This window comes from Pimephales promelas, chromosome 3, assembly GCF_988280905.1.
Source record: "Pimephales promelas chromosome 3, fPimPro1.hap1.1, whole genome shotgun sequence".
Lineage (NCBI taxonomy): Eukaryota > Metazoa > Chordata > Actinopteri > Cypriniformes > Leuciscidae > Pimephales > Pimephales promelas.
The window spans coordinates 19,038,807-19,182,985 of record NC_142771.1 but is presented as its reverse complement, the minus strand read 5'-3'; the positions used below and the strand labels follow the sequence as shown (position 1 = coordinate 19,182,985).

General features: G+C 38.3%; 6 protein-coding genes and 1 long non-coding RNA gene across 10 annotated transcripts; 2 read left to right on the top strand and 5 right to left on the bottom strand.

Annotated features, from left to right (window-relative positions):
• Nucleotides 1-24,546: 24,546 nt before the first annotated feature.
• On the bottom strand, nucleotides 24,547-39,819 carry atxn7l3a (ataxin 7 like 3a). Of its 2 annotated transcripts, XM_039687408.2 has the most exons (13): nucleotides 39,569-39,818; nucleotides 38,900-39,010; nucleotides 38,498-38,630; nucleotides 38,221-38,392; nucleotides 37,666-37,763; nucleotides 37,496-37,518; nucleotides 37,296-37,341; nucleotides 37,146-37,183; nucleotides 36,964-37,032; nucleotides 36,193-36,236; nucleotides 34,989-35,060; nucleotides 26,547-26,683; nucleotides 24,547-26,479 (listed from the first exon to the last, which is right to left on the bottom strand). In XM_039687408.2, exons 2-13 carry the CDS (start codon nucleotides 38,948-38,950, stop codon nucleotides 26,226-26,228), a joined length of 1,137 nt encoding a protein of 378 aa, XP_039543342.1. In that variant the 5' UTR covers nucleotides 38,951-39,010; nucleotides 39,569-39,818; the 3' UTR covers nucleotides 24,547-26,225. The 2 variants fall into 2 exon arrangements, with proteins under 2 accessions (XP_039543342.1, XP_039543343.1); XM_039687409.2 differs by lacking the exon at nucleotides 34,989-35,060 and having other exon boundaries at nucleotides 39,569-39,819.
• Nucleotides 39,820-41,539: 1,720 nt separating this feature from the next.
• ubtf (upstream binding transcription factor) lies at nucleotides 41,540-53,167 on the bottom strand. Of its 2 annotated transcripts, none has more exons than XM_039687155.2 (22): nucleotides 53,026-53,167; nucleotides 52,132-52,242; nucleotides 50,459-50,512; nucleotides 50,028-50,200; nucleotides 49,760-49,843; nucleotides 49,489-49,644; nucleotides 48,916-48,980; nucleotides 48,706-48,829; nucleotides 48,506-48,616; nucleotides 48,286-48,419; nucleotides 47,922-48,063; nucleotides 47,751-47,792; nucleotides 45,814-45,927; nucleotides 45,532-45,684; nucleotides 45,287-45,433; nucleotides 44,794-44,904; nucleotides 44,594-44,682; nucleotides 44,301-44,490; nucleotides 44,149-44,196; nucleotides 42,956-43,021; nucleotides 42,750-42,869; nucleotides 41,540-42,214 (listed from the first exon to the last, which is right to left on the bottom strand). In XM_039687155.2, the coding sequence occupies exons 3-22, from the start codon at nucleotides 50,493-50,495 to the stop codon at nucleotides 42,113-42,115; spliced, it is 2,208 nt and encodes a 735-aa protein (XP_039543089.1). In that variant the 5' UTR covers nucleotides 50,496-50,512; nucleotides 52,132-52,242; nucleotides 53,026-53,167; the 3' UTR covers nucleotides 41,540-42,112. The 2 variants fall into 2 exon arrangements, with proteins under 2 accessions (XP_039543089.1, XP_039543090.1); XM_039687156.2 differs by lacking the exon at nucleotides 53,026-53,167 and adding an exon at nucleotides 52,519-52,660.
• Nucleotides 53,168-56,388: 3,221 nt separating this feature from the next.
• On the bottom strand, nucleotides 56,389-69,996 carry slc4a1a (solute carrier family 4 member 1a (Diego blood group)). 2 transcript variants are annotated; one of them, XM_089128421.1, is made up of 22 exons: nucleotides 69,888-69,996; nucleotides 69,178-69,254; nucleotides 66,886-66,952; nucleotides 66,711-66,766; nucleotides 65,762-65,859; nucleotides 65,627-65,673; nucleotides 65,377-65,542; nucleotides 64,331-64,466; nucleotides 64,100-64,169; nucleotides 63,495-63,537; nucleotides 63,214-63,398; nucleotides 62,921-63,122; nucleotides 62,211-62,414; nucleotides 61,376-61,524; nucleotides 61,094-61,288; nucleotides 60,748-60,996; nucleotides 60,321-60,410; nucleotides 59,069-59,235; nucleotides 58,645-58,886; nucleotides 58,315-58,484; nucleotides 57,422-57,595; nucleotides 56,389-57,128 (listed from the first exon to the last, which is right to left on the bottom strand). In XM_089128421.1, the coding sequence occupies exons 3-22, from the start codon at nucleotides 66,910-66,912 to the stop codon at nucleotides 57,081-57,083; spliced, it is 2,718 nt and encodes a 905-aa protein (XP_088984547.1). In that variant the 5' UTR covers nucleotides 66,913-66,952; nucleotides 69,178-69,254; nucleotides 69,888-69,996; the 3' UTR covers nucleotides 56,389-57,080. The 2 variants fall into 2 exon arrangements, with proteins under 2 accessions (XP_088984547.1, XP_039543087.2); XM_039687153.2 differs by lacking the exon at nucleotides 69,888-69,996 and having other exon boundaries at nucleotides 69,178-69,266.
• A 3,241-nt stretch (nucleotides 69,997-73,237) lies between these two features.
• On the bottom strand, nucleotides 73,238-77,809 carry selenow2b (selenoprotein W, 2b). The gene is made up of 6 exons (XM_039685599.2): nucleotides 77,662-77,809; nucleotides 76,943-76,992; nucleotides 76,805-76,856; nucleotides 76,001-76,098; nucleotides 75,497-75,573; nucleotides 73,238-75,062 (listed from the first exon to the last, which is right to left on the bottom strand). Exons 3-6 carry the CDS (start codon nucleotides 76,831-76,833, stop codon nucleotides 74,982-74,984), a joined length of 285 nt encoding a protein of 94 aa, XP_039541533.1. The 5' UTR covers nucleotides 76,834-76,856; nucleotides 76,943-76,992; nucleotides 77,662-77,809; the 3' UTR covers nucleotides 73,238-74,981.
• Nucleotides 77,810-77,931: 122 nt separating this feature from the next.
• On the bottom strand, nucleotides 77,932-86,446 carry LOC120490065 (migration and invasion enhancer 1-like). Its single transcript, XM_039687430.2, has 4 exons — nucleotides 86,299-86,446; nucleotides 79,079-79,176; nucleotides 78,908-78,984; nucleotides 77,932-78,815 (listed from the first exon to the last, which is right to left on the bottom strand). Exons 1-4 carry the CDS (start codon nucleotides 86,325-86,327, stop codon nucleotides 78,732-78,734), a joined length of 288 nt encoding a protein of 95 aa, XP_039543364.1. The 5' UTR covers nucleotides 86,328-86,446; the 3' UTR covers nucleotides 77,932-78,731.
• On the top strand, nucleotides 82,764-84,418 carry LOC148982003 (uncharacterized). The gene is made up of 4 exons (XR_016155098.1): nucleotides 82,764-83,158; nucleotides 83,733-83,807; nucleotides 83,943-84,016; nucleotides 84,098-84,418. It is a non-coding gene; the product is annotated as an uncharacterized LOC148982003 (long non-coding RNA).
• A 19,615-nt stretch (nucleotides 86,447-106,061) lies between the features above and the next one.
• ngfra (nerve growth factor receptor a (TNFR superfamily, member 16)) lies at nucleotides 106,062-143,909 on the top strand. Its single transcript, XM_039687068.2, has 6 exons — nucleotides 106,062-106,395; nucleotides 110,908-111,070; nucleotides 122,749-123,111; nucleotides 130,872-131,094; nucleotides 131,939-132,105; nucleotides 139,870-143,909. Exons 1-6 carry the CDS (start codon nucleotides 106,360-106,362, stop codon nucleotides 139,899-139,901), a joined length of 984 nt encoding a protein of 327 aa, XP_039543002.1. The 5' UTR covers nucleotides 106,062-106,359; the 3' UTR covers nucleotides 139,902-143,909.
• The last annotated feature ends 270 nt before the right edge of the window (nucleotides 143,910-144,179 follow it).

The following is a 144,179-nucleotide window of genomic DNA, read 5'->3' as shown; positions in this document are numbered from 1 at the left end:
TTTTGGAAAGATTGGAGAAACTTAATTTTTCGCCCGAAAAAAAAAACGTAAGGGGTACCACTGTCGTTTTTTTTTTCGGGCCGAATTTTTGAGTTTCGATATCTAAGCTCTGGAAGGGGCTAGAGCCTCCATTTTTGCACTCATGTGTAAGTCTCATGGCCCTCTATCAGAATCCAGAGTTTTGGGAAGATTGGAGAAACTTAATTTTTCGCCCGAAAAAAAAAAACGTAAGGGGTACCACTGTCGTTTTTTTTTGGGGCCGAATTTTTGAATTTCGATATCTCAGCTCTGGAAGGGGCTAGAGCCTCCATTTTTGCACTCAGGTGTAAGTCTCATGGCCCTCTATCAGAATCCAGAGTTTTGGAAAGATTGGAGAAACTTAATTTTTCGCCCGAAAAAAAAAACGTAAGGGGTACCACTGTCGTTTTTTTTTCGGGCCGAATCTTTGAGTTTCGATATCTAAGCTCTGGAAGGGGCTAGAGCCTCCATTTTTGCACTCAGGTGTAAGTCTCATGGCCCTCTATCAGAATCCAGAGTTTTGGAAAGATTGGAGAAACTTAATTTTTCGCCCGAAAAAAAAAACGTAAGGGGTACCACTGTCGTTTTTTTTTTCGGGCCGAATTTTTGAGTTTCGATATCTCAACTCTGGAAGGGGCTAGAGCCTCCATTGATGCACTCAGGTCTAAGTCTCATGGCCCTCTATCAGAATCCAGAGTTTTGGGAAGATTGGAGAAACGTAATTTTTCGCCCGAAAAAAAACAAAACGTAAGGGGTACCACTGTCGTTTTTTTTTCGGGCCGAATTTTTGAGTTTCGATATCTCAGCTCTGGAAGGGGCTAGAGCCTCCATTGATGCACTCAGGTCTAAGTCTCATGGCCCTCTATCAGAATCCAGAGTTTTGGGAAGATTGGAGAAACTTAATTTTTCGCCCGAAAAAAAAAAAACGTAAGGGGTACCACTGTCGTTTTTTTTTCGGGCCGAATTTTTGAGTTTCGATATCTCAGCTCTGGAAGGGGCTAGAGCCTCCATTTTTGCACTCAGGTCTAAGTCTCATGGCCCTCTATCAGAATCCAGACTTTTGGAAAGATTGGAGAAACTTAATTTTTCGCCCGAAAAAAAAAACGTAAGGGGTACCACTGTCGTTTTTTTTTTCGGGCCGAATTTTTGAGTTTCGATATCTAAGCTCTGGAAGGGGCTAGAGCCTCCATTTTTGCACTCATGTGTAAGTCGCATGGCCCTCTATCAGAATCCAGAGTTTTGGGAAGATTGGAGAAACTTAATTTTTCGCCCGAAAAAAAAAAACGTAAGGGGTACCACTGTCGTTTTTTTTTGGGGCCGAATTTTTGAGTTTCGATATCTCAGCTCTGGAAGGGACTAGAGCCTCCATTTTTGCACTCAGGTGTAAGTCTCATGGCCCTCTATCAGAATCCAGAGTTTTGGAAAGATTGGAGAAACTTAATTTTTCGCCCGAAAAAAAAAACGTAAGGGGTAGCACTGTCGTTTTTTTTTTCGGGCCGAATTTTTGAGTTTCGATATCTAAGCTCTGGAAGGGGCTAGAGCCTCCATTTTTGCACTCAGGTCTAAGTCTCATGGCCCTCTATCAGAATCCAGACTTTTGGAAAGATTGGAGAAACTTAATTTTTCGCCCGAAAAAAAAAACGTAAGGGGTACCACTGTCGTTTTTTTTTTCGGGCCGAATTTTTGAGTTTCGATATCTAAGCTCTGGAAGGGGCTAGAGCCTCCATTTTTGCACTCATGTGTAAGTCTCATGGCCCTCTATCAGAATCCAGAGTTTTGGAAAGATTGGAGAAATTTAATTTTTCGCCCGAAAAAAAAAACGTAAGGGGTACCACTGTCGTTTTTTTTTTCGGGCCGAATTTTTGAGTTTCGATATCTCAACTCTGGAAGGGGCTAGAGCCTCCATTGATGCACTCAGGTCTAAGTCTCATGGCCCTCTATCAGAATCCAGAGTTTTGGGAAGATTGGAGAAACTTAATTTTTCGCCCGAAAAAAAAAAACGTAAGGGGTACCACTGTCGTTTTTTTTTTGGGCCGAATTTTTGAGTTTCGATATCTCAGCTCTGGAAGGGGCTAGAGCCTCCATTTTTGCACTCAGGTCTAAGTCTCATGGCCCTCTATCAGAATCCAGAGTTTTGGGAAGATTGGAGAAACTTAATTTTTCGCCCGAAAAAAAAAACGTAAGGGGTACCACTGTCGTTTTTTTTTCGGGCCGAATTTTTGAGTTTCGATATCTCAGCTCTGGAAGGGGCTAGAGCCTCCATTTTTGCACTCAGGTCTAAGTCTCATGGCCCTCTATCAGAATCCAGAGTTTTGGAAAGATTGGAGAAACTTAATTTTTCGCCCGAAAAAAAAAACGTAAGGGGTACCACTGTCGTTTTTTTTTTCGGGCCGAATTTTTGAGTTTCGATATCTAAGCTCTGGAAGGGGCTAGAGCCTCCATTTTTGCACTCATGTGTAAGTCTCATGGCCCTCTATCAGAATCCAGAGTTTTGGGAAGATTGGAGAAACTTAATTTTTCGCCCGAAAAAAAAAAAACGTAAGGGGTACCACTGTCGTTTTTTTTTTGGGGCCGAATTTTTGAATTTCGATATCTCAGCTCTGGAAGGGGCTAGAGCCTCCATTTTTGCACTCAGGTGTAAGTCTCATGGCCCTCTATCAGAATCCAGAGTTTTGGAAAGATTGGAGAAACTTAATTTTTCGCCCGAAAAAAAAAACGTAAGGGGTACCACTGTCGTTTTTTTTTTCGGGCCGAATCTTTGAGTTTCGATATCTAAGCTCTGGAAGGGGCTAGAGCCTCCATTTTTGCACTCAGGTGTAAGTCTCATGGCCCTCTATCAGAATCCAGAGTTTTGGAAAGATTGGAGAAACTTAATTTTTCGCCCGAAAAAAAAAACGTAAGGGGTACCACTGTCGTTTTTTTTTTCGGGCCGAATTTTTGAGTTTCGATATCTCAACTCTGGAAGGGGCTAGAGCCTCCATTGATGCACTCAGGTCTAAGTCTCATGGCCCTCTATCAGAATCCAGAGTTTTGGAAAGATTGGAGAAACTTAATTTTTCGCCCGAAAAAAAAAACGTAAGGGGTACCACTGTCGTTTTTTTTTTCGGGCCGAATTTTTGAGTTTCGATATCTAAGCTCTGGAAGGGGCTAGAGCCTCCATTTTTGCACTCATGTGTAAGTCTCATGGCCCTCTATCAGAATCCAGAGTTTTGGGAAGATTGGAGAAACTTAATTTTTCGCCCGAAAAAAAAAAACGTAAGGGGTACCACTGTCGTTTTTTTTTGGGGCCGAATTTTTGAATTTCGATATCTCAGCTCTGGAAGGGGCTAGAGCCTCCATTTTTGCACTCAGGTGTAAGTCTCATGGCCCTCTATCAGAATCCAGAGTTTTGGAAAGATTGGAGAAACTTAATTTTTCGCCCGAAAAAAAAAACGTAAGGGGTACCACTGTCGTTTTTTTTTTCGGGCCGAATCTTTGAGTTTCGATATCTAAGCTCTGGAAGGGGCTAGAGCCTCCATTTTTGCACTCAGGTGTAAGTCTCATGGCCCTCTATCAGAATCCAGAGTTTTGGAAAGATTGGAGAAACTTAATTTTTCGCCCGAAAAAAAAAACGTAAGGGGTACCACTGTCGGTTTTTTTTTCGGGCCGAATTTTTGAGTTTCGATATCTCAACTCTGGAAGGGGCTAGAGCCTCCATTGATGCACTCAGGTCTAAGTCTCATGGCCCTCTATCAGAATCCAGAGTTTTGGGAAGATTGGAGAAACGTAATTTTTCGCCCGAAAAAAAACAAAACGTAAGGGGTACCACTGTCGTTTTTTTTTCGGGCCGAATTTTTGAGTTTCGATATCTCAGCTCTGGAAGGGGCTAGAGCCTCCATTGATGCACTCAGGTCTAAGTCTCATGGCCCTCTATCAGAATCCAGAGTTTTGGGAAGATTGGAGAAACTTAATTTTTCGCCCGAAAAAAAAAAAACGTAAGGGGTACCACTGTCGTTTTTTTTTCGGGCCGAATTTTTGAGTTTCGATATCTCAGCTCTGGAAGGGGCTAGAGCCTCCATTTTTGCACTCAGGTCTAAGTCTCATGGCCCTCTATCAGAATCCAGACTTTTGGAAAGATTGGAGAAACTTAATTTTTCGCCCGAAAAAAAAAACGTAAGGGGTACCACTGTGGTTTTTTTTTTTCGGGCCGAATTTTTGAGTTTCGATATCTAAGCTCTGGAAGGGGCTAGAGCCTCCATTTTTGCACTCATGTGTAAGTCTCATGGCCCTCTATCAGAATCCAGAGTTTTGGGAAGATTGGAGAAACTTAATTTTTCGCCCGAAAAAAAAAAACGTAAGGGGTACCACTGTCGTTTTTTTTTGGGGCCGAATTTTTGAGTTTCGATATCTCAGCTCTGGAAGGGACTAGAGCCTCCATTTTTGCACTCAGGTGTAAGTCTCATGGCCCTCTATCAGAATCCAGAGTTTTGGAAAGATTGGAGAAACTTAATTTTTCGCCCGAAAAAAAAAACGTAAGGGGTAGCACTGTCGTTTTTTTTTTCGGGCCGAATTTTTGAGTTTCGATATCTAAGCTCTGGAAGGGGCTAGAGCCTCCATTTTTGCACTCAGGTGTAAGTCTCATGGCCCTCTATCAGAATCCAGAGTTTTGGAAAGATTGGAGAAACTTAATTTTTCGCCCGAAAAAAAAAACGTAAGGGGTACCACTGTCGTTTTTTTTTTCGGGCCGAATTTTTGAGTTTCGATATCTCAACTCTGGAAGGGGCTAGAGCCTCCATTGATGCACTCAGGTCTAAGTCTCATGGCCCTCTATCAGAATCCAGAGTTTTGGGAAGATTGGAGAAACTTAATTTTTCGCCCGAAAAAAAAAAAACGTAAGGGGTACCACTGTCGTTTTTTTTTTGGGCCGAATTTTTGAGTTTCGATATCTCAGCTCTGGAAGGGGCTAGAGCCTCCATTTTTGCACTCAGGTCTAAGTCTCATGGCCCTCTATCAGAATCCAGAGTTTTGGGAAGATTGGAGAAACTTAATTTTTCGCCGAAAAAAAAAAACGTAAGGGGTACCACTGTCGTTTTTTTTTCGGGCCGAATTTTTGAGTTTCGATATCTCAGCTCTGGAAGGGGCTAGAGCCTCCATTGATGCACTCAGGTCTAAGTCTCATGGCCCTCTATCAGAATCCAGAGTTTTGGAAAGATTGGAGAAACTTAATTTTTCGCCCGAAAAAAAAAACGTAAGGGGTACCACTGTCGTTTTTTTTTTGGGGCCGAATTTTTGAATTTCGATATCTCAGCTCTGGAAGGGGCTAGAGCCTCCATTTTTGCACTCAGGTGTAAGTCTCATGGCCCTCTATCAGAATCCAGAGTTTTGGAAAGATTGGAGAAACTTAATTTTTCGCCCGAAAAAAAAAACGTAAGGGGTACCACTGTCGTTTTTTTTTTCGGGCCGAATCTTTGAGTTTCGATATCTAAGCTCTGGAAGGGGCTAGAGCCTCCATTTTTGCACTCAGGTGTAAGTCTCATGGCCCTCTATCAGAATCCAGAGTTTTGGAAAGATTGGAGAAACTTAATTTTTCGCCCGAAAAAAAAAACGTAAGGGGTACCACTGTCGTTTTTTTTTTCGGGCCGAATTTTTGAGTTTCGATATCTCAACTCTGGAAGGGGCTAGAGCCTCCATTGATGCACTCAGGTCTAAGTCTCATGGCCCTCTATCAGAATCCAGAGTTTTGGAAAGATTGGAGAAACTTAATTTTTCGCCCGAAAAAAAAAACGTAAGGGGTACCACTGTCGTTTTTTTTTTCGGGCCGAATTTTTGAGTTTCGATATCTAAGCTCTGGAAGGGGCTAGAGCCTCCATTTTTGCACTCATGTGTAAGTCTCATGGCCCTCTATCAGAATCCAGAGTTTTGGGAAGATTGGAGAAACTTAATTTTTCGCCCGAAAAAAAAAACGTAAGGGGTACCACTGTCGTTTTTTTTTTGGGGCCGAATTTTTGAATTTCGATATCTCAGCTCTGGAAGGGGCTAGAGCCTCCATTTTTGCACTCAGGTGTAAGTCTCATGGCCCTCTATCAGAATCCAGAGTTTTGGAAAGATTGGAGAAACTTAATTTTTCGCCCGAAAAAAAAAACGTAAGGGGTACCACTGTCGTTTTTTTTTTCGGGCCGAATCTTTGAGTTTCGATATCTAAGCTCTGGAAGGGGCTAGAGCCTCCATTTTTGCACTCAGGTGTAAGTCTCATAGCCCTCTATCAGAATCCAGAGTTTTGGAAAGATTGGAGAAACTTAATTTTTCGCCCGAAAAAAAAAACGTAAGGGGTACCACTGTCGTTTTTTTTTTCGGGCCGAATTTTTGAGTTTCGATATCTCAACTCTGGAAGGGGCTAGAGCCTCCATTGATGCACTCAGGTCTAAGTCTCATGGCCCTCTATCAGAATCCAGAGTTTTGGGAAGATTGGAGAAACGTAATTTTTCGCCCGAAAAAAAACAAAACGTAAGGGGTACCACTGTCGTTTTTTTTTCGGGCCGAATTTTTGAGTTTCGATATCTCAGCTCTGGAAGGGGCTAGAGCCTCCATTGATGCACTCAGGTCTAAGTCTCATGGCCCTCTATCAGAATCCAGAGTTTTGGGAAGATTGGAGAAACTTAATTTTTCGCCCGAAAAAAAAAACGTAAGGGGTACCACTGTCGTTTTTTTTTCGGGCCGAATTTTTGAGTTTCGATATCTCAGCTCTGGAAGGGGCTAGAGCCTCCATTTTTGCACTCAGGTCTAAGTCTCATGGCCCTCTATCAGAATCCAGACTTTTGGAAAGATTGGAGAAACTTAATTTTTCGCCCGAAAAAAAAAACGTAAGGGGTACCACTGTCGTTTTTTTTTTCGGGCCGAATTTTTGAGTTTCGATATCTAAGCTCTGGAAGGGGCTAGAGCCTCCATTTTTGCACTCATGTGTAAGTCTCATGGCCCTCTATCAGAATCCAGAGTTTTGGGAAGATTGGAGAAACTTAATTTTTCGCCCGAAAAAAAAAAACTTAAGGGGTACCACTGTCGTTTTTTTTTGGGGCCGAATTTTTGAGTTTCGATATCTCAGCTCTGGAAGGGGCTAGAGCCTCCATTTTTGCACTCAGGTGTAAGTCTCATGGCCCTCTATCAGAATCCAGAGTTTTGGAAAGATTGGAGAAACTTAATTTTTCGCCCGAAAAAAAAAAACGTAAGGGGTACCACTGTCGTTTTTTTTTTCGGGCCGAATTTTTGAGTTTCGATATCTAAGCTCTGGAAGGGGCTAGAGCCTCCATTTTTGCACTCAGGTGTAAGTCTCATGGCCCTCTATCAGAATCCAGAGTTTTGGAAAGATTGGAGAAACTTAATTTTTCGCCCGAAAAAAAAAACGTAAGGGGTACCACTGTCGTTTTTTTTTTCGGGCCGAATTTTTGAGTTTCGATATCTCAACTCTGGAAGGGGCTAGAGCCTCCATTGATGCACTCAGGTCTAAGTCTCATGGCCCTCTATCAGAATCCAGAGTTTTGGGAAGATTGGAGAAACTTAATTTTTCGCCCGAAAAAAAAAAAACGTAAGGGGTACCACTGTCGTTTTTTTTTTGGGCCGAATTTTTGAGTTTCGATATCTCAGCTCTGGAAGGGGCTAGAGCCTCCATTTTTGCACTCAGGTCTAAGTCTCATGGCCCTCTATCAGAATCCAGAGTTTTGGGAAGATTGGAGAAACTTAATTTTTCGCCCGAAAAAAAAAACGTAAGGGGTACCACTGTCGTTTTTTTTTTCGGGCCGAATTTTTGAGTTTCGATATCTCAACTCTGGAAGGGGCTAGAGCCTCCATTGATGCACTCAGGTCTAAGTCTCATGGCCCTCTATCAGAATCCAGAGTTTTGGGAAGATTGGAGAAACGTAATTTTTCGCCCGAAAAAAAAAAACGTAAGGGGTACCACTGTCGTTTTTTTTTCGGGCCGAATTTTTGAGTTTCGATATCTCAGCTCTGGAAGGGGCTAGAGCCTCCATTGATGCACTCAGGTCTAAGTCTCATGGCCCTCTATCAGAATCCAGAGTTTTGGGAAGATTGGAGAAACTTAATTTTTCGCCCGAAAAAAAAAAAACGTAAGGGGTACCACTGTCGTTTTTTTTTCGGGCCGAATTTTTGAGTTTCGATATCTCAGCTCTGGAAGGGGCTAGAGCCTCCATTTTTGCACTCAGGTCTAAGTCTCATGGCCCTCTATCAGAATCCAGACTTTTGGAAAGATTGGAGAAACTTAATTTTTCGCCCGAAAAAAAAAACGTAAGGGGTACCACTGTCGTTTTTTTTTTCGGGCCGAATTTTTGAGTTTCGATATCTAAGCTCTGGAAGGGGCTAGAGCCTCCATTTTTGCACTCATGTGTAAGTCTCATGGCCCTCTATCAGAATCCAGAGTTTTGGGAAGATTGGAGAAACTTAATTTTTCGCCCGAAAAAAAAAAACGTAAGGGGTACCACTGTCGTTTTTTTTTGGGGCCGAATTTTTGAGTTTCGATATCTCAGCTCTGGAAGGGACTAGAGCCTCCATTTTTGCACTCAGGTGTAAGTCTCATGGCCCTCTATCAGAATCCAGAGTTTTGGAAAGATTGGAGAAACTTAATTTTTCGCCCGAAAAAAAAAACGTAAGGGGTAGCACTGTCGTTTTTTTTTTCGGGCCGAATTTTTGAGTTTCGATATCTAAGCTCTGGAAGGGGCTAGAGCCTCCATTTTTGCACTCAGGTGTAAGTCTCATGGCCCTCTATCAGAATCCAGAGTTTTGGAAAGATTGGAGAAACTTAATTTTTCGCCCGAAAAAAAAAACGTAAGGGGTACCACTGTCGTTTTTTTTTTCGGGCCGAATTTTTGAGTTTCGATATCTCAACTCTGGAAGGGGCTAGAGCCTCCATTGATGCACTCAGGTCTAAGTCTCATGGCCCTCTATCAGAATCCAGAGTTTTGGGAAGATTGGAGAAACTTAATTTTTCGCCCGAAAAAAAAAAAACGTAAGGGGTACCACTGTCGTTTTTTTTTTGGGCCGAATTTTTGAGTTTCGATATCTCAGCTCTGGAAGGGGCTAGAGCCTCCATTTTTGCACTCAGGTCTAAGTCTCATGGCCCTCTATCAGAATCCAGAGTTTTGGGAAGATTGGAGAAACTTAATTTTTCGCCGAAAAAAAAAAACGTAAGGGGTACCACTGTCGTTTTTTTTTCGGGCCGAATTTTTGAGTTTCGATATCTCAGCTCTGGAAGGGGCTAGAGCCTCCATTGATGCACTCAGGTCTAAGTCTCATGGCCCTCTATCAGAATCCAGAGTTTTGGAAAGATTGGAGAAACTTAATTTTTCGCCCGAAAAAAAAAACGTAAGGGGTACCACTGTCGTTTTTTTTTTGGGGCCGAATTTTTGAATTTCGATATCTCAGCTCTGGAAGGGGCTAGAGCCTCCATTTTTGCACTCAGGTGTAAGTCTCATGGCCCTCTATCAGAATCCAGAGTTTTGGAAAGATTGGAGAAACTTAATTTTTCGCCCGAAAAAAAAAACGTAAGGGGTACCACTGTCGTTTTTTTTTTTTCGGGCCGAATCTTTGAGTTTCGATATCTAAGCTCTGGAAGGGGCTAGAGCCTCCATTTTTGCACTCAGGTGTAAGTCTCATGGCCCTCTATCAGAATCCAGAGTTTTGGAAAGATTGGAGAAACTTAATTTTTCGCCCGAAAAAAAAAACGTAAGGGGTACCACTGTCGTTTTTTTTTTCGGGCCGAATTTTTGAGTTTCGATATCTAAGCTCTGGAAGGGGCTAGAGCCTCCATTTTTGCACTCATGTGTAAGTCTCATGGCCCTCTATCAGAATCCAGAGTTTTGGGAAGATTGGAGAAACTTAATTTTTCGCGCGAAAAAAAAAAACGTAAGGGGTACCACTGTCGTTTTTTTTTTGGGGCCGAATTTTTGAATTTCGATATCTCAGCTCTGGAAGGGGCTAGAGCCTCCATTTTTGCACTCAGGTGTAAGTCTCATGGCCCTCTATCAGAATCCAGAGTTTTGGAAAGATTGGAGAAACTTAATTTTTCGCCCGAAAAAAAAAACGTAAGGGGTACCACTGTCGTTTTTTTTTTCGGGCCGAATCTTTGAGTTTCGATATCTAAGCTCTGGAAGGGGCTAGAGCCTCCATTTTTGCACTCAGGTGTAAGTCTCATAGCCCTCTATCAGAATCCAGAGTTTTGGAAAGATTGGAGAAACTTAATTTTTCGCCCGAAAAAAAAAACGTAAGGGGTACCACTGTCGTTTTTTTTTTCGGGCCGAATTTTTGAGTTTCGATATCTCAACTCTGGAAGGGGCTAGAGCCTCCATTTTTGCACTCAGGTGTAAGTCTCATGGCCCTCTATCAGAATCCAGAGTTTTGGAAAGATTGGAGAAACTTAATTTTTCGCCCGAAAAAAAAAACGTAAGGGGTACCACTGTCGTTTTTTTTTTCGGGCCGAATTTTTGAGTTTCGATATCTCAACTCTGGAAGGGGCTAGAGCCTCCATTGATGCACTCAGGTCTAAGTCTCATGGCCCTCTATCAGAATCCAGAGTTTTGGGAAGATTGGAGAAACGTAATTTTTCGCCCGAAAAAAAACAAAACGTAAGGGGTACCACTGTCGTTTTTTTTTCGGGCCGAATTTTTGAGTTTCGATATCTCAGCTCTGGAAGGGGCTAGAGCCTCCATTGATGCACTCAGGTCTAAGTCTCATGGCCCTCTATCAGAATCCAGAGTTTTGGGAAGATTGGAGAAACTTAATTTTTCGCCCGAAAAAAAAAAAACGTAAGGGGTACCACTGTCGTTTTTTTTTCGGGCCGAATTTTTGAGTTTCGATATCTCAGCTCTGGAAGGGGCTAGAGCCTCCATTTTTGCACTCAGGTCTAAGTCTCATGGCCCTCTATCAGAATCCAGACTTTTGGAAAGATTGGAGAAACTTAATTTTTCGCCCGAAAAAAAAAACGTAAGGGGTACCACTGTCGTTTTTTTTTTCGGGCCGAATTTTTGAGTTTCGATATCTAAGCTCTGGAAGGGGCTAGAGCCTCCATTTTTGCACTCATGTGTAAGTCTCATGGCCCTCTATCAGAATCCAGAGTTTTGGGAAGATTGGAGAAACTTAATTTTTCGCCCGAAAAAAAAAAACGTAAGGGGTACCACTGTCGTTTTTTTTTGGGGCCGAATTTTTGAGTTTCGATATCTCAGCTCTGGAAGGGACTAGAGCCTCCATTTTTGCACTCAGGTGTAAGTCTCATGGCCCTCTATCAGAATCCAGAGTTTTGGAAAGATTGGAGAAACTTAATTTTTCGCCCGAAAAAAAAAACGTAAGGGGTAGCACTGTCGTTTTTTTTTTCGGGCCGAATTTTTGAGTTTCGATATCTAAGCTCTGGAAGGGGCTAGAGCCTCCATTTTTGCACTCAGGTGTAAGTCTCATGGCCCTCTATCAGAATCCAGAGTTTTGGAAAGATTGGAGAAACTTAATTTTTCGCCCGAAAAAAAAACCGTAAGGGGTACCACTGTCGTTTTTTTTTTCGGGCCGAATTTTTGAGTTTCGATATCTCAACTCTGGAAGGGGCTAGAGCCTCCATTGATGCACTCAGGTCTAAGTCTCATGGCCCTCTATCAGAATCCAGAGTTTTGGGAAGATTGGAGAAACTTAATTTTTCGCCCGAAAAAAAAAAAAAACGTAAGGGGTACCACTGTCGTTTTTTTTTTGGGCCGAATTTTTGAGTTTCGATATCTCAGCTCTGGAAGGGGCTAGAGCCTCCATTTTTGCACTCAGGTCTAAGTCTCATGGCCCTCTATCAGAATCCAGAGTTTTGGGAAGATTGGAGAAACTTAATTTTTCGCCGAAAAAAAAAAACGTAAGGGGTACCACTGTCGTTTTTTTTTCGGGCCGAATTTTTGAGTTTCGATATCTCAGCTCTGGAAGGGGCTAGAGCCTCCATTGATGCACTCAGGTCTAAGTCTCATGGCCCTCTATCAGAATCCAGAGTTTTGGAAAGATTGGAGAAACTTAATTTTTCGCCCGAAAAAAAAAACGTAAGGGGTACCACTGTCGTTTTTTTTTTGGGGCCGAATTTTTGAATTTCGATATCTCAGCTCTGGAAGGGGCTAGAGCCTCCATTTTTGCACTCAGGTGTAAGTCTCATGGCCCTCTATCAGAATCCAGAGTTTTGGAAAGATTGGAGAAACTTAATTTTTCGCCCGAAAAAAAAAACGTAAGGGGTACCACTGTCGTTTTTTTTTTCGGGCCGAATCTTTGAGTTTCGATATCTAAGCTCTGGAAGGGGCTAGAGCCTCCATTTTTGCACTCAGGTGTAAGTCTCATGGCCCTCTATCAGAATCCAGAGTTTTGGAAAGATTGGAGAAACTTAATTTTTCGCCCGAAAAAAAAAACGTAAGGGGTACCACTGTCGTTTTTTTTTTCGGGCCGAATTTTTGAGTTTCGATATCTAAGCTCTGGAAGGGGCTAGAGCCTCCATTTTTGCACTCATGTGTAAGTCTCATGGCCCTCTATCAGAATCCAGAGTTTTGGGAAGATTGGAGAAACTTAATTTTTCGCCCGAAAAAAAAAAACGTAAGGGGTACCACTGTCGTTTTTTTTTTGGGGCCGAATTTTTGAATTTCGATATCTCAGCTCTGGAAGGGGCTAGAGCCTCCATTTTTGCACTCAGGTGTAAGTCTCATGGCCCTCTATCAGAATCCAGAGTTTTGGAAAGATTGGAGAAACTTAATTTTTCGCCCGAAAAAAAAAACGTAAGGGGTACCACTGTCGTTTTTTTTTTCGGGCCGAATTTTTGAGTTTCGATATCTCAACTCTGGAAGGGGCTAGAGCCTCCATTGATGCACTCAGGTCTAAGTCTCATGGCCCTCTATCAGAATCCAGAGTTTTGGGAAGATTGGAGAAACGTAATTTTTCGCCCGAAAAAAAACAAAACGTAAGGGGTACCACTGTCGTTTTTTTTTCGGGCCGAATTTTTGAGTTTCGATATCTCAGCTCTGGAAGGGGCTAGAGCCTCCATTGATGCACTCAGGTCTAAGTCTCATGGCCCTCTATCAGAATCCAGAGTTTTGGGAAGATTGGAGAAACTTAATTTTTCGCCCGAAAAAAAAAACGTAAGGGGTACCACTGTCGTTTTTTTTTCGGGCCGAATTTTTGAGTTTCGATATCTCAGCTCTGGAAGGGGCTAGAGCCTCCATTTTTGCACTCAGGTCTAAGTCTCATGGCCCTCTATCAGAATCCAGACTTTTGGAAAGATTGGAGAAACTTAATTTTTCGCCCGAAAAAAAAAACGTAAGGGGTACCACTGTCGTTTTTTTTTTCGGGCCGAATTTTTGAGTTTCGATATCTAAGCTCTGGAAGGGGCTAGAGCCTCCATTTTTGCACTCATGTGTAAGTCTCATGGCCCTCTATCAGAATCCAGAGTTTTGGGAAGATTGGAGAAACTTAATTTTTCGCCCGAAAAAAAAAAACGTAAGGGGTACCACTGTCGTTTTTTTTTGGGGCCGAATTTTTGAGTTTCGATATCTCAGCTCTGGAAGGGGCTAGAGCCTCCATTTTTGCACTCAGGTGTAAGTCTCATGGCCCTCTATCAGAATCCAGAGTTTTGGAAAGATTGGAGAAACTTAATTTTTCGCCCGAAAAAAAAAAACGTAAGGGGTACCACTGTCGTTTTTTTTTTCGGGCCGAATTTTTGAGTTTCGATATCTAAGCTCTGGAAGGGGCTAGAGCCTCCATTTTTGCACTCAGGTGTAAGTCTCATGGCCCTCTATCAGAATCCAGAGTTTTGGAAAGATTGGAGAAACTTAATTTTTCGCCCGAAAAAAAAAACGTAAGGGGTACCACTGTCGTTTTTTTTTTCGGGCCGAATTTTTGAGTTTCGATATCTCAACTCTGGAAGGGGCTAGAGCCTCCATTGATGCACTCAGGTCTAAGTCTCATGGCCCTCTATCAGAATCCAGAGTTTTGGGAAGATTGGAGAAACTTAATTTTTCGCCCGAAAAAAAAAAAACGTAAGGGGTACCACTGTCGTTTTTTTTTTGGGCCGAATTTTTGAGTTTCGATATCTCAGCTCTGGAAGGGGCTAGAGCCTCCATTTTTGCACTCAGGTCTAAGTCTCATGGCCCTCTATCAGAATCCAGAGTTTTGGGAAGATTGGAGAAACTTAATTTTTCGCCCGAAAAAAAAAAACGTAAGGGGTACCACTGTCGTTTTTTTTTCGGGCCGAATTTTTGAGTTTCGATATCTCAGCTCTGGAAGGGGCTAGAGCCTCCATTGATGCACTCAGGTCTAAGTCTCACGGCCCTCTATCAGAATCCAGAGTTTTGGGAAGATTGGAGAAACTTAATTTTTCGCCCGAAAAAAAAAACGTAAGAGGTACGGGCCGAATTTTTGAGTTTCGATATCTAAGCTCTGGAAGGGGTTAGAGCTTCCATTTTTGCACTCAGGTCTAAGTCTCATGGCCCTCTATCAGAATCCAGAGTTTTGGGAAGATTGGAGAAACTTAATTTTTCGCCCGAAAAAAAAAAACGTAAGGGGTACCACTGTCGTTTTTTTCTTGGGCCGAATTTTTGAGTTTCGAAATCTCAGCTCTGGAAGGGGCTAGAGCCTCCATTTTTGCACTCAGGTCTAAGTGTCATGGCCCTCTATCAGAATCCAGAGTTTTGGGAAGATTGGAGAAACTTATTTTTTCGCCCGAAAAAAAAAAAAAAAACGTAAGGGGTACCACTGTCGTTTTTTTTTTCGGGCCGAATTTTTGAGTTTCGATATGTCAGCTCTGGAAGGGGCTAGAGCCTCCATTTTTGCACTCAGGTCTAAGTCTCATGGCCCTCTATCAGAATCCAGAGTTTTGGGAAGATTGGAGAAACTTACTTTTTCGCCTGAAAAAAAAAACACGTAAGGGGTACCACTGTCGTTTTTTTTTCGGGCCGAATTTTTGAGTTTCGATATCTCAGCTCTGGAAGGGGCTAGAGCCTCAATTTTTGCACTCAGGTCTAAGTCTCATGGCCCTCTATCAGAATCCAGAGTTTTGGGAAGATTGGAGAAACTTAATTTTTCGCCCGAAAAAAAAAAAACGTAAGGGGTACCACTGTCGTTTTTTTTTCGGGCCGAATTTTTGAGTTTCGATATCTCAGCTCTGGAAGGGGCTAGAGCCTCCATTGATGCACTCAGGTCTAAGTCTCATGGCCCTCTATCAGAATCCAGAGTTTTCGGAAGATTGGAGAAACTTAATTTTTCGCCCGAAAAAAAAAACGTAAGGGGTACCACTGTCGTTTTTTTTTCGGGCCGAATTTTTGAATTTCGATATCTCAGCTCTGGAAGGGGCTAGAGCCTCCATTTTTGCACTCAGGTGTAAGTCTCATGGCCCTCTATCAGAATCCAGAGTTTTGGAAAGATTGGAGAAACTTAATATTTCGCCCGAAAAAAAAAAACGTAAGGGGTACCACTGTCGTTTTTTTTTTCGGGCCGAATTTTTGAGTTTCGATATCTAAGCTCTGGAAGGGGCTAGAGCCTCCATTTTTGCACTCAGGTGTAAGTCTCATGGCCCTCTATCAGAATCCAGAGTTTTGGGAAGATTGGAGAAACTTAATTTTTCGCCCGAAAAAAAAAACGTAAGGGGTACCACTGTCGTTTTTTTTTCGGGCCGAATTTTTGAATTTCGATATCTCAGCTCTGGAAGGGGCTAGAGCCTCCATTGATGCACTCAGGTCTAAGTCTCATGGCCCTCTATCAGAATCCAGAGTTTTGGGAAGATTGGAGAAACTTAATTTTTCGCCCGAAAAAAAAAACGTAAGGGGTACCACTGTCGTTTTTTTTTCGGGCCGAATTTTTGAGTTTCGATATCTCAGCTCTGGAAGGGGCTAGAGCCTCCATTTTTGCACTCAGGTCTAAGTCTCATGGCCCTCTATCAGAATCCAGAGTTTTGGAAAGATTGGAGAAACTTAATTTTTCGCCCGAAAAAAAAAACGTAAGGGGTACCACTGTCGTTTTATTTTTCGGGCCGAATTTTTGAGTTTCGATATCTAAGCTCTGGAAGGGGCTAGAGCCTCCATTTTTGCACTCATGTGTAAGTCTCATGGCCCTCTATCAGAATCCAGAGTTTTGGGAAGATTGGAGAAACTTAATTTTTCGCCCGAAAAAAAAAAACGTAAGGGGTACCACTGTCGTTTTTTTTTTTGGGGCCGAATTTTTGAATTTCGATATCTAAGCTCTGGAAGGGGCTAGAGCCTCCATTTTTGCACTCAGGTGTAAGTCTCATGGCCCTCTATCAGAATCCAGACTTTTGGAAAGATTGGAGAAACTTAATTTTTCGCCCGAAAAAAAAAACGTAAGGGGTACCACTGTCGTTTTTTTTTTCGGGCCGAATTTTTGAGTTTCGATATCTAAGCTCTGGAAGGGGCTAGAGCCTCCATTTTTGCACTCAGGTGTAAGTCTCATGGCCCTCTATCAGAATCCAGAGCTTTGGAAAGATTGGAGAAACTTAATTTTTCGCCCGAAAAAAAAAAACGTAAGGGGTACCACTGTCGTTTTTTTTCGGGCCGAATTTTTGAGTTTCGATATCTCAGCTCTGGAAGGGGCTAGAGCCTCCATTGATGCACTCAGGTCTAAGTCTCATGGCCCTCTATCAGAATCCAGAGTTTTGGGAAGATTGGAGAAACTTAATTTTTCGCCCGAAAAAAAAAAACGTAAGGGGTACCACTGTCGTTTTTTTTTCGGGCCGAATTTTTGAGTTTCGATATCTCAGCTCTAGAAGGGGCTAGAGCCTCCATTTTTGCACTCAGGTCTAAGTCTCATGGCCCTCTATCAGAATCCAGACTTTTGGAAAGATTGGAGAAACTTAATTTTTCGCCCGAAAAAAAAAACGTAAGGGGTACCACTGTCGTTTTTTTTTTCGGGCCGAATTTTTGAGTTTCGATATCTAAGCTCTGGAAGGGGCTAGAGCCTCCATTTTTGCACTCATGTGTAAGTCTCATGACCCTCTATCAGAATCCAGAGTTTTGGGAAGATTGGAGAAACTTAATTTTTCGCCCGAAAAAAAAAAACGTAAGGGGTACCACTGTCGTTTTTTTTTTGGGGCCGAATTTTTGAGTTTCGATATCTCAGCTCTGGAAGGGGCTAGAGCCTCCATTTTTGCACTCAGGTGTAAGTCTCATGGCCCTCTATCAGAATCCAGAGTTTTGGAAAGATTGGAGAAACTTAATTTTTCGCCCGAAAAAAAAAAACGTAAGGGGTACCACTGTCGTTTTTTTTTTCGGGCCGAATTTTTGAGTTTCGATATCTAAGCTCTGGAAGGGGCTAGAGCCTCCATTTTTGCACTCAGGTGTAAGTCTCATGGCCCTCTATCAGAATCCAGAGTTTTGGAAAGATTGGAGAAACTTAATTTTTCGCCCGAAAAAAAAAAAACGTAAGGGGTACCACTGTCGTTTTTTTTCGGGCCGAATTTTTGAGTTTCGATATCTCAGCTCTGGAAGGGGCTAGAGCCTCCATTGATGCACTCAGGTCTAAGTCTCATGGCCCTCTATCAGAATCCAGAGTTTTGGGAAGATTGGAGAAACTTAATTTTTCGCCCGAAAAAAAAAAACGTAAGGGGTAACACTGTCGTTTTTTTTTTCGGGCCGAATTTTTGAGTTTCGATATCTAAGCTCTGGAAGGGGCTAGAGCCTCCATTTTTGCACTCATGTGTAAGTCTCATGGCCCTCTATCAGAATCCAGAGTTTTGGGAAGATTGGAGAAACTTAATTTTTCGCCCGAAAAAAAAAAACGTAAGGGGTACCACTGTCGTTTTTTTTTTGGGGCCGAATTTTTGAGTTTCGATATCTCAGCTCTGGAAGGGGCTAGAGCCTCCATTTTTGCACTCAGGTGTAAGTCTCATGGCCCTCTATCAGAATCCAGAGTTTTGGAAAGATTGGAGAAACTTAATTTTTCGCCCGAAAAAAAAAACGTAAGGGGTACCACTGTCGTTTTTTTTTTCGGGCCGAATTTTTGAGTTTCGATATCTAAGCTCTGGAAGGGGCTAGAGCCTCCATTTTTGCACTCAGGTGTAAGTGTCATGGCCCTCTATCAGAATCCAGAGTTTTGGAAAGATTGGAGAAACTTAATTTTTCGCCCGAAAAAAAAAACGTAAGGGGTACCACTGTCGTTTTTTTTTTCGGGCCGAATTTTTGAGTTTCGATATCTCAACTCTGGAAGGGGCTAGAGCCTCCATTGATGCACTCAGGTCTAAGTCTCATGGCCCTCTATCAGAATCCAGAGTTTTGGGAAGATTGGAGAAACTTAATTTTTCGGCCGAAAAAAAAAAAACGTAAGGGGTACCACTGTCGTTTTTTTTTCGGGCCGAATTTTTGAGTTTCGATATCTCAGCTCTGGAAGGGGCTAGAGCCTCCATTGATGCACTCAGGTCTAAGTCTCACGGCCCTCTATCAGAATCCAGAGTTTTGGGAAGATTGGAGAAACTTAATTTTTCGCCCGAAAAAAAAAACGTAAGGGGTACCACTGTCGTTTTTTTTTTGGGCCGAATTTTTGAGTTTCGATATCTCAGCTCTGGAAGGGGCTAGAGCCTCCATTTTTGCACTCAGGTCTAAGTCTCATGGCCCTCTATCAGAATCCAGAGTTTTGGGAAGATTGGAGAAACTTAATTTTTCGCCCGAAAAAAAAAAACGTAAGGGGTACCACTGTCGTTTTTTTTTCGGGCCGAATTTTTGAGTTTCGATATCTCAGCTCTGGAAGGGGCTAGAGCCTCCATTGATGCACTCAGGTCTAAGTCTCACGGCCCTCTATCAGAATCCAGAGTTTTGGGAAGATTGGAGAAACTTAATTTTTCGCCCGAAAAAAAAAACGTAAGAGGTACGGGCCGAATTTTTGAGTTTCGATATCTAAGCTCTGGAAGGGGTTAGAGCTTCCATTTTTGCACTCAGGTCTAAGTCTCATGGCCCTCTATCAGAATCCAGAGTTTTGGGAAGATTGGAGAAACTTAATTTTTCGCCCGAAAAAAAAAAACGTAAGGGGTACCACTGTCGTTTTTTTCTTGGGCCGAATTTTTGAGTTTCGAAATCTCAGCTCTGGAAGGGGCTAGAGCCTCCATTTTTGCACTCAGGTCTAAGTGTCATGGCCCTCTATCAGAATCCAGAGTTTTGGGAAGATTGGAGAAACTTATTTTTTCGCCCGAAAAAAAAAAAAAAAACGTAAGGGGTACCACTGTCGTTTTTTTTTTCGGGCCGAATTTTTGAGTTTCGATATGTCAGCTCTGGAAGGGGCTAGAGCCTCCATTTTTGCACTCAGGTCTAAGTCTCATGGCCCTCTATCAGAATCCAGAGTTTTGGGAAGATTGGAGAAACTTAATTTTTCGCCTGAAAAAAAAAACACGTAAGGGGTACCACTGTCGTTTTTTTTTTCGGGCCGAATTTTTGAGTTTCGATATCTCAGCTCTGGAAGGGGCTAGAGCCTCAATTTTTGCACTCAGGTCTAAGTCTCATGGCCCTCTATCAGAATCCAGAGTTTTGGGAAGATTGGAGAAACTTAATTTTTCGCCCGAAAAAAAAAAAAACGTAAGGGGTACCACTGTCGTTTTTTTTTCGGGCCGAATTTTTGAGTTTCGATATCTCAGCTCTGGAAGGGGCTAGAGCCTCCATTGATGCACTCAGGTCTAAGTCTCATGGCCCTCTATCAGAATCCAGAGTTTTCGGAAGATTGGAGAAACTTAATTTTTCGCCCGAAAAAAAAAACGTAAGGGGTACCACTGTCGTTTTTTTTTCGGGCCGAATTTTTGAATTTCGATATCTCAGCTCTGGAAGGGGCTAGAGCCTCCATTTTTGCACTCAGGTGTAAGTCTCATGGCCCTCTATCAGAATCCAGAGTTTTGGAAAGATTGGAGAAACTTAATATTTCGCCCGAAAAAAAAAAACGTAAGGGGTACCACTGTCGTTTTTTTTTTCGGGCCGAATTTTTGAGTTTCGATATCTAAGCTCTGGAAGGGGCTAGAGCCTCCATTTTTGCACTCAGGTGTAAGTCTCATGGCCCTCTATCAGAATCCAGAGTTTTGGGAAGATTGGAGAAACTTAATTTTTCGCCCGAAAAAAAAAAACGTAAGGGGTACCACTGTCGTTTTTTTTTCGGGCCGAATTTTTGAATTTCGATATCTCAGCTCTGGAAGGGGCTAGAGCCTCCATTGATGCACTCAGGTCTAAGTCTCATGGCCCTCTATCAGAATCCAGAGTTTTGGGAAGATTGGAGAAACTTAATTTTTCGCCCGAAAAAAAAAACGTAAGGGGTACCACTGTCGTTTTTTTTTCGGGCCGAATTTTTGAGTTTCGATATCTCAGCTCTGGAAGGGGCTAGAGCCTCCATTTTTGCACTCAGGTCTAAGTCTCATGGCCCTCTATCAGAATCCAGAGTTTTGGAAAGATTGGAGAAACTTAATTTTTCGCCCGAAAAAAAAAACGTAAGGGGTACCACTGTCGTTTTATTTTTCGGGCCGAATTTTTGAGTTTCGATATCTAAGCTCTGGAAGGGGCTAGAGCCTCCATTTTTGCACTCATGTGTAAGTCTCATGGCCCTCTATCAGAATCCAGAGTTTTGGGAAGATTGGAGAAACTTAATTTTTCGCCCGAAAAAAAAAAACGTAAGGGGTACCACTGTCGTTTTTTTTTTTGGGGCCGAATTTTTGAATTTCGATATCTAAGCTCTGGAAGGGGCTAGAGCCTCCATTTTTGCACTCAGGTGTAAGTCTCATGGCCCTCTATCAGAATCCAGACTTTTGGAAAGATTGGAGAAACTTAATTTTTCGCCCGAAAAAAAAAACGTAAGGGGTACCACTGTCGTTTTTTTTTTCGGGCCGAATTTTTGAGTTTCGATATCTAAGCTCTGGAAGGGGCTAGAGCCTCCATTTTTGCACTCAGGTGTAAGTCTCATGGCCCTCTATCAGAATCCAGAGTTTTGGAAAGATTGGAGAAACTTAATTTTTCGCCCGAAAAAAAAAACGTAAGGGGTACCACTGTCGTTTTTTTTCGGGCCGAATTTTTGAGTTTCGATATCTCAGCTCTGGAAGGGGCTAGAGCCTCCATTGATGCACTCAGGTCTAAGTCTCATGGCCCTCTATCAGAATCCAGAGTTTTGGGAAGATTGGAGAAACTTAATTTTTCGCCCGAAAAAAAAAAACGTAAGGGGTACCACTGTCGTTTTTTTTTCGGGCCGAATTTTTGAGTTTCGATATCTCAGCTCTAGAAGGGGCTAGAGCCTCCATTTTTGCACTCAGGTCTAAGTCTCATGGCCCTCTATCAGAATCCAGACTTTTGGAAAGATTGGAGAAACTTAATTTTTCGCCCGAAAAAAAAAACGTAAGGGGTACCACTGTCGTTTTTTTTTTCGGGCCGAATTTTTGAGTTTCGATATCTAAGCTCTGGAAGGGGCTAGAGCCTCCATTTTTGCACTCATGTGTAAGTCTCATGACCCTCTATCAGAATCCAGAGTTTTGGGAAGATTGGAGAAACTTAATTTTTCGCCCGAAAAAAAAAAACGTAAGGGGTACCACTGTCGTTTTTTTTTTGGGGCCGAATTTTTGAGTTTCGATATCTCAGCTCTGGAAGGGGCTAGAGCCTCCATTTTTGCACTCAGGTGTAAGTCTCATGGCCCTCTATCAGAATCCAGAGTTTTGGAAAGATTGGAGAAACTTAATTTTTCGCCCGAAAAAAAAAAACGTAAGGGGTACCACTGTCGTTTTTTTTTTCGGGCCGAATTTTTGAGTTTCGATATCTAAGCTCTGGAAGGGGCTAGAGCCTCCATTTTTGCACTCAGGTGTAAGTCTCATGGCCCTCTATCAGAATCCAGAGTTTTGGAAAGATTGGAGAAACTTAATTTTTCGCCCGAAAAAAAAAAAACGTAAGGGGTACCACTGTCGTTTTTTTTCGGGCCGAATTTTTGAGTTTCGATATCTCAGCTCTGGAAGGGGCTAGAGCCTCCATTGATGCACTCAGGTCTAAGTCTCATGGCCCTCTATCAGAATCCAGAGTTTTGGGAAGATTGGAGAAACTTAATTTTTCGCCCGAAAAAAAAAAACGTAAGGGGTACCACTGTCGTTTTTTTTTCGGGCCGAATTTTTGAGTTTCGATATCTCAGCTCTGGAAGGGGCTAGAGCCTCCATTTTTGCACTCAGGTCTAAGTCTCATGGCCCTCTATCAGAATCCAGACTTTTGGAAAGATTGGAGAAACTTAATTTTTCGCCCGAAAAAAAAAAACGTAAGGGGTAACACTGTCGTTTTTTTTTTCGGGCCGAATTTTTGAGTTTCGATATCTAAGCTCTGGAAGGGGCTAGAGCCTCCATTTTTGCACTCATGTGTAAGTCTCATGGCCCTCTATCAGAATCCAGAGTTTTGGGAAGATTGGAGAAACTTAATTTTTCGCCCGAAAAAAAAAAACGTAAGGGGTACCACTGTCGTTTTTTTTTTGGGGCCGAATTTTTGAGTTTCGATATCTCAGCTCTGGAAGGGGCTAGAGCCTCCATTTTTGCACTCAGGTGTAAGTCTCATGGCCCTCTATCAGAATCCAGAGTTTTGGAAAGATTGGAGAAACTTAATTTTTCGCCCGAAAAAAAAAACGTAAGGGGTACCACTGTCGTTTTTTTTTCGGGCCGAATTTTTGAGTTTCGATATCTAAGCTCTGGAAGGGGCTAGAGCCTCCATTTTTGCACTCAGGTGTAAGTCTCATGGCCCTCTATCAGAATCCAGAGTTTTGGAAAGATTGGAGAAACTTAATTTTTCGCCCGAAAAAAAAAACGTAAGGGGTACCACTGTCGTTTTTTTTTTCGGGCCGAATTTTTGAGTTTCGATATCTCAGCTCTGGAAGGGGCTAGAGCCTCAATTTTTGCACTCAGGTCTAAGTCTCATGGCCCTCTATCAGAATCCAGAGTTTTGGGAAGATTGGAGAAACTTAATTTTTCGCCCGAAAAAAAAAAAACGTAAGGGGTACCACTGTCGTTTTTTTTTCGGGCCGAATTTTTGAGTTTCGATATCTCAGCTCTGGAAGGGGCTAGAGCCTCCATTGATGCACTCAGGTCTAAGTCTCATGGCCCTCTATCAGAATCCAGAGTTTTCGGAAGATTGGAGAAACTTAATTTTTCGCCCGAAAAAAAAAACGTAAGGGGTACCACTGTCGTTTTTTTTCCGGGCCGAATTTTTGAGTTTTGATATCTCAGCTCTGGAAGGGGTTAGAGCTTCCATTTTTGCACTCAGGTCTAAGTCTCATGGCCCTCTATCAGAATCCAGAGTTTTCGGAAGATTGGAGAAACTTAATTTTTCGCCCGAAAAAAAAAACGTAAGGGGTACCACTGTCGTTTTTTTCTCGGGCCGAATTTTTGAGTTTCGAAATCTCAGCTCTGGAAGGGGCTAGAGCCTCCATTTTTGCACTCAGGTCTAAGTCTCACGGCCCTCTATCAGAATCCAGAGTTTTGGGAAGATTGGAGAAACTTAATTTTTCGCCCGAAAAAAAACAAAAACGTAAGGGGTACCACTGTCGTTTTTTTTTTCGGGCCGAATTTTTGAGTTTCGATATCTCAGCTCTGGAAGGGGCTAGAGCCTCCATTTTTGCACTCAGGTCTAAGTCTCATGGCCCTCTATCATAATCCAGAGTTTTGGGAAGATTGGAGAAAGTTAATTTTTCGCACAAAAAAAAAAACACGACAGGGGTAACACTGTCGTTTTTTTTTTTGGGTCGAAATTTTGAGTTTCTCCAATCTTCTTGAAACTATGGATTCTGATAGAGGGCCATGGGACTTAGACCTGAGTGCAAAAATGGAGGCTCTATGGCGACCAAACGTCACTGGTGAGACAAACGTGCAACGGACGGACGATCAGATTAAGTTTTGGCTGGGGAAAAACTGATCAGAAAATGTAATGAAAATGTAACTGAAGTTGTAGAAATGTAGTGGAGTAGAAAGTATAATAATTGCTGCCAAATGTAACGAAGTAAAAGTAAAAAGTATGCGCTATTTATTCTACTTAAGTAAAGTAAAGATACGTGAAAAATGTACTTAAGTAAAGTAACAAAGTATTTGTACTTCATTACATTCCACCACTGAATGGAACGCACTTAAAGTCTCATGGCCCTCTATCAGAATCCAGAGTTTTGAGAAGATTGGAGATGTGATGTGTCAGTTAGCAGATGTTGTGAGAGATCAATTTCCTTTTTGATTTACTCAACTGATATTTGATGTTTGTTATTGAAGGATGTTTTTCTTCTCTTTTGCCAGGTATACTGTATTTATTTCAAACTTGTTTTTACATGACAGTCTGGTTCAGCATGTCTGCTGCTAGTTACAACTCATAGTAATTAGGAGTTCCTCAATTAGGAGTTTCATACTTGAAGATTTTTCATGCAAGCAACAGAAGCATCTGGTTGTAGTCTAAAAAAACTCACTGCATTAATAGGCAATTCATATGTGACTGATAACAAAGCAAATAATTTCTTGTCCTATATGAAATCTGTATATAAGCAATGTATTTACTGTAGATAAATCAAGAGAGTTATGGAGGAACCTTAAAACTCTCTGACAATATGGTCACAGTTTTTCTCAGTATTGTCAGAAATTGGGGAAACCCCAAAATGGTTTTGGGGGATAACTGGTCTATGTATTCTCACCCTTGCTTTAACAGACAACCAGCACCTCTTTAATTAAAATGCATTTTGTTTTTGCTTTGATGCAGTAATTCAGAATAAAATAGCTTATCTTTGAAAAAAAAGTTGTTGTGCTTATCCACACACACACAATTAACACCAACCATAATTCCATGATGAGGCTTTTAAAGGGATACTTGACTTTTTTTGGAAATAGGCTCATTTTACAACTCCCCCAGAGTTAAACATTTGGGTTTTACCGTTTTTGAATCCATTCAGCTGATTTTCTGATATTTTGAAGAATATCAATAACCAGACCGTTTCTAGTATCATTGACTTCCATAGTAGGAAAAAAATATACTAAAGAAAGGAAATTGTGAAACCTGAGACATTTATTTAGACTATTACAGAAATACTACAGTCCATCGAGAGAAAGAGAGCAATAACTCAGCATAGCACAAGAAATATCCACCCACAGCAATGGCATACCCTGTGTAAGTTGTACCATGCTTTGTTTTTCCCTCCATCATGCAGACATTTCCATTCCCACTCATAGAAAGGTCTCAGGTTATTTAAACTTAAAGCAACACAATTCACAAACAGCTCAGTGACAAAAATAAAACTATACCAAAAAAGACAAGGCATCTATATGGGCTGGATTTGATCCATTTTAAGTGCATTTTCAATTACTATTTGCATTTCTGACATTTTTTTTTTTTTACCCAAACATATTTCAAACAAAACAAGCTGACACCTAACACATCATAGTAAGTGCTCTAAGATCACAAACTCTTCGGCCATTTTACACCTTGTAATCCAAAAAAAAAATGCATATGTTCGATCAAAAAGTCATGATTATATAAAAAAAGACAAATATTATATTCACAAGGCAGACTAAATAAATAGAGTATCAAACAAGAAAAATTAGCCATGACGACAAACAAGACTCTTGTAGATTCTTATTCAAACAAGATAACTTCTTAACACAAAAGGCTAAAGATTGTGTCCACAGATTTGGCAGAAAGCTATTATAGCACTATAGAAATGCATTATTTAGCAAGACATTGTCAAGAGAGTATGAGTAATAGCAGAAAGCAGCTGAGATCAACAGGTGCAGTAACATTAGCAAGACAATATGATGAAAAGACACCCTTTAAAACCAGTACAGGACATTGCACAGATTAACCGACTGTATTACATGAACCACCAGGGACAAAATATTTGCAACAACCCATTCACTCATGCACACCATGGCACATATTCATGTGTCACTGTAAACCTAAATCTCATGTATACATACAGACAAGACTATGCAATAACACAATGATAGTGAACTGCATAGCAAAAAAATAAAAATTAAATAAATTCTCACTCCAACTCACATCCACATACAAAAATCACATTTAGTCACAAAACACTCACTTTTCACTGTGCAACACTGTGCCATAACAAATGTCTGAAATGCTGCCCATACCTTTCCTCTCTTACACACACTTTCAACAGTGAGTTTGACTTGTTTCGCTCATGTGCCTTGAAATGGTGAAAACCAGAGATCATATAAGGACTGATCAGAAAATATGTGTAAGTATGTGCAAGTTTCGTTAGTTCAGATCATCGTAGATGCTGGGGGCCGGAGGAACTGGCAGTTTTGGTCGCTTTTTACGACTGGACAAGCCCAGTGCATTCTGGGAGCTGCTGCTACCGCCACCGCTCCCGCCGCCCGCTACTCTCTCTCTGTCTCCTCTCTCTCGCTCCTGCCCTTTGTCCCTCTCTCTTCCACCTCCAGCAGAGGTCAGAGACAGCGTGCTGGGCTTCTTCTTTTTCTTAGGTCTCTTAGATTCAGAGTTATTGGTGCCTGAGAATGAGACGGCGAATAAGTGAAAAAGAAAAAGGGTAAAATATGTTGTTTTTGAAAAACTCACTAGCTTTTGAAGATGCAGAGTCTGATGGTGAGATATCAGAGGAGCCGTCCCATTGGAGACGGGACATGATGAGCTGGCCATCAGGGGCATCATAGCTATCGTTTTCCAGCATTGAATCAGAGTTGGGTAGTGTCGATCTATCAAACAGGAAGCAGGTAATGATTACAAAATGACAAATGCTGAACAAGGACATGGTTTACCAAGAACCCCAGTTCAAAGAAACAACCAAAACTCTGTAATGGCCACCTAGTGTTCAGTAGTGTTCATGACATGTTGATATGCCTTTAAGATGACTTCTTCTATGGCGTTCGAGCCTTCCAGAGCTGAGATCTTGAAATTTTTATAATGGCATAAATGCTACGTGGGATCTCAATATCTCAGCTCTTGAAGGGTCTAGAGCCTCCATTTTTGCACTCGGGTCTAAGTCTCATGGCCCTCTATCAGAATCCAGAGTTTTGGGAAGATTGGAGAAACGTAATTTTTCGCCCGAAAAAAAACAAAAACGTAAGGGGTACCACTGTCGTTTTTTTTTCGGGCCGAATTTTTGAGTTTCGATATCTCAGCTCTGGAAGGGGCTAGAGCCTCAATTGATGCACTCAGGTCTAAGTCTCATGGCCCTTTATCAGAATCCAGAGTTTTGGGAAGATTGGAGAAACTTAATTTTTCGCCCGAAAAAAAAAAAACGTAAGGGCTACCACTGTCGTTTTTTTTTTTGGGCCGAATTTTTGAGTTACGATATCTCAGCTCTGGAAGGGGTTAGAGCTTCCATTTTTGCACTCAGGTCTAAGTCTCATGGCCCTCTATCAAAATCCAGAGTTTTGGGAAGATTGGAGAAACTTAATTTTTCGCCCGAAAAAAAAAAACGTAAGGGGTACCACTGCCGTTTTTTTCTCGGGCTGAATTTTTGAGTTTCGAAATCTCAGCTCTGGAAGGGGCTAGAGCCTCCATTTTTGCATTCAGGTCTAAGTGTCATGGCCCTCTATCAGAATCTAGAGTTTTGGGAAGATTGGAGAAACTTAATTTTTCGCCCGGAAAAAAAAAACGTAAGGGGTACCACTGTCGTTTTTTTCTCGGGCCGAATTTTTGAATTTCGAAATCTCAGCTCTGGAAGGGGCTAGAGCCTCCATTTTTGCACTCAGGTCTAAGTCTCATGGCCCTCTATCAGAATCCAGAGTTTTGGGAAGATTGGAGAAACGTAATTTTTTGCCCGAAAAAACAACAACGTAAGGGGTACCACTGTCGTTTTTTTTTTTCGGGCCGAATTTTTGAGTTTCGATATCTCAGCTCTGGAAGGGGCTAGAGCCTCCATTTTTGCACTCAGGTGTAAGTCTCATGGCCCTCTATCAGAATCCAGAGTTTTGGGAAGATTGGAGAAACTTAATTTTTCGCCCGAAAAAAAAAAACCGTAAGGGGTAACACTGTCGTTTTTTGGTGGGGGGTCGAAATTTTGAGTTTCTCTGATCTTCTTGAAACTCTGGATTCTGATAGAGGGCCACGAGACTTAGACCTGAGTGCAAAAATTGAGGCTCTAGACCCTTCCAGAGCTGAGATATTGAGAATTTTATAATGGCATAAATGCTACGTGGGATCTCAATATCTCAGCTCTGGAAGGGTCTAGAGACTCCATTTTTGCACTCAGGTCTAAGTCTCATGGCCCTCTATCAGAATCCAGAGTTTTGGGAAGATTGGAGAAACTTAATTTTTCGCCCGAAAAAAAAAAAAAACGTAAGGGGTACCACTGTCGTTTTTTTTTCGGGCCGAATTTTTGAGTTTCGATATCTCAGCTCTGGAAGGGGCTAGAGCCTCCATTGATGCACTCAGGTCTAAGTCTCATGGCCCTCTATCAGAATCCAGAGTTTTGGGAAGATTGGAGAAACTTAATTTTTCGCCCGAAAAAAAAAAAACGTAAGGGGTACCACTGTCGTTTTTTTTTCGGGCCGAATTTTTGAGTTTCGATATCTCAGCTCTGGAAGGGGTTAGAGCTTCCATTGATGCACTCAGGTCTAAGTCTCATGGTCCTCTATCAGAATCCAGAGTTTTGGGAAGATTGGAGAAACTTAATTTTTCGCCCGAAAAAAAAAACGTAAGGGGTACCACTGTCGTTTTTTTTTCGGGCCGAATTTTTGAGTTTCGATATCTCAGCTCTGGAAGGGGTTAGAGCTTCCATTTTTGCACTCAGGTCTAAGTCTCATGGCCCTCTATCAGAATCCAGAGTTTTGGGAAGATTGGAGAAACTTAAGTTTTCGCCCGAAAAAAAAAAACGTAAGGGGTACCACTGCCGTTTTTTTCTCGGGCTGAATTTTTGAGTTTCGAAATCTCAGCTCTGGAAGGGGCTAGAGCCTCCATTTTTGCACTCAGGTCTAAGTGTCATGGCCCTCTATCAGAATCTAGAGTTTTGGGAAGATTGGAGAAACTTAATTTTTCGCCCGGAAAAAAAAAACGTAAGGGGTACCACTGTCGTTTTTTTCTCGGGCCGAATTTTTGAATTTCGAAATCTCAGCTCTGGAAGGGGCTAGAGCCTCCATTTTTGCACTCAGGTCTAAGTCTCATGGCCCTCTATCAGAATCCAGAGTTTTGGGAAGATTGGAGAAACTTAATTTTTCGCCGGAAAAAAAAAAAACCGTAAGGGGTAACACTGTCGTTTTTTGGTGGGGGGTCGAAATTTTGAGTTTCTCTGATCTTCTTGAAACTCTGGATTCCGATAGAGGGCCACGAGACTTAGACCTGAGTGCAAAAATTGAGGCTCTAGACCCTTCCAGAGCTGAGATATTGAGATTTTTATAATGGCATAAATGCTACGTGGGATCTCAATATCTCAGCTCTGGAAGGGTCTAGAGACTCCATTTTTGCACTCGGGTCTAAGTCTCATGGCCCTCTATCAGAATCCAGAGTTTTGAGAAGATTGGAGAAACCAAATTTTTCGCCCGAAAAAAAAAACGTAAGGGGTACCACTGTCGTTTTTTTTTCAGGCCGAATTTTTGAGTTTCGATATCTCAGCTCTGGAAGGGGCTAGAGCCTCCATTTTTGCACTCGGGTCTAAGTCTCATGGCCCTCTACCAGAATCCAGAGTTTTGGGAAGATTGGAGAAACTTAATTTTTCGCCCGAAAAAAAAAAACGTAAGGGGTACCACTGTCGTTTTTTTTTCGGGCCGAATTTTTGAGTTTCGATATCTCAGCTCTGGAAGGGGCTAGAGCCTCCATTTTTGCACTCAGGTCTAAGTCTCATGGCCCTCTATCAGAATCCAGAGTTTTGGGAAGATTGGAGAAACTTAATTTTTCGCCCGAAAAAAACAAAACGTAAGGGGTAACACTGTCATTTTTTTCGGGCCGAATTTTTGAGTTTCGATATCTCAGCTCTGGAAGGGGCTAGAGCCTCCATTTTTGCACTCAGGTCTAAGTCTCATGGCCCTCTATCAGAATCCAGAGTTTTGGGAAGATTGGAGAAACTTAATTTTTCGCCCGAAAAAAAAAAAAAAACGTAAGGGGTACCACTGTCGTTTTTTTTTCGGGCCGAATTTTTGAGTTTCGATATCTCAGCTCTGGAAGGGGCTAGAGCCTCCATTGATGCACTCAGGTCTAAGTCTCATGGCCCTCTATCAGAATCCAGAGTTTTGGGAAGATTGGAGAAATGTAATTTTTCGCCCGAAAAAAAAAAAACGTAAGGGGTACCACTGTCGTTTTTTTTTCGGGCCGAATTTTTGAGTTTCGATATCTCAGCTATGGAAGGGGTTAGAGCTTCCATTTTTGCACTCAGGTCTAAGTCTCATGGCCCTCTATCAGAATCCAGAGTTTTGGGAAGATTGGAGAAACTTAATTTTTCGCCCGAAAAAAAAAAACGTAAGGGGTACCACTGTCGTTTTTTTCGGGCCGAATTTTTGAGTTTCGATATCTCAGCTCTGGAAGGGGCTAGAGCCTCCATTTTTGCACTCAGGTCTAAGTCTCATGGCCCTCTATCAGAATCTAGAGTTTTGGGAAGATTGGAGAAACTTAATTTTTCGCCCGGAAAAAAAAAACGTAAGGGGTACCACTGTCGTTTTTTTCTCGGGCCGAATTTTTGAATTTCGAAATCTCAGCTCTGGAAGGGGCTAGAGCCTCCATTTTTACACTCAGGTCTAAGTCTCATGGCCCTCTATCAGAATCCAGAGTTTTGAGAAGATTGGAGAAACTTAATTTTTCGCCCGAAAAAAAAAACGTAAGGGGTACCACTGTCGTTTTTTTTTCAGGCCGAATTTTTGAGTTTCGATATCTCAGCTCTGGAAGGGGCTAGAGCCTCCATTTTTGCACTCGGGTCTAAGTCTCATGGCCCTCTACCAGAATCCAGAGTTTTGGGAAGATTGGAGAAACTTAATTTTTCGCCCGAAAAAAAAAACGTAAGGGGTACCACTGTCGTTTTTTTTTCGGGCCGAATTTTTGAGTTTCGATATCTCAGCTCTGGAAGGGGCTAGAGCCTCCATTTTTGCACTCAGGTGTAAGTCTCATGGCCCTCTATAAGAATCCAGAGTTTTGGGAAGATTGGAGAAACTTAATTTTTCGCCCGAAAAAAAAAAACGTAAGGGGTAACACTGTCGTTTTTTGGTGGGGGGTCGAAATTTTGAGTTTCTCTGATCTTCTTGAAACTCTGGATTCTGATAGAGGGCCACGAGACTTAGACCTGAGTGCAAAAATTGAGGCTCTAGACCCTTCCAGAGCTGAGATATTGAGATTTTTATAATGGCATAAATGCTACATGGGATCTCAATATCTCAGCTCTGGAAGGGTCTAGAGACTCCATTTTTGCACTCGGGTCTAAGTCTCATGGCCCTCTATCAGAATCCAGAGTTTTGAGAAGATTGGAGAAACTTAATTTTTCGCCCGAAAAAAAAAAACGTAAGGGGTACCACTGTCGTTTTTTTTTTCAGGCCAAATTTTTGAGTTTCGATATCTCAGCTCTGGAAGGGGCTAGAGCCTCCATTTTTGCACTCGGGTCTAAGTCTCATGGCCCTCTACCAGAATCCAGAGTTTTGGGAAGATTGGAGAAACTTAATTTTTCGCCCGAAAAAAAAAACGTAAGGGGTACCACTGTCGTTTTTTTTTCGGGCCGAATTTTTGAGTTTCGATATCTCAGCTCTGGAAGGGGCTAGAGCCTCCATTTTTGCACTCAGGTGTAAGTCTCATGGCCCTCTATCAGAATCCAGAGTTTTGGGAAGATTGGAGAAACTTAATTTTTCGCCCGAAAAAAAAAAAACCGTAAGGGGTAACACTGTCGTTTTTTGGTGGGGGGTCGAAATTTTGAGTTTCTCTGATCTTCTTGAAACTCTGGATTCTGATAGAGGGTCACGAGACTTAGACCTGAGTGCAAAAATTGAGGCTCTAGACCCTTCCAGAGCTGAGATATTGAGATTTTTATAATGGCATAAATGCTACGTGGGATCTCAATATCTCAGCTCTGGAAGGGTCTAGAGACTCCATTTTTGCACTCGGGTCTAAGTCTCATGGCCCTCTATCAGAATCCAGAGTTTTGAGAAGATTGGAGAAACTTAATTTTTCGCCCGAAAAAAAAAACGTAAGGGGTACCACTGTCGTTTTTTTTTCAGGCCGAATTTTTGAGTTTCGATATCTCAGCTCTGGAAGGGGCTAGAGCCTCCATTTTTGCACTCGGGTCTAAGTCTCATGGCCCTCTACCAGAATCCAGAGTTTTGGGAAGATTGGAGAAACTTAATTTTTCGCCCGAAAAAAAAAACGTAAGGGGTACCACTGTCGTTTTTTTTTCGGGCCGAATTTTTGAGTTTCGATATCTCAGCTCTGGAAGGGGCTAGAGCCTCCATTTTTGCACTCAGGTGTAAGTCTCATGGCCCTCTATAAGAATCCAGAGTTTTGGGAAGATTGGAGAAACTTAATTTTTCGCCCGAAAAAAAAAAACGTAAGGGGTAACACTGTCGTTTTTTGGTGGGGGGTCGAAATTTTGAGTTTCTCTGATCTTCTTGAAACTCTGGATTCTGATAGAGGGCCACGAGACTTAGACCTGAGTGCAAAAATTGAGGCTCTAGACCCTTCCAGAGCTGAGATATTGAGATTTTTATAATGGCATAAATGCTACATGGGATCTCAATATCTCAGCTCTGGAAGGGTCTAGAGACTCCATTTTTGCACTCGGGTCTAAGTCTCATGGCCCTCTATCAGAATCCAGAGTTTTGAGAAGATTGGAGAAACTTAATTTTTCGCCCGAAAAAAAAAAACGTAAGGGGTACCACTGTCGTTTTTTTTTTCAGGCCAAATTTTTGAGTTTCGATATCTCAGCTCTGGAAGGGGCTAGAGCCTCCATTTTTGCACTCGGGTCTAAGTCTCATGGCCCTCTACCAGAATCCAGAGTTTTGGGAAGATTGGAGAAACTTAATTTTTCGCCCGAAAAAAAAAACGTAAGGGGTACCACTGTCGTTTTTTTTTCGGGCCGAATTTTTGAGTTTCGATATCTCAGCTCTGGAAGGGGCTAGAGCCTCCATTTTTGCACTCAGGTGTAAGTCTCATGGCCCTCTATCAGAATCCAGAGTTTTGGAAAGATTGGAGAAACTTAATTTTTCGCCCGAAAAAAAAAACGTAAGGGGTACCACTGTCGTTTTTTTTTTCGGGCCGAATTTTTGAGTTTCGATATCTAAGCTCTGGAAGGGGCTAGAGCCTCCATTTTGCACTCAGGTCTAAGTCTCATGGCCCTCTATCAGAATCCAGAGTTTTGGGAAGATTGGAGAAACTTAATTTTTCGCCCGAAAAAAAAAAACCGTAAGGGGTAACACTGTCGTTTTTTGGTGGGGGGTCGAAATTTTGAGTTTCTCTGATCTTCTTGAAACTCTGGATTCTGATAGAGGGCCACGAGACTTAGACCTGAGTGCAAAAATTGAGGCTCTAGACCCTTCCAGAGCTGAGATATTGAGATTTTTATAATGGCATAAATGCTACGTGGGATCTCAATATCTCAGCTCTGGAAGGGTCTAGAGACTCCATTTTTGCACTCGGGTCTAAGTCTCATGGCCCTCTATCAGAATCCAGAGTTTTGAGAAGATTGGAGAAACTTATTTTTTCGCCCCAGAAGAAAAAAATGAAAGGGGTACCACCGAGACCCTTCCAGAGCTGAGATATTGAGATTTTTATAATGGCATAAATGCTACGTGGGATCTCAATATCTCAGCTTAATTTTTTAGTTTCTCTGATCTTCTTGAAACTCTTGATTCTGATAGAGGGCCATGAGACTTAGACCTGAGTGCAAAAATTGAGGCTTAGAACCAGTTTATTTGTTGTGTACTGATAATAGTTTCATATAATTAGTTTGTTAATTAAACTAATAATTATAAATAAATGCTTTCCGTATAAAATAATACCACAAACACTTAAAAATAAACAGATATTGCCCTGTTTTGAGGACAAGAAATGAAAACCAATGTGGTATGATGAATGTCCAAAAGATGGAACTCTGCAATGGCCACCTAGTGTTCAGTAGTGTTCATGACATGTTGATATGCCTTTATGACTTCTTCTATGGCGTTCGTTATTGTATGTAATGTTGTTATGTGAGCGCGCACGCTCAGTGAGAGTGAGAATGCTCGCGCAAAGAGGAAGATGACCGATATATCTTCCACTTTGATTTGTAGCGTTTTACAGAGTGTTTTCTTTAACCTGTTAACATCCGCTCTTTCGACATGTATGTGAAGAGTGTGCTTAACTGAAAGAAAGCAACTACAAAAGGACTCGTGGAACAACCAGTTCGTTTGCACTGTCTTTCCTATTCTTCTTCTGGGACCTCAAACTCTGACAGACGTTACAACACACGGACTGTTTCAAACAGGGGTTGGATACATATGTTTTGCTACACAAATATAAGTAAACACTTTGCAGACTGAATGTTGTCCTGTTTGAACAAAATGATGGATGTTTTTCATGACTCCACTGTTTGATCGCACCTGTGTGTCTCACACACAGGTTACGTTACTTTACCTTGTAGAAAATATTTGACCTGGTTGGCAGAACGATTGCCTTTGCCTGCATCTTTGCGGTGACATGACTAACATAATTAAGACCTATCCAATCTGAATTTAAGACAATTTAATACTTTTTAAGGCCTTATTTTTAGGAAAATTGATTTAAGACTTTTTAATACTTTTAAATGACCCGCGGCCACCCTGATTAACCAATGTAATTAACTTGCGTTAAAAAATAAAACCTCATTGTAAAATGTTACCCTTCACAACACACATAAAACAAAACAAAACACAGCAGACTTATCTGATGTGCCTCAGGTCTCAATACTAGGACCAATTAGTTTTTCACTATTTTGTTTGGACAGCTGCTAAAAACTTATCACGAGCTCAATGAAAAAGATGTATATTAAGAGAGGGAAGGAAAGGAAAGCAGTTGGGTATATTGATTCTTTTCTGTCAGGGTGAGGTCAGGTTTGGGAAAAGGGGTGAAACTCACGCGGACGGCCCAAGGAGGAAGACCCTGACTGCCCTCCTCTGTTCGTCCGTGTGCTGGGGACACCGCTGGGACCTGCCAGGACACAACGTGGCATTACGCACTGCACCAGAGACAATGACGGGGCGAGAGACTAGGTGAACACCGGCAGCAGGATTCAAATACGCTCTAGGGTTAGATATTAGCAATTAGGGAAAGGGGTTTCAGTGCTGGATGATGTTCAAAAAGTCTCTTGCTTCGTAAAAACAGGCAGTGCTTTGAAAAAACCTATGACCATCTAATTGGGAAACAGCATACTCTTATGTCCAATTGAAATGACACTGGTAAGAAAACTGAAAAGTGGACACCAATCAAAAAATTGGGGTTTATATAGAGTTGCCAGTTGTGTTCCTTAAAATCAGTCCCAACATAACATGATCTTTTTCATTGTGTAAATGGAAATGATCATGTGTTCACACATCACATGCAGAATCAATCTTTGTCTCTAAAGCAGCACACACACACACACACACACACACTTAATGGTGAAAACTAACACACACACACACACACACACTAAAATTTAACAGTGAAAAACTACACCCACGACTGTACCCGTTCACCTTACTTCTGCTCACATGACACAGAATTCATTACAGGGATGGTTCACTCCAAAAGGATTTGATTTTATTCATTTATTTACCTTCTTGCTGTTATATATGTCATTCTAATGATTTTATTCTAATGATCTAATGATTTTTTCACTGACTATTTAAATCAGTCTACTCCTCCTTTTTTTATCCAAATATGTTCATATGTACTCAAAGAAATAAAATAGGCTATAAACAGTTCTCCATTTAAATGTTGCTTAATTCAAGGTTAAAAGCAGTTAACAGAGTTTTAAAAAGACTTTAACCCAAGTTTAAGCATGTGCAAAGCCCTTAAATCTCATAGACTGGTTTCACAGATGTTTCAGCCTTCAGTAGCAAGTTTTTATTCCTAATAGTCATAAAATATGCCTGCTGTGGAAAAATACTTACTTTTCTGCTGGCCAAGGAAAAACAAACTTGGTGACTGCTCTTTCATTGTCAATAAGGTAATGGAAAGAAGCTCAAAATGTCAGTAGACTGAGTGTACCACAGTGTGCATTTGTAAGAATAAATCACAGATGTTTTTTTTTAATGATTTCCTTTAGTTATTAGTTCACAAATATGGATTGAATTCTTACCGAGTACACATCTTCTTTGTGTGCTCTGATACAACCCCACATTGCTGAGGAAAAAGAAGGCCTGTTAGCAAGGGGGAAACTGTAGAGGTTGACCAATGTGGCGTAATAAATACAATAATACAATGTAATGATAGCAGGCAAGATAGCTGAACTGAAACTTAACAATATTAACAAAAGTAAATAAATCACTGAAATTTTATTTTGGTAGGTTTTGAAAATGACAGAAGGGGGAAAGTACAACTTCTGAAAAGTGGTCAAATAAGCACATTTACCACATTTACTGATCCTAATAATTGTGAATGGTCAATCTATCAATCTTTCTCACTAATATAGAGAAAATTTTGATTACACTTTACACATATTTACCACTGAATCCATATAAAATAATTTAGGTTGACAAAACACAAAAAACTTAAATTGTCAATACAAGTATTGTGGTGTCAGGTATACTGTATTTCTCAATTTATCTGCATTATAAACTTAAACAGCTATATGTTGGAAAAAAATGTGAAGAGTCGAAATAGAAGATATATTACATAAATAAACAAAATTAGACATTTATTTTTAAGAATATTGTTTTTTGAAGATTAATTAAATGAAGATTTTATTTCCACTGTAATTAATAATTAAACGATGTGTTAATTATACAACTTTTATTTGTAAGCCTAAACACAATGTGTAGGTAACTGATGAGCATCTACTCTACTCTACATTTTTGTTAGCATTTATTTTTAATTTGGAAGAAAAATATATTGTATGGTAAATAGTTACCGTGGTCAGTATGGATCGCAGCTCCTCGGGTCCCAAAGTCTCATAACTAATGCCAGAGCTGTAGTTATACTACATGAGAGGGAAAGTTACACAAAATTGCTGTAATACTATAGTTTTTAATGCAACAGTGTAAGCGATGACCAAAGTTATAAATGTTAAAATACTTTAGCGAACCATCTCACCTTGTACAGGTCTGGATTTACACTACTGCTGAGCTCTCCTGCAGTGAAACAAAAAGACACTCGTAACATGTTCAAGTGAAGCCTGACGTCTGTCAAATAGTGCACTGAGTGGATAAAACAACTGCTAAATCCAATCGGAATAAAACCCACCATTCTTGTGCTTTAGGGATTTGGATCTCCTAGGAGAGTTTGGATTCTAAGATACACAAAGATTTATTTTAATACCATTTTCAATATTTAATTATTATAATTGTTTTTACATTTACAAAAATATAAAAATGAACGTATTATAATATAGAATATTTGGCTTGCATTTCTAACAAGTGCATGTCTCAAAAAAAGTTGTTTACCTTTTCTGACTTTCTCTTCTTGGCTGTGAAAATAAAAGGTTAATAAACTGTTATTAGTGATTATTGAAATCAAGGTTTCATTAAATAAAATAAAACAACGGGGCACATTTGGAGGCAAAACGTGGTGTGGGAAGTGAGGGAAAAAAGAAAGACAAACTGGGTGAGCTCACCTTTCTTTTCTGAACCATAGGACCAGTCGTTGTCATTGATATCGTCATTGTCTTCCTGATCACTTTCTGACTTGCTTGTGTTGTTGCTGCTGGCTATTCTGTAAAAAGAGCATTCAATGCTTTAAAACTTCACTAGAAATTTCCCTCAGGGGACAATAAAATCTCTCCATCTGGCAGAAAGTCCACGTCTTTGAAAAATAATGGTTAGAAATGTGTCCCCCCACAGCCAACTTTTAATATTTTTCCACCAGCATGTGTTAATTAAACAAAATTATATAGAAATAAAAAAATAATAATAAGGAAAAAGATTTGTAATGATATGGGTGATTAAATAGTTTTGGTCAAATATTCCTTTAAGCATTCCCTTTTTCGAATAATATCTATGCATTTCTAATGAGAAAAACTCACTTTAAAGGAAACACTTATTTGTTAACATTACTTAACGCATTATTAACTAACAATGAGCAATATATTCTTACAGCATGTATTAACCTTTGTTCATGTTAGTTTAGATGTATAAGTGAGCTAAATAGTGTGACTTCACAGTCCATTGACCTGCGGTTGGCTATTCGGCTACTGTTGCGGCCCATCCCGAGACACTTCTCCAGATGAGGAGCAAAGCGAGAGGCCGCGATACTCCGACTGCAGTTGGGACAAACGCACTCCTTATTCTTCCACTGGTTGTACACCTGACCGAAGATGTCTACACCTGGCTGGTCCACTATTTCTATATCAATATGAGAGCATACAGTAAACTAGTGACACATTTCAAAAGCATGGCTTTAGAAATAATGAATTTGTGTATTTTTGTGTTACAGTGTGATTGACTAACCGAAATCCTTCATACTTTCTTGGTCCGTGTCATCCAGGAAGAAATAGCCCTGTTTGACCGCCCTGTGCACCTCAAAGCACAGCCCTAAACAGGCATCTTCCACTAGGTCAGTGTAAACGTCATGAGCCAAGGCCTACAAAAAAATTTATATATATATATATATCATATGGGTTAAACTGATCATATGAAACCATATTATGGCACAGACTACTTTTAGGGCCGGGGCTAAAGCGCACACACAATTTTTGTCTCTGGCAATGTGATTTTTAGTGGTGAGCTTGGATTAAACTATTCGTCTGTAAACAGATGCATTCAGATGAACAGTATTTATTTAGGAATTTAGTTAACTATATAACTGTTCTGCATGTTTCATAATGAGACCCATTCTCTTTAATCCTTTACCTCCACCTTGGTGTTATCCAGGCCTGACAGAGACATATCCTCCATTTTCATTTGCAACAACTATTGTAGAGGATCTCTCATTGTCGACAATAGAGAATGGGGTGGAAAACACTGAAAAACACAAATCCCATTGCATCACAGTCAAATATACCAACAACCATTGAAATAAGATGTTAGCATTTGAAAACACTTTTTACAGGCGTTTAAAGCATGATAATGTGTGCACATCGTAAATTGTTTATTAATCATTAAATGTTTGTTTTTATTCTTCTTACAATCAAATTCAAGGCTATAACGTCCCTTTCATAACACGCGTCTCATTTTTTTTTTTTTTTTTTTTTTTGTATTAATTATTTGCTATTCTCAACAAGTGGGAATACTGTGTGAACATGGGCGGGCATTGCAATTATCCAGAAAAACACAAGTCCAGATAATAAACACTGCGTATGTAAACCTAATAACTGTTAAACACAGTTGAACATACTGTCGATGTAACATAGTTGACAGGTACGACTAGAGCACTGCCCTGTTCACACAGGCGGGTTTTGGCAACATTGTTTCAAACCCACAGGAAAATGTGGAACAAAGTAGCCTATTAACTGACGCCGCGCGCTGTAAAGCATATTTGTCGCGACTCGCGCTACTCGTTTAAATTGTGTTTCTACTTACCCAGACTGAACGGGCCGGTTCTTGTCATTCACAGACCCGCTGTTCTCTTAAAGACGACATGGAACAAATATGCTCAAAACGAACGTACTTGGGAAGATAATGGATGATGGAAATGTTATCTTAAGATAATGGAAATGTTATAAACGATTAAATCCCTGGTTGATTAAGTCACTCGAGTACAGATGATGTTTGAAAATAAAACAACGCTGCCATTTTGGCTCCGGTTAGGCATCACTAGTCTAATACCGATCTTAGGTGACGCATCGATTCTGCTGCCTTGAATTAGTTCCTATTAATGCGTGTATGTGTATTTATGTATGCATGTGTGTGTGTATATACATACACACATGCATATATACATATATATATGTACACACACACACATACATATGTATGTATATATATAAATAAGAGGAAATAAAACAGAAACAGAACAACTGTTTAAGAGAAGGTTTATTTGCTCAAATTGTAAATTGCAGGGATATAACATCTCTTGCTAATAGAAAACGTCCAAATGTTTCAAATCTGTATTACAAATTTAAGCTTGTTCTCTCTTTTATGTGTGCCATTTCTAAAAATAAACAAACACATGGAGGGGTAAAAAAAACAATAACTAAAACTTACCAAATTAAAAACATGTCCCCAATTGTCAAACTCGTCTTGGCTACAGCAGTATATTGCGTAGCCAACTGAAAATACAAACATAATAATGTTCACTCATTACAAAGGAAAAAATAATTAAGAAAGAAAGCTATATGTACAAATACCTTACAACAGCACTGAACCCAACCCAAGTCTATTTGCAAGTCTCAAAATCCTACAAAATATCAACAAATCTTGAAAGGTCGATCCCGGCCCATCATTCAAATCATCTATAACCAAATTATGTTTTTCAAACTGAGCCAAGAACTTTATGCAGAATATAGGCCTTAATCATGTAGGGCACTAGAATAGATTACAAGTCTGGTACAGCAAATTTTTCACGGCAATCCCCACCAAATCAAAATTATTTGCCCGTCTTTTTATGCAAATCATCAGGGTTGAACATTTTGATATGAAAAATTAATTTACAGTGCCCCAGTCAATTTGAGGGTTGCGTAAAAAAGACTAAGTAAAAGGTCGTAGCTCAGCGCAAAAAGCTGTGTTGTGGGTTACAAATTAGTTAAGTTGCCATTTTAGGCCAGGATATTGAAATGAGAGAATATACCCTCACCATCAAAACTGCTCATATATACATAAACACACAACACATTAACAATACCCCTCTCTTAAATAAAACATCTCCATTACATTCCTTGAGCTGGTGCGTGAAAGACCTGTGAAGTGGTTAACGTTATGGACTGATGGGTAAAATGAAGAAAGAGAAATACTGAAAGAACACTGGATTCTATCATAAGTGCACTGAATTGTGGGGTAACTCACATCCATCATATTTAAAACATAACAATCACGTTTTAAAAAGAAAAAAAATCTTTGGAGCACCAAATAAAACAGTGGTTGGAAAGAGGAACAAAAAAAAGTCAGCTTCAAACAATATGTAACCATTATTAACAAAAGACCAAAAAAAACAACAACAACATTTTGGTGCCCAATCCGCAAAAAACAAAAGCAATTTTCTGAAAGAACTTTGCTTATGCTGCAGAACAATTAACCGATTAACTAGTCCTCATTATGTAACATCAGTCGTTTTTATTAACTGAATGAATAGCCCGTTTGCTGTGGCTTCATCACATCCATATCACAAAACTGCAACGGGCAGCATTCCTATAACAGGACAAAAATAAATAGTCCATTTTCACCTTTAACCCCTCATCAGGTGCAGGTAAAAGCAACGCACCAACGCCTTGTGAACAAGAACCGAGTGCGAGACCAACGAGGTCCATGGGGCGACATTCAAAATGGCTTCATTTTTCCTGAAAATACCACATTTGTTTTGAAATGAAGAAGCTAAAACAAACACCAAAGCAAAAATGGAGGGAGCAGGAAAAGGAGTGGAGCAACACTCCTAGGAAGAACAGGAGAGGTACAGACAGAGGAAAAGAAAGCAGACATTCTTCAGAGTGCAATTATTTGGTCCCCTGTACCTCCCGAAATAATCTGTGAAACTAAAAGACTCTTTGGCTCACTTACAGAAAAAAAAAAATGGCACCTGATGCTCTCGGTCTTCCTACCTTTAAAGTATAAACACGGGGCATCTTAACACCTCATGACGACTACAAGCCAATATCAGAGCACTAAACCCCTTTTTTCTGTGATCAGTGGTGTCAGGAGGAATTTAGACAATGAGTCATCATGTGTTTTGCCTAAAATGCCTAAAAACCTGCCAAGCAAAATCATGGAGGGAGGAACAAATAAAACCAAAAGTGCAGGGGAGAACAGTAGAGAAGGAAAAGACTGTGTGAGGCGGCGCAGATGTGTGACAGCGGGGTGAGCCCCCTCCTGTGGTGGGAAGAGCGCAGTGCAGAGCAGGCTCAGACCCCCGGCTCATGGCTCAGTTCACAGCATTTCTGGCAGTCTGTGGGCTCAGGCTGACTCGGCTTTGGTTCAGTCCGAGTCTGAACCCGATGAATCAGAGCTGGAAGCACTGCTGCTGCTTTCTGTTTTATTCTCCTTATCATCCACCTCTTCATCCTCCATGTCTTCATTCTGAAAGTGAATTTGGAAAGATTTTTCAGTCAAATATTTTCTGATTAACAAATGCATTCGTATTGCTAATAGGGATCAGCGGTATGACTATATGTATTGTGGCATTATCATGCTTTAAAGTTAGAGAATTTGCTAAATCATTGATATTGCAGCATGTAAATATATATATATATATATATATATATACATAGCACAGTACTATGTTATTGACACTTTAGAGTGACAGAAACATGCATGAATGAGAAAGTAATGAAATTTGCATGATTTAACGAGTTCAGAACACTCTTCAAAAAAAAAAAAAAAAAAAAAAAAAAAAAAACACATGGAATTTCATATTGTTTGAAATATAGTTCATATAGTTTCCTATTGTTTGTAATATGCTTCTCTGTTCTTAATTTAAAATAAAATAACTAGAACTATATTGTGATGTATAGTTATTGGTAAAAAAAAAAAAGATCATATTCTGAAACAAGACTTAATGTCATATTGCCCACCCCTAAACACTAATCAAAGTCCATAAAAAAAAATCTCTTACATCATCTTCGTCATCGTCGTCATCATCATCGTCATCACTGTCAGAGGATGATTCGTCATCAGATTCCTTCTCTTCATCATCATCGTTGTCGTCGTCATCATCCTCCTCCTCTTCGTCTTCCTTTGGACGAGGTCACCAACGATACAGAATAATCAGTACATGCTGCAAAAAATAAGAGTCATTTAAGACTCTACGATCAAACTCACCGATACTTTGGCCTTGGGTTTCACTTTAGCATTCGTGCCACCAGGTTTTATTGTGCTTCTCCGTTTCTGAAGAAGAAAAGTTTAAGAAAAAGAATTAAAGAGGCACAAGTTTTATATTAAGTTGAAATAAAAATATATAACAATTAAGGCTGTCAAACGATTAATCGCATCCAAAATAAAAGTTTGTGTTTACATAATATATATGGGTGCACTTTGTATAATTATTTTTTATATATTTAAATACACACACATGCATGTATATTTAAGAAAAAAAATTTATTTAGATTTAAAATTTTGATATTTATATATAATATAAATCTATATACAGTATCTACATGAAAATATGTCTTAAATATATACAAGCATGTGTGTGTATTTATACATGTAAAATAATTATACAAAGTGCACCCACATATATTATGTAAACACAAACTTTTATTTTGGATGCAATTAATCATTTGACAGCCCTAATATCAATTAAAGCATGCGATTGATTTTTTAGTTTAAAGAAAACTACGTGACACATGACTCGTGCACACAGAAAGCTGCTTTAGACAGCGCTTGAACAAGCAAAAATACAAAATTATGCCACAATGCCCATTTTGTTGAGTATCATCACAACAAGTCTTAAATGAACGTAAAGAGTTGTAAGAAAATGGGATGCAAGTCAGATCCGTGTCGTGTGATGCAGGTCTTAAAGTGACCACTGTCTGTCATTAAGGATAATCAAAAAACAAAAGAAAGAGAAAATCACTCTCACTGCTCTTGACTGAATAACTTTTGTAGCTTTAATAAGGATTGATCTATACTTGATTTATAATTTATGCAGTTAAGACTGGAGTTTCATAACTTTATTCAATATCTGTATATATTCCTGCCCTGAAAATCTTAAAGAACTGTTTACAAGGTCACATGGGGCAAAAACAAAGAAAACAATAACTTTAAGTTCATTTAAATTAAAAGTTGTTATGCTGGCATTCTTTAATGAAAATGTTCTTTCTGTCTTTATGTTGTTTCTACATTAATTTGGAGAATAAATATAAAATTATTACAATAAAAAAAAAGATTAAAAACTTTAATGTGAGGTGAGATTAATAGAAAAATGTGCGATTAATTAATTATTTTAATCAATTGACAGCACTAATGTATATTTTCAGCAGATAGAGTGAAATACATGCACATGTATGACCTACCAGTGAGTTATATTCTTTATACACAGCTCTCTCCTGTGGTGTTATACTCTGTGAGGGAGAAAATCATTTTAATATCCTTGAATTCAAAATGCACAAACTTGTTCAAATTCGTGTTGGTCTAAAATTAAAATTATAATAAAGATATGAGGTACCGCAAGCCACTGCTCGAGAAGCACTCTGTACTGCCTCTGTTTCTCCTCCGCCATCCTTTTGTAATGGTCCTTCTCTTTCTGAGGGAGTCGCTGCCAGCGGCCTCCGATTTCACCCATGCGCTCTTTCATGGGCAGATGGTTCAGCTCACCATTTGACAGCATCTCTTGAGAAAACTTCTGATAGCCGTTACTGTTGCCACAGATGAAGAGAACACGATTAGAACAAGTGGGAAGGTAAGAAACATCGAGCTTCCTCAAACACACCAACACTCAGATACACATAATGAACTTACGAGGGTGGTTTCTTAGGTTCCCCATCAAATTTCATTTTCTTCCCCATGATAAAGACTGGGGCAGGTGATCGCATCTCACTCAGCTCTCTCTGCATAAAACAGAAGAATGAATAAAGGGTTGTAGAAACATGATCAGATACTGTACTAACTAAATGTAGTTTGGCTGTCACAAAATGTTGTTTGGATTTTTCTAGACTCACTTCATATCTCTTCTGGTCCTCTGCCGCCTTCTTGATCCACATGATCTTCTCTTTCTTCTCCATGGTGTTCCAGGTGGCCTCCATGGCTTTCTGAGCTTTCGCTCGATCATTCTGACATTTAAAGAAGAGGGAGAGATCAGTGGAGAAAACCATAGCAAATAGATAATTAGAAAGACAATTTTCTATGGTAGAAATATTTGTGCAGCCATTGGTGGGCAGGACTGCTTCATATTGTCTGTTCAAGAAAAAAACTAGGCATAGAGTGCCATTTAAAAGTTTGAGGGCAGGATTTTTTTCTCTTTTTTAAAAAGTAATTAATGATTTATTCAGAAAGGACACACTAAATTGGTGAAAAATACATTTATAATTACAAAATATTTCTATTACAAATAAAAAAGTCTCTCTTTAACTTCCTATTAATCAAAAAGTCGATAACGATAATAGTAAGAAATGTTACTTGGTAATTTAACTTCTTGCACGCATGATTTCATACCTTGAACCGGGCGAGATAGTCTCCAATGACACTCTGTTGCCAGATTTCCTGAGCTGTTTTGGGTGTTTCTGGTAGTTTCCCTTTGTCCTCTTTGCTCTGCTTTTCAGAGTCTGCCTTCAGCGTCATCTCCAGATTTTTATACTTCTCCTATTAAGAATGAGTAGACATTCAAGTTAAAAACAATTTAGTCAATACAGTGATATTAGTGATCCAGAGATGTTATGATCCTTCTGTGTCTTTATTACCTTCTTCTTGTCAGAAAGCTCGTTCCACATGCGGGCTAGAAGTCTGGTGAGCTCCATGTCAGAAAGATCAGGCCTTTCCTGTTGAAGTTTTGGACGCTTCTCTTCTGAGAAAATGAACATTGCAGACACAGGGGGCTTGGGCTTCTCTGCAGACTGTTAAAATTAATAAAGAGAGAAAAAAAAAGAACAGAAGGGCATTAAGGGATTGAAGTTCAAGTGGCAGTAAGCTCATTTAAGTAACAATCCCTTAATATCCCAAAGATGATTGACAAGTGAACTAACCTTTGCAGTGGCGCTCTTCTTTTTAGAAGCGGGGCTGCTGCCACCACCGCCCCTTTTAAAGCTGCCCATCTTCTGTTCTGACATTATTCTCTGCTGTTCCTCCTCTGAGATACTCTGGGATACATAGGCAACATGTTAAAATGCAAACCAAGTAGCAAATTGGGTAATATGTTATTTTACAGTGTCATTGTTACATGTAGTTACTATTCTAATAACTATAAATTAAGCATTATAACATGCAACTAACCATAAAGCAAACCATATAGTAAGTACATGTAGTTACTTAATATTACTCAGCACTTAAATGTATAAATGTACAATGTAACACAGACACCCTCTGATGGTCTTCGGGGTCTGTTAGACCCCAAATGAATTTTGCTTGAATTAAAAAAAAATGTTCTCTTTTTCCAAATGGTATGAAACTTGCTACGGCTCTCAACACTGTCAAGATCTACAAAAAAAAATTTAAAATGGAATTCTATCTGTTTTTATGTAGGCGTGACAAAAATAGTCACACTCGTGGTCTTCGGGGTCCATTGGACCCCAAAAAATACCATTTAATTTTGTAACAGAACAATAGTTTTTTTTTGTATACAAATATTATTTTACTGTTTATTAATGTTTTTACTCAACATTTGTGCAGTTTTTGGAGGATTTATGATATCTTTTAAATATCTATAAATTAATAAATAAATATTTATTTATCATTGGACTCAAAATAGACACAATTCATCATCAAAATCAGAAATAACGCAGAACACAGACAGAAATGACAGAAATTAAGTGGCACACTTCCAACAATGCAAAAAACATCCACAATCCAAAATTATCATGCTCACACACATGCACACACACACAAACACACACATATAGAGGAATGCAATATACAGGAATACATACAGACTATAAAAACTATTCGCTTATCATTTGTAAAATAAAATACTCTAAAATGCAGAACCACCGCAAAAATAAATTGGTAACACTAAGACACATTGAAAATGTGCACACACACACACAGGAATACATTTGTAAGTCTATAAAAAAAATAAAAGAGATGAGACCATCTGTTCTATTGTTCCAAACTATTGTTCCTAGTTATTCTATTTTCTACCCAATTTACTTTTTTTTATTTTTATTATTATTTTTTTTTTACTGCTTTATTTGCTAATTTGTTATTGCTGTTCAGTTGAAATAAATGATCAAATCTTAAGACTCCAACATTTCTCTTTGTAACATGTTCAGGTTTGATTCTAATCATAATGTAACATTATTGAAAAACTGTTGTTTTTTCAGTACAAAAACAAAGGCTAAACTTTGACAAAAAGTATTTTATTTTTGTTATAAGTGTGATTTTACAATATTTAGATATGAATCCAACTGAATCCAACTTTAGAAACTATATCTTTCAGTAATTCAAATACTTTATAGCCCTAGTGAAGCTCTATAGCCATCTAGTGGAGCTCTATAGCCATCTAGTGGATAAAGTGACTTATTACAAATTTTAACCTGTTTTTTCCAAAAATTCGGCAAAAAATCTTACATTCAACCTTGTAAAATTATCCATGGTATCCCCAGGAATGAAAGTTAGAAATCTGGGTCTTTTATAAAGTTTATTTAACATAAAATGCTGTTTTTTTGGTAAAAATCCTATTTAAATAAATATTTATTTATTTATTTATAGAAATAAATAAAAAAATCATAAATCCTCCAAAAACTACACAAATGTTGAGTAAAAACATTAATAAACAGAGTAAAATTATATTTGTTAAAAAAAAAAAATACTATTCTGTTACAAAATTAAATATTATTGTCTGGGGTCCAATAGACCCCGAAGACTGGAATTGTTACTTTTTTTGAAGACCATCAGAGGGTTAAAATAAAGCACAACCGAAAATTGTTTCAAAACAGAGCTCAGGGTCTGTTAAACGTATACTTACTAATAAGTAGCGATTCATCTCAACTTCATATTCTTTCTTTTTCTGTGTAGAGAAAAAAATAATAATATTAAAGTGACAAAAATCTTCCATATGTATCCATGTTGGCTTGTTTATTTTAATAGATGGTTGATCAACAGATGGAAGGGTGTAAAATAAGAGTGTGTAACAAACCTGTTCACAGCGCTTTTGGTAAGCATCTTTCTCGCTCTGTTTGAGGAGTTTCCAGCGCTGGCTGCACATGACCATGCGCTCCGTACTGGGGACGTCTTTCATACTGGACATAAGCTCAGCACAGAACATTGAGTAACCATTCCTGAGAGGAAAAAACAAAACAAAAACAGAATGAGACAAAAAAAAAAAAACTCATTCAAGAAATTATCATTAAATAAAACTATTAAAAAACACTTTCTGTAACTGAAATAAGTATTTAAGTACTAAAACATATTAAAACCATAATGAAGATAACCACAAACCCCCCCCCCCCCCCCCCCCCCCCCCCCAAAAAGTATACATTGCTATCATCAGGTAAACGTACGAAGGTGGTTTGTCGGGCCGCCCATCAAACTTGTCCTTGAGCTGTCTCTCTGCTTTGGTCAGAGTGGATTTGACAATGTCCTCCTCCGTGATGTTCAACTCTGGGTGCTGCTGGATAAACTCGCGCATTGTCACCTAAACAAATACGGGAAAGATCAAAAATTACAGAGAAGCTTGCTACTTACAGGCAAATAGGCTGTGGATAATGCAAGCATCTTTACCTCATACAGTTTGTGCTGCTCCAGAGACTTCATGATCCACTTCATCCTCTTCTTGTCTGACAGCTGTGGCCACTGCTTTGCAACACTATCCTTGATGTCTTTGGTGGTCGCCTGGAGAGTATAAGCACAAGTGTTTTACAGCCTTCATGTGTATGAAGAAGTCAGCAGCAAATTCTAGTGCGAGTGTGTGTAGAGCTTACATCTGGGCGTCCTTTGAGAAAGGCCTTCTTCTCATGGCTGTACCACAGTTGCTGGGGTGTCTTGGGCTTCTCTGGAACATTGGACTTCTTGTTAACGTTCTCTAGAAGGTCGGGATGATCCTGCCTGATAAAACACAAATAAACACTTTTTTAGAGAAGCGATCATTTCGAAATGTAAATTAGATGATAAAGTCTCAATGAGTCACTCACCTGAACTTCATCATGCTGATCATGAAAGACTCTTTTTCTCTGAGAAAGTCTTTCACGTATTTCTCCTGTTGACGTCAGATGCAGACAGAACAAACAGGTCAGACAAAACAATGCATGCCTTGTTGACTGATCTAGAAAGGTACTACTCAAAACAATAGCTGATCCAGACCAAATAGAAAATATTTGCTTCTTTTCAAAGGAACAAGAGAGCAGCAACAGATTTGAAATCAACTGAACACCAAATTCATTCTTAACCTTTAATGTACCATTACAATATCCCCATAATATCAATTTCCAAATTTAAAAATCAAATAAAAACTACAATTTCCATTTTATAGTAGTTCATGAAAAATGTTTAATACAGACAATGGATCTAATTTACTAAGCATGTAGCTATGCAAACAAATTTGTGCATGCAGTCTGCATTTAGTTTTCAAAAAAAAAAAAAAAAATCAACTTTCCTTCTAAAATGTATGAACAACTGAAACCCCTAATGCAAAAATCACATACTGGTGGACTTTTAAACATGCTAAGAGACCCAATGCTTTTTCTTTTCAATTTCTCTGCACTCACTTTTTTACGCTCTGGGAGCTCCTTGTATTTTTTGGACAGGATCTTTGTGAGATCTAGATTGCTCATCTCTGGATGTAGTTTAGCATACTTGGCGCGCTTCTCCATAAAGAAACGGAAATACGGTGTCAATGGTTTTTTGGGGAAGTCTGGGTGTTTCTGCAGAAGATAAATAGACAAAAAGTTAGCATTTTCTGCTGCTCCAAATAACAAACTGGACAAAATCTGTAAATTTTAATCCAAGCTTTCAGGACTGAGCCATAGGAATTTCTACCTTCAGCTTCTTTCCTTTGTATGGATTTTTGACATAGTCCTGTGCATCCACGATCAGTTCAGAGAGGGTGCGGAATTTACGTATCTGAATCAGGAACAGGAATCTTAATGTGACAACTGCATTTATCTGATTCTATAACTAAAAACTAATTTAAAAAATCTAATATTTCAAATACGATCAACATAAATTCTTTCGACACACATGTGATGCATGTTTCTCAAGTCATTACAACATATAAGTGAAACACATTGATCACTGACTAGCATACCTCACGTGAAACTTCCAGCCATTTCTGTTTGCACATCTCCGCAGAGTACGAGTTAAAAGCCACTTTCTCCCAGTCCAAATGGGACTCGGACGTCTTGTACTTGGACAGATCCTTATCTGGCAGGTTCACCTTCATGGCATCCAAGAGCTTCAACAGGTCACTCTGCTCCCAAACTGTAACAATAACAAATAATAGGGCAAAAATTATGTCTGAGTACCTGTTTATCACTTCATGCAGACTAATAAAATATCAATTCACACACAAATTTTAAATACAGGCTCACTTGTATTTAATTAGAATCCACAATTTTCTTGTACTGTTTTTCCATTAAGTTACATTTATTACTGTTCACGCACGGTGATAACTATAAATGTATAATAATAATCATAAACAGTTAAGAACCACTGATCTAAATGATTAATGTTTCTTACCGATCTCTTTAGCAGAGGAGTCCATTTCTCCATTCATTGTCAGGATTAATCACTCTAGAGAAAAACAAATAATGTAAATAATTATTTTAAGGATTACAAGAAGTTGAGGTAAAAGGGTGAAACTCATACTTACATGGCTTTAACACTAAATAGTTTTCAATTTATTTCATTTTTTTAATAATAATGAATTATGCTGCATCAAAAAATTAAATAACAGAAAGAGCGCATCATTCATGTGGTGATATTTTTTTCAAATTTGACTCAAGTATATTCCACGTTTTTTTATGCTTTCAATAATTCTCTTTAAACTAGGAATTGTTGTATGAAAAGTGGAATTAAAATCCAGCCCGACACATAATGGTTGATGTTCATTACACCGCCCCTTAGCGTTTACGCTCCATCGTGAGACAGAGCCCATTGCTTGCGACGGTTTCAAATCTCAAATAACTCTGCAGTCGACACCAGCAAGAGCAAGCCAGTCCTTCTAATCATCCATTTTGTCTACTGAACTAAGACTTGAAACGGATTCTCCTGCACTCTGTGCGCTTTTCGAGGCGAGCGTTTCGTGTAGTAGATAGAAAATGGACTATATTTTCGGCAGACGAGTGGATACTGGGAGGTACTACAGGAGGAGGAAGGAGCATTTTGGGCGATAGGCAGGCAGCTGCCTGCAGACGGACCAGCTGACCACGGATCGGGATCTGCTTTCGGTCTCCGTCGAGAGAGGGAAACACAGCCAGGGATCATCATGAGTGACTGCTAAAGCATGCAGCACCAGAGTCAGCCTCCAAACCAACTGGGCGCGGGTCTCCGCTTCCGCCACGGACACATTCTGGGTCGCCCCCCTTTATATTCACACAGCGACTGTATTAAAATGGTTGAACACGGAGGGCTAGTCATAATCTGATGTCGTTTCGCAAATGTGTGAGCCGACTGAATTAGTCACAAAATGGCACGAGCTTTGTTCCAGGGCGAGGCGTCGCCGCTTCGCTGAATGTGTAATGGCGGCGCGTGAGCCAGCAGAGTCCAGCTTTAAAACAGACCCTGGATGAAGGGTATTTTTACCACGATGAAATGCTCCGAATCAGTGGATAATCATAACATTCTTTAATAGAATTGAGCTTTACAATTGAAATACTGAGGAACAAAACAACAACTATTTTGTGGATTTGAATCGCTTTTTTAACAAAAGCGTTGAAAACGGGGCTTTAGGTTCGAGGCAAAATGCGTCAAAATAAGTTTGTGTTTTAAGTATATATAAGGGTCAATTTACAAATAATGTTTAAAGTTGCTGTGGAAATGTTCCTAAATTGTATATAATTGGTGCTGTTTAATGCATAAATTCTGCTTTACCCAACTTAGATTATAAACTCAAAAATAGCTTTGATAGTGTATGTGTCTAACGTTACGTGTGGAACTGTTGCAAATGATAGCTTACAAATCTAACGTTACATTTAATCAAATAAAATGTTACAATGATAAACCGACCTATGACTTGACCTACACCGGAGCTAGCAGGCTATAACTAGCATTGAATCCCCCTCCAGCCTTGGTGAGAGCTGAACCACAGTCGTCAAAAATAAACCCCACCAAAAAAAAATACAGCCAAAATCAATCCTTATTACATGTTGTTATATAAAAATAACTAAACGGTGTCCAAATAGTCCTCTTACCGTAAAGAAATCTGGTTGTTTACCCCGACTTTCGAGTGACGAGGAATGCGGGGTGAAAGCACGGTTGTGCGGCCGTATGGCAGGGCAGCAGGCTCTTCAAAGGCTTCGAAACTAGAAATGGAAGAAATATACGGTTACTTGTATTTAGTTAGCGGTGACTGAAGCACAATTATGACAGTCGAGATCAACTCAGTGAGAAATGAATCAATCCTGTGAATAAACATGTCATTTTGTTCACAATCACAATGGAAAATTGTAACAACCGAGAAGAGGACGCTTCCCTGGCGTGACGACTGTTCTAGAGCCGCCATACTACCCTCCATGCACGCGCTGCGTGCAATTCACCACCACCGAGAGAAAAACCAGAGCGAATGGTTCTGAACTCACCCGGTTTGCTCCTTAATCAAAGATAACCGATAAAATGTCAAATGTGATGGCGAAATTTGCTTTCACAAAAGCGAAAAATAGCCCACACTGTGAGATAACCGAGCTCCGTGATGGCGAACCAAAGGCGGCTGTTTCTTTCCTTCACGAGCCTCATGGAGTCCTGACTCGGAAATGAAGACGACCGCGAGGGTAGAGGTGCCCTTATCGCGCTTAAAAATTAGGTTACTGGCTTTTAGAGTTACATTCAGAAATTAAACACGGCGAAAGGGTTTGATATATAAACGGGAAATGTTTTTACGGGAAATTCGGGTAAGGCGACTCGGAATGTAACCGTTGCCTTGCACCAAGTCAACGAGAATTTAAACACAAACGAAATTAACCAATCCAATGATCCACTAAAGTCAAAATATTTAGATTTTTTTTTTTCTTTTTGTCGTTTCATTTAAGAATGTGTTCAAGGTTTGTTTACCAAACGGTCGGTAGGATGAGGCGCTGGTTTGATCTTACCTGTCGCTGCTTGTGTGTGGAAGTGGTGGTGGAACAAGGGGAGGGTTGACTGTTAGCCAGCACTGCGCCGCCGGTCCAGGGCACGGGCGCTCCAGTCCCCGCAGAGCTGAGAGAGACTTCCCCCCGCCTCCATCTCTCTCGCTCTCCTTCCAGTCAGCGCGCAGCTCTCTCGATCCGCTCATTTCTCTTTCCAAGGCGACATCCACATTTTCAATCTCTCCGCTGCCTGCTCGCCGCTCTCATCACGGATGGGTCGCCCGTGTTTCGCTTCCATTTGGATTATAAACTCGGAGCTGCTGTCACGAGCTACCGAGGCGCCATCAAACCTGCACGCGCGTGTGCCGTTTCGAGCTTGTTTTGAACACTTTTTTTCTTCACTTGTGATGATAATGTAAAGTTTTATTATAAGAAGTGAATTTGATTTAGTATGTTAACCCGTGATACAAAAATAAATAAAATAAAGAAAAGAAAAACAGTATTCTTCCCTTTATTTAAACTCCCAAAGTGCATGCATTAAGTAAAGAGTGAACTGTTGTGTACTTTTAACATCTTTTCAGTATTTTCAGTCTGACAGCTACATCTTTTTGTCACGTTAAATAATTAAACTCCACCTTGTCTGTTTGTGGGCGTCACCTGTGATGTCCAATCAAGACGTTCTGATTTGGAGAAAACATGATTTTCCAATGAGCGCGCTGCTTCGTTAAACATCAGAGCGGTGACGTGCGCATTTCACTGAAATGCCAGAGTCCAGTGTGGAGCAGCACTCCTGCCTCTGAGAATATAAGCCAGTGCTTTTCTGTCTTTTATACTCCCACCACAGACCTATCAGTGTGGCTTGCAATTCTAGTACACTTGCACTGACACCATATGTAAACATATGTGGCAGTATGTAGAATCATCTTCCAAGTAAACTTTCACTAAGACCTAATAGGGGATTCCCCTATTAGGTCTTAGTGAAAGTTTACTGGGGGATACATATAAATTGAAATCCTGATGAGATGTTTGGGTTACTTTTATTTAGTGTAGGGTATATGGACCAATCAGACACAAAAATCAGACACACTCTCCCAACAAAGGTCTGTGAAACTAAAAAGCTAAAAAAAAAAAAAAAAAGCTAACATCACAAATTAGCTAACACACTGGCTTCCTGTTTCATATTGAGACTGATGAGTTTTATGACCCTAAAAGAATGTGCAGGGAATTGTGTTAATTCTTGCTGAGAAGGAGAAATAAACTCCAATCTTCTTACCCCATTTGTTTACATTACATTTTGCTAACTTTATGACACATTAGTATTATAAGAATCTTGTAGATTCTCTTTGTAAACACCCAATGAAATGAAACATTTAAATGCCCTGCTAGCACAAAGGGTTGTAAAAACTCTCTACAAAGGGACGGCTTCGTATTGGCTCATGCACCTTCAGAGGGTGTGACATATTCACGCTCTTAAAATCACTGATCACAAGTCTAGCTCTCTTGCGCTTGGTCTCTTAGCCTCTCTCTTGGTCCTTCCTGAGAAGTCCTAATGTGAAGATGAGATTAAACTAGAAGTCTCTCAAGAACTCCCAAGCTTGCGGAGTATATATATATATATATATATATATATAAAATTATTTCCATTCCTTTTGAACTTTCTATATCAAAGAATCCTGAAAAATATGTATCATGGTTTCCACAAAAATATTCAGCTGCACAAGTGTTTTCAACATTGATAATAATAATAAATCTTTCTTGAGCTGCAAATCACATCAGAATGATTTCTGAGGGATCATGTGACATTGAAGACTGGAGTAATGATGATGCTGAAAATTCAGATTTGATCAGGAATAAATTACATTTGAAAACAGTTGTTTTAAATTATAATAAAATGTTTGTTTTTGATCAAATTAATGCAACCTTGGTGAGCAAAGACTATATTATAGTATTAGTTTATATAACTATTACGAAAATATTAGTTTATGTTATCACATTGGACTAAAACGTACCGACTTCACTCACACAGGGTAAACTACTTCCCCAATTTTTGTGATCATTTTACGACTTTCATGTTTTGTTTTTTTTTCGCCTTGTTACACGGTTATTTTGTTCCTACATATGCAAAAATACCCAATAAATCTCTCATTGTTCTCTTTAAATTAGAATAGGTTTTGTATATATTTTTTAAACTGACTGATAATAGGCCTCATTGATCAAAAATGACCACCCATTGAAAATGAATGGGGGAGATCGAAAATAAAACAAACATTTAGTGTTCATGAGCATGTTCATGTTCACATATTTACATGTGTCACACACACACAAACAATTTTGAGTATTATATAGGCTTTCTTTTTCACAGAGATTAACTTTATCCTCAGATCAATGAGGCTCAGAATGAGGCCTAAGTTTAATCAGTTTAAAAAATAATTGTGCAGTGTGCAGCAGTCCTGTGGGTGAAAATGCCTTGTTGAGGTCAGAGGAGAATGGGCCGACTGATTCAAGCTGGTAGAAGAGTTAAAACCGAGGTATGCAGCAAAGCATTTTTGAAGCCACAACACGTATAACCTTGAGGCAGATGGGCTACAACTGCAGAAGACCCCACTGGGTAAAACTCATCTCCACTACAAATAGGAAAAACAGCTCACCAAATTTGCAAGAGCTCACCAAAATTGGACAGTTGAAGACTGGAAAAATGTTGCCTGGTCTGATCAGTCACGATTTCTGTTGAGACATTCAGATGGTAGAGTCAGAATTTGGCATAAACAGAATGAGAATATGGATACCACTTGTTACCACTGTGCAGGCTGCTGCTGGTGGTGTAATGGTGGTGGTGGGGGATGTTTTCTTGGCACACTTTAGCCCCTTAGTGACAATTGGGCATCGTTTAAATGCCATAGCCTACCTGAGCATTGTTTCTGACCATGTCCATCCCTATGGACACCATCCTCTGATGGCTACTTCCAGCAGGATAATGCTGGAACATGACAATGAGTTCACTGTACTAAAATGGCCCCCACAGACACCAGATCTCAACCCAATAGAGCATCTTTGGGATGTGGTGGAAGAGGAGCTTCGTGCCCTGGATGTGCATCCCACAAATCTCCATCAACTGCAAGATGCTATCCTATCAATATGGGCCAACATTTCTAAAGAATTCTCTCAGTACCTTGTTGAATTAATGTCACGTAGAATTAAGGGAGTTCTGAAGGCGAAAGGGGGTCAAAAACAGTATTAGTATGGTGTTCGTAATCCTTTAGGTAAGTGTAGCATAACGATCGATTTACAAGCAATTTTAAAAGGCCTGTCATTTTTTGACCAGGAATACAAAAGGTATTAGGGTCTTCAACACAGCGTAAGGGTTGAAGTCAAAATATAAACACCTGCTAAAGTTTTAAAGAATTTTAATCATTAAACAAAGTCACACTGCATAACAGACCAAGCACACATAAAATTATTCATTCATTTATTCTATTCAACTATTCATTTATACTCAAAGGTATTAAATCTTTGCAATATTAACCTATATAGCTAACATTCTGCATTTGTAAGCCTATTATATTTACAGGTATGAAGTCCCTGAAATTCTCATAGGAAATATAAAGGCACATTTTGCATAGGTATCACCTGTTAAAGCAGGTTGGGATTTACATTCGAGCTGGTGTGTGGTTGACATACTTCACACTGGCATAAGATTTTTTTTTTTTGCATTAAACTCTATAAATAAACACTGTTATATAAATCCCAAATTGGCAAAAAAAAAGTCTTATAGGCACACAAGCACAAAAATTATATAAAAGATGAAAAAATACTTTTTTCTATGAAAAAGTAAGTACAAGTAAGAAAATATTGTGATAACTATGGAATGTATATGAACAGTTTATGAAATTTAGGTGTGCATTAATTGCATTCTAAAACTTTTATAAAAGAAACAATGAGATTTGGTCAGCTAAAATTTGAATGTACAACAGATAAAAATATAAGCAAAAGATTTTCATGTAATGCACACAGTAAGATGAATTCATAGTGGCTTGGATTCAAGAATCAAGAAAGACGTCCAATGAAGTTTTGGGGTTATTTTAGTCATCCTCATCATCAAATTTCACGTTTGCATCATCTGCATCCAGCTGTAAAAGGATGAAATATGCAGTCATAAATAAACACTAGATAAAAATGAAATGACTGTAATTAATGAAAGCATGGCAACGTTCTTGTGCTAAATCGTAAAATATTTCTGTCAATCTATTATTAATACAATTGAGAGTATAATTATTATAAATCTCAGTACATTATATGTACAACACGATGACAGTCTATCATAGGCTATACAGATAAGTGGCTTTGTTTTTCTATTAAGACGTGGTGGGTGAAAAGTGCATGTACATTTCTTCTCTCTCAACGCTATAAAAGAGATACTTACACATTTCATTTCCATGGCAGTAAAGATGGGACCGGTCATGAGCATTCTTAGAGGGATCGTGAGGATCAGGACAAAGGGCAGGGCAAGTGAAAACGAACTTGATTTTACTGCCCACAGAATCACCAAACACATCACTTGGATCAAAGTGTACAGGTGCATACGCATAGTCGGCACCTGTAGAGAAACAGAGAGAGAGAGAGAGAGAGAGAGAGAGAGAGAGAGAGAGATCTGTAGTTAGATCAATGGATCAATGGAGTAATAGATGAGTTTACTAAACATGGCCAGAAGTATGTGGACATTCCCTTCTAATTATTGGGTTTGATGTTTAATGTCCACGTACATACACTACCCTTTAAAGTTTGGGGTTGGTAAGTGTTTCTAAATGTTTTTTAAGTCTCTTCTCCTCACCAAGACTGCATTTATTTGATCAAAAATACAGTGAAAACAGTAATATTGTGATTTATTTTTACAATTAAAATTAAAAAAAATATATATTTTTTCTATATTTTAATATTGAATTAAAATTGATGACTGATGATCATCATTACGCTAGTCTTCAGTGTCACATGACCCTTCAGAAATAATTCTAATATGATGGTTTGCAGCTCAAGAAACGTTTCCTATTATTATCAATGATGAAAAGAGTTGTGCTGCTTAATGTTTTTGTGACGTATGTTTTTCAGGAATCTTTGAGGAATAGAAAGCTCAAAAGAACAGTATCTATTTAATATAGAAATAATGTGCAACATTATAAATGTCTTTACTGTCACTTTTGATTAATTTAATGCTTTCTTGCGGATTAAATTCATTAATTTCTTTCAAAATAAAAGTGGACTGATACTATTTACAGCAGTGTACTTTTGTCCATATAATGTTCATTAAATAAATCTTACACGAGTGACAAATGGAACAGGTGGATGATGCTTTTTCGGCATAATAAGCATAAGAATACGGTCCCAAAGTTGGATGCCACTCAGGGAAGTGATACCCATATAGAGGAAGATCCCGAACAGAGCCGTCATAGGTATCATCTTCAGGATGGGCTCCATGAGAATCGAGACCCCTGTGGGTAAGAAATTATTACTATTACGTGTATTGTTCAATGACATTTTATTAAGTATTATTATGCCAATTAAAAAAAATAATATGGCAATAAAAGTGAATTGCTTTTGTTTAAACATTTATTAAGTGTCATTATTTCAAATTAAGAGCTTGGAACTCACCAACCATCACGGACACCAAAATACCACTGACTCTTTGTTCTAGCACACGTTCAATCTGCGGTCTGGGGCCTTTGCTCATGACAGTCAGGGAGTTGGCGTGGGTGACAGATCGCACTGTAGCAGCACTGAGCCAGGGTACACCAAAGATAGAGGCAGTTCCTCCCAGGAACACCAAAATCAGGAGGTCCAGATGGAAACCAGAGCCTTTGACCATTTTTCTCTCAGGCTTACTCACAATCAGCCTGGATGGTAAGGAAAAGTAAGGTGGTAAAGAGAGTATAGCATCACCAAGGATGACCAAAATCCTTGCATTAATCTTCACTTTGTTACATCTTCTTGCTGTTTTCTTTTATGTGTCTTCCCCCAAGTGCTGCTGAATTGAAATGTGTTTTATTCTGAATATCATTATGAGGTAGGAACTCACGTGGTGATCTGGGACTCAAGGAAGATTAGGATGAAGACCAACAAGGCAGGGACAACACAGGCGAACATCAACCAGATAGGGAATGGCTTCTTCTCACCCAATGGGTTGATGAGCCAACCTCTAGCAGACGTGTTGGACACGGTCAGCCCCTTTGGCACCACCAGTTTCTAAAGCGGGAAGTAAATAGAAGATGAGACACATACTGTAAATGGAACCATCTGTTATAATGGTCAAAATCCCAGAAAGTCTTGATTAAAACAAGTGATTTCATTCATGTTTGGGTCCAGATTGCAACATTTTATGTTATGTATGAAACATGTTGGTCTTCATTAGCTTATTCACCACAGGGACTTTTACAGTTTTCCATAATCGCTTTGCCGATTTAAAAAAATAAAATAATAATAAAATAGGTTGAAATCTAGGCACATGTGTGCAAAACAGTAATTACAACTGTCTAAAATTTGCATGGCTTGCTGTTCAAAATTTGAGTCTCAGTGAACTTGTCGTATGCTTTACAACATTCTTTCATTGTGTGAGCCGTTACGTGCAAAATGACTCATTGACTTATCAAAACCTGTCAGACATACGTTTATTCTATAAATATCTATGACATGGAATGTTTGTGATGTCTTCTTAATTTGGCATAGCTAATGACCTGCCATAGTAATAAAATAGGAATCACCAAAGAGATAAGCCAATCAGCATTGAAAGTATATATTTAAATGGAATTACTACTTGCCATTTTGGGGGAAATTCTGTTCTCAATTTATGACTTCAGTATAAGAAATGTGAAAAAATGGACATGCAAATATGAATTTTCTGTTTCAACATATTGCTGCAAAAATAAAGCTATTGCATACATACATACAAATGTTCATATTCTTTTTCTGCGTACAACAACATTGACTTCATTAAACCTTTTGCTACTGTAGAAATCTGTATCTACAGCAGACTATGTCAAAAATAAAATAAAAAATAGAACAAAAAATAAATGTGTATATTATAACAAAGATTTCAAGAGTTACTGCCATGATGAAAAACCACCAAAACATTTTGAACAGTGTGGCTCACATGATGACACCTCTCATTTTGAAGGCATGGGCCAATTTACTGAAACCATTAATAGGCTTAGAAGCCTGAATTAAATGTTGTAGGTGAGTAACTGTGATGTTCCATAAACAGTTCAGAGAATGTAAAAACTGTAATAGCAAAACACGTCTCTGAACAATGCAACAGGAAGTGTTTGGCTAACCTGTGTGTAGGCATCGCTGATGCAGATATCCACAGCGATCATGAAGAATATGGCGATGGGGACACCAAAATCTCCAATCATTCGACGGATCTGGTGGTGTACAGTGTTTTATTAGCCACATGAACTTAAATATAAGCTTTTTGTTTTCAATTTTGTTCCAACCTTCCTCTGCAGCACTTCTACCACAGGTAATACATTAAAATGACATAAAATGTGGAGTATTAAATCAATTCAAAGTAAATTTAAAGGCTTTTTAATTGGTTGAATTGTATAATCTGTAATCTGTTTAAAAAATCAATCTCCTAAAATGACCCCCCAGAATACATTCAGAATTACTGATTAAAATATCATTATTGTTTGAAACTTTCAACCTATTTTTGGCTAAGCAGGAGTTTAAATTAAAAAAAAAAAAATTGGGCATACTTACGGGGCCAGGAAGGAAGGTGCTAGTTTTAAATCCACGGAGATACATTGCAATGAAGAAACATCCAAACATAAGGCACATGGATAGCAGGGCAGTGTTGGGATATATTCTCTCTTTTAGCTCATGACCTTGTGTAACATTGCCACCAGGAACCTTTGTGATGTTGACAATCTTTTTGACAGGGTGGAAGGGGTCTTCCAAGGTATCATTCAAGTGTTCATAGTTCAAAATTAAAGGGTGCGCTTTGAAAATCTGAGGAGCAAGAAAACAAAGCATAGAGAAAAAATAAGGAAAAATTATATTGAACTATACAAATGAAGTGTGTGTGCATTTGAAAGCATGTACATACCTTGATCAGCTTGGAAAAGGTCTCATAGATAAAAATGAGAGAGATCAAAATGGAGAAGATCTCCTGGGTGAAGCGCGAGATGAAACGAACAAGGAAGCTCCCCTCCACTGCCATAATCACCACCACAATGATGATCAACCACATGCCCACCCAGACACGGCCCACAATGTACTCAAAGCCATTAGACTTGCAGAACTGAATGGGAAAGATGAAAGTCAGTGTTTTGATGGATGAGTTAACCTCCCATCGTTAAATACCAATTCTCACTCATAGAAGCATCACCTGAAAGAAGGCCTCCTCAAACACCATCAATGGACCGGTAAACCCAATGATGAGAACTGGTTGAGCCGCAAACAGACAAAAGATGATACCCTGCACGCAGGTAGCGACCATCATCTCAGAGACCCCCATCATATGCTCCGTCTTATCCGCTAAAATAGAGAAATGGAGAGATTTTAGCTCAACGGATACCTGTGGGTCCATATATCTGTGGGTCCATATATTGCAAGTATACAGAACTTCCAAAGTTGTCTCTTCAAAAACCATATAGTGTGAACACAACGGTAATCCACACGACCACAGTTGATGAATCAATTTTTTCTGAAGGAAAATGAAAGAAAAACTACACTCCAAGCAAATCAATTAACTATTAACAATCGCTTCTGGCCAACTGTCATTCGCAAGGTCATGCTTTACGTAAATGTCAGCACCTTGTAAAGCATGACATAAGCGCGTCTAATCGTGTTGACGAACCACTTCTGGACACACATGAATCCACGTGTGACAGCTGGCTGGAAGCATGGTTTATAAAAGTTTTTAATATTACACAGCTATTATTTTGCTTCAGAAGACGTTGATTCAACTGTTACCGCCATGTTCGTGACTCAGAGATGGAAAGCCATATTTAGAAAGCCATATATATATATCTGGGATTGGGACTGCATGAAGGTGAGAAAAGTAATTAGATATTTTGGGTGGAGTTTCCCTTTAATGATTTCATCCTGTCTAGGCGCGCCAGGCTAAGATGAAATGTGGACCAGGACCAGCTGCTAAATGAGACTGATTCAGATCTTTCTCAGTGGTGCGATTAGTCAGGGCTTGCAGTGAATGTACTTACCAAGAAGTCCTCCGAAGGTGATGGCAGGAGAAAGGGCAGCGAAGTAGATGAAGATGACAGAAGACAGCACCTGAGGGTCCAGCGCATCTGTGAAGTCACTAAGGTAATGCTTGTAGCGCCGTTTTAAGTCTTTGACCATTCCGCCAAACGGATAGCCGGTACGGGCCAGTGGATCCTCCCGTGGCTTCTCAGGTCCAGTTGAGGCTAAACAAACAATTAAACACAATTTATTGGATGAAGACTAGGATGGTCTAGATAATAAAAGAGAAGGACAGTTCCTTGCAGTCATTATTGATTCATCTAAACCGCATATTGATACATGTTTGAAATTTTGTAGTAATATAAAATAGAAATGTGACGTATAAAGAGGCTAGGCATTGCTACATTACTAAATGTAAATATGTTAGATGTTTTGCAGGGATCCAGGACTAGAATAAATAAAACGAAATTATTATTTTGCTCTTGAGAAGTAAGATGACCAAATCCAGTGAATCTGCATATGGAATCTACAATTTAGATTGTGTTAAATGGAGCTGAAAGTACATTACTCATACTGGTAGCTCAAAGCATCAACAAATTATTTGTTAACCATCAGATTATATAATAAATAAACACACAAGGGGAGCAAAGGATGTGTAGAGATTTAAATGTCAAATTAAATGAACAAAGTGACGCCTGTATCAATAGCTTATAATTCTATGAAGACTGACCTTTGCTCCCAACCACAAGTCGGGTATCATTTGGGCGGGTCCTATCACGCAGCATCTTCTTCTGGAAGTTGATGATTGGCTTCAGCATGCTCTCATCCTGGATTTCTGTGGGTGGGATCACAATGCTGCAGTCCATGAAGTCTGCCATGGCACTGGTCAGATCCTTCCCATTTGTAACCAAGTAAGCCTCCAGAGTGAACACCTGTTAGCAGGTACAGGATGAAGATGAGACTATATATATATATATATATATATATATACATTTCAGTGCAAAATCCAAAGTTCCTCCTCACCCAATCGGCCATTAGTGCTGCCATGGCCCGGCCACACTCATGATAGTCCATGCCGCTGTGACTGGGGCCCATCAGGAAGAAGACAAAACGAACTGGAACTGGAGCTTCCAGAACCCCTTCCATCACCACTGAATCCCGCAGGCGTGCAAACGCTACCACTGGTTTCTGGAGGTTCTCCACCACACCTTGAGAGAGAAGGTGTGAAGAAACATGAGCATGCTATGTACTGGAAAATAAACAACAATCATTTCATACAAAATAAAAAAAGAATGTACACTCACCTGATAAAACTACAGAGGCCTCCACACGATCAACCATGTCTCGCTGAGGATGAACAGAGCAGTGCAAAAGTCAGTATTTGAAACTAGCAGAGCAACAAACTAACATAGAATAAAGGCAAATAATTATTTGACAAGGTTTTACATGAAGTCCTTCACAATCGGTCTGGAAAACTGTGCTGGAATGTTCCCTTTTTATTGTTTTAAGGCTATATGTTGAGTTTTTAATAGTTTGGATGCTAAAAAACAGACAGAATCTGACTGAGCGTTTAAATTCTAAAACTGAAAGGACAAAATTTTATCAAGCAGGATATCCTGGTCATGGTCTCCACCCTAGCTTAAAAATGAGAGGGAAATCATAGGTTGATGTATGTGGATGGGTGGGTGGATGGATGAACGGACATATATATATATATATGTATATATGTATATATATATATATATATATATATATATATATATATATAGATAGATAGATAGATAGATAGATAGATAGATAGATAGATAGATAGATAGATAGATAGATAGATAGATAGATAGATAGATAGATAGATAGATAGATAGATAGATAGATAGATAGATAGATAGATAGATAGATAGATAGATACCTGTTTGGGAACTGAGAACGTTTGCAGCTCAATGTCTGCTGAAGCAGGGGCTGAAGTGGGCTCTAATTGACTGTAAAACAGAAACAAGTCAAAAAGCTTATTTCCATAGACAGTCATATAGAGCTGTGACTCATATACCAATTAAAATGGATCTCTAAAATAATAATAATAAAACATAACTTTCCTCTACATACACAAACACAAAGCTGCAGAGACAATGGGGAGGCTTACGTGCGCTTGCGTTGCAGTATGGCCACAAGAGCATCACGGTCAGTGGGCCGGATCTCTTCTTTGAGCAGAAGCTGTTCCACCATCTTCTGACCAATGCTTGATAAGCTGCTGTCATCAACATCAAGCAGCACCACCCCTGGTTACAATCATTGTAATCATAAAAAAACCAACATTGAATAAGAATGAATATTCATCTGTCACCATAGAGCAGTTCCGGTGCCGACTAGGGGCCCCATGCAAATTTATAATGCCAGATACAGACAGTGTGATTTCAGTAATCCAATAAGATCATTACAAATGTGATCGCTCTGTTCAACATGGATCTAATAAACTTGGGTCCAACATGTATGAAGACTGTACAATGACCTATTGAATCGCAGTTAGTGTAGAAGAACAAAATGCCATCACCATGCGCTAGTGGTGGTACACAAATATAAATCGCAGCTTGGCAATTGTGGTTTTTATGTGTGCTGAAAAAAAGAAAAAGAAGCTAAAGAGAATATGGACATGGTCATGGCTAGGGAAAAGAGGCCAACTTGGCAAACCAATTTTGCAAATGGAGCTTGAGGTAAGTAGTTTAGTAGCTCAATGTTAAGTTGATCAATACGCCTTTTTATGTACTGACTACATAAGTAGACGTAGGTGATATCAGCAAACACAAATCTATTTATTTCTTGTAAATTCAATGACTGAAATTGAATTGGGGGGGAGGGGTCCGTTCTGCTCCAGCATTGATTATTTTCATCATGTGACAAGTGTGATGTCAGCATAAAAACTTTGAAAGAGAGCTTTGATTTGCTCGGTGTGTTTTTCATGGTTTAGTCACTGAATTAGCATGCTCTAGGTGAGATATGGGCCTTTGTTTGAAGTATATTTAGCTGTTTATGCGGGCACCGCAAGTTATGCATTCCCTGCAGAGTTCAGCTCTAACCCTAATTAATCATGCCTGATCCAGCTAATAAAGACTGCACCCTGGCCCTCCATGAACTGAGTTTGAGACCACTAATCTCAAGGTTAAAGGGGAAACATATCACTTGGTGTCTCACCTGTGCTCATGACCTTGCGGAGTTGAATGAGGCTTTTGAAGGTGAGATAGGAAATGTGGGCCGGGCTCCACTGTCCCGTTGCAGGGCTTAAGTTCTCCTCATAACCCACCCAGCGCCCCATTTCCTGCCACAGTTCCCCACGAAGCTCATTCAGCTCAACGTATGCCTGAAGTGGACAAACAGAGTGTTTCATTAAGTGTTTTAAAAAGAAGTAAAAGACGCAAGTAAGTGATTAATCTGTGTGTTTCACCTCCGCATCTCCTCTCTTGATGGCATTGGTGTTGGTATTTCGAGCGGCTGAAAGGGAGATGGAATAAATGAGTATCGAACCAGGAAGATTTAAGGTTTGTGTTTTTATACATATGCATGTGTACAGCAAACACACCCTCTAAGTCTCTAGAGAAGGTGAAGGTCTGATGCTGCAGCTCTTCCTGCTGCCTCATCTGCTCTAAGTCATAGGTGCCTTTGTGTCCCCCGGGTGTCCTATAGAGGGCGACAGAGAGCACATACTACAACACACACCAGGACAAAGACCCGACTGTCACAGCTCCACACACTCACCAGATCTTATGCACCATAGGCCAAGCTGAGCTCCATCGTCTTATAAAGTGACTCAAGCCATCCCTGATACAAGAAACATAAACCTCACTCTGTCTAGCCCTCGCACTGCCCCGCTCGGCCACAAGGGCGCAACATTTTGCATCTTTACTCTCTGTAGTCCTAATGTGGAGTGCAGTCTTTTCTTTTTTTTTTTTTTTTTTTTTACCACCCACATTCATCACTACCCATGAAATTAAATATGAAAGCCTATCAAACAATCATTTTAATAATAATCCAAAATTTAAATGATGATGTTCAGATGTTTGATTAGCTTCTCTCAAAAATAAACTACATAACTATATAAATACAATAACTGACTGATAATTAAATAAAATTCGAATGCTATTTTGTTAAAACATATCTGTAGCATATCACCCCAAAAGGAAAATAAAGATTTTTCCAGTTTTTTTAAGGAATATTTAGATGTTTTGCATTAAAAGATTGTTTTGAAAAACTTGGAAAGTTGGAAAACTTTATTCTAATTTTTGAAAACTGATTTTGATTTATTTATTTAAATTGCAAAGTATTTATACGTCATGTTGTACTTCCTTTATGCTCAAACAAATTTCAAAAATAATATTCTAATAAAAAAACAATAATCAAAATTTCTGGCCATAAAAATGACTTCATTTCATTTGTGTAAACTATTTCTTCAAAATGTCAAATATAGTGAAGCAGACACAATTATATTTGCATTTCTATCAATATGGTATGAGTGTCCATATGATACTCACAAAGTGAATGGAGATGGTAGAGGTGACTCACTGTCCTCATAGGACATGTCATTGTCCTATAGAAAAGAGAGAGAGAGATACACAATGTTTTACTACACTGTATGACATGTAGCCTATAAATGTAAAAATTCATTGTACGTCAACCACTTAATGTGCTATGAGATGCTTTCCTCACCCCTTCAAACGATATGGTTTCCATCATCGAGACTGTCTTCTTTCTGTCAGAAAGTCTCACACATAACCTTCATTCACACAGAGAAACAAAATAACACAGTAAGACTAAGACTTGCACACCTGCTAAAAGCAGTGGTTATTGTTCATTCATGTATTCCCCTTTATTAAAGTGTTATCATTTCAACACAGTTCTTGAGAACTAGAATGAGTTTTACCTGTAAACTCATGCCTCATACTCTCTTTACTTAATACGATTTGCATAAAATATGTACAGTATATTTAGCACATATAAAAATATAGTTTATATAGTTATAGTTAGTTATATAGTTTCAAGTCTTTCAGAGGCTCAAAAACTGAGGCTCACCCCTAACTAGCACAAGGGCGTGTAAAAGCCACAAACAGACAATCATCTGAAGACTGAACTTCTATCGTGTGATAAGGACTCTTCTGTTCCTCATGGACAGAGGCAGATAGGGTGCAGAAGAGGGGTTTGGTGAAGCCCTCTCAACTACTTCAGCAGATAGTAAAAACAAATGTATTCCCCATTTTAAAAAAATGGATTAATCAACATTTTCTAGAACCTCCTGGGATTTGTGCTAAACATCATGAGAGGATGAACCTAGTGAAGGGAGAAGAGAATATGAAGACCTCCGATGCAAAAGCCACCTTTGTCAAAAATTAGATAATGATATTGAGTGAATGCTCACTGCACATAGTATACGTTCATCAAATACTTTCAATTCAAACTCACTAAATCCCAGCATCAGCCCATTCTGAAATGGGTAGAAACCTATACATGGAAGCCTGATAAAATTAAACAAAATACTTTAGCTTTAGCTCAGACAGACTTAGCTTTTGTATCTGAAGTCTTCTGAATCTGAAGTCTTTTATGTTTCCTTAAATAGTTTATTAGAATTTTTTCAGCTAATTAGTCAAATACACTGAAAAAAAATCTGTAGAAATTACAGTATTACTGGCAGCTGCTTGCCAGTAACTTACTGTAGATTTAAATTATTGTTTACTGGCAACAGTTTAAATGAACATTAAACTTTAACAAGTCTTTATCTTTACAGAATAAAACTAAAATAACAGCCTCATGCAAAGCATTTTGGGAAACAAAATCTGAAGGAAAAAAAAAACAGAAAAAGGTTGATGAAGATTTCTGGTTACCAGAATGCTTTGCATTAGATTGTTATTTTTTAGTTTTATTCTGTAAAGACAAAGATTTGTTAATGTTTAATGTTCATTTAACTTTGAACAAACTGTTGCCAGTAAATATACATCAATTTAAATCTACAGTAAGTTACTGGCAAACAGCTGCATAACCACAGCAATTTTTTACAGTGTATGCCCATATCAAACAAATACAATCATACACAGAACTAAATACTTTCCATTAAACAAAATACAAAATAATGCATTTTCTAATGCTTATTTTCAGTAAGACGAACATTTCATGATCTTTAGATTTGCAAACAAGTTTAAAGTTTAAGGAACTATTTTAAATATACAGCTTTGAAGAATTGCTTAAATCCACATTGCAAAAAAATTATATGAACAATAAGTTATGACAACATATGTTTTTCCATTGTTTTAACTCATGAAAATAAGTATTATTTTCACAGTACAGCATTTTCAGTACAGCAACTTTTTTATAAGTTCTAAAAGATCAGCTCTTTTTTAAGTCAGTTTAATGTAATTTAAGTTGAAATGACTTCAGAATCCCAAGTTTCTTGTACTTAAATTTAGGCAGCAATGTATATATATATATTCTTTTTTTTATGAAAAGTGTTATACATTCACAGTCTGCAGCTATAAGAACCCGAGTATGAAAGCTCATTTTCAAGCTCAGTCTTTTGGGATAGAAAACAGCTCTATAAATTTTCATGATTTGTAATCACAACATTATTTCTTTTGTCAAATCAACTTAAATAATTTATGTAGCTCAGATAACATAATAATTTAAGTATCTGATGATTAAATCAATCACCCTCATTGTATTAACTCAATTTTTTCCATTTCAATGAACTTAAATGTTTAAGGCAGCCAGGTTACTTCATTTTTTAAGTTAAACCAACAATTTTTTTTTAATAATATATATATATGGCAAAAAAGTTTTATAGTTCTTCCAGCAACACTTCAAAATGACTGATAATGTACTGCTGCAAGTAACAATGAGATCTGTACTACTGTTAAAAAGACCTTTAGCAGGTGTCCCCCTGTCTGCAAGTGACCACTGTCTCATTCTAAAACACTTAATCTGACTGCTTAACAGAGCACAACACACACTTACCTGAGTCCAGGTGGTCCTGGCGGGTCTGTGCTGGGTGTCCGCGTCTACACTTTGAGTGCCCAATTCAAGACTGACCTCTGACCGATTCAAAAGGCATGGGTGGGGATGGAGGGGTAATGGAAAAAGATAGAAAGACGTAAAGTCACGTAGTGCGGGGCAACCCGAAAAGCGACAGCATGCGCAGAGCACCCAGGGGTGCGAAGGAGTGATAAGACCCCCATAATCAGTGAAATAGCCTTATCGATGGGGCCACCTTACAGCAGGAATACCCCAACCCTAACACCACTCCCGAAAACAGTGAGAGAAAGAACATAAGAGAGAGAAAGAGTTTGAGGCCTAGTTTAACAAGCATGGTACAGACTCAGATAGGCTATACCTGTCCTAAATTAATTCTGCATCCTTATTTGACTGATTCAAAATGTATGGGCACGCTCATGTGAATTGTGCACTTTATTGCTAGCTGCCAAGGTAAGAAGTTATCTGCAAAAAAACAACAACATATATATAAAAAATAAATAACCCAATGCTCAAGCCACTCCCAGAACAGTAACAGTTGACCTGGATGATGGCCAAATTCTGACACACACACACACACGCACACACAGAGAGAGAGAGAGAGAGAGAGAGAGAGAGAGAGAGAGGTCTATGTGCAGTGTTAATATGGAGCTCATCACTAGCAAGATACATTAATCATTAAAAAAGCATCTTGCCTTCTGACGTCAAGCTGTGTAGAGGTTAGGGATTCCCTTCACATCAGATAATGGAGGACACCCCTCCAAAGGTGTCTGGGGGGCGCTTGAAGGGGTTTCCCCCTCCACGGCCCTTACATCAGTTTCATATGTCACCGCTTTTTCCACTGAGTCACAGTAACACTGTCTCTTGAGCCAGTGAGAGCTTGTTTAAGTGCTGGAAATAAGTGAAACAAAGCAATAATTTGGGGTGTGTCATTTGCTGATTAACTTTTCTTCTAGAGTGATGATTCTGTGAAAAGGACCCCATTACTTAGGCCTACTGGGTGCTTTGTGGTCTTACTGATTTAATTAGCAGGACTGTAAGCCTTGTATTTGTTCGATTTAGCTGTGTGTAATGTAAAAGACATTTTAAAATGAAACAATTTGAATTCATTTTTGTTTACTTTTTCATGGGAATATCAGCCAATTTGTTTTTTATTCTTGAAAAACTCGAAGAGTCTGTTGGTTTATTTGTATAATTTAATTACAGTTATTACGTTCCTGTGTATATGAATGAGGGTTGGTGTTTTTTTTTGTTTTTTGTGGTGGCAAGTATGCCATGTGAAACCGTTGCCACTGAACTTACTTTAACGAGGACAGTGGGGCTCGACAGCCTTAGTCAAACGGGTTGGCGCGTATGGTTGGGTTGTGGAGAGATTGTGGTCAGGTCACATGTGAGCCAGCAGCAGGAGGCATACACTGATTTCATTCAGCTGCCATTTTGAAATGGCTCCGGTGGAACGAAAACTGGAAGTGTCACCTTTAATCATAGGAGAGTTGCAAATGCAATGGCGTATTGTTGCGTAGGGGAAGACTCATAAATGGTATTAACCCCAGTGACGGGTATGTTTAGGGAAGGGGTTGATAGGTCATATATTTATATATAAAGTAATGTAGTGGAAATTTGGAAATGCGATGGAAAATGGAAATACGAATTGGCGTGTCATAGATACGCCATTTCATGAGATCAGTCTGTTTTTTTAATATATATTCAGAACGTAAAAAAAGAAGTAGGAACGAACTATATACATATACTATATTGGATATTAAGATCTAATAGTTTAAATCGCGGCAGCAGCTTCAGGTTGGTAGTCCAAGACATTGTTGTCTGTACTTCCGGGATTCTTCCCACCGGAGCCTCGCTTACGATTTTTAAAAATGGTGGAAGCGTGAAATCAGCGTAATAGCGAATAACTTTACATCTGAGGCGTCCAAAGACTCCATTATTTATTTCTAAAGAAACATCACCATATATAAAATGCTCCATTACTTTGCATCTTACGTTACGGCCCTGTATAAGCCGTTTTTGTAAAAATAGGCTAAAGATTGCATCAAAACCACAGGACTTTCTGTCGCACAATAGAGACATTTCCGTATAGACAGGAGGAGAAGCTCAAGCCAATCTTTTACTGTCTATGAGGCAATCTGGGGGACATGAAGGCCATAAATAGAGAGAAATATTTAACAACGTTTTTGAGGAATTAGGTGACTCAGATTTGTCTTGGCACAGCTACTAGAAGATTTTAACTGTCAGACTGTCGTCAAGCTCAGTTTGAGCCCGCGCAGTCGCTCAGACATCAGACAGGAAGTGCAATAATTGGGCTTCAGTCTTCTTTGTTGAAATCAATGGGGTCGCTGTGTCTATTTCTTTTACTGTCTATGGCGTGTAGGCGCCGATTTATGTTTTACTCTGTGGGTGCTCATGGGCGCTGGCCCTTTAAGAAAAAAAACAACAACAAGAAAAGCCATTTTTTGAAAGCGGCCTATGTTTGCATTTCAGAACCTTACTCTTATCAGTTCTACTGAAAGTAGATTCACCTTTCTTTAAAGTGAATTTCGTTTTGTTTATCTTTACTACTCACTTTCAAGCCCACCATCCTGTGACATTTCCCCTCTAAAAAAAGAACAACATTTAATCTTTCTGACACATTATTAACACATTAAAATGTTTTCGGTTTAAAAAGACTTCCATTACAATTACATTGCCCTCATCAAACTTAAAATTTCGGTTCTGTTATAAGAAAAAGAAAATTTTACAAATGTTTCCCGTTTGGAATAAAGTACAAAAACATTGATTTTCAATAAAATTACAATGTGTGAATTTACTCATGTATATTTAAATGACATAATTTGAAATCTATGAAAGGATTAAAATAATGTGTAGGATTGTGGGGAAAACGCTGAATTGGGGGAACCGCCCATACGGCGATTACAGTCCTGGTACACTGGGCCTGAGGTGAACACATCTGGGAAAATGATTTCTTAAAAAAGTAGTAATGATACTGATATGCTAAAAAAGGCGCCGTTTGCTGAGAATGACTCAACATCCACACACCTAAGACCCTTTACCACTGAGCTTTCAGACACAAACATTCAATTTATATACAATACAAACAACTAAAATTCATTTTCAATATTTAAAGACAAAACAATAATGTGATAGACTGTGACACAACATTACCTGAAACATGGAGATGGCGGTAGCCCAGTGGTCAAGGGTCTTGGGCTGCCATAAGAAAGTTTGAGGTTTCAATCCCAAGTGTCATATACTGATAAAACAGAGCACTTCTGACATCTTCTTGGATCATTCCCACTGTGGCCTCAAGCAAGGAAGGTTGATCCAATACACTGCTCCTAAAAAGATCCAGGTTGATCCTGCTCCTAAAAAGAGCCACCTTCCTGCAGAGTTTAACTCTAACCCTAATTAAACACATCCCAACCAGCTAATGAAGGTCTTCAAGATGGCTAGAAACTTCCAGGCAGGTTGGAGCAGAACTCTGCAGAAAGGTGGCTCTTCATGAGCAGGAATGGACAGGTCTGTCCCTGCAATTATTATGGATCCTTAAAAGTCTATAGGGGAGGAATACACACCTTTATGACAGCACCTTTTCACTGGGGACATCAGGCAATGATTAGAGTCCACTGAAAACACATAAATGATGTAAGCATTCATGTGGCTAGAGACCTTTCAGGAGGACATGAGTAAATAATGCTCAGCCCTGCAGTTATGAGACCTATTAAGGGATGGAATAACAGCATCTCCAGAGAAGAGCATCACATGACCTGTGAACAACATAACTGAAGCCAAGCGCCCTGTTGCATGATTACTGAGCAAGTCTGGAGAGACTCTTCACAGAGCGTATGTGTGTGTGAATGCTAAAGCAGGTTTTTGTGACTTGTAGTTTAATTATAGACACTAAAAACAAAGCTGACGTTTTCTATTTGCCAGTTACTGAACAAAGCTGTTTAGTAGGATTGTAAATATTTGCTCTGGCAATGATTCTGTGCGTTTAAAATTTGCCATGAAATGCACGATTTGATTAGATTCGTCTTTTTAAATGTTTTGCTTTAATTCATATTTGTTTCAAAAAACTACTGGCAACACAAATGTAACGGAGACAATTTTAACCAAATCTTGCCAAAAATCAAAACTGTTTTACATCAACAGGCTCAACATTTGCCTTTTGAATGAGAAATGTAAGTATAATATACTGGATATTATAATTCATTAATTGAATTTTCATTGTCAAGAGGTATTAGTTTACACTGCTATTCAGTATTCTTGCTCTTGGGAGCATCTCTGCTCTTCACAATTGAACTAAAGTGTTTGTATGATATTATTCCCCCGCGTTCATGCTTTACTGCACATATTATATTGAATAGCACATGTGTTTATGTGTAGGTGTGCCTCTTCTGCAGTCTCTGGCGTTTTATGATAAAGATTGACTGTTCTGTGATAACCACACACACACACACAAACTATCACCGGCTGCTTTAAGGGCGTTTACAGTATGTTCATTTAGAAAATTATAGTGCGGTGTTGGAAACTCCCCTCTCTGAATTTTCCTCACATTATCTTTGCCTTAATAAGCATGTAAGCACCATTACATTTGACACTTGATATAATGAATGTTGGTGTTACAGTTAGGGCCTAATGTGTGTTATTTCTTACAAAAGCTGAGGTGTGTTATATTGACTTATTTTTTTTTTTTTATTCACAATTTTCAAGTACACTACACAACTGAATCTTGTGAAAGGCTTGACTGCAAATGATTGCTAGTAAAAAAAGTATTTTGTAAGTATAAGAAATCTTCATTATAAATGGCTCCATTGAAATAGTTTTGCCTCCTTTTTGTTAATGCATGAACAGAAACTAATATGATAACAAATATACAGAACAGCAATGAAAAACGCCCTCTGCTGGTGAAAAACGTTTACAACCTGAAGGATTTCAATAAAATAATTTACTGTTGCCCTAAGTCGAAAACAGTATGATTATGTAACTTTTATGAAATTTAATAACAAGCCTAAAGCGAAGTGGTTTAACAAGTTATATTTTAGATATAGCCAATGTGACAAACCAAAAACAATCTACAAATATTTCCAGAAACTATTTATTTATTTATTTATACATTACATAGACCACAGAAATCATTTTATAAATCTAAAATCATGAGCCAATTACCTTTGAGCACTGTAACATATATATATATATATATATATATATATATATATTCTCGTAAACTAAACTTAATTTACTTTTTATCCAATGATTAAAAAAAAGTTCTTACTTTTTTAAAATAAGTGTAGCGAAAAAGCTAATGCAATAAATTAACCAAAATATGAGTTTTACATTTACCCCCCAAAATAATCAAGCAATCTTAACTGCCCTCTACCCCATTTTTTGTCTACTTAACTCATTGATTCTAATAACATTATCTTTGATATTCCAGTCCAATTTAAGTAATCTTTTTATTCATGAGATATCATGCATGTCTAGTCTTATTCTTATTATTCTTATCCTACAACATTATCATTCTAAAGTTGGGTAACTTCTCTTCACTATCATCTTTATTACTCAACTTCGGTTTATCATTTTTTGGACTGAAGCCTCATACCATAACTATTGAACTTTAAGCTACAGCAATCATTTACGTCCAAAAAACGAGAGCCATAAAGTAGACAGTGAAGATTTTCAAACCAAATAAACCATTTTCTGCAATGGACCAATAAGATGCTCATGTGGACCGCACAGAGGATGGGAGCTCATCTCTGCTGAGACGGCAATGAGCATTAGAGGATGATGCAATCTTTACGGTTTCTGGAGATCTTCTCAGGCTTCCCATCTTCAGCCTTAACAATGGCCTCCATAATCTGCAGGAAATGGACAAAAGAAATTTAGGAGAATTTAAAAAAACCCAAAACACAACACTTAAATATGTAGGCTAACTTTGTTTTTCAATGTCTTGAATGTCTTAAAATCTTTTGATTCATGTTTGCAAAACAAATATAAGAGTGTGCTGAACAGTTCTGGACAACTTTATATATTTCATTTAACTCAGTAGCAGACATCAAGTCAAAGGATTCAACGTGTCAAAGGGAAACATCTTAGAATGCTGTATGGACCTCATAAAAATGATCCCAGAAGGTGCTCTTTAGTTGGGTCTCTCAATCGTAAAAATGAGAGAAGAAACAAGCCAAGGCACTTGCACTCAAATATCTTTTTCTCAATCTTTTGGATGCACTGTGCTTTACAAACTATTACACACATTATTTATAAACAAAGAAAGTAATATGCTGATGCTTACATCCTTATCATAAGGGAAACCACCCGTTTCTAACTTTGAGAAGATCAGATGTCCATTGATCTCGATCTCAAAACTTCCTAAAGAAAAGAGCGTATGTCAATATACTGGAAACAGATATGATAGTGTTACTGTCTATTATAAATGGGAATTTAAGTTTTAAAGAAGTATATTGGTACCCAAACAGTTTGGACACCGTTGACTTCCATATGGGGGAAAAACTACTATGGAAGTCAATGGGGTCCAATCCACTGTTTTGTTACCCATCTTCAAAATATCTTATTTTGTTTTCAGCAGAAGAAAGAAATCCATGCAGTTTTGGAACAGCTTGAGGGTTGGAAAATTATAGAATTTATTTTTTTTGGTGAACTATCCCTTTAAGTAAGCGAAACGTAGGCTATTTAGCTTAAAATAGAATTGGAGTCTCAGTTGAAAACAAGTTTACAAAACACACGGAGAACTAGAGGAAATTATGAGTAGGATAGCAGAGGACTCAGTGTACTCGACCTCTCCTGCCCACGAAGCCAGACACATCCGCATCAGGAAACTTCGCGTTGATGTCTCGCTTCAGCTCCATGAAGCGAGGCGCGTAGCCTCATCCACCGCTGGTGGGTAGAGAAGAACAGAATTCTTTATTTTCTTTCAAAATATGCGCAGTCATTTCTGCCAGGCTTTTCCAGTTACCACAAACGATCCCTTAAACCGGTTTTTCCACACCAGCGTGTCTGTCAATCAAGGGTCATCATCACCATGATGAACGATTTAATCACGATCCGGGTGGCTGATGAGTGATTAATAACTCAATGACTCGTTGTCCATGATGTAAATTAATTTTAAGTATTTTTTAATGTAAATACAGTATTATATTAGGTTTTAGCCGAAATTGAACTGCGACACAAGAACAAAAAACACGATAATTAAAGTAAGAAAACAACATATATGACTTTATTTTAACATTTTGGAGCATGCAATAAACCACGTTGGAGATGTCATGGACTAGCCAGACAAGTCATGGATGGACCACGCGATTAGGTAAACAATCGCTGGATCGTTTTTTAATCGATTCTTTAAAAGAACGGTTCAAAAGAACCGATTCGTGGTAAATATTCATACTTCCCTGACGCGTTGGGAGTAGGCCTACGCCACATGATCTGCTTCAAAGTGCGTGATTGATAAAGTGATACGCAGCTCAGTAGATTTTTGAGACAAAAACATAACACATTCCAATGTATTCGCATTGAAATAACCTGATTCGAATTTAAAAATCATAAGTACTTTAAAAACATGTACACAGGGTGTAAATGAGCTTACCAGTATTCGACTTTTATCGTCACCACCATGATTCTTGTCTTTAGATTCTGACCTGTGGAGGTTAATAACTGGTTACTCGAGGAGACGAAAACAACACTGCACACAGCTGCGTCAGGACGGTGGATACACCCTGCTCACCTCCACCTGTTTAACACGCCCAGTTTCCAAAGCCAAAGCCTGCTGCTCACCTTATTTAAAAAATGTGAGATGCATTTATTATTATTATTTATTTGATGAGTAAACTAAAACCAAATACTGATACAAAACAACAAAACGAAAACATCGTACCTAACCGTTTACAGACTATAGAACGCAGCACTGAAAATAAAAGTGTAACAAGGTTTAAATTTAGATTCAATGTGCATTTTGATTCGTATCGTCAAATCGAATAATCATACCTAACATAAAAGTTTGTGTTTATAAACAGTATGTATATAATATATATTATGTAGGTGTAAATGTGTACACATTTTATATAATATTATATATACACTTTTTATATATTTATATAATATATACACAAATTGTATTACAAACTTGTTAAATGTAATTAATTTGACAGCACTAATTTTGATATGCAAATAAGTTTTAAAGAAAAAGCTTACTTTCATATTAAAAAAATAAATAATAATACCTTGAAAAAATTGTGATTAAATTTTATTTAATGTAAAAAAAGTTAAAGTTAAACAAGCAGCAAAACATTACACTCCTCTCAACCACAAACAGAAACTGCCATCCTATAGCACTACATTGAATTAAATTTGATATACCCCCTTAATCAAAGACAGAAAAACTACCAACTCCTGAATGTAATTTCCTATAGCAATTTATTTTTTTATTTAAATTAACAATATTACCATGCTGTATCATTGACATGGTGTTCAGTAGTTTCTAAAAACACAAAACAATACGGTCATCATGCGGCAGTGTCTGCAGGTCATATAAATGCCCTTAAACAGCTATTTGGTTTAATTTAAAGAGAATTATTTCTATAACACTACATTGATAATAATAATCAAACAACTACAGCACAAAATACTTGCAAGAGGCAATCACCTGAGCTTTGATACCAAGAAAAAATGGCCTAATTTACTACAGTATTTTAAACAAACATTTCAAGTACTCACCAATATTAAAATTCATTTATTTATGATCGCTTCATGCTGATTATAGATTGGTGGACATAAAGGGACACTTGAAGAATGACAAAGTATGCACTCACACACCCAAAGCTTTAGGCATTTCCTTCTTACAGCAATTGTTTTAGTACATTAGTTTATCATTACACAAATGAAAAAAAAAAGCGGATGGTCTGACTCCAGTAGGCAATGTGGCTTGAACAAAAAAAAAAAAAAAAAAAAGGGATATTTTACTTTTAAAGGGACACTTTAAAGGGATATTTCACTCAAATTAGTAGTCATTTTTCAAATTTATTTTTCTAAAAGTTTCTTTTTCTGCTGAACAACTATGGAAGTCAATGGGGTCCATCAACTGTCTGGTAACCAACATTCTTTAAAATATCTTCTTTTGTGTTCAACAGGAAAAAGAAACACAAACAGGTTTGGAACAACAAATGTAAACAACGTAAATGACAGAATTTTAATTTTTGGGTGAACTATCCCTTTAACCCTTCCATTGGCCTCCTCCTCACCGTCCCCCCGTCTCACTCCTCCTGCTTAAAAGAAGCACAGACTGCAGGCCTCATACCGTAACTTCTCACTTTAGAGTTACGATATTCATTTACGTCCAGCAACCAGACAGGAGGAGTGAAGAGAAGGGGACATTTAAGGATCCTGCTCTCTCTAGAAGCTTAAACTTTGCTTTTTTAAACAGAATCGTTCAAAATCTTGACATACTAGACTTCTTTGAGGAGTGATTCAGGTGTCTTGAGAGCCAAAAGGGAAGGGTTAAGGGTTAATGTGAAACATTAGAGGATGACACAAGGAGGCTGGCTCTTGGTGATCTTCTCCACCGGCTGGCCATCGTAGGCTCTTTGGATAGCGTTCATAATCTTGTGGACGAGATATAGGAGAGATGTAAGCACACATATGGAAAAAACATTAACATTTAAGAAACCTGTCCAGTGGCGAGGAATTTACTCACATCATCCTCATAGGGAAAGCCACTGGTTTCCATCTTTGAGAAAATCAGTTGTCCATTGATTTCAATCTCAAAGCTCCCTGCACAAGAGAAACAGAAGGGCTGTTGTTTGCTGCTGACAATCAGTCTGTGCATAAATGGAAATCACTGCATGGTCATAAATCTGCAACATACCTTGCCGGCCGACGAAACCACTCACATCCGCATCAGTGAACTCAGCAGTGACGACCCGCTTGAGCTCCTGATAGCGGGGCTCGTACCCTCATCCACCACTGCAACACAAAATAGTGAAGAGGAGATGTAATCTGACTGGAATAATGCTTCAACATACGTTTGGTTCCAGGAAAACTGACTATGCAAGAGACAGACTAGAACAGAGAGAGAAAAAAAAAAAGTCAGAATCGGATTATCATAACCAGTGTTGGGAAAGTTGATTTTCTAAATGAACTATATCACTAGAAGTTCAGTTCATACTTCAAAAAATAAACTAGTTCATAGTTTGTTTGTTTTCCAAACGTTGCTGCAAGCTTTTTTTTTTATTATTGCCACAGCATAATCACAGATAACAATTATTTTATTGATGGGCAAAGTTTAATGAGGAAAAAAAAACAAACAAACAATAGGAGTGCGGATTACAACCCAGAACCTCTGATGCACTTGGCAAACGTTCTACCACAGACCATTAAAGCACACAATACACCATTGCAAAATTCTCAGCACTAACAATATATATTAGTATATCTCACTAAATGACAAATTAAACCAAACACACTATTTAAATTGATTTCTGGACCCTGCCTCTCCAAATGCAAAACTGAGATTAAAGCTGCAGTAGGTAACTTTTGAGAAAACATTGACTTAGCCTGAAAATTTTAACAAGCACAACTTACAGGTCCCACCCACTTGCTCTCCAGTGTTGTGCATGAACGCGTTCAATGAACGACGTTCACTGAACTCGTTCATATTTTCGCAGAACGCTGAACTGAACGAATCACTTTTCATACAATGAACGCGAACTAGAGCGGCGTTCACTCTGTCAGGAATGAATGAGCAGCACGCGCAGTTCACGTTCATTTGAAAAGTCAGGTTTTACCTCCAACCACCGTTTTGAGTCCCCGAATCCAGGTATGTTAGACGAGGTCGAAGTATTCATAGTACGGATAGGGGGATAGGGAGTCGCAATAGTGTGCATACTTGGCGATCTGACCGCGCTCGCGCTGCTCGTATCATCACTTATGATCTGCGCTTTTCCATAACGAGTGATCTTTTGAACTAAACAGGTCTTATCTACTTCTGTTTGTGTGTCATATGAATAATAAAAGCCCCATACATGGAATCAGAGTGCCTACTGTATGTAGTAAGTTAAGTTGTTCAGCTGCTAGCTGTTCATTTTCTTTAGACAAATATAATCAGGAAGATTGTTTTATTATAAATGAATGTAAATGGCATTTTCATCGTTTACTCACTGTTTACTTCCTTTTGAAGGTGTGAAAATGTGTTGGTTGAGTATTGCACATTGAGCAGGGTAAGCCCAAGCTAATTTGACATTATACAGTACATGACTACTTTGGTCTGGTTTACATAGTTACTGCCGTTCAGAATATGCTGGATTTGTGTCAGTAGACTGATCTTTTCCCCATGAACCAGAATATACCTTTTTAAAGTCCTGGGTAATTTGGTTCATGCTGGCTAAATATAAGTTTCATTGAACATACAGTATAGCCTACCTTGATTGCACCTTGTATTTTCCAATTTCTACATATCATGATTACACATTATTTAAGGGGTACACATATTCTCTGTTTCAACATTATTTTTCTCCTGGCTATAATAATTGTCTCTTGTTTATTGGTACAATAATTTTGATTAGTTTTGGAGTGGCAGTGATTTGCAGCTGGTAATGGATGGTAAAGAGGTTCTATTGAGTAAGATAGTGGCCTATCTTAAAAAGAATTTAACAAATGAACGTGAACTAGTTCATTTTTAGATATGTGAACTTAGTTCATTAAAAAAAAAAAAAAGTGAACTAGTTCATTATCATCTGTGTGAACTGAACTTTGAGCTAGTTCTTTTTAAGTATGAACTGGCACAACACTGTTGCTCTCTGCTGCGCTACAGCCCTCCCTTCACAGCGGAGACATGCGTTTAGGTTTAGGTTGTTTCTCCGCCATTAGCACACCGGCAATCTCGAGTTTGGTTTGAATGACGGCGCGCTGTGCAAGAGAGGGGTGTGATCAGCGTGTACACAAGCGTGATTGACACTGCTAAGACACTCCTCCTGGCTCTGATTGGTTGTTTCTGACCGGGAGCAGTGTATTTCTGCAAATGGCAATTTGCCGAAGTTACGACGTCACTCTGTAGGCCAAAACGTGGAAGTGAATTATTAGCATTTTAGCACTCCCGGTTCCCTTGCTCTAAAGTCAATGGGATTTTTGAATGGGTTTTTGCTAAATCGCCTGAAATAAGGTCTGTGGTGAACAAAACTCTAAATATTTTCACGTTTTAATCTATGACATAGAACACACAGTTATAACCATCTTGTGTTTTTTTTTAAAAACTTTTTTGTGTCTGCTTGTGTTTTTTTTTTTTTTTAAATATAGGCTTCAAAATGTATACATTTTGGATTAACTTGTAAAGATTATCTTGATAGACAAAACGTGTAAGGGTCACAACTCTTTGTTAAACACAGATCTTTTTTTTTGCGATTTTCCAAAAGTCTATGGGGAAAATGCATAGCTTTTCGATCGAGGGAACCCATGCGCTGCTTTTTTTTATTTTTATTTTTTTATTGCAACATAGAATATACAAAGAGATTTACATGACAATACAGCTCACAACAAATAGAAAATAAAGGAGAAAAAAAAAAAGAGAAAAAATCATGCCAGGGGTAAAGTTACAATAATTTAAAGTTACAAAATACTTCATAGGTCTTTCTTGCTTTTTTGTTCTTAATTTTATCTAATGAATTACCATATAGTTTAATCTCTTTCATAAAGTGTTCAAAGCTTGGCTTAGCTTTAGCCCATTTTTTCACATGAATGTGATATTTTCCAAGTAATATGAAAAGTTGTATAAGGAAGCACATGGTACTTTTGGAGTCAACATTGTCCTGTACAAAAAAAAAATACAACATCAAAAAGCTCAATTCGTAGACATGTTTCAAACAACTTAGAAATGAAATTTGAAACATCCAACCAAAACATTTTTGAATAAATACAATTAAAAAAAAGATGAGTTACAGATTCATTGGCATTGCCACAAAATTCGCACAAGTTTTCAATATTCAAATGGAAACGTTCAGAAAGTAATTCCTTGACAGGGTAAATTCTGTGTACAATTTTATATGAAACCTCTCTAATTTTATTATTAATACAAAACTTACTAGTTATAGACCAAACTCTTTTCCAATTAATATTTTCAAATTTAGATGACCAAAAACCTGTTGAGCAAGGCAAAACGTTTGTTTTTAAAGTATTTCTAATATATTTGTTACTGCATTTATCTATTAATATATTAATATCCCCAATAAATATTGTGTCAAAACAAGAACTGATTTGACGATCTATAGGGCATAATCCAGGATTTCGTAAAAGTGAAATTACTTTGCCAGGGATTGCATCTAAAACAATAGCATTCTTTTGGCCTCACAGGAATCATGAATTTATTGAGAAATTCAGGATATGTTAAAAGTAAACCTTGTTCATTAAGCAACTGATTAACATTAAGAATTCCATTGTCGTACCATGTACCCATGCGCTGCTAGCTTACGAGTTGTCCTACAAAGTGACGTCATCACTTCAGCAGGACCACTGGGAGGAGCCAGAGGAGTTTGATTTTTTCACAGATTATCTGTCTCCTTGGCTGCGTCCAAAACCGCATACTTCCCTACTATATAGTATGGAAAAAGCAGTAGGCGAGCGAATAAGTATGTCCAAATCCTTAGTATCCATAAAAGAGTAGGCGAGAATTACCAGAGTGACGTACTAATTATCGCGAGATTCGGGCATACGTATACTTATAGTACGTCCGAATATTCCTACTTTCGTACTATATAGTAGGGGAAAACAGTATTTGAAAGGAGTAGTATGTCCGAAACCTCAGTACTCATAAAAGAGTAGGCGAGAAGTTCCCGGATGATCTCCTGCTTTCGCCCCGATTTTTGAGTGTTCATCCGATTGATACTCTTCTATCCCAGGAGGCCACGGGAGAGCATACGTCATTATCAACATCGGAGATCAGCAGGGGTTTTCAAATGTGAGTAAACACGGTTTCTTGTGTTTAAATCGTATGTGTTAAACTACTATAGAGTAAACGTTTTAACTGTTGAAGGTCTAAAGGACTTAGACAGTATAGTATAGTTGTGATTTTGCTGTAAACACATGTTTTATTAGTTAGTTAAACTGGGGAGCTCCAGTAAGTACGCTACACGTAAGTTTCTAAAATGGATTTACATAACCATATAACGTTACATCTTAAATACGCTTATTTAAAATGTCTATTTACATCTGAAATGAAAATATTGTTTAAGTATTGCAGATGAGCACATCCCAACATGAAAAATACATCTGAGTGATGTAACGTTATGTGTGCTATTAATATGAAGGATAATTCACTGTTGTCAACACTACTTACATTAGACAAATGTACTGTAAATAAGGTAAATAAACAAATCTATAAAGTAACTAAATATGTTATATTTAATTTGTCCCTTATTAGTGTTGATATATTGAGGAACATTTAAGTTGGATTAAAAGTGAGTTAACACATCAACCTCAGCATGTAAATTCAGTGTTGAACTCGTAATGTGAATCTTGTCTGTATGTTACAGGGACAGAAGAACACGCGTGTGTTTATCTGCTGGAGAGAGGCTCATGATGCTGAATGCTGTCATGAAAGGCTCTGAGTGAGTATACTACAGAAATGGATAACAAAATCTATTCAATCTTAAATTGTAGTTTATTTGAATTATTGTACAAATTTCAAGTCGAGAAATTACAACACTTTTCTGATTCTTGATTTCTGTGCATTTGCTGCATAGCTTTTGTGGTGGAGCAGGACCTGCAAGGAAAGATGATGGCAACATTTGTTTTAGGGATTTTACTCAAATATAAAGTAAGGTTATTTTTAATACATAAATCAAATGACATTGTGTTAAAATTACTGCTTTTGTATAATGTTTGTGCATTTTTGTAGGATCTGAAATGTCTGCAGACTGGTGTGAGCACTGAGGATGAGGAGCCTAGAGCTGCATCCTGGAAGTGGTGCCATGGATGAGACGCTCCATCTGTCCACCTGCCCTTACAAGACCCTCTATCTCTCCACCTGCCCTTATTGCCTCAGATTGTGAAGCGCAGCGCAGCAACAAGCTCCGGGACGAAGGCACAGTCCCCTCTGGTGAATTCATCAGAATAAAGCCGCAGAATGGGGACCGCTGTGTTGAGTCGGCAGTAGGTTATGGTGTTCAGCCCTGTAAATACATGTTTGTAGTTTGAATAAAGCTTTGTTTCATGTGTTGTTGACTTGTATAATGCATTTGTTTATTGTGATGGTTACTTTTATTTGACTTTTACTCATTTATTCATTTTTATTATTGTTGTCAGTATATAAAATTGAATTATTTAATGTATCCATTAATTCATCGATTGACTGATAATTGAGATGTTTCACTGCATTTATGAATATAAATTTATTCATGCATAACTGTCATATGACAAAACAAATTACATTTTGCTTGTTATATTAAATTATATTTTTAGTATATAAAAAAGTTATATAATTAAGTATTGGTCAGCATTTAATATTATTATTTTGTTTAAGTTTTGGGGTGGGCTAACAATGCAATTCATTCTGAGGTAATATAAATTTTTAAGGAGTGATACTTACATTTTTCGAGTATAAAATCAACAGTTTTCTCCAAAAGAGATCTTCGAGCAGCTGCCCGTCTCCTTTGTGCAGACATTACAAACGCAGAGGAAAACTGTTCTAGGTTGTGCTGTCGAGTCACTGATGTTATGAAGTGTTAGTACACCTGTCACTCATAATTTAAACTTATAAACGTATTACATACAAGATCATGGAAAGATACCATAATAGTCATAATGACAAAACAGAAAACATAAAGATCATTGGTTTGTTTACATCATAATACAGGAAAAAGGAACAATAACAAGGCTAAATATCTTTAAATAGTTCTTCATAATACATGAAAAATGTTGTTGTTTTGTTGTTATAGGTCTGAGGGATGAAACGAGGTAAATTCATCAAGAAAAGGAGGAAAACTTAAAGGAGAAACGTTTTGGGTATAAAATAAAGAAATTAACAACATATATTCAAGAGGTGACGATTTGGGGGTTTCTTAATAAAAAAAATATCAGCTGTTTCTTCAACAATACCACAACAAAATGAGAAAGTTTCATCAATGTCAAGATATTTATAGATAGAAGAATTAAACGTGTCGCTGTTCATTTCTTTGCGCTTGTGATATGATGATAACACGTCGTAGTAGGTCACATGATAACGTCAACATGGCAGATGTCCGGTTCTCATTCATACTCAACGAGATTTGGCTATAAAGTACCTACTCTTTTAGCGCTCGTTGAGTAAGTACTTATTGAAATTAAGTACCTACTCATTGAGTATGCGGTTTTGGACGCAGCCATATTCTACTGTCAGGACATAGTGACAGTTTTAACAAATATGTAAAAAAAAAAAAAAACTTGTTTACAAAAGTTACCTACTGCAGCATTAACAAAATGCAATAATCCAGTAACAGCTGAAAAAGTACTTGGGTGTGTTTTATTCTACATTTACTGTTCAATTATGCAATCGCTGTTTGTCCCATAAAAGAACATGACAGCCAGTGCAATGAGGTGCTACTGAACCCCAATGGCTTACATGAACCACGTGACAGCCGGCGCGGCGACATCAAAGAGTGACGCAACTCTTTCTCTTTATGGCTCTGGATAAAACCATAGACAGTGGATAAAACCGTAGACAGTAAAATAAATAATAGGGATAAAACACCCAGAGGCAGAAAGCTGCGCTCCTGACTGCTGTAAATTTTACCTGCCACAAGATGGCACTGTTTGCAACACCCTCGATGTTTCTAATCTGTCCCCGAAACAATCAGAAAAAAGCTTCAACGATTTTAGAGGCTTCATTTCTCTATCTCTTCATTTCTCCGTCTCTACCATCTCTACTACTACTTAATACCCAATGAGACGGACAACATGAACAGTGTTGTTGTGATAACACAGAGCAGAGCTGGAAATCTGCATTAGCTGGCTAATCTACCACATTTCTAAATATATTTGACCCCAGTAGAGGCAATAAAGCTGGTAAATCACACAACATTTCAGATAATTTACTTATGTATATATTGTGAAAACACTCACCAGTATTCGACTTTTATTTGCACCACCATATCTGCGTCACTGCGTGCTTTGCGCTGCTATTGTAATCGCTTCTGCCTCTTCTTCTACTTGTTTTGTGCTTCCTTGTCTGTGACCGCGTTCACATGAAACTGAAACTCTAGCGACCCCTATCAGCTGAAAGAAGTACGTTGAAGACAGGATCTCGAAAGCGCAGCGCTGCGCAACAGTCATCAAAACTTATCGTTGAAAAGCCACACGATGGCAGCAGGCATTAAGGCATTAACCCATTTAATCCCCAAATCGTCTGTGAGTGAGCCCGTGTTTTCCCACATCTTGCTAGCTTAATGATACAAACAAAGATTTTTCTAAGATTGGTACAATTCTATAAAATTGGTAGTGAGCCTACAAAGTCATAATACACTTTAATATCATGTAACGATTTTATGCTGTGGAACAATCAGTTAGCTACTTTATTTTAATTTACTGGTGGGATTAAATGGTTAATTCACTCCAAAATAAAAATGATCCCATAGTTTACTCACCCTTTAAATGAGTGAACCAAACCTAAACTGAATTTCCTATGATCTTGTTAGTGATGCTTACATTATGGCAAAAGGCTGTTTGAATTTAATTGTTAAATTACAAGGATAATTATTTTTTACTTGTCTAATTAATTCTAATTCTGACATTCAGCTCATTTAAAAATGTAGCATGCTAAAGTAGAAGGCCCACGTGTATACATTTTTACCCAGGCCCTGTGTTTTACAATGGCCCTAGTTATAATACATTGGCTACAAAATAATATAGGACATCCAAAATGCCCTTGATGACAAAGACATCAAAAGAAGTCAGAACATGGGATCTCAAACATTGTTCCACACCTGTGTAAAAAACATAGGCCAAAGCTTTTTTTTAGAACTGAGCCCTGATTGTTGTTAAAATTGAACACAGCTCACTTCAACTGATGACTCACTCCTGAAGTAATTTTCACAGAATAGTGTACTGATTTTCTATGTCATTTGTCATTAAGAACCAGGTGGGTTTCAAACGAGACAGGGTGATTTGAAGCCGCATTACACCATTATGGGCTCGAGGATGTCATACAGGACTCACTCACGACTCACACCACAACGCAATGATTTTGACAGGGCAAGTGAAAAGTTTGAGAGAGAGAGAGAGAGAGAGAGAGAGAGAGAGAGAGAGAGAGAGAGAGAGAGAGAGAGAGAGAGAGAGAGAGAGAGAGAGAGAGAGAGAGAGAGAGAGAGAGAGAGAGACTTTTTGACTTTTAAATTACATTTTATTTTACATGATCGACTTAAAATACTCAATTCTTCTTTCAAAGAATACCTTCCAACTCAAAGAAATGAAAGAAAAAAAATAAAAAAAATAATTAAAAAATAAAAGGGGGAAAAAAAGAAAAAAATATATACATATATATACATACACATACACATACACACACACATACATATATATATATACATACATATACATATATATATATATACATATATACATACACTTCAATCTTTATGCAACTCCAAAGCTTATCTGATAGCCTTGCCCTTCATCGGGCTTACACAACAGGCCTTCTGTTCCCCACATCAAAAAAAATTTCTCAATATCATTTACCATTTCATAGTAAGCAAATTCCAGCATCAAACGTCCCATTACCAATCCTTTAAGCATAAGCACTGGATCGACTCCTCTTAAATTGAGAGTCTTATTTTTTCTAGTTAACCAAATTGCCATCTTCGCTTTACCAAAAATAAAATTCAATAATACTACTTTTTGTTTATTTTTAGCACTATATTTTGGTCCAAATATAAATAAACCATTAGTAAACAAAAAACCTAAACTCTGACATACATCTTTTAACAAACAAAAAAGTTCTCTTAATCTTGAACATTCAACAAAAAGGTGATTAACTGTTTCAGATTCCCCACAAAAACTACAATCAACACTATGTAAAGGATCCAGATGTGCTGAGAGAGAGAGAGAGAGACACAGATGCATAATATTTCAAGCTTTATTTTGTTTCCAGTTTCTAACTTTCCCCCCTCAATTTATAAGACAGATAATGGTCCTGTATTTCCAAATAACAATTGGCAATTGTCCTGTAAAATAAACATTATATAAATGATAGGCCTAATGATTATTTTGTTCTACGCTGCAAGTTCCAATGCTAATATTTAAGTTCTAAATTCTTAACTTTTAAACATTCGCCTTTTACAAGACTAACAAGAGAGGAACAAAATCAATTCATCAAGGAGCAAACAATATTTGTAACAGTGTCAGGTTTATTTGACAATGAGATTAGGAAGCAAGAAAAGAAATGTAGAGAAGTTTTTTTTTTTTGTAAGTGCATAAGTACAATGGTTTAAGAGTGTAGTTAAGTGCTTGTGGAAGAGGTGTGTCTTCAGCTGCTTCTTGAAAGATGATGGTCTCAGCGGTCCGGGTGAGGTTGGTAGACGAACAGAGAACGTTTTGGACAGTGACTTTTTGCCTCGTTGTAAAGGAACAACAAGGTGTTGCTAATTCAGTGGCTAGTGACCTGGCAGGCGGAAATATACACTTGTAAACTGAAGTAGGTGGGTGCTGTTCCAGTGGCAGTCCTGAAAGTCAGCATCAAAACCTTAAATTTAATTTTGGCTGAATTGGTGTGAAATTAGGAGGAGTGTGGCGGGCTCTGTTTGGCTGATTGAAGACCAGACGTGCTGCTGCATTCTGGATCCCCTGGAGAGACTTAGTTGCGCTTGCCAGTTGAGCACTGCATGACAAGAGCTTGGACAAAATGTTGTTCTGCACTCTCTGACAAGAATGGTCTGATTTTCCTGAAGCTGTGAAGCGCAAACCTGCATGACCGGGCCATTGTTGAAACATGGGTGGAGAACCTCACTTGGTCGTCACACAGGGGTGGAGCCAGACAGTGTAAACCAGGGGTGTCCTGGAGGTCCACTGTCCTGCAGAGTTTAGCTCCAACCCCAATTAAACGCACATGAAACAGCTAATCAAGGTCAAGGTCATTAAAGGAATGCTCAAAAACTTACAAGGTGTGTTGAGGAAAGTTGGAACCAAACTCAGGACAGTGGCCCTCCAGGAGTGAGTTTGTACACCCCTGATGTAAACATTCGGGGGTTAGCCCAAACATACGTGGGTCCAGGGGCATACTGCCCCTGGGAAGATATTTTTCCCATTTACGTCAACTAAATACACTATTTTTCAGGCTGTTGAGATAATAGAATGCCTAAAAATACACTATCTGGGAAAAAAAAAGTAGAACGTACAACCTCTCCAGCTGCATTTAGTGAATCCAAAACACCAAAAATGTTAAGGATGACTCATTTTCACCCCTGGCAACTAAAAAGAGGAAACCATTATCTGACTATTTTTAAGTTAGCCTTCATGGGTAAAATTGGAATTTGGTGTAAACATCATTATTAATCTTAAGAGTTCAGTTCTGTTTAGTTTGTGCTTTGCTGAATCCATGCCATAATAATTTAGGCTGCTCTAGCAAGCAGTAAATGCTGCTGTGCAAAGTAAATATGCTCTTCAATACTCTGAATAGAATATCAGGCCAACAGAAGAACATTTGCTAAAATTATATTTGGCTATATTTCTTTGGGAAATAGCACAGCATGATAAACAACATGACCATTATTATGTTAGGGTACTTTATTTGTTTGACCACTGGTCACTTTTCTCCCTCTTATTTTTGTCGTAACTTCTCTTACTCATGCTCCACTCATCTCTGGAAAGAAGAAAGTATTACCAAAGAACATATTTCAGATCACAAACTAAAGATGCAAAAATGATTAAATGCAAATCTTATTTTCTTACATTTACTTCTGGCATCTGTGCTCCCATACTCATCTGCTCTTCTCTCCTTACTGCTACTACTTTCATATTTCTGTTCTTTTCATCTCATTTTCTTTGCTTTCTCCCTCACTCATCCCTTTCTTCTCCACTCCTCCACAAACTTTGTTATGTCCATTTACTTCAGCTGGTTAGCCAGTAAGCTCGCTATGATGCCGGTGAAACATGCAAAAGCCTGCCAGCCCCTGATGAAGATTTACATTGTAAAGTAAAGGAATCGTCAAACACAAACCCAAGGTTCTGAAGGGTTAGTAGGAATTACAAGAAGTTTCTCTTCACAAGGTTTAGCTGTAAATGAAGCTCCTTCGTCCAGCTACAGATGTCTGAAAGGCAAGCCTAATATTCAACGACTGAGCCAGGGGCTCCCAGAGCCATTAAAGACAAAGAGGCTCAGTAATCTGATTCATTTAACTTACAATAGAGAGAACAGAACTGGCAGGACTCTAATGCTTAACAGGTGATATCATCATCATAACCTTAAAATGTAAAACACAATGTACATAACTTTCTCAGTTTATATTCTATTGTATTGGAACCTGAATTAAACATTTAATAAATTTGTAATACAACTGAAGGAAAATATGTGCCTTTATGAGCATTCCCAGTGAAGTTGAGAAAAGAAGAGGAGCGAGCATTGGACCTTGAGGCACACCACCAGTGACTAATGCAATTAATATCTAATCTCTAATTAAAATCAAAACCTCCACACTGTAAAATTTACTCTTGTGTTAATGGCACCTTTGACTCTGAAAAACCGATAAACCATTTTAAAAACTAATATTTATGAATACTGTGAGCTTATTCCAGTTGAGTCCACATTTCTCAAAAATACAAATATACTTGTTTCGTGTAGCCATATACTTATATTGAATAAAATTTCAATTAAATTAAATAAAACGACTCGAAAATCAAAATCAGTCAATTAACTCTCTCTTTATTTAAAAGGTAGCTAGCAATAGCACAAGCACACCAGCACGTACTAACCTATTAGCAAGAGATAAACAGCCATTGCTTCAAAACCTAGAAATATCAGAAACCCTTTTAAATTCCAACACAACAGAACATTAAACACTAACAGATTACCACATATTAAGTTTGAGCAAACACACACAAAATAACACGTTGAACATTTAGCTCTCCTTCAACAGTCAGAAGCAAAGCATGCTGGGAACTAGAAATCAGAACTAAAAACTCATTCAGTTTGAGTTCTACATATATCTGTTAAGTTCACATAAGATTTTCTATTAGAACTTTAAGTAATATTTAAATCAAATAAATATTTAATTTAGTAAATTTGACTGTTAGGTTTTACAGTTAAAACTTTACAGTAAAAGTCTGCCTGTGAGGTAAAACTGAAGTCACTGAAGTCACCCTGTTATGCCAAGGCTGGACAAGAGGATCTGATGGGTGTGTTACTATGAAGCAGACATACCTGTATATGATGGGAGTTAGACAATCAGTCATCGTCAACTCCCATATCTCCCTTTTTTTCTTACCTTCATACACTAGCCCTCATGGCTTATCACAGTAGATATTTTCTCACTCACTTTTAGTCTCTGCAGCGGAGAAGAGGGAAGATGATTCCAGCCCACATCTATCTCCATTAGCGTAATGGCGCAAAGCAGCTTAGACAACTACACCCCTTCGCACCCTATCCTTCTGTCAGGATCACATTTCTCACCACTGTTTTTCCAGGTGGAGGGAGAAAAGGAGGGAGGGGGAGGGAGAACGAAGGATGATTTAGATCCTGGCAAAAAAAAAAGAGTCATCCATCCTCAGCTTCCTGTCTGGGTTCCTATGCCACAACCCACAGGGGAGGCGCGCCTCAAAGACCAACTTCACTTAGACCAACTGAAATAGCGTGTTTGCATCTCCTATCCCATTTAAGTACCTCTAAACCCGCCAGTTCGGCCTCTGCAGGGGCTTCACTGGCAAAGACCCTTACTTTTCCCATCATCAGGAAACTTCTCTGCGCATAAGCCACCTGCAATCTGCATTTTCCCAACATGCTTTTCAGTGCACCCCATTAAACCGATCGAAACCTAGGGGACTCATTTTAGCATGTCTTGTTCTCAGGGGTCCCCCTTCCTGATCCCCAACTGGACAACTATGGGGAACTAGAACAGGACGTGACATGTCAAAGTCAGGCTGTCAGGGCAAAGGTCAGGAAGCAATTATGGGTGGTTAGAGGTGGTGGGATGTCAAAGACTAGACCGGTTGTGAGTTTGGCTCGGCATGAAGGGTGGATCACTGTTAAGGCGTTCCATAATCCCGCCAGCAGCACTTCAATTAAGCCTCAGGACTTTAAACTCCAGTCATTGATTTATAAATCGGAAAAATCAGTGAGTTAGTTTAATTACATGTTATATTGGTGATTCAGAAGGGCAAATGTCAAATTTGAATAATGCTAGTTGGTATTTAATTTTCCCATGTGAATTGATTGACAGGAGTGTTAGAGAAAAATAGTTTTTCACTCATTTTGATGCAGCAATTGTGCAGTTTTCCAGGGGGTTTGATTGAGGGAATGTTTTCCAAACCCGTCTCCAGGAATTCATATGAATACGATTATGAAATAGCTCGGATTGCATAAAAACAGGCCAGCATGTGTGCATTTATAATGACAGGGGATAAAAACTTAGTTCTGCGAGTTCCATGACTAACAATGACTGTAACCATGGCATATGGAGGCAAAGCAAGAAGATGAATAAATGTATTTGTGCCACATGCTTTTAATGTTATTTGCAGCACAACATTGTAAAAACACACGGGCCCTCACAGATTGAGCCGGTGTTATGTTCGGTCTAGTCAGGCTGCTCAAACAAACAGCCTTTAACTCACTGCTTTGTCTACAACATAATCATTCTCATCCAGTGGCTCTGTCAAGATCATGATTATTGCTGATTGTTTTAAGTCTTATGTTCACCAAGGCTGCATTTATTTGATAATATTATGAATATTACACTAAAAATGCATCACATCCTTTGGCGTCATATAGGTGACGCCATATGACATTCGTCGAAATGCTACGCACATGGCACCCTTTAGCGTCAATATAACACAAACTGTTATGGGTAAGTTTAGGTCTGGGGTAGGGTCTGCGTCTCATATTGATGCTAAAGGATGCCAGTCACCTGTATGACACCTTGGGTTCTGTGTGTTATATTGACGCTAAAGGATGCCACGTGCGTAGTGTTTCGAGGAAACGTCATATGGTGTCACCTATACAGTATGACGTCAAAGGATGAGAACGTTCTCAATATTGTTAATATTGTGAAATAGTAAGAATAACTGCTTTCTATATGAATAAATGCAATTTATTCCTCTGATGACAAACTGAATTTTAAGCTACATGAGTGTCACGTGATTCTTCAGAAATCATTCTAATATGATGACCCCACCGCACCCCCAGGATTCTTTGAATAAAACATCCAATATATATATTTTTTTTAATTTGAAATGGACTTTATCTATGTATTTAATTTTTTTTCAGTGTAATTTAAAGTCTTTACTGTGACTTTGGATCAATGTAATGCATTTCACAATCCTTTACATCAATTTCCTTTAGTCTTATCATAAATACATTTGCATTGCAAGATAAACCTGAAGGACTGAGAGAATGAAACCCATAGAAACATTTCTATATAATCTGGAGGGATAAATATGGTAGTTGACATCAGACCGGAGGCCAGAAGACACGCTCTCAAACACACAGAGGATTTCCAGAGCATTTGCATCCACTAGAGCATAATGGCTGAGTGGTAATGGTGTGCTCCCTAAAGGTTACATCAGCTTTGATGAGCATCAGTGAAGCAAGCAGCACTTTCAGACAACCAACTCTTCACTTGGAAACTTCTGAAACATCCATAGATTTGAATCTATTGATCTCATGGCTCACTACAGTATGTCTTATATGCCCAGATGAAACACAAAGAACATGATTGATGCAGCTTGAAAGGGGCTCTTGTAGGAAGAGGGAAACAGCCATTCACATTATTATTAGGATTGACTGTATGAACAGTAACTTAATGCATCAATATGACCATCAAAATTGGTCCAATTGGTCAGTTGATATTTAGACAATTTGTTTGCCTAATGGTTTGATTACAGACATGAACTTTCCAGTGAATGACTTTCAGGAGTAATTAATCTGGAAGGCATCCCTATCAAAGCATCTGATACCAGCTTCTCCAAGCTGCAATGTTCACTCTTTGTTAGACTGGAAAGAGGAGGACTAGCGTAATGAGATCAGGTGTTATTGGGGGGAAGGAAGGGAGGAAGGAAGAGGAAAGGAAAAGAACAGTGTCAGATGAACTGATATGTCACGCTTGTGACCACCACTTTAGCCCTGATACTGTGTGCTCTCTCTGGCCTCCGACTGACCTCAACATCAGTCTCTGCAAAAGCTGAGAATAGCCTCCTATTCTCTTCCTCAATGAGAAAGCAGAAAAAAAGCTCTCAGCGTAGTTGTCCAGAAGTTCTAATTGTCTTCATGAGGACAAAGAGATGTTGTACACTACAGTACCATAGTCACTTTAAAAGAAAATACATTATTTAAAGCTGGCTTACCACTGTCAGACTTATGGCATATGGCATAAAAAGTCACACTGTGTTAAAATATTGAGTTTGACAAGGCTAAAATGAGTGCAAACATGACGAAATACTATGCAAGTAAAAAAAAAAAATCACAAAAATAGTCAGTAATTTCCCAAAAATTGCATTGAGCATTTTAGAATAAATTATATATTTTGTATCCATGTTGTGAGGTTGTGTCTGGAGTGTTAAACTACATGTTCCACATTTAAATCACTCGTCATGACACAATTATGGCCAAGTGGTCATACCAATCTTGCACTCATTATTCCCTGCCTGTAATTTAATAAATTACTGTGTGGCAGGTATTAGCTATATTATTAGATGTTATTTTGCAGGTTTTAGTGAAAATAGCCAAATGGAAGGACCAACCAAGGAGGAGACTGTTAAAACTGCTCTGGTCAATTGGTTTGGGATATTGCTCGAGTACAAGATGTGAGACCACTAGCATGCAGAATGTAAAGTACAGTGGCTGGTCAAGGACGTAAACATTTTGACTGGAGGATGAAAATCACTGGGACCACCTCAAAACAGCATCTAATGACCTGGATGAGACCTTCAGCCCTCTGTTTCATCTTAAACTGTAAGCAAATTTCTATAAAAGGGTGGATTGAGGTTGCGTTGCATTAAAGAAACCGGTAACACTTGCGGATAATGTTCCGTCATTAATGAAGAACTACACAGGAACAAATGAGTATGTACTATTAACATTCTAGCAACCATTAACTAGTGGGTTACTATTACCTACTTGAATTGTACATGATGAATGAATTATACATGATGCATATTCACATTCATTATTGACCTGTAGTTCTTAGTAGTCTGAAAATTATTTATTAGCAAATGGAGAACTACCACATTCGACTAGCAATACTTAAAGGTATAGCGGAGGATCTTTCCGAATTTTAGAGAAGACCCGCCCTCTCCAATTTTTTAAAAAAATGCACATGCACAAACACAACACTCTTGCTCCCGAGAGGGAACGTCTTTTACGCCTTATACAAATTATGTTGCAAATTCTAAACTAACTCAAAAATATTCATAAAAAAGACAACATGTCAAATGCCCTACTTATTATACTGATCGATTGAGTGACCGATGACTCAAGACATGATATGTCCAACCCTGTATCACACAAAATACGATCTGAGGAAACTATTTTGCAAATCGCAATTACGTTACATGGCAACATATAAGCAGTGCTATTACGTTGGTCCTTAACCTAATATCTCTCATTGTTAATACGTTATTTTTTATACATAGTTGCATATGGAGAAGTAGCTTGTTGCATTTGTGTAATATAAACACTCAAGGTTTTAGAATATGAACACACAAGATTTTAGAATAGTTCAGCGTGATACCATTTACCATTTTGGTCAAAAGGCTACTTTAGACAAATTGAGATGTTTACCGTGTCTATGCGGTGCATGACTCGTGTCAGGGCTAGCATTGTAGCTTGCATTAACTTTTACTAGTGATTTTAAATGGATTTCTCCAAATAGCATGACAAACTTTACCTGTCTGGTAGAATCTTCGCGACTGCGGCATCAGTGAGAAGCCCAACCTGTGCTTTTAGCGCACGCCAGCATATTAACCCAAAATCTCTCTGGTCTTGTTTCTATATTCTGCGGCCTTTCTCTTCTTATCATACACTTCGTATAGATTTTTTCTCTTTCGACCCTCAGCCATTTTTAAAGGAATGGCTGAAACCGTAACTCCGACATAATACACCTGAAAGTGAAAACTACATAGGGATGAGCACGTAGCCTACGACGGCCTTACGTAAACATATCACCAGAATGATTGACAGTTAGGTGGATTAATAGTATAGACTACCCACCCGGAAAAAGAAAATCCTCCGCTATACCTTTAATTACTTACGTTAATCAGAGTTTCTTGTTAGTTAATAGTAGTTACTAGAATATCAATAATGCATTATTCATGTGGTCCTGATAAAACAGCATCTGCTGGACACAATTTAGCCAAGTATGGAGGATCTGTTTTCAGATAAAATGTGTATTATCCAACATGATAATGATCTCAAAACCACTAAACAATGAAACAATCAGAAACAATTCTGGTGTCACCGTGAAAAAAAATAAAAATAAATCGGTGACAAAACCAGGAATAAAACACAGGAAATGTTGATAAACAAAAAGTCCTTGAAAATCGAACCAAAAAAATTATTTTATTTGTGAATTTTGTCAGATAACCTTAACCAAGTTTACTGGTTTGTTCTTCCTTCATATTGTTACTATTTTTTTGAATATATAAAATATCTTCATCATATGTTGATTTGTAAACTTTTAGGGTCATTAAAAACATCATTTTAGGGTCATTTTTTATATTGCCCATTAAAAATAATAGTGATATTTGAGTATGTGCAAACTGATATTCTACAATATGAAAACAAATTAAGTTAATGCCATTAAAACCTATTTATGGAATAATTATGTTTATAAATAGGCCTAAGTATCAAATTATAATAAAATAAAACTACCAAACAAATTCTAGCAATGTTCATCATTTGTCATTTTCTTCTTTTTACTTATATCATAACACCATACATCTTAGGTAACACACACACTGTTTTGTTGTGTTGTGCTTTGTTTGGAATAACCTGTTCTAGTCATGTGACTGATTGTGTGTGGTGTGTAATGGTTTGTAAAACTTTGGCAGAAAGGGAACATGTTCTGTTCCACCAGCAGGGGGTACAGAGACCACAGGCACAAACACACACACACGCTGAGACCACACACACACACATTCATATTTGCACAGATAAACAAACACACATGCACATGGGCTAAGAAAATCACTCAAAGAAAAGTCAAAGTCACTAAATAAATTAATACAATTTAAGAATATAAATAAATAAAAGAAACAAATATAAAAGATTGATATACAGTGTATATCAGCTGTTCAAACATGATGAGTGTGACCTTTAGCCCTCACAAATTCTCACTTCATCTCTCGCTACGCCTTTAACCTGACCTCTCACCTTTCATATTACGCGTGTCTCAGGGTCCATGAGGTTTATAAAGACACATGTCCCTTTGACAATCACACATAAACACAAACAAACAGTAGGTCATCCGTTTTCTTTATACATTGATTTAATATTGATACCCTTTTCACTGATAATATTTTGGACCACAATGCCATTCTGTGTGAATGTGTGAGATACCAGACTCAAACATCTGACTTTCCTGCCCATAAACACAGTCAAATACACAGACCTTCCACAGATGGTAAACAGAATCCCATCCTGTATATTATAATGACATATTTGCATTGAAGGTTCACTGTGCTGATTCTCTATCACACTAATCATAAATAATGCAGTTGAAAAGTTTATGCTCCATTGTAAATGGGGTCAGCCTGTTTTATCTCAATGACCAGGAGGGACTGCAAAAATATACCCTAAATAAAGTTCTTCATGTGAGTGTGTGATTATATACGTGTGCATATTCTTCTTATGGCTCAGATTGGGAGTAAATGGTCCGGAACACAATAGAAATGACCGATTCAAAGAATTAGGCTACATGTCATGCGTGAACGTTCAGGAATATGATATCATGAGCTCTGCATTAAAAACCTTTATGTCATCAAACAGTGGCTGAATGATTAGTCATACACAATGGATTGTAGCAATATGAAAGCAATGACGATTTGCCTGACTGAGACTCAAAAGCTCTGATATCTGTTACTTATGACTGTTATCTTCTCCTACAGAGGTTCTCAACTGGTTCTGATTCAAGACTCAGGATCCACCCCCCACACCCCACCACCACCACTACCACACACACACACACACCCCATGTTTTAGGATGAGAAAGCAATGATTCTCAACCGAGGTGGCCAGAAATGTGGTTTGATCAGCATAAATAAGAGCAAACCACATGTACAACTAAAAATACCACTGCTGCACTGATTTTCATTATTGTATCATCTGCGTAAACCACTTTATTTTGCATGGCAAAGCACAAGAGACACAGGATGCGACTGCATGTAATCAATCGAGTGACTGGATGAACTTTAGTTTGTGTCTGAGTGTGTGAGAGAGTGAGACATAAAGCAAAATGGGTCCCTATGCAATGTGTTATTAGACCAAAGCTTCATTTTTCAGTTGTCCTTTAAGATGTGCTGAAGAACACGTGGAAAACAATGATGAGACCTTGATAGGTTCATCACTTACCAAATTCCTCCTCTGTACCTTTTTTTAAAATCTCTGTTTTCCCTCCATCCTTCTCTTTTTCAGATATGGAGCCTAGAAAATGACAGCATAATAAATATTTAAAATAAAAGAGATAACACATGTGCTTTTACTCTCTCACTCTCCTACAGCTTGGCTGGACTCCACTTAGACACACATGTAGTTTGTGAAAGAAAAGAAAGCATATTCATCAAGTTTAAATCCTTTTCTTTTTTTTTAGTAACCAATCGCAGGTGAGGATCTCTCTTATGTGGCGGGTATAAACACTCACATGCACATTTTTCTGTCTCTCCAACTAAAAGCAACATTCCTCTTGCACACATAGCAAGTGTTCACAGTTTTCACAGAAGTATTAACATGCACAGATACAATCGAGTTTTTCCCTGGTATTCACCCACTCACGATTTATTCCAAAACCAAGACATGGACGATGCAACAAAGCTAGTTCCAATGAGCGTTGATGTAGACGACAGCAGCCAAAAGGAATGGAGACTGTGATCGTCCCTCTAAAAGAGTTAGTGCAGTGGAGGAATGTCTAAGCAACCAACAGCACAAGCTCCGGTGATATATTCACCATCAGTGAATGCACCCACTCATCGCATTGGCACACAGCCATAATGCAGGATGGGACACGGCCACTATATTTTGCTGCTGGAGACCCCATTGTGTTGCAGGTTTGCAATAACTGACAAAGCAAATGGCATCATGGAGTCGGCATGCTTTAGATCCGTATGTCATATGGATGGAATCAAAGAGGCATAGCTTTCCGGGTGACAACACTCCACATCTGTAATGTGGATTATTTGTAACAGGCAGCAATGGAAACATTGGAAGTATTTTTGTCCAGCCTAGAGAGTATTCATCTTCAGCTCTTTGTGCTGGAAGTGTTAAACATTAAGACATTCTGTTGTACATATAGCAATAACAATCTCAATGTTGCTTTATAGACAGTGTCAGCTGATTGTTTAATATAACCCATCTTATCCCCCGTCTAAATATAGCAACGCTAGGGAACGCTCAGCAGATTCATTAGGCTCAACCTGCGGGACGCACAAACTGCATTTTATGAACTAGAATGATGAACAAGTACGTAGATGATGCCACAACCCTCTTGCAACCCAGAAGTGTGCATGCGTTGCATTCATTTAGCACTGGCAACACTCCCATATTCACAGCTTTTTGGTGCTTTGACACTTTAAATGTTTGTACGCGATCCATATCTGTCATGAGAACAGACCGTTGGCTTGAAAAGACCTGCGTGCATCCATTTGCAAAATCAATATATGTGCATAACAACAATGAAAAGAGTATTTTTTTTATTCGCAAGACAGTCCATCAAGTAATTGCCAATCTGCGAACACTGCTTCAAGTTTTATTGAGTCCTTCCAATAATGCCAATTAAAATCTTCTGTTTTATTGCTTCTGCTGTCAATTAACTCTGTGCTTCCAGCATGAAACAATGACTGGTTGAAAACTATTAATAAATGTATGATTTCCATCTGATGTTTTACACTATGGTTGTAGATCAATTGGATCAAAAAAATGTTATATGTTGGCCAAATGAGTTTTTAATTTAGCTTTTTATTTTATTTTATTTCACGACAAAGCAGGCAAATTGATACTGGAGCCATAACAGATGGCTGACTTCTATATTCATACCGTTATGTTATCTATATTTACTGACAGATCAAATTGTAACGACCGTGCACTATTTTCAGTTTAGGCATGCGGTGCATGTAATCTGTGTAATGAGAGTAATAGGTTTCCATCTGGACATACTTAGGGGAGAGAGGTTTTTATTGTTGAAGATACAAGACAGCAATGAGCGTTATACTGTAGATAATAGCTACATCATTAAATTTAAAGCAGGGTAATATAAAATATTGTCTATTCTGATTGCAATAACTCATCAGTGATAATACCAGACCCCTTTAACCTGTGTGCTATTGTTAAAACAGAGCCAGATGAAACCAAGATCACAATCCATAAAAAATGTGTTCAAATAAAACTGTGTGTTATCAGTATTACATTGTTAATTTATGTCACTGACTCTAAGGAACATCAATATCCTGGCAGACTTAATTTTATCCTGGTGTCTTAATTTCAGAGAGTGAGTGTGTGCTATGTGTGTGTGTGTGGTTAAAGGGGTAGTGGTGGTCGCCTTTGACAATGTAGGATGTGGATTTATTGATAAATTTACAGATCGATGAAGAACTGCTTCCCACTTGCTACATGATCTCAGTGATACCAGATCTTTTGTAACTTACACTTAAGACTTCAAAACATCTACTAGCATTATGTTGGACTGGAATACAAACTGCTTGGCTAAAGGCCGTCATTGTCACATGTAATTATATTTTGCATCGATGAATTAATAATAACTTAAAGATGAACCAAAGCAATTCGAATAATTCTGTTCATTATCTGTTAAATAATAATTCACGTCATGTCCTACAGTTCAATTTATTAAGCACCAGTCTAAGTAAATGCAAACTCTGAAGTTCATTAGCTGTTTCATTATTTTAAGTAATAAATGTTTTCTAGAGGTATTATAAATGGATCTATATAAACAAATAATTAAATTAATATATTGGCTAGATTAAGCCACTCTAATTACTGTAAGAGCCTCATTGTTTTTGTGCCAGATAAAAACTTGCTCTGACTGATAAAATGTATTTTTCGAATCACTGCCGGTGATAAACCGATATTTGGAGTCCTCCTTAACAATTACTCCACAGTAAAATATATAGCCAGTTCCTGAATCCTCATCCCAGTGTCATTTGATCTTTAAATGTCAGTTGATGCCAGTCAGCAGTCTCTGTGAGTCTGACTATTGGAAGATCACTTTAAGAAAGGTCCTGCTCGGCTTTAATGGATTGGTAAGATGATGTTACAGGTCTAGGTTACCTTTAAATCTCATATCAGCACAAAAGATCATCACTCCTCACTCTCAGCACTTTATGTCAGGGGTGAAAACATGATTTGTGCATAGATATTTTCATAGACCAGAATGCCTTAGGTCTTTCTCAGAGAAAGTATTGGAGAGCAGGAGCAGGTTTTCTAATTTGGGATTAAATCAGGCCATCTTACACAGTCACTGTAAAAAAACAATTAGTTCAGTTTACTTAATTTTATTATGCAAAATTGTTGCCTTAATTTCATTAAGTAAGCATAACTTAATTGCATCAAGTTACTCTTACCTAATCCATTTAAGTTTCAACTTAATTCTGTCTGTGATCTGAGGAAGTGTACTCCCTGAATGCATTGCGGCATGAATAAATTGTTTTTCTGCTACATAATGCTTTGTTTTTCTATTTTTGGTTTTATTTTACCATTGCAATTTTATTTGCTATCGATATTGGGGTTATACTTACAAGAGACCATAAATATACAGTATATTGCTTCCCTTCCTTTGAAATCAAATAATTGTGATTTCATGTTGCATCACTGCAATCAATTGGAACAGAATTACAAAAATATAAATTAAGTTAGGGTTAGGTCCGTGCCCAACCAAAGGGAACATTAATCACAATAATGGTGAGAAAAGGGAAATCAACAAGTCAACTAAAGAATTTTGATGCTCTTCCAAGATTTGTAGGTATATTGACAATAATATTCAAGATGACTATTTCAAGATGAATAAGAAGAATGATGACTGCAGAAGTGGAAGAAATTAGTGAAAAGTCTATTAAGAATTGCCCTGCCTCATAAACCATTTGCCCCACCAATGGCAAAGTGTGGCGAGGGGGCAAAATGGTTCTCAAACCAGTCAAGTAATGTTTACAAGGTTTTTCTGAGTAATGAAGGCCTAACATGCAAACAGTACATATTACCAAGAAATTTTAAGTAAGTTTAACAAATTATTGGACATTAAGTAAAGATAACAACAAAAAAAAAAATCTTAGTAAGAACAATATTAGATTGAGAAGAACTTCTTAAAATAGATTTACTTGATTTAAGTTTATTGTTTACCCCAGTGGCAAATTGTTTTATCATCTTGTTTGAAAGATGAGATGATCTTGTTCATCTCATGATATTGTTTTATCATCTCGCCCCTATTATGGATTTTTGAAAATACCTTTCAATGTAGTGTGTAACATAGCTCAAGGTGAATGAAAACATCCTGCAAAGTTTTAAATCTGAAAGTGTACGGTATATTAAGTTATTGTCTTTCAAAAGTGAGAGTCGACTGAGTCAATTAAATGAATCGTTTTTCAAACGAGTCATAAGATGTTTCGTTGTGAGGTCGAGATGAAACATTATATTGCCCACCCACGCACACGCAGACACTAGGGAAAACTTGAACCTCAAACACTGCAGCTGATTTCTGTGGATACTGGACAGCATTCATGTCGAGAAGACGGCACCATGCTCTATAATTGTAAAAAGGTAAATCCAGTTTATTGCAGAATGCAGGATTTGTAGGATTCGCTTGCTCTTGAAAGATGGTGTACAAAAAACGTAGTTTTGAGTTTGATGATTTTACATGAGGTGAAAATATGTTTGTGACATGATTGTAACAGCACGCGCACCTCGGCATCCCATAGACACCATTTACTACACAATAGGCTTTTTTCTGATTTTGAAAACTCTTCGCGATTGACTTAGATCTCTTCCAAGATCGAAAGGTTAGTGATTCCATAACATACTGTTTTACGGTCAATGACATGATGAGTTCTAATCAGCTGTCTCACAAACATAACTAGCTCATTTATCCCCACACAAGCATAACACAGCGAGGGAGAACTAAGTTACATGAAACAATCCAACTACATATTTTACACCACTCACAAGGGAAAAGTCACTACTCACGGTGTCTATAGCTTCTAGCTTTCTGCTGCTTCTCTTTCAAGGTAGTGACGAAACGCGTTCTGTATCGCTGTTTGTTCGCATTCGGCTACGCTAGAAACATGATGTCATAATATGTCAACCTTCATCCACATGTTTCCGAGGGGCGCTCCTGTAAAAAATAAAGTGGGTGAAACTTCCGGTGAGGCGGCGGAAGTAGCATTCCAATGGTATTTTGTGTGTTAGTTAGCGAAGAGGCTAGCTGTTTTTCGGAGAATTATTTTACTATTTAAAGACGCAAATCTTTATGAGAGAAGTCGTTACGGAGCTCAGGGACAACATGTGCTGTTCACGGTTGTATGTATAACCGGACTAATTCAGTGGCTTAAACGTGATTGTTTTGAACATAAGCCGAAAACGAAATCAGAGTGATCCTGCCAACGACTGTAGTTTCCATCACCTCCCAAAAGACGACGAATCTTCCGGTGTACATTTGTTTAAATTCTTAATATTCTATAAACTCTATCAGCATGTGATTGGCTGTTCGCTACTGATGTTACACCTAAACTCAGGATCAAAGCCTGTGTTGACTACCAAATGTTCCAGTTAATGTATTCAAGTAGCACATTCATTTATAATTTTGAATAAACTCCAAAGCACAATGACTAAGTGTGTATTTTTTATTTTAATTGTTTGTCAGCTCGCACAACTGTCTGTCACCATGCCTTGATGAGTATTGATTATTAATAATGTTATTATAACACTCCCAATCAACTACTGCGGAGGGTACTGTTATTTCACCCTTTTGAATTTCGTTGAGGTTGTGTTCCCACATCGTTAGCTAGTTTGGATCGCTATAACTTGAATGACTGTCAACTGTTGAATGAACGAGTGTCAAGCATGTCAAGTTGCGCTTTGTTTACTTCGAACCGGAAGTCACGCCCACTTTTGACGCAAGGCCTCATGGGGCGTTGGAAACTTGTGGATAGAAGGGGATGCCCGCAGTTATGTAGATATAAATGTCTCAGTCTAAGGTAATATATTTGAAAAATACTCTGTAAAATAAGTAAAATAAGTTTGTTGATGGACATGCACTTGTTAATGCTGATGGTGAGGAATTGCAGTTTACTGTGTTTAGTTTACAGCGAGGAAGCCTCAAGGCAAGCAGAGCTGACGTTGTTATGGCAATGAGCGTTTATGTTTTCGACGCGCACGCTGTACGCGGTCGGCCAATCACAACAGACTGAGCCGTACGGCCAATCAGAGCTGAGTAGTTTGCGGAAAGGATGGATTTAGAGAGATTGATTCATGATTGATTCATTTGAAGAGTCGTTTGAGAATCATTGAAAATGTGATGACGTTCAAATGTATATTATGAGGAAATTATTTTTTGAAAAAACTTTGATACATGTAAACATGTTATAGGAGACTCCACAACAACATTAGGAAACTTTAAAATAGCATATAGGGGCCCTTTAAAAATGTGTTTTTTTGAAAGGTAAAATAAACCCTAAAACAATAATAATTTGCCAATAAGGTAAGAAAAAATGTATGATTACTTATTACTTCTACTTAATTTTACTTAAAGATGATTGGTTAATTATTAAGAAAATTATTTTTGCAGTGCACCAACCTGCTTCTATAAAAGCACTCGGTCACACGGACATTTCAGAGCCATATTTACAACACATGTATTTTCCATGGTATTTTTTCACAAACATCGAACAGGTGGAAAACATATCTGAAGAATGGCGGTGAAAAGGAAAAAACAGTAAAAACCTCTCATCCCTGGCATTTAACCGTCTATGGCCTTATCACGCCTCATATGTCCCACCATCGGTGACTCACTGGCTGCAGTCGCCCTCCTGTGGCGTCTGTTTAATTACACCAGTCCCGTGACGTCACACCCATTACACTCATTCACTCAAATAATTCTTTTCTTTTCTATTTTTTTTATTTATTTAAAGAGCTTGGTTTGCTAATACATTTTATTATATCCTCAAACGAGTTAATAATTAAAATAGGCCTACAGTGCAATAAAGAGATAAAGAGTAGAAAGATATATTATGTTCATTTGGATAAATGATTTATGCATGTATAGCCTAAGCATCCATATAGATGAAGCCAAAGCTATATGTAAATATACATCTAAATGCGATCAGATCAAAGGTGCTCGTCCAGTCTTCTGCATATGCGTTTCTGTTGGAGATAAAGAAAAATACATCCTACGAGAGAGAGAGAGAGAGAGAGAGAGAGAGAGAGAGAGAGAGAGAGAGAGAGAGAGAGAGAGAGAGAGAGAGAGAGAGAGGTGCTGATGGGGGGAGTTGGCAAAGCCCTCGTGCCCCCCTCATATCTGCGTGCACGACTCTCTCCTCCGCAGTGCACTGCTGGACAGCGCCGAGTGCGGAGTACAGGACAGGACAGGACAGGACAGGACCATTCGCGCGCATCAGCGAGAGCACGCGCTTTCGTACAGTCCTAAAGTCTCAAACACCATCCACGCACGAGAGCAGCAGCCACATGGAGCTAAAATGAACTGTCGGACGGCTGATCTTCACTTCACGACTCACACTTACAGTTTTACAGTTTGAGAGGGAAGAGACATCTCAGACATGGACACCTTGGTGTGGATCGTGATTTGTGGAGCGGTAAGTGTTGGTATTAGTTTAGATCAGAGCGCATAAGAGCACAAGTGCGCGCAGTGATCTGCCGCTGGATGAAATATGTAGGTTAATTGACATCAGGTGATCACCGCTTCTGCTCGCGTGATGCTCCGGTTGTCGTGATGCGGATTCAGCGGAACTTGTTTACGGTCTGTGGTGGTAGTAGTGATGACTAATCTCAGCAGCCCGGTTTCTGGAGAACAGGTGTCAAGCTTCCCTATTCTAGTCGTTTAAAATTAATCTGCCAGTAAGTATGTTTATTGGGTGACAGAAAAACAGGCTATCAGTGCACAGAAGAAATGATGTGCGCCCGACTGTAAACAAACTTTCATGCCAAGTTGGTAATAAGTTTGACGAATTCTGCGGCTTTATTTAATATTTTCCACATAGTAGCCCTTATTATGGAGTTGTATGCGTTTGTATTTACAATGTGAATATTGTAATGACTTATTGTAAGTATAGACTATGTAATGACCCGAATTTTGGCGCCCCTGGCACACCTTAAAGTTTCTGTGTAATATTTGTAATTAAATCTGTAATAAAGTAGGCTACACCAAATATCATTGTTTGGTTTTGTAAATGTTAGGTAGGTTAATGATTGGAAATTGGAACAACGATTTCTGTTCGAAAGCGCCTGGTGAAAAAGCAAGCCACAGTCCATGTCCAACTTGTTATTTAACTTTTGTATACTTAAACGTTTTAAAAAAAAATTTGTTGAACTTTATTTATACCTAAAAGCAGGCTACCCATTTTATTTATTTAGCCTATTCTTTTACCTATATAATTATAATTAAAAAAAATATTTTCCACCCCCTCCTCCATACATCGTATCTTGCCTGTTTAGACATCATATGGGCAACAATATGCAAATTTAAAACAATTCAAACCATTGCTTCAGCCAAATTGCATAATAATTGTTAGGCTATCAATGTAATAAGATTTCAGAATCATCATTTTAACATTTTCTTTTTTTGACGATGATGGTGCTGGCAAATATACCTTCTTGTGGTATTTTTGGTGTGAACCTAATTTGGTACATTTTTGTAAGAGATATGCCCTTATGCTCAAAAGTGCGCAAGCATGTGACCCTCATGGTCCCCTACCAAGCGCCCTACGTGACCCTCATCACCTCCAGTCTCGTGTAACACGGTCCAAATCAGTTTAAACATGCACACGCTCTTGACTAAACACAATTACACTGTGACCTCTTTTCAGTGATCTGATTTGCAAAATGGCAAACGGAGCTGGCAATTGAGTTTGATCCAGGTGCACAGAGTCAGTAAAGGATCTCCACCGACACATGAGCCAGCAACGCTCCGTCTGGAGTGCCATTTCACAGCTGCGCGAAGGCACTAGTGCGCTTCACAAGAGATCTGACGGGGACACAAGCCGCCTAATTGGTGGTGAAAAACGCGATGGCTTGTCAAGGCTTGATGTTTCGTGGTATTAAAGCTCAGTCTCATTTCCTGGCTGGTGCGGAGCAGTGCTTCACGGACAGGTGCAGATCAGTGAATTGCACAGTAATGACACATTTACTTAGCTACAGTATGTTAGTAAGGGCAAAACCATACACTTCCTTTAACTTATTACTTGATTTTTCAATTGATAACATTACTGGATTTTGACCTCAAGGAGATTTATAATAGCAGATTAATTTAGTCCCCAAAGCTAAGTTAAGCCACATACTCTTTCGTTAGATGTGTTAAGCATTGGGCATGCTCCATACTGGGGAGTCCATTAAAGCCTGCCAAGTTAACTCATCGGCACGCTTACTCAAGCGAATGCAAATTGAGAGAAAAAAGAAAGGATGACAGCCAGGGTTGATGAAGAGAGAGAGAGAGAGAGAGAGAGAGAGAGTAAATGAGGGGGTGAGTTGGCTGCTGTACCAGTGCATCTGTTTCTGAATGAGAGTGAGAGAGGATGTGGATGAGGGAAGGAGGAGGGTGGAAAGAGGAGTCTTAAAGGGCAAAGAGAGTGTGTGAGAAAGAGGCTAGGAAGATAGATAAGATTAGGGACAAGAGGCGACGTTTTAATGAAAACGTGCAGAAGATCAGAGAGGTTTTCCCTCTTTACTTTGATTGTGGGGGGTCTCTAGATGATGACGACCTGTCTAATTTGTGTGTAATTTTTACAACTTGTAATGTGCCATGGTTTCCATTAACTAATGTTTGCATGTGTGTGTGTGTGTGAGAGAGAGAGCAAGAGAGAGAGGGAGAGTATGCAAATTCATTAATGAATTCAAGGAGAAAAATGTGCTGTAAGTTTAATTACCCTGTTATATGAGTGTGTGTGTGTGTGTGTGTGTGCAAGCTTGTTTGTGAGTGTGTCTTTGAAAGACTCTGGAATCCACAGGTTAATGAATGAATCTGTGCTGCTTTTCACTGCCATAATAAAGAGAAACGCTTCAACAAGGCCCACTTATTCCTCAATAGAGCACAACAGGGGTCCCAGAATGATACTGCATAGACCCTTCAAAACACTTTCAAAACAAATCATGAGCTCAAAGATTGTTACGATATTATATATGTTTTTCTATAACAGTCACAAGCTATGGATGGGAAAAAATAGGAAAAATTACATCAGAAATAATTACAGTTATATAACTAATAAAAAATACACACACACACACACACACACACACACACACACACACACACACACACACACACACACACGCACACACTCTCTATATATATAGAGCGAGAGAGAGAATGCACTTTATTGTCCCATATTTTGGACATTTGTCTTGGATTCAGAAACTCTGTCATCTAGACACAAATATAAAGCACACAATTCAACAATCTAGTCTTACTGAAGTATTTGTGTAATGTTTCGACCTAAACGTTGGACTTTCCAGGCTATGTTCACACTGCAGGCTGAAATAACCCAATTATGATTTTTTTTGCCCCAATGCGACCTGTATCTGATCTTTTCATCCGATCCAATCTTTTCAAATGCGACCCAGGCCACTTGGGTATGTAGTCCAAATCCGATATGTATCCGATCATTTGAAATGCGACTTGAACGGCCAGGTCACATGTATCCGACTCGCACGTCACTGATATGCGACAAACGTCAGAATTCTGCATTGAAGTAGGCGGGAATGAGAAGATTGTATTTGTTCTGGCTCTGTTGGGAAAATAACTTTAATATTGCTAAACGAGCAACACTGTTGACTGTCATATTTAGCTATTTCCGCAAACAACAAGTGACGTCGTTGACCGTTGAGTACTCTTCTGCGAATGTGGATCACTTCTGGATCATTTCACATTCACGTTCACACAGGAGATCGCAAAAGGATGCATTTGATTGGAAAAATTGAGCATTAGGCCCCTGTAGTGTGAACGCAACCATACATGCACACAGCCATTTTGGATTCAACTACTGTAGATTCACAACACTTTAAAGGATGAGTAGTTATTTCCCTCATCAATATAACTAACTTTAGTCTAATTTTGTAAAAAAAAAAAACATAATTCAAATTATGGTTTGTAATGTGATTCATCTCTGGTTGGTGTGGTTCATGGCTTAGGACACTTCTTTGAATAAATTGAAGAATTCCTTTGGAGAAAATGAATAGGGAAAACGCTTCCGAAATCAATGCTGGATGTCGGCGTTCACTGCTACACTCTATGATGCACATCAGCACTGAGCGTGATCACATGACCAGACTGAACCTATTGAGAGAGCAAGAGAGAAGCGCCGCAGTAGTAAATTAATTCAAAGTGAAGTCTGTGACTCACTAATGAGCCTCCAATTCCTCTTAAACACACAACACACACACACACACACACATCTGTTGTCCAAGACAAAATGAGCCCATAAACACCTCTTTCAGTGCCTGCATGCACGGATGTTTACGACCCCTTGGGTTATTATTGACAATACTCAACAAACAGATCAGGAGGAGCTGTGGAAGAGGAAGCTCATATGGTAAGGGTAGGGCTAAATAATGGATGTCTTGGGTAGAGAGGCTCAACGGACCCTGATCTGTGAGACCTCGGTGTGTAAAGTATGTGTAACCTTACCCGTGACAATACGAGAGAAGCAGCTGGACATGTAATAGACATATGCATAACTCGTACTGCCTGTCTCATCTTGCTCAACACACCCCAGCTTTTAGAGACAGAAATGCAATCAGCACAATATGCTGTAATGCAGCTGTTCATGTAGGGCAAATATGAAGGAGTTTATGGACAATGAGAGGGATTAACTGGGGAAATCTTTCTATAAATTAGAAAAAAAAGAAGTTTAAGTTTTTGGTAAACTTTAGAAGTTCAAAACAAGGTTTGAATGGAGTTACTTTTGGTGGTTCAGGCTGAATTAATTGCAGCAATTAGTGGAAAAGAATAAGGAAATAGCATTTGAGGAATATCAATATGACTATATTTTCTTGCAAACACATTACCATCAAAATATCTTAAGGGTTTGTGTGTAATGGGAGACAAGGAAGCCCAAGAGAGATGGAATATTAATGTAAATTGTCTCTTTCTCTAGTTGGGGCTGGTGTTTGGCTCTAAGCTGGAGCGAGCCGTGGACGAGGAGTGTGAGTCGGGGAGTTACACTCGCAGCGGTGAGTGCTGTTTGCAGTGTCCTCCAGGAGAGGGAGTGGTCAAGGAGTGCGGGGCCACCCAGACCGAGTGCAGTCAGTGCTTAGACAGTGAGTACAACTTCTAAAAATATGCATACATGCTAAGTCACACACTTGCATGTGCATCTTGTTCATGTGCTAATAATCTTCTCAAATATTCACACCGTCACAAATACTTACTTTCACGCACATACATTTATTAACATACAATTAGCCTGTCACACGTACACTTATTAACACTTAATTATGCTCTTTCTCTCTCTCTCTCTCTCTCTCTCTCTCCCTCACACACATGCACATATAAACCCAAAGAACAGACAGAAAGCTGAAAGTAATTATGCAATTAACTGGTTACGGTATGTGAGCTGCTGCTGTGTGTGTGTTTGATACTTTCATTAAGGCCAAATGTTCAGCTTTAAAGCAGAAAGAGGAAAACCAATCCTTATACTTTGTGTAGGAATTTCTCCCATCTAGAGGTGAAATTGTATTTTGCATTCAAACGAATAGTGCTCTCTAGCGCCTCACTTTTTCAAATGTGTATTGCAACTACGGGAGCCGCTATATACCAAGAAGCTATGACAACATGTCTTCCAATAGAGTTTAACTAAACATGTTCTACTGTTATGCTGCCTATATAATGAATTACACAACCAAGCAATGAAAAAAAAGTTCGTAATTTAGACTGCAACATTGACTTACCTGTCGAGAAGAAAGCAGGCAACTTCAGCGTCCCTTTCGAAGTCGTTCTCCTTCATTAGCTCTTTCCACCTGGGAAAAGCTATCCCGATATTTACCCTCATTTTTTTTTTTTTTAATTCGCCGGTCACGTTTCCTTTAATTTTTTTTTTGTTGCTTTTTTGCCAACGAGGATTCCTTCTCCTGTGGCTCGGCATAATGACCCTGCATTATGAAGTACCGTGCAGTGCAGACTGGCTCTGAGCGAAAACGTGTTTAGGTAGGCTAGAGCTTTTTGTCCCTCTCTGCTATTATAGTTTTTCAAGATGGCGGAACGACATGGAAGCCTCCTTGGACTGACCCATCCCATGTAATTAAATATAAGAAAGTCTTTGCTTACGAGGATATGTCAGATCAATCGGCAGAGGTAATTTTACACTAATGAGGGCATATTTATAAATAAAGACATTTATTTTAGCTAATAAAATTCTTAAAAAAACTACACAGTGTACCTTTAAAGTGAGAAATCTGAACATGAAGTTGGTTCTTGAATTGAACATTATAGTGATTTTTAAATGTTTAGATTATATTTGTTTTATATTAAATATCGTTGAAAAGTTTGGGGGTAGCTATTATTTTTTCTCCATTTTTTAATTAAAAGGCTGCATTTATTTGAGCAAGATACAGTAAAAACAGTTATATTGTGTAGTGATACAATTTTAAATAACTGCTGTGTGAACATATTTTAAAATTATTCATGTGATGGCACAGCAGATTTTTTAGAGTTACATGATCCTTAAGAAATCATTCTAATATGATTTGCTGCTCAAAAAAACCATTTCTTATTATTATCAATGTTGAAAAACAGTTGTGTTGCTTAATATTTTTTTTAGGGAAAACACATTCTTTGATGAATAGGAAGTTCTAAAGAGCAGCATTTGTTCACATACATCTTTACTATAAACTTTACTGTCACTTTTGATCGATTTAATCGATTTAAAGTATTAATTTCTTAAAAAAAAATTCCTGACCCCAAGCTTTTGTATGGTAGAGTATATATATTCTTCCGATTCACAGAAATATTTTGAAAAGGCAATGACACATTTGGAAATGACGAGACACATTTTCCTCCTGTTTTACAGCAGGTCTCATTCTTTTGTTGTGAATGTTTCCTAAATGGGCTCTATCCTACTTTCTGCTCTCAATAAGAGAGCGCTGCGAAGCTTTCAGGACGGCAGGCCTGAAATAGAGAAGATCTTATGTTTCAGGACAGGACACTTTACATCAATAACCAAACTGGGTGCTTTTTGTTTTTTCCCCTTTCTCCTAGTGTTGGCAAAGACACACAAACACAAACGCCTCTTTCATGCATCCTCGCCCCCTCATCCCCTACCCAGTCTAGACACAAGCACACATCAGCAACTACTAAAATATTTAGCTGTCCATTTTCTTTCTTCCTCCTCCCTCACACACACAGTCATCGAAGTGAAAACTGATTGACGCAAACCTGTCACCATCGCATCAGGCCAACATCTTTGACTCTCACACACACATAATAGCAGACTGATACTACTTATGCATTGATTATTTTGATTTATGAATAAATCAAAAATGATAGTGTAGTATTAATAAAGCAAATGTGATATGTTTGCAATAATTAAATCTGTAATCAAATCATACCTAATTTTTATGTTTTGTAAATTTTCTGTATGATAATGATCAGAAATTGCTGAGGTTTCTACCCTTCTTTCATGATTTTTTATGTTCATTGCTATTTCAAAACAAAGGTCTGAACACGCCTTCTTGTTGCTTATTGATAAATTACGGCTCCTCTGTAATTTATTTTAAAAATCAGTCACCAAATATGGAAACTAGATTGTAAGCTTTCAAATGACATATAGTTTGTCAAGATTAGTTTAGGTTTTGTATAGTATAGGACACTTAAGGGGTTAAAAATGTAAGCATATATTTTAGTAGAATTGACATTTTTTTGCTGTACATTTTATGGCAATTAAGGACTTTCTATTAAATTTCCCATTACTGTATATATTTAAAGTAATAATAATTCATATTCTATTTCTATTTAATATTTTTTTATCATAAATACAGTATATTAGGGCTGTCAAACGATTAATCGCGATTAATCACATCCAAAATAAAAGTTTGTGTTTACATAATATATGTGAGTGCACTGTGTATAATTATTTTGTATATATATATCAATACACACACATGCATGTATATTTAAGAAAAAAATATTATTTATATATAAAATATTTATATTTATATATAATATAAATTATATAGAAATCTATATACAGTAGTATATTTACTATAATATATATATATATATATATATATACACATATATATATATATATATATATATATATATATATATATATATATATGAAGAGTTCAGATGCAAAAGCCTCTAAGTGCCATTTGAATTTTTCTTCTAGAATGATCATTTTTATCAAGCTTGTATATTTAAGTTCAGTGATTTCACTTAAATGGCAATGATAATTACCTATTAATTGTTATTTAAGTGAAATTGCTGAACTTAAATATACAAGTTTGATAAAAATCATCATTAAAGAAGAAAATTTCAAATGGCATTTAGAGGCTTTTGCATCTGAACTCTTCATATATATAATAAAATATAATAAATAATAAAATATTTATAATAAAATATTTCTTAAATATATACAAGCATGTCTGTGTATTTATATATAAAATAATTATACACAGTGAATCCACATATATTATGTAAACACAGACTTTTATTTTGGATGCGTTTTGAGGTGAAATGTGAATGAACGTGAGTCTGTTATATATTCTGTTTGTTATAGGTACCATAAGAGCAATGCTGAACTGGAATCTGTCAGTGTATTAATTCAGAGAGAGCTGACTAATGACTGATGGGGATTGGGAAATAACAGCATTAGATAATAATGCATTTAAGCACAGGCAACATCATTTGCCCTAACCCATTCAGACTAAGACCAGTATTCATCTGAGAGAGAGAGAGAGAGAGAGAGAGAGAGAGAGAGAGAGAGAGAGATAGAGGTTAATGCTACTGAACATTTAAGCAGAACTCAGGACTGTAGCCATTGCTGTTTTTATTGGCCTGTGCAGCCGCTCTATCGTTCCACTCAGCTTTGATTTATTACTTTAACTGTATTATAAATGAAACGGTCTTACTAATAAAGAACAACTGAATTGTGAAAACAGAGAAAGAGAGAGCGAGAAACACATTTAAGTTTGTTCTGATAAACCAATGTGGTTGTGATTATAGATCAGAATTGTGCATTACGCAATGGACGTTTTCTTTTCTAGGCCCTTTCCGTATTAAGTTACTTTACAAAATCTTTTAAAAAGTGCCAGCAAAATATTGGCAAACATCTCTAGTTACAGTTCTCCTCCAGCAAATGAGAGCCAAGCGGAAAACCAGCTCCGAAAGAAAAGCGTAAAAAGATCTAACACACCTGGCTGATTTTAGGGTTAGAAACGCACAGACTTCAGCTGATGACGTTACAGGAAGACACACCGCATGATGCAGCTGTAGTCTTTTTCCATTTGCCCCCCTGAGAGAAATGGTTGTGTGAGATGGAGCTATTTATTATGCGTGTAAACAGTCATCAGCAGAGCATGTGTATGGGGGCCCTCCGTTGTTTTTGTTAGTTTTGTGATATCCGTTTATAATCAGTGCAGGAAGGCTGCATTCAGGTGAATCCCTGCAAACACGTGGCTGGTGCTCTGTTCATCTGTTCATGGTTGTATGCACACGCTCAATAGGGATGTCACACTAGTTTTCACTCACTATAAATATGATATGTTTAAAGTGAACTGAATCTAGAATGAAGAAGTAAACACAAGTAGAGTCAAACTATAGAAGTAATGAAAGTAAGATGGAGATCAGCTAGGCGGCATGTGGGCCATGTCATGTATTCTTCTCTCAAAGGCAGCAGGGATATTACAGTGAACACAAAACAGACAAACAATACCATAGGTTGGACTCATGAGATAACAGTTATATTGAGCATGTCACATTCTCATAATTCATAATTTACAATAATTTATCATTTTTAAATTAAAGAGTTAGTTGACCCCAAAATTAAAATACTATCAGTAATTAATCACCCTAATGTTGTTCCAACCCCGTAAGACTTTCGTTCAGCTTCGGAACACAAATTAAGATATTTTTGATTAATTCTGAGAGCTGGATCACTCCTCCATAGTCTTCTTAAGGGATCGAAACTGGCCGGCCCAAAAGTTATAAAAGACATTGTTAAAATAGAGTGACTACATGGCTCAATCTTAAGTTTATCAAACAACGAGAATACTTTTGTGCGCAAAAAACAACCAAAAATAACAACTTTATTCAACTATTCATTTCCTTCTCTGTGGGCCTCGAGATTTCACATAGTGAAACTGCGCAAAGCTTCTAGGTTGTACGTCTAGTAATTACAAACTGACAAACTGATGTTGATGATAATATATATATATATATATATATATATATATACAGTATATATATATATATATATATATATACATAGATAGATAGATAGATAGATAGATAGATAGATAGATAGATAGATAGATAGATAGATAGAAAATTTAGCTATTTTCCTAGGCCAGCCTTAGTTGGGTGACAAATGGTCTGATCTTTGAATTATCCACTGCAGAACGAGGTCATATATATCCATTAATAATTAATGAAGGAGAAACGAAAGAGAGAGCGAGACAACAAACAGATGGGCTGAAAGGCTTGTCCGGCTGAATTGACACTTTCAGAGCTCACCATTGCCTGCATCACACGACCCATATGTTTACCCATCATCTCCCTCTCCTCGCAGAGCACAGGAGACCAGTCAGCTTATTGCTCTTAGAAAGAACATTATTAACTGTGTGTGTGTGATATGGAGAAGTGCTACATTTTGTACCTACAACATCAAAAGGTAATTAACGAATCTAATAATCTGGGAATGAATACAATAGATTATGAAATTGGGCATAATAATAAACGCTTTATCACTGCATCAGCAATCTCATATTTGTTAGTACAACATGTTTGAGTAGTTGTTTTTGCATGTTTTAGATGCCTTGATTATGGTAGCCAAGTCATTAGACTTAACATCACCTGCACAACAAGAGCAAACATGACAAGAACAGAACATCGAGTGTTTTTAGGAAATCTTCCGTCCAAAGATTGGGAGAAAGGTGAACACCCCACCCTCAAGCATCAAATTTTTCTAGATTCAAAAAGAAATGATCTGTTGGTAAAACAAGCATAAACAGACTGCAATGATGAATACTCTTCTTATACATAAAGTGAAATGTGGAAAAAGAAAATGTTTTTCTTTTTGTGATCTCAAATGTTTTGCTTAAGTCTGAGGCTGCTCAATTTTCTCCTAAAAAAAGATTCCCTAATCTCACATACTTCAAGAGATCTTATCCCAAAATGCACTCTTAAAAATAAAGGTAAATATGGTGCCACAAAGAACCTTTAACATCCTAGCACTCAAATAAAGGGTTTAAAAGGGGGGTTTCACAGCGATGCCTTATAATTACAGCTCAGCTGTAATATCTATTGATAACCTAGCCTAGATAATTTGTTCTTGAAGATTTTGATGAATATTGTTCCTGCTGAAATCTCTATACTGAAATCCCTGAGTTGTGATTAACACAGTCTCATCCCAAAAAGTCTTACAACTGACGTTTTGGGACGTATTTTGACCATACGTCAATATCCGCCTTTTTAGGGCCCCCTTAAACGTTGGTAGATGGCGATCCCGGGCCGTCATACAACTGACGCTTTACCTTTAACGTCAGTTAGGTGACGGGTTAGGTTTAGGTATGGGGTAGAGTTAGGATCCCATAACCTCATCTACCGACGTTTAAGGGGGCCCTAAAAAGGCGAATATTGACGTATGGTCAAAAGACGTCCCAAAACGTCAGTTATATGACGTCTTGGGATGAGACCGGGTTGTTGTGATCGCAGATTGATAAAAACATCTTATCACAGGAAGACTAATTCTTATCGTGAGGAGAAGGAGAACATTGCTTGGGGTGTTTGAACTCGACACGTGCGGGAGACAACTGTGCCCACATGGAGTCTAATACGACCCCTAAATACATAGTTCTCTGGGCCGGAGAAAGAACGCTTTTCTTGGCGTTAAGTCTGAAACCCAGAGTTTGAAGGTGAGCTAGGAGGACGATATCTCAATGTCATAGCGCAAGCTCTCGAGACTGGGCCAATATGAGCCAGTCGTCTATGTAATTTAACATGCGGATGCCCTGGAGTCCATGCATTTAGTACTGTATATGTGCTGGGTGACAAGGCTAGGCTGAACGGAAGAACCCGCTATTGGTAAGCTTCGCCCCTGAAAGTGAACCTCAGAAACACCCCCTTAGTTTCTGGGCACACAAAGGCTTCAGGACCTCTTCTTTCTTACTGAGATCAGCGATCGCACGGAGAGACAGATCTGTGGCACTGTGCAGCTCAGAAAACGCCTCCTCACTGACATTTCCCCAGCTCGTGCCCAGCTCTTTAAGCAGCTCAGCCTGGCACAGCTGTAACATCGCCATGCTGTGCAGGGCAGCACCAGCCTGACCCGCCGCCTGAAAAGCTTTCCCTACCAGCGTGGATGTGATTCTGCACAGTCTAGAGGGAAGCGCAGGCTTTTTAAGTAATGATGCGCTTCTAGGGGAGTGATAACCTGGGACATCATCGTATAACCCTTTGCCTTTGCACCAACAATGGTCAAAAAATCCGACGTCGCAGGCACAAAGACACGGGAAGAATAGGAAAAGCACGGCATTAAGAATAGCTTTTGGAAAGCTACACACTCTCAAAAAACAAAGGTACCAAAGGAGCAACATGACATCATGACTTTTGCGTAAACATACACACCACTTTCGAGTCAAGTGGCGTTATCTCTACGCATTTTGAGCTATCCGCGTGTATCCGTGTGTATGTCTAAGCCATTAACATCCGCGTTATTCCGCGTGTCTACACGCCGTCAAATGTCCGAGCGAAACGAAGCAAAATGTACATCTACATCTGGGGAGCGATCTTTTTCTTTCCTAGGATGGTAAGGGAACAGTCATAAATGCTATTAACCTCAGTGACGGGTAGGTTTAGGTACGGGGTTGAGGTAAGTCATATATTTATAAATTCAGTAATAACGTTAAGTCAACGGCGTTCATAAACACGATTATGCGTCTTGATAGCACGCCAAAAATGGAAATACGAATTGGTGTGTCATACACACGCTACTTCATGAGATCAGTCTGAAAGGAGAGTTTTCACAGCAAATGCCACATCCAGTACGAACCATTTATGTGCAAGGAAAAAGTTCCATAGATGTTAAAGTTTCTTCACGGAACCATCAATAGCAATAAAGAACCTTTATTTTCAAAAGAGAAGACAATTTCCATTGCACAAGAGATCTTGATAGTGGAAATTTTATTTAATGTTCTTTACACTTAAAATAACTGAAAGGTTCTTTGGGGAACCAAAATACCTCTTACTTTATATAGCATTTGCAGTAAACCCCTATTCTGGTTCCTTTATTTTGGGAGTGTGTTCTCATCAATTTGCAATCACAACTTTCAGCATGAACTAAGTTCAGCAGGAACATTACACATCAAATTGATATGATATTACAACTGAAATCTTACCGTGTCAACAATTGTCAGAAACTTAGGACAAACATAGTTAACACTTAAATCAAAAGTTCAAATCAAAGCAATAGTTACTTACTAACGCACTTCGGCTATGTTGAGAGCCTAAATAGTTTTTTTTTTTTTGCTTACTGAGCCAGTTTATTGATCTGAGTTTAACAGTCAACTGCAGGGGACGATTATCAATGAAAATTGAGGACAACATGAGGACATTTACAGAATTTTTAGGTCTGCTAAGCTATAAAAGAGCAACATCTGAGTTATAAAATATTCCTCTGGATCAGTGTGGAAAACAGCTGTGTGACTGTGTTTGTTTCATGTTTGTGTTGTTTGATGAAAAGCTGTCCTGTGTTCCAGGAATACAAGAGTATTTCCAGAAGATATCTATCTGGATGTTTTTCGGCCTATCTCTGTTTGTTTGCTTGTTTGTTTGTTTAGCACCATGGTAATTAAACAACAGGAACACACACAGGTGAGAGACAAACACGACTTAAAATTCTTGATATTATCTTACCCTTACTTTATGGAGAACCAAATAGCAGATTAGTTTGCTGGTGATGACATTTATTGTGAATGTGCGGATGTGTATCTGCGGATCTCTGTTTTAGAGTGTGCTTCTGAGGTTTTCTTTATGAAATATTATCTTCATCCTAAGACAAATACGGCTGGTTTATTTGGTGTTAATGGTTCTAACTCGTAGATTCCACCTTTAAATGTTTATGTAGACTTAAAACAAGTTTCATTCTTGCTGTGCTAAAACAAAACTGATGTTTTTGCCTTTTCATCCTGTTCACATCCTGTTCACATTCCTTTGCTTTCTGTAGTAAGATCTTGGCTGTACTATTAAAGAGAAGCTGATAGTCCAATATAATAGCTCAGATTTATCTGTCAGATCCTTTTATGGTTATGACAGATTATCTAAGATAAATTGGTCTGAACAAGTTTTAACATTTTATTGCTGTGTAAAGTATGTTGTGTTATATATATAATGAATACTTGACCTCCTGTTTCCACACGATCGTCCAGAGGAAAATGTTATGGCTCAGAAAGGCTCGTCATTTGTTTCATTTAATTATCAACTTTGTCTCAGATGTTTTCTCCTAAAATTCCATAGAAGAAGATCATTTGGTTTCTGAAAAATGTAATGAGAAATGTTCATTTACACAAGCAAGACACACCATATACACAAGCAAGAGCTGCCATGGCCGTGACCAGACATTTAAAACAACCTTTATAAAGAACATCAAGCATAAACTGCTTTCTCATTCCTGTAAAAACAAAAACAAACAAACATAGTCTTATTGTCCTCTAATCCTTGCTCTCACCTCTCCTGTTATCAGAGAGACACAAGATCTAGGGAAAGATAAAGATTGTGTACGTGTATACTAAAACCTATTCTGTAAAATGTTCATGTGAAAATAATAAATATATATATTTTTAAAAAGCCATCCAAAATATCTGTCGCACATTCTTTGCTCCACAGTAAACCAGATTTCACTCAGATTCACCGCACACAACCCCTTTGAATAAAGCTTTACAGCTTTTGCAATCATTTTCCATCTCCTTGTTTTATTTTCAATGGCATCTCAAATTCTCACATAGGGGAAAAACTCTTCTTGAGAAAAGCTCTTTCATAAAGCCCTTTAATAAAGTTAATCGCAACATTACTCATTACTTCAGGTCTGAATTTAAGTCAATCTGAAGTCAAATTTCAATTTCAAAGTCAATTTGAAGTCAAGAAACTTTCAAAAACTAAGTTGAAGTTCTTGGAATGATTGGAAAAGGCAAAGAAAATAGCAAAGAAGACATGAACCCTTGTTCAACTGCTTGTTAATGGAAATATCTAATCAGCCAATCACATGGCAGCAACTGGTCAAGAAGACGATCTGCTGAAGTACAGACTGAGCAACAGAATGGGGAAGAACGGTGATTTAAGTGACTTTTAACATGGTATGGCTCTTGCTACGGACTGGTCTAGTATATCAGATTCTGCTAATCTACTGGGATTTTCACACAAAACAATCTCTTGGGTCTCTAGACAGAGAACAGTCTGAAAAAGAGAAAATTCCCAGCGAATGGCAGTTCTGTGGGTGAAAATGCTTTGTTGATACCAGAGGAGACGGGTTCGAGCTGATAGAAAGGCAACGATAACTCAAATAACCACTTCTTGTTACCGAGGTTGCAGAAGAGCATCTCTGAATGCACAACACGTCAAACCTTGAAGCAGAAGGGCTACAGCAGCAGAAGATCACACCGGTGCCACTCCTGTCAGCTAAGAACAGAAAATCGAAGCTACAATTCACATAAGCTCACCAAAAAAGAACAATAGAAGATTGGAAAAATTTTTCCTGGTCTGATGAGTCTCAATTGCTGCTGCAACATTCAGATGGCAGGGTCGGAATTTGGCGTAAACACCATGAAAGCATGGATCCATCCTGCCTTGTATCAATGGTTTAGGCTGCTGCCTGTGGTGTAATTGTGTGAGGGGATTTTCTTGTCAGACTTTGGGCATCTTAGTAATAATGCCATCATGTCAGTATGGACCAAAATCTCTGTTTCCAGAAACTTTTTGAATCTATGCCAAAAAGAATTTTTGGCAGTTAATTGGGAAAAAAGGGGTCCAACCCAGTATTAGCAAGATGTACCTATAAAGTGGCATCAGCAGTGCTTTACATCTCAATGATTATATGGTGTAGAACCACTTGAAAATACGCAACATGTAGAAATCACAGCTTTTGAGCCATTCACCTGATCCATGAATGCCATGTGAAAAACGACAACACTGACTGTCTGCTTTCACCACAGGAACGCATACAGTCCAAAACACTTCACTAGTGACCACATCATGAGCCGCAACTGTCACCGGCAAAACATTTATAATATAATGAAATATAGTATAATTTATATTCTACTTTTATGTAGAAAATGCTCATTGTAGCCAATATTTCTTACGCCACAACCGGACAAACCTTGGTCTCTCCGTTGGACTGCACAGCGATTCTGAAATATGTTGAGGGTCTGTTTTATGACGAGAGCAGTTTAAACTAAATTCAGATGCATTATGTATACAGTAAAGCCAGGTAGACTTGTGTTTTGACTGCAGAAATCATTGCCATATTGAAATGAACAGAACTGAACACACTGAAATTTCGATAACACAATGCAGCACATTGTTCTTTCCATTGATTACCAATTGTTTTCTCTTTGTCTGTTTTCACGGGCCTGACTGGTTTTCCTTGCCCATATTGTCTGATTATTATTATAATTAAAGTACTAAGGACGTAATGTTTAACCTGAGGGGTCATTATTTACAGCAGAAGGGCAGATTATAGTGTAATTATCTTGTCGTTCTGATTATGTCTCTCTTTTTCTCTCTCCAGGTGAGACATTCTCTGAAACGTTCAGTCACACAGAGAGATGTCAGACGTGTAGAGAGTGCACAGGCCTCATGCGTATGCAGACCCCCTGCACCGACTCGAACGACGCTGTGTGTGAGTGCAACTACGGCTACTTCATGAACGACCTGACTGGCCAGTGCGAGGCCTGCACTGTTTGTCCCCTCGGTCAGGGAGTTCTGTATGGCTGCAAGCACTCCCATGACACGGACTGTGAGGAGTGTCTGGAAGACACCTACTCTGATCGGGAGAGCTCGCTGGACCCCTGCATGCCTTGCACCATCTGCGAGGAGGGGATAGAGATTCTCATCAGGAATTGCACACCCTATGAAGATGCATGGTGTCATGGTGAGAGAATAATGCACTCAAAATTGAAATAAAATAATGCAATTATTCATCAAAATAATGACGCAATCTAAACGAAAAAAAAAAACTAGAAATATAGTTTATGATGGTTTGTTACAAACATTTTGTTCCCATGTTTGTCAAACTATTTCTACTTAATTTTTCAATTTATTTACTTGCGTTTTTTCTTGCATATTTGAGTTGCACACAAAGAGTACTTGCAGCCTGTGGTCAGTCACTAAGGGCAACTGCACAAACACCAACTGTTCTGTTTGGCTGTATAAGATGTGATTGTGCCTGATCTCTCTCACACTCTTTCTAACAGCCAAATTCTCTCAGTCTCAGTCATAATGTTTGCTTGCCTCCATGTGTTTAAGGATCAATCTGGGTCATTTCCGCGTGTGTCTGCTTGTGGCCCTGCAGTTGAAAAGGTCAAAGTGCAGATATTATGTGCAAAGCCCTGTAGTTATAGAGGTCACAACTGTCCAAAAGGTCAAATCCAGTGACATGCAAACACACACATACTCAGTTTGCGGTTTGCAAGACGTATAAAAAGCAAACATGTGCATTACAGGGATTTTACAACAGGTTATAGATGTTCTTAAAACCTCTTTAACAGGGGGGGAAAACATCACTGTTAACCTCATGTGGCTTCTTGCTTTTATAAAAAGCATATTGCTTTAAAAAAACAAACAAAAAACAACAGTTCACGACTGTTTAAACAGACTGCAATTCTGTGTGGTGCCACTAGTAGTGCTGAAATTGCTGACATTAATCACTAATATAATATAATATAATATAATATAATATAATATAATATAATATAATATAATATAATATAATAAAAAAGTATATTTTAATGTCCCCAAGAGGAAATTTGGTGTAGACTTGCTACAAAGACAAAACCAATAGAAAAATGACACAATTACAACATAAAACAAACATCCTTTTCTCCCAAAAGTCCTTCATATTCCTCAAACAAACTAAACAAACACCCAGGTGAATGTTTGTTTCTGTTAGGACTTAAGGCCCAGATATACTCATGGTGAAGTTCTTTTTCGTTCTTCGTTTATGGGTAAAACATGAGTAGCGATGTACTGTTATCGAACGTCTGACACCACCCACACTGCTGAGAGTGGCGTTTAGATGAATATGTAAATCTGTGCTGCACACTTTCCTCTCAGTAACACACAACAAAATCGAGAAAATAGCAAGCATTTTAATATAGCACAAGAAAAGCATCTGATCATAGAAACGTGCTTATGTTTGGACAAGTTCTATAGCACTCCAGTTAAGTCCAGTAAAGTTCAAATGAAGCATATGTATCGTATTAAACATGAAACAAAGTGTCACTGTCACATTTCATCAGAAGTACGCCTTGTTTTCACTTGCGGATGTTTCACCTCAACCAACTGAACAGGCCAAATGAACCAGAACAGATTTTCACGTGAAAGAAGGCGGAGCCTCTGCACACACTATTACGTAATCTCCGTGGACAAATGGTAGTAACAAAGGTGTTTACCAAGATAGCTTTAGAAAGCTGTTTTGAACTCCCAAAACAAACTCTAAATGAACTTTGTTTCTGCCTAATTTTGTTCGAAATGACGTCACATCAGTTCGTTTTACAATTTTGCTTGAAGTTTATCAGGGCCTTTAGTTGAACCTGACCAATGGTTCCCTAAGAAACACTGGGGCTGTGGCCAGCAAGCGAAGCGCTGGCCCTTTTTTCTACCTCTTTAATCAAACACACAGAGAAAGCGCAGTTTCCATGGCTGGAGAGGGCATGTAATGTGGCGTGTCATTGCATTAGTGTGCTAGCACTTGGTCGGTGGGCCTGTCTGATGTTTGAAGCCTGGGGCTGTATGTGTGTGAGGGTCATTATGGCTTCTGCAGGATGTGTCCGTTTGGGGTTTGGTGTCAGCCGTCTTTGGTGTGTGTTACACCCTGCATTAACATCTGTCTCAGGTAATCTGATCACAAATGGACAATGCTAAAGACAGGTGTAAACGGGGGTCCAAACTGTTTGTCATTGGATCACTCAAACCACATGTGGAGGTCGCTGAAAAATGTGTGTGATCACATGGAATTTATAGTGTAAATGCTAAGTGTGCCCTGACACATCCTATAGTGTGAAGTGTGAAATTTCTACACCAGTAGTGGCAGCAAATGAATTTGCACAAAAGTGACTGTTTCCAAATAGGTTTCCTGAACATTCTCCCCACAGGCAAACAGATAGTCCCGTCCTAAACTCAAACTTTGGGCACTTTAGTATAGCAGCCTCGATAAACAGCAATGTTTGGAAAGAAATGCAGCCACAAAAGTCTTCACTTTTGTTCTCCAATTTGATTAAAAATTACACACTTTTAGCTGATTTACTAGGTGAATATTTGCTATAATGGTGTTTCAGATGCTTGACTTGAAGTACTCTGCTTACTGTGTGTGCTGTAGTGCACCATAATGAGATGAGAGATCTCTGCAGATGGAACCGGTAAATCATAAAACATCTGCAAGTGCTGTTTGTTACATTCACACACACAACTGTTCAGCTTCACTGGTATCAGTTCCTGCTCTCACTTGCCTTTCCTGTAAGACACAAGTAGAGGAAAAAATGTGAAAAAAGCTAAAATGAGATGGCTTGTTTTATCGTTAAAGCCTGGGACTTTAACAGTTTAACTTTTAACCCAGACAACTTCCGGTAAATTTAGATTTGCACAATGACTTTACACACAGATTTTGTACTTTTACAAAGCTGTTTTTCCGCTGTGGAACTAGGGGTGTGAGGTTATAGACCATTTCACAAGATGTAAACAACACTGGTCCAGAAGCACTTCCTGTTTCAGTTTTTTAACACTACATAAAAGCTGGGATAAAATACAACCAACAGAACATTTAAAACTGAATCAAAAAGTTAAACAAACATCTTTAAGATGTTTTCTTTACATGTGAAATAAAGAAAACAGTTACAAACTGAAACAGGAAGTGCTTCTGGACCAGTGTTGTTTACATCTTGTGAAATGGTCTATAGTTGAACACCGTCATTAGAACACTATAACCGCCAAATTGTTATTAAAATATTTTTTTCACAAACATTTTTATCAGAGAATGTTTAAATATTAATATCAGCTTACGAGGGAAACGGAGGCGGAGTTAGTGGTGCTTCGGATACTGGAGATGATTCGGTAGAGGTCTGTGTCCCTTTACCGATCAGAGCGCGCTGACACCGAGTAAAGTCTGTTTACGGTAAAGCCATGTTTATACTAGACGCGTCCACACGTTTTTTTCCTGCAAAGGTCATACATGTAGCTATGATACAGGACACATGGGATATCTTAATCTTACTTCTTAAATCTTACTTGTAAAAAGTATTTCCCGAGTGATAGTCTGCCGATTTGAGCAGGGATATTCTTCACAGTGCTCTGGCATCTACTGCTGCTATGCAACACAATAGGAATACGACCGGTTCAAGATGGCGGCCGGATTTCTCAGTGCCCAGCGGCCAATAGGGCATCTAGTCTCTATATGATATCTATGATTTGAGCTACGTCTGTTGGTGACGCCCCTTTGGAAATGATTTGACTATGAAGCTTGAACTCAGTTACAACTGAGAACGGTCTGGTTTTAACCAGGCTAACTTCCGTTAGCAGTGGGGGAACTTTGCACTTACATGAATTAATTACTTTTTAAAATAGAAACCAGTTATTTTAAATTGTAATAATTGATCAAATAAATGCAGCCCTGGTGAGCATAACTTCAGACTTCTTTCAAAAACTAAAAAAAATATTACAGACCCTATAGCTACTGTACTTTTAAGCTACTTTTTCCACAACGTGACTGTAATTCAACTACTTTATTATTCATTTGTATTCTAAATATCTCCCCAATACTGTCTTGACGATAATGTGATCATCCTTTGTGTGTACGGTTACAGCAAAGAGCAGCCTTGTTCTGCCATATCACACACACAGTGATAGAAGTCCTTGTGTAGCCTGTACAGATGTCTACCCTTGCTCTGCGAGTGCCTTATTATCTTCCTTAACATGACCTTTTATGTGACCTTTACTGCCTCTCTCCATCTATCTTTCTCTCTGTCTGTGTATCTCTGACCCTTTCATGTCTATCTCTCTGGTGGGTCAGTCATTTATGTACCCTTTGATGAGAGTGGCGTATTAAAAACAAGCTCTTTCGTGAGAATGACCACAGTCAGAGTCAAAGGCACACATCTGAATGACCAGTCTCTTTCGACGCTGGTGGTCCGTGTGTATGGTGATTCACTTCCTGCAGCTCATACGGATTTAAGTGGCATGTGTCTATGTGTGGGTGACAGAGAGAGAGAGAGAGAGAGAGAGAGAGAGAGAGAGAGAGAGAGAGAGAGAGAGAGAGAGAGAGAGAGAGAGAGAGAGAGAGAGAGAGAGAGAGAGAGAGAGAGAGAGAGAGAGAGAGAGATGTGCTGAGCTCTTTCCTTTGTTGGATCGATAAGGCCGTTGGACTTTCTTACACTCGGGTTTCAATCTGTGACCTCTATCGCAGCTACTGCATTACACACACACACACACACTCACCGATACACACAAATACAGATATATGTCAGAGTATGTCAGTGGATTGGAGCAACAGCAGCAGCCCCCCCCCCCCCCCCCCCAAAGGATCCTGTAACTGCTCTTTTTCAACCTTTCTCCGGGTTTCATTTCTCACTCCAAGCGTGCTAGTTTTTGTCACATCATCACTCTCTAGCTCAGATAGAGCTTCAGTGACAAAGAACATGATTTAATTCTGGCCTATATTTTCTATGATGCATTATGAGGCACCACTTTTATATTTTTTATCATTTATATAATATGAGTATAGCATTTATTCATGTTGAATTATCTTTCATTTTTATATTTTTAGTTTTAGTTATTGTTTTGTCATTTTTCTTTTTTATTACCCCCCCCCCCCCCCAGTTTTCTATATACTTCATTCTACAGTATATATTTCTATTTTGTTTTATTTTAGTTTTAGTAATTGTAGCTCAATTTATTTGACAAGGCAATATTTCATCTTTTCATCTAATATTCCTATTTTATTTTATTTCAGCATTATTTAAAATGTATGAAAAGATTTGTATAGTTTTACTTCGAGTTAACAATAACAACACTTTTATGCACTGTTGGAATATATACACACCTCTTTTCTGCACAGAATGTTATTTTTGCAAAGACAAAAAATTTAAATTAAATAAAACTAATACAAAAACTAAATGAAAACAGTTTGAATTGAAAAATAAATAAATAAATAAAATAACTGGGGGAAAAAAAACTTGAACTAAAATAAGGTTTCATGACTTAAAATTAAATATTTTGTGTGCTCTTTTTGGTATAATATAAAACTAGAACAAACAACAATAATGAAAGTGGAACAAAAATAGAACCAAACTGAAATGACAAATTGATAATATAACATAATATACATGCATACATGCACAAATAACATCAAATGTATGAAATTCTCTACTTTTATATTCCGTTTAAATAACAAATCCTTGTTTAAGACAGATTAATAAGTCTCTGTGTGTATGTGTGTGTTAATGCCTCTTGCTAGTGTAATTACTGCAGCTAATAAGAGCACTTAACAGCAAAGCTTCTGTTCATTTAGCCATCCATTTGTTCAAACACACACACACACACACACACACACACACACACACACACACACACACACACACACACACACACACACACACACACACACACACACACACACACACACACACACACACACACACACACACACACACACACACACACACACACACACACAACCATCAGGCTCTTATCGCTCCCCTCCTGTCTATCACACACTCACACACACTCTCTCTTTTTCTCTCACACGCACACACACTTACTCACACTCTCTCTCTCTCTCACACACACACACACACACACACACACACGAGAATAACGGTTGCTGTGTGTGACAGTCTTTCGAGAGTGTTTTCTGTTAGATAAAGAGAACCATTATAACAAACTTGAAAAGGGTTGCCAGATAAGCATTAAAATCCCTTCCATGAAAAAAACAGCACTGTGAGAGGATGAGAAGAAAGACTCCTCATTAAAGAAGGCACCCAGCTGAGGGTTAACAAGCACTTCACACTTGGCATCTCATCCCGAAAACGCCCCCGTTAAGAAGGAAAATCATTAAAATAAAAAGAAGAATTTGAAATTGTTAACCTTTGGCTTGGCTGAGTTTTACCGCCGACGTGTTTTCACTCAAGTTTCAAGCTCAGTCAGGCTAAAAACACATCCCCAAAAGCAAATTTACTCACATACCCCTGTTTCAATCAGAGAGAGAGAGAAAGAAAAAGAGATCTCTCAGAAATCATTTAACTTTTAGTGCATACTCGGAAACGAATGAATGTCTCCTTCGCGAAAGAGGGAGGAGATGGTCTTGAGAAGACTGACAGCTACTCAGGGAGAGACAGCAAGTGAAAGAGACCGATAAAGAAAACAAAGGGGGCTGCCTGCACAAGTCTTCAGATGCCCACAAGTTTGAAAGGTGTGATGAAGATAAGAAGCCTGCACGTATGTGTGTGTGTTTATGCTAACCAATCTAGAAAACAATGGTCTTTAATTAATTGTTGAACAGCTAATGACTAAGTCATCTGTCTAAGATCGTCATTCAACCATGTTCAAGTTGGAATTTCAACAAACCAACTGGTCATACCACTTTAAAGTCACCCATGTAAATCTTGAGTTCTTGCTTTTAATAACAGAGACTTTTGACCGAAGATCCTTAACTGTGGCTTCTTATAAATCAAACCAAAGTTTGCGCATCAAAGGTTCTCAGTTTCAACATTGCTCAATCAGTCACGCATATGGCCACTGTGGAATAGTTCAGTTGTGAACGAAAATATTCTAGAGAGTCATGGCAACGTTAAGACCTCCTGTTGAGCCAGATTGAACTCTGTCACCACCAATTTTACAGCCATGAAAGATGAACCATAACAATCTCCACTCGATTCTGGAATCTTTTCTTGAGAAAGAGTGAAGAGTTCGACAGCAAAACAAGTGAAAATTGTGTGTGTGTGTGTGTGTGTGTGTGTCAATGAAGTGCAACTGTTGGGTTCCATAATACTATAATCTCCGTACAGAAATTGATCTTCACACGCCAAATGACTTTAAGTCAATAGCTTAATATTGCAACATTATTTGCAAAGCCTCATTTAATGAGTAACTTATTATTTATAATTATTAAACTCTTTGATTTAAACCAAAAGTTTGTAATGTGATTAAACTCAAAACTGGTTAATTTGGTTTATGTCTCTTTTTTTAATGACTATGGAGAAGATGAGTGGGGAAAAAACTTCTGGCACAAAGACTTCTGAAAAAGTGGGCAGTAACTGTCGTGCTCTATTGGGAGCTGGAAAGAATTTATTGGGGGTTGCCTTTCGATAAATTATGCATCAAATCAATAAAGAGAGGAAGACCGATAAAAAGACAAATAGTGCCTTTAGTGGCTGAAAAGGGCTATATATCATATTACACCATCCAGACAGCCGTTGGTCAATTTCACAGCTTCCACTAACATCTCAACAGGTTCAGTTCAATATGCCATCTGCATTTTTGCATCGCATTATCCCAAATTATATATAATCATAGAGTGTGGATTTTGTTTAGATACAGCAGCAGACTGCAGTAGTTTTCACCATCAGTGCATCTATGTAGGTTCCTAGTCATTCTCAGATTGTAGCTAACGTATATGTGTGACTGTCTTTCTCTCTATCCTAGATCCGTTGAGTCCTACCTATCCCGCTTTCACTGAGTACTCTAGTTCACTTGACACTGATCCGAACCGTTTGTGGAGCCCCAGCCCTGGAGACGACAACACCACACCCAAACCCAGATCTCCTCACTTTATTAGTAAAAGGCTAAACGAGAACCTGATTCCCATCTACTGCTCCATCCTGGCAGCGGTCGTGGTCGGCCTCCTGGCTTACATCATCTTTAAGAGGTGAGCAAAAAAGAGAAAAATCCGTAAAACATAGAAAGACATAAAAACAGATGGAAAACGATTGAGGATTGTCAGGTGGTGAAACATTCAGGCCTTGTTTCAATTGGGACATATCGTAGATTTCTGTTGCTTTTGGATGAAGCTATCGTTTAAAAGTTTGGATTCGGTAAGACTTTTTTAAGGCTGGATTTATTTGGTCAGAAATATAGTAATATTGTAAAATATAGTTACAATTTAATATAAAATATTCATTTTAATATATTTTAAAATGTAATTTATTCCTGTGAATTTTTTTGCATCATTACTCCAGTCTTCAATGTCACATGATCATTCAGAAATCATTCTAAAATGATGATTTCAAGAACAATTTCGTAGTATCAATTTTGAAAAGTTGAAAAAAAAATATTACTGATCCCAAACTTTTCGACAATTGTTTTTATGATTACTCACTAACCTAAGAACTTTTACAAAAAGTTTTTACAAATTTTTTACAAAAAACTTTTATTCTGTATATGATATATACGTATAATACTTTTTTCTAATTATTCATATATTTATTATTAATATTATTAGGTTGATTTTGTCTCTTGTTCTGCTTTGTTTTGTTTTTCTTTCTTGTAATGGTGTTCTAAAATTATAAATAAATAAATATAAAGTTTAGAAAATTAGAAAATAGTAATGACGAAGAATAAAGCTGCTAAAACACATTTAGGCATATTTAGAAGAAAACAAAATCCACTACTATGGAAACATAACTGTTAATTGTTGAAATTGAACGCCAGTGCCTTCCTCTCATTCATCACATTCATTTGTACTCTGCTACATGTGCATCTGTTTCTTCCAGGTGGAACAGCTGCAAGCAGAATAAACAGGCAGCTAATAATCGTGCAGCCACAGCCAATCAGACACCGTCTCCAGAGGGAGAGAAGCTGCACAGTGACAGTGGCATCTCAGTGGACAGCCAGAGTCTGCAGGAGCAGCAAGCGCAGACGCAGACGCAGACACAGATCGGTAAGATCACAGGCACAGACAGGATTACTGTCATTTCTGCAGCAGTCTAAATAATAAGTCATTCTTCTGCCCTTCCCTCAAAACGTATGCCACTGGTTGAGCCAACGTCCCTATGTACTGTATATTTTATAAATATACTCTCCTCTCTCCATGTTTATCTTTAGTATCTCTCTCCCTGTTCCATCTCCCCGTTCTTTCTCATATCTTCCTTTTACCCTCCTTATACACTTGGCATTTCCATGTAAGGCTGGGTGTGGATGACATAGCAGACTGACGTTTAACATGTTTATCATTCAGGTCTTAAAAGGAACACACAAGTCGAGAACTGCACACATATGCGGGCACAAACCCTGAAAATAAACCAAAGAAGTGCTTTCATAAATTTCAGAGAAATCTCTGAATTGCTTGTGTGCTGTTCAATAATATTTAAAAGACCGCGAGTCGGCAGTGATTACAGTCCGTTAGTACCCTCACACGAGACGGGACTGACGCCATGGGGACGAGATGGGGAGGGGAACTCGACAATAAAGCGGCCATGTTGATTCAATCTGCTGCAAAGTGCAGGGATGGATTTTGTCAAAACGTCTTGGGTTGAAGAGCATGAAATATATGTATATCAGTTTATGCAATCAATTCAGCACAGAGAAAGCATTTGTGCAGTGTTACTTTAGCACCACTTGTGTATCCAAATGGAACTACAGATAATAATTATTTTAAAACAAATTTCCCAAACAATATTGATCGTACATTGTTTGTATGACACAAAAGCGTGTTGGATTGCTTAAAAAGAAAACAACAACAAAAGCATTTCAATACCATTTGGTGCAGAAGTTACACATTTCACCTTTGAAGTGTAAAACTGAATATACAGCAATGCAAGGGCCTACAATGTGGAGAACTTCCTTTATAGTCTAAAACTGATTGTGATAAGTTGTCTAATCAGACTTTTGAAGAAAAGCTAATCACTGTTTTTCTTTGCCAGTTTTATTATTGTGACTAAAAACATCACAGAACAGTGAAATGAATGAAAGGTCACAATTAGGGCAAAAGCATAGTCTGTTTACTGTTTAACCTCTGTTTAAAAGAGGTTAGTACATAGGACAGTTTAATAGATATCAGTATGTCACATATCTAATGTTCTGCACATCTGTGTATGTGAGAGAGACTGAGTACTGGCCTGAGTAAATCACTCTGGATAAAGGCACCCTCTTAATGAATAAATAATTAGCAGCATTTTCATTTGCATTTATTGTAAATGGTTATGTGAGCCAACGGCATTATGTTAACCTCACTGTCAAACAAAGTACATCAGTCCACTCTGAAAGCAAGAAAGAAAAATGAAAGAAAGACTTATAAAAGGCTGAAAGAAAGAAAGAAAGAAAGAAAGAAAGAAAGAAAGAAAGAAAGAAAGAAAGAAAGAAAGAAAGAAAGAAAGAAAGAAAGAAAGAAAGAAAGAAAGAAACTCTTATGAAAGTGATCGTCTGACAATTTTATTCAGGCCCAATTTAGACGAGGGAGAATAACAGACAGTCTTGGGTTTTAGTGATGAGACTTATCACGTTCTTGAGAGGGTGCAGCAATGCTTTATGGTAGCTTGGTCATGAATATTTATGTTTTTTTTTGGGGGGGGCAAAAACATGAGTGTCAGGAATGTGAAGCAGACCCTCGACACAACATTATCATAGAGGCCCAGAGTATACCAAAACATAGGTCACATTTGCACAGAGATGATGAAGAATATTTGAAATCATAAGGATTGTGTGTATTGTGACATTTCCCAAAATTTCTCATTCCTGCATCTGACAATTTTACTGTAAAACAGCATTTCTTTATTCTTTCCATTGATTATGGAATAAAATACTGTATGCCTGGACATGTCCTTGACAGGTATTGTGCAGTATAATTATAGTATCATTTAAATGTGTGTAATCTTTTTTTGGGGGGTTTAAGTATTGTTATTGTTAATTTTCCCACAATGGAGCATTCTCCATCTAAAACTGATCTGGCAGACCGAACCATAAGTCGTAGAGACGTAAAATCTAACAATATTGCTCCTCTAGTTATCATCAATCTGTGCACTCTCAATATAAATGCTGGAAATTAGAGAGAAAATTATTCTTCTTCAAGAAAAATTAACAATCCATGGTGCCCTAACATTCTTCACAGTAATTTTTTTTTCATAGGTGCATGTTTGTCCACCAAAGGGTAAAATAATCTTTCAAATGCTGAGAATGCATTATCAGGATGAACTTCATTATAAACATCAATCCAACATTATTTACATTACATACACAATTATTCTTGACTGAATCTTTTATATGATCTTTACTTTTGGTTTCCTAAGTTTTCTAAGTGTTATATGCATGTGCTTAAAGGCCTTAAACCACTTAAACACCTATAAATGCTGCTTGCAGCTTTCATTTGTATTGTTTTAGTTTTTTAATGTCAATATTATTAATATTAAGTTTGAGTTATTTTAGTACATCAAATTAAACTAAACGAAAATGGGAATGTTCCCCGGCAGCTAGCTGAAATAAAATGTTACATTTTTATTTTTATTAACAAATACATTAAAACCCCTGTTTTTTTGTGTCCACAAGCCCTGTCTCTTTTTTCTTTATTTTCTCTGTCTTAGCCAATTTATATGCAGTTTATATTCTCATCAACATTTGCCTGCTCTCCTCAAGCATCCCCTTCAATTCTACGTCTGCACATGCATATGATCTATACAGACATATTTTTTTATACTGTACAAACTGTATATTTTAATCTAACCCATCACAGAAAACTTTCTGCATTATTAAATTTTCAAAAAAACATATTTTTTTGTATGATTTGTAAGCTGCTTTCCTCATGGGGCCCAACACATATCCCACAACATAGGGAATCCTGAACCATAACCATACACACACACACACACACACACACACACACACACACACACACACACACACACACACACACACACACACACACACACACACACACACACACACACACACACACACATTTTTCAACTATAATTCAACAATATCAGCCAGAAGATGTGTGATTGTTCCATCAGGTCTTTCTGGCAGAGGCTTCCCTCCTTTATTTCTCACACATGACTACTGTAAACACACAGGCGCCAGTTGTGCCCAGGGTCTCTCTGTCTATAGCTTCAGTCTTCAGTGCCCACACATCCCAATCAATGTTTTGTGCTTGGGTCATCCATTACAGAATCTTCTAATGAAGTAATAATCATTTATTTTTTATTTCATTGCTTTAAATAATGTGCAGAAGTCTTTTTAATTGATGTATCAGTGCACGTTTTCAATACCGAACCATGGGATTGAGAATGACCCAATTAAAAGGTTTTTTTAAAAAAAAAAAAAAAAACACTAGCTAATAAAATATCATTTTATGACATTCGATAGAAGCCAGCAATGAGATAAAGTGCTTGCCGGTTTTGTGTGCAATACACTTTAGATGGTCAGTGAACATGGGCGGTATGTTTAAGGCTAGAGAAACAGTCTGACAGTAAAACTCGCTCATTAGCAGCTGTTGTATGACAGATGGCAGGTCGACTTTGGACCTACTGGTGCGTCAGTTGTTGTATTTTTTTTTGATCTACCAATGTAGCTAATAGGCATCAGCTACAAATGTTTGCCGCTGCTTCCATGAAATCGTTAAAACGTTCAGACAACCCACATTTGGTGTTCAGAAATGTGTTTTTTTTTTCGTAACTTGTTAAAGCACCCAAGAGACGAGTGAATATGCTGCAGAATCAGCAGTTCCTGACTGTGCATATCTCTCTTAGTTAGAGTGGTATACATTGCTGTCAATTAAGAGTGACAAATAGCTTGATTAGCTGGTGTAAATGTGCTGTGTTGGTAGTTCAGGAGGAGTCACCAACAAACGTCTCGGTTACGCATGTAACCCTCATTCCCTGAAGGAGGGAACGGAGACGTAGTCGACGTGCCGACTGATCGGGATCATGACTACGTCAAACGTGAGCGACTGAAAGGGAACAGTCAGCAGTTAGTGCTAGAATAGCAGGATTTCTTTCTCCCTCCCTCTCCATCTCTCTCTAGCAGCTCTCAATCCCAAGCTTTTACAAGACTCTAGGGAATGGACGGAGAGGAGGGGGATGAAGGTGAAAGGGTTTTTAATTTTTTAAAGGAATTCAGTCTTCTTCGCTTCTGGCACTTGTGATCTGACGGATCCACACTTTGCTCAACATGAAGAGCAGTCACGCCATCTGCGAAGGTCTGAGTGGCTGAACAGGAGGGTCAGCACAATTCCCATCTGGCCATGCATCTAATAATAATAATAATTCGTTACATTTATATAGCGCTTTTCTGGACACTCAAAGCGCTTCACATAGAAGGGGGGATCTCCTCAACCACCACCAATGTGCAGCATCCACCTGGATGATGCGACGGCAGCCATATTGCGCCAGAACGCTCACCACACACCAGCTTACTGGTGGAGAGGAGACAGTGATGAAGCCAATTGGTGTATATGGGGATGATTAGGAGGCCATGATGGACAGAGGCTACTGGGCAAATTTGGATCTGGTTGAAGGCATCTGGTTGAAGGCTGGCAATATGGCATGAACCGCAGCAATTTTCAGCCACTCTGCTATCTTTCTGTTATCTCTCTATGCTCTTCCTTTCTATCCATGATTTTCAAATTCATTGTAATTCATTTAAAGGGGAACACGGCAACTCTAGCCATTTCTTCAAGATGGCTTTCATTGCAGGACACGAAATCCAAGGGGAGGACTTGGATCTGGATCCCACCTTCCACATACCTAAACCTACCCATCTCACACCCCTGATCCCTAACCCCACCCCTAATCTTACCCATCTCACGCCCCTGATCCCTAGCCCCACCCCTAATCCTACCTATCTCCACCTCTTAAATCTGGATTTTCGGACTCCGCCCCGTGGATCTCGTGTACTGAAATGAGGTGCTACTGATATCTTCGCTGATTTTCACTTTTGTTGTGGCATGTTTTCTCAATGAGTATTTCACAACACTGTCCCCTCTCCCCTCTTTCTACCGCTGCTCATGTGCATTTGTTATTATCATAGCCGGACAACTTTATCTTGCGGAGCTATGTCTACCGAGGTGGTTAATACATGGTTTCTCATACACAGTATCTTAGAACATTGACATGTATGTCAACATTTTTACCAGAAAAGGTTATTTACCCATCCAAATGATTTCTAATTGTTGTGACATTCCCCTTTAAATGCCTCTTTCATTTCCCCTTCTTTGAGCACACTGACATCAGGAACTTTTGTCTTAAAGGTACAGTTCAGTCAAAAATGAAAATTCTGTCATAATTTACTTTATTTCATTCAAAACCTGTGACGTTCTACTGTGAACAGATAAGATATTTGGAAGGATGTGTTTGTCAATACAATGAAAGTCCTTGAGGTTCACAACAACATTGGACCCCACTGACTCACTTTCAGTGTATTAGAAAATAAAGATCCGAACAAAAATCCGAAATATCTTATTTTCTATTATGCAGCCACATAGTACACAATAAATCATGACAGTATTTGAATTTTTGAACGAACCATCCCCTTTCCTACTATTTTTTTCTGTATGTGGGAGTTTTCAAAAATGAGTCAAAATCACAGACAATTGTGTCTATTGTATATGTGACTTTAAATATAGTGCGTATATTATTGCTAAACCATGTTTAACTGTGACAGAAGATATATTGAAATATTATGTTTACTATTTGCCTACACACATTTTCCCACACTCTCTCAGACTCGAGAGCATAAGGTTTGGTCAGAACTACCCTCGGTAGGCCGAGAGAATGTGATTTCAAAATACTGCATACATCCCAGTTGAGGACACTTAAAATGTAGGACGCCCCTCAGGAGACAAAAGACTGTAGTATTTCCAGGATTTGATAGAAAGCGTGCACAGAATATGATAAACAATATCCAGTTTGATAAACTAGTTTTTGGGTTAAGATGTATTTAACTAAAAAAACAAAAACTAAACTAAATTTGGCTTCATCGAGAGCTTGCTAACTAACTTGTTTTTCTGCACTTCTTATACTTGTATCAATAGTATACCAATACACAGTTTACTTCATCTGGATGGAGTTCCAGATTTTCTATCGACTGGTCCTGGCACTTCTCACCTCTACCACTAACAAATATGCCAAATTGTGACCTAAAATTTGTTGTCTAATTATGCAGCACACTTTTGTTTTCTCAAATGGGTGGGTGTGGCTACATTTGTCTCTGTAGACTGCTATTATGTCATTGACAAGACGAAAAAAGGTTATTTTTTGTTTTTTTGGGGGGATATTGCACAAATGGCTCAGCTCTGAATTGGTCCAGACACAAAACAGGACCTCAGAACTAAAAGCCTACTTGCAGCATTCCGGAACTGTTTCCATGGCTCTGCACAATTGACAACAGATTGAAGGGTTAGTGGGAAAATGAGGCATTTGTGTCTCAGGCTGAATGTAGTAGTGATTGCAGTTAAATGGTTAGGGCAGGCAGAGGAAACGGGACGCTCAGAGCTCCAGGAGGACCGCTCGCTACCCGGCTCAAACTGGCTAAAAATGGAACCTGCATGTTATTCAGTGAGAAAAACTTTCCTTAAGCATTTCATTTTGTCCCAAATGACATGCGGCAATACATAATGTTTCTCTTTATAGGATTAATTTAGTTCACACCAATAATGTTTTATTTTCTGCAAGACTTTTGCAAGAATTACTACTACTCATGCACAAATTCTAATTTTTCTTATCAACTGTAAGTATAACTACATTTATATGACCCACGACTAGTCGACATGGACCTTAAGTATCAAATACTGCTAGAACTAATTGACAGTCTCTAGTGTAATATAATACAACGTTCACTTTTGGTGAAGTTACTCTGACACTGTACATTTCAAGACACTCATTCAAAGAAGTTCTAATACAAGTTTTGAAGAATTACAGTAAAAAAAAAGAAGTAGCTAACTAAATTAAGGCATGATTTGTGTGGCACAAAACCAATGAGAATAAAAATGTAATTGCGGTTCTTTTGAACTTTCTATTCATCAAAGAATCTTGGAAAAGGCGAATAACGTTTTCCACAAAAATATTAAGCAACACAACTTTTTTTTTTGTGATCAATATTTTTTATTTTAAGTTAACATACCAGATACAAATCAAGGCTCACTGAACTATATACAAATATATATATATATATATATATATATATATATATATATATACACAACATTGAAGGACAACAACACTTTTTTCAACATTGAAGGATCATTGTGACGAGAGTGAGGGCCAGGTGACTGATATAATGGTGATGGTGGAAGATTTGGTTTCAAAGCGAAATGTAAAAGCTCCTTTTTGGCAATATTTCGGATTTAAACCCAATGCTAATATGTAACCTGCAAACATAATGATAAAGAGTAATAATAAACACACCATTTAAGCAATGACTTCCCTTGAATAAGTGATTTAAAAGCGAGGTGGAATCACTCCCCCGTGATACCGGTATTGCCGTTGTTGTCACGTAAATCGATTAACATCGATTAACACATCACATCCCTAATATATATATATATATATATATATATATATATATATATAGAGAGAGAGAGAGAGAGAGACAATATGTTAGGACAAATAATCTAATGAAAAATGTAGTTAAATTAGTATAGTCACTAACTCCCAACATACTGCTCGAAGAATTTAATCTTGACCTGCTAATGTTTTCTTTCTCTTTTTTCCTCTAGTGGTGAGAGTGGATGGGGGGGGCTCAGCCTGACTTTCCCCAACCTCAGGGCTAACCAGTGAAGAAGAGGAAGTCGCGTTATCAATATAACAATACAGAGGAGAGGAGATATTGGGGAAGGAAACAATGCAGGAGTGAAGCCATGACAGGCATCCGGCAAGGGACGCCGTTACTTAAATGATCAGACCTTTGATCCTTTTGAACCTAGCACAGACAATACGTTGTTAAATGGTTCAACAGCACCACATCAATGGATCCACATCAACGTTCAGACTCACCGGCCTAAAGTAGCTATTTCTAAACACAAGCCTATTACCCGTAAGAAAGTTCACTATAATGTATACCGAAACCCACCACAAACTTTGATGAATGTTTAACATATACTGGGTTTCTCAGATGTATTAATGTGACCTTGTGACACAAACTCTGGATGTCTTTGGCTTCATAAGAGAACATAAAGAGATGGCCATCTCAGGCTTCATGGATATCGCATATCGATTTAGCAGCAGCACCATGGTTCCTCTACCTGGAGCCTTCTGCCTGATCTAATAAGGATTTTGTTTTTGCCTTATCTTTGAAGTATTCATAGATTTTGTCTACAACATCAAGGCCCTTTATTTAGTCATAATTGTATTTGTACCCATTTTCATTCAGCCATTTCCAGGTGTGTTAAAACTTCGACGGAGACGCATTCCAGTCACCGTCCTGTTTCAAAGCAGCTGATCGCAGGTCAGCGTTTATGGGTAACAACTCACGACTGTCTGTGACATTTGTTGACCTTTACTAATGTAATGACTCAGATCTATACTTAGCTCGCCTTTCCTTTTCTCTCTTTCACACTCTCCGTGACAGCCTTTTCTCTAAAAAAACACACGCATAGCGTGTCATATTCCCTGCTTCCTCTAGTTATTGCAGTTTAGGTTTCATTGCCTAGATGCTCTCGCCTTTCCTCCTCGGAAATCTGAGTCACAATGCAAACAGAAACCAGAACTAAAAGAGCTACAGAACTATTTTCAAGCCATCGTGTACTCTTAGAAACAACCACCAGGTTAATGTCCTACCATTAGTTCAGCCATATCTTTTTTCAGATTTGATAGGAATGTCTGGATATTTAGTGATGATTCAGATTTAACAGCCCGGGTTTCTTAAAATTTTAAAAATTAATGATTCTTTAAGTACTTTTGAGGAAACCTCATCCACCGCCTCAATCATTTGTCTTAACTATTTACTAAAAAAGAATACTAAACAAAAAACATATTTTGCTAGTATATTTTAAAGTTGTTTTAAGTTGTATACTCCAAATGTGTATCTTTAACTACATATGAATAACCAGTCAGTAACCTCACTGACTTAAGTCTTACAAGCCTTAAATAAACAAGCCAATATTAACGTTTTATTTTAAAAGGTTGTTCCTTGACCATTTATATGCCTTCCAGAGAAAATTATCTGATGTGTTGCCAATACTAGGATTTCCCCATCATATTTTCAAGTTGCTTGCCTTAAGGTTCATAAAAGTTTCTCTTTTTTTCTTGCTCAGACTCCACAATCATTGACGCTTACTGTAGCTCTTGATGAGTCATCCTAAGTTTTCCTTGTCTTTGTCGCTACATTTGTCACTCTTTCTTTTCCACTCTCTATCTTGGCTACTTGATTCATTCCATAAATGCTGATGCAGATTCAGATGCCATAATGTGGTTTTGAATTACACAACCATCCCAGCACTCATGTGCTGGAAGCAGTCATGACTAAGGGGGAATAAGAAGTGCTTTAACATTATTATATCACCTTTAAAGTAAAAAGTAATGGTCTAATGAAACAAAATAAAAACAGACATTTGTTTCTCATCCAGTGAGCAACCCATCCAATGGGATATTGCACTCATAAATAGATGGGACCTAATACAGATATTCCATAGTGCGCGCACACACACACACACACACACAGTATCTAATGGACTGTCTTCCGTTGCATTTCTAATGCGCTCACCATCAGGCTCTGGAATAAACATGAGAGGCATTAGTGAGACATTCCTGTCAGGCAGGTCGTAATTACCCCTGAAGCTTTCCGTTTCTCTTCCCCACTGTCAGTTCATTCTCCTGGGGCTCTGTTCAGCTCAGCTTCCCTTCCCTGGAGCTCTGCCTCTCCATTCTCAACTTTTCTGCTCTCAGTTCCACTAATCACCGATGAATCTAAAGGAAATCACTCTTTAATACAACAAAATTCCCTCAAAAATCCATCTAAAGCAGGTAGCAGTATTTTGCACCATTTCAGCTGATCTAAACTGGTTATTAGCTGGTTGACCTACCACTATTGTTCAAAAGCCAGCTTGACCACCTTAAACTGGTATGATTAGCTGGAAGTTTTTTGGGTTTTTTTTTCTTTTTTTGGTGGCTTGCCAGCTAACAATTTAAGATGGACTTTCCAGCAGGGTGATTATTCCAGTACTCAATGCTAGTCACAGACTGGTTTGAACTATTACACTCTAATTCAGTTCCTCCTTGAAGTAATGCATAACCTTAAAGTTTGATATAAGAGTCGGTGGAACATCTCTGCCTCCTGCTTTTTTGGCAGGCAGGTTGTCTGCTCCATCACCTTTTATACGGCTTTAGTTTCATGCATCTCCCCAGGCGCTGTACTTTCCATTAAATCAGGCAGCGAAGCATATCCATTGGCTTCTGGAGTTGCTTGCGTATTAGTGTTTAATGCACATCAGGGGTTTAACACTCATCGATGTTTGTTCTGATATTAGCCTACTCGAGAGAATCTGATGAGATCAAGATAAGATATCTTGGTCTGTGTGTGGGAATGCGCCGAGAAAAGAATGGGTTGTGTAGAAATCTGAGCGATTGATGCCCCTCATGGGATGGTGGTGGGATGTATTATATGTTGAAAATATGGCTATATTTTCATAGATTGTTAAAAAGATTTGTTGTTCTAAAGTGTTCTGAGAATTTACATATGAGGTAGAGCCATTTACCATGTGTTTCACATATAACCCAGACGACTTCATTGGCATCTACAGGCCGTCTATGCATCAGTCAGTAAGCATTTTAAAACAATTGAAGTAAACAAGTGGATTGATTCTTGATTCAGTTCCCTAGAACGTGCCAAAAGTTGCCATAAATAAAACACCTCCACACAAAAATGGTTATAAATCTCCATTTGTCAGCTAGAAATTGTATCAGAGGAAAACAAAACTCATATTTGCCATATATTCGCATAAAAAAAAAAATCCATCCTTATTTCTACTTCAGTCATTATTTTATTTTATTTTTTTATAAAACTTTTTGTTTTAAATTTCAAATAGATGTATTCTTTGAGAGCAGTATTTTATAGAGACAGTTTACCTTTGTAGCACTTAAAACAGAATGAATTTGAACACTCAAAGAGTCAATCACCAGAAAGTGCCTGTGGACTCTGTCAGGTGTCTTTGAGTAATGTTCAACAAGCTTGATTTTGTCTATTATGTTTGTTTATCTATTTCGCTTGTGTGTTCTGTGTTAATTGAATGTGATAGGTTTTTTTTGTGCCTTTTTTCTTTAGTTATAAGAAAATGTTGATGAAGATTACAAAACAGTACATCATTATCCAGCTAAAATACAATACATCCAGGTGAATTCATCCAAAAGCACCGAATTTAATTTACATCAGACCAGTCTATGCACTCAACTCAGCGCAACCTATTTTTCAAAACCTTTAGCTCTTCATCCCTAAGCCTAAAACATGACAATATAAATATGTTGATATGAAAAGGGATTGTACAATAACTATTAGATTAAATAGAGACTATTGTATATCACATTTAAGAGACTCAACTTAGGATGTTAGGAAGAACCTCCACATGATGCTCTAGAAAATCAATTCCCCTGTTCGGCCTATCCCCCTAATAGAGCTGAATGTTTTCTGTATGTAATCTGTACAATGCATTGTGTAAATTGTTTCCTGGAGTTATGACAGTACACTTATATAAACAAGAAATGAAAGCATTAGAATTCTATTAAATAAAAAACAAATATGACTGCTACAACATGGTCTGTTTCCATCATTTAGCCATGTTTTTCCCAAAATACAAAATAAAAAAAAATGCTTAAGAAAAGTGTTAGACACAATGGACCCTATTTTAACTCTTTCCCTGCCAGCGTTTTAAAAAAAAGTTGCCAGCCACCGCCAGGGTTTTTGACGATTTTCGCTAAATTTGAATGCCCCCGCTGAATATTTTCTTCCATGAATATATGAAGATGATATATATAAAAATAAAGATCTGAGCCTCTGCTTTTAGGCAAAAAAAACGTTTTTATTTTATCTTCATCT

What these genes read in the sequence shown, in the direction of transcription:
- ubtf (XM_039687155.2), bottom strand. Translation starts at nt 50,495, where the DNA reads ATGAATGGAGAAATGGACTCCTCTGCTAAAGAGATCG. An exon ending in CTCCTCTGCTAAAGAGATCG is followed by an intron (nt 50,201 to 50,458) that starts GTAAGAAACATT and finishes TTATTGTTACAG; the next exon opens with TTTGGGAGCAGAGTGACCTG. An exon ending in GAACCTAAGAAACCACCCTC is followed by an intron (nt 44,491 to 44,593) that starts GTAAGTTCATTA and finishes CTGTGGCAACAG; the next exon opens with TAACGGCTATCAGAAGTTTT.
- atxn7l3a (XM_039687408.2), bottom strand. Translation starts at nt 38,950, where the DNA reads ATGAAAATGGAGGATATGTCTCTGTCAGGCCTGGATAACACCAAGGTG. An exon ending in AGAAGAGAAAGTCAGAAAAG is followed by an intron (nt 37,342 to 37,495) that starts GTAAACAACTTT and finishes TGTGTATCTTAG; the next exon opens with AATCCAAACTCTCCTAGGAG. An exon ending in CTCTGCATCTTCAAAAGCTA is followed by an intron (nt 26,480 to 26,546) that starts GTGAGTTTTTCA and finishes TCTCATTCTCAG; the next exon opens with GCACCAATAACTCTGAATCT.
- ngfra (XM_039687068.2), top strand. Translation starts at nt 106,360, where the DNA reads ATGGACACCTTGGTGTGGATCGTGATTTGTGGAGCG. An exon ending in GCTTACATCATCTTTAAGAG is followed by an intron (nt 131,095 to 131,938) that starts GTGAGCAAAAAA and finishes TGTTTCTTCCAG; the next exon opens with GTGGAACAGCTGCAAGCAGA. An exon ending in GCAGACGCAGACACAGATCG is followed by an intron (nt 132,106 to 139,869) that starts GTAAGATCACAG and finishes TTTTTCCTCTAG; the next exon opens with TGGTGAGAGTGGATGGGGGG.
- slc4a1a (XM_089128421.1), bottom strand. Translation starts at nt 66,912, where the DNA reads ATGATGGAAACCATATCGTTTGAAGGG. An exon ending in CCGCAAGGTCATGAGCACAG is followed by an intron (nt 64,467 to 65,376) that starts GTGAGACACCAA and finishes GATTGTAACCAG; the next exon opens with GGGTGGTGCTGCTTGATGTT. An exon ending in CTGCCATGGAAATGAAATGT is followed by an intron (nt 57,129 to 57,421) that starts GTAAGTATCTCT and finishes ATCCTTTTACAG; the next exon opens with CTGGATGCAGATGATGCAAA.